We start from the raw sequence: 121,896 nt of genomic DNA, 5'->3' as shown, positions 1-121,896 counted from the left end.
GCTGCAGGGTGACCTGCAGAGCCTCCCGGCTAAAGCAAAGCTCGGGAGGGGGCGGGGGTCCGCGCCTGGGCCAAAGTCCGGGTCCGCAGGGGGCAGCGCGGTAAGCTACTTATACCTACGACCCGCAGCCGCCCGCCTCCAGCCCACCGCCGGCCGAAGACCGCGTCGCCAGGTCAGTTGGGGGCGGGGGCCGGGGTCCCAAGGGACGAGGCGGGGGTGGGTGGGCCTTGGAGCTGGCGGTCCCGCAGCGCGCGCCCCTGGCCTTCTGGTTCCCGGCTCCCCGACCAGCTGTAGCGAGCCCCGGGAGGCGGCCCCCCGGGGACCGGAACTACACTTCCCAGAAGGCCGAGAAGAGGCGGGGTCACGGGGCAGCGACCGCGGGCGCGAAGGGCCGGCCTGGGGTCCCCGGCGCGCGCCCCGCGTGCTCGGCCCGGCGGCGGCCCCGGCAGGGGTCCCCAGGGGCCGGGAGCAGGGCCTATGGGCGGCTTCGTGGCGGGGCCCGACTGCTGCGGAGGCCTCTGCAACATGGACTTCAGGCAGGTACTGACCGCGCTGGGCCGCCGCGGTGCAGGCAGCGACCCTCCAGCCCGCCGGGCCGCCTGCAGGCCCAGCCGTGGGAACGGGCCCATTACCAGGCAACGGGGCGGGCGGGCGGGGCGGCGGGTGCGTGCGCGTGGGAGGCGGAGGGAGCCTCACACTGTGCGCCTGCCGCAGGAGTCCCGGCAGTGTGTGTCCGCGTGTGAGCCTCGATGTGTGTGGGTCTCTGGGATTGGAGTCTGAGGGTGCGTCTGTGGGACTGTGAGTTGGTGTGGTCTGAGAGTGTGTGTCCAAGAGTCCCTGGGCGGGTGTGTTGGGATGCAGGCGGTGGGAGCACCTGGGATGTGGGACCGTGAGGGCTCTGCTGCCCCTCCACCCCCCGGGGTGGGAGGCCGCTCTGCGGCTGGGGCAGGGGCGTGGTTTGGAGGCGGCTCCTCCGCCCTGACCGGCTGCAGGACGAGCCTCTTCCCGGGGTTGGGTGGGAACCTTCAGGCCCAGGGAAGCTCGGCGCTGCGCCGGGCGGGACTCTGGAGGTTGGGCAGCCCCGCTGGCCAAGGCGGCCCCTTTGCAGCCATAGACCACAGTTCGCCTTTTCTTGGCGGTCGCCCCGGCTCCCAGTTCCCACAGCCTTTCTGTCCTCTCTCCTGTGCTCTCCCTTCTGTCAAAGCTTCCTCTTTGATTCTTCCTTCACCATTTTCATCAGTCAGTCGCTCTCCATGGATCCTGAAGCGGCCTTTAATCCAGTCATTCGAGCTGCATTGAGAATGCAGCTGGTGCTGGGAAACAGAGGCCTACTCTCCCTGATCTTCATCTAGGGTGGGAGACCAGAAGCCTGGAAACGGAAAGTCCTTTGAAGAAGATAGTTTTAGAGAATAGCTGGCGAGGAGATGGGATTGAAATCCCAAGACAGCCAAGTCCCTATTTGTGAGGTGCCTGGGATCTGGGATCTGGGTGACAGGCCCGTGGGTCAGCTGCTCTGGTGGAGGGGCAGCCCGGCAGAGGCCTTGAGGAGGGAGTGTCTGTTGGAGGAACAAAGGGAAGGGTAGCATCTGGCCCCAAAGTGTGCAGGGGAGCTGTAGTGGATGGGTGTGAAGCACGCAGGAGAGTGATGGGTCACACTGCGTCTTCACAACGCGAACACACCCCGCAGTCAGCACCAGGCTTCAGGCGCCACCCTCGGGAGGAGCAGGAATATTCCCCTGCCCCTCCAGGTTCTTCGAGCTGCTCTAAGAATCTAGCTTGCCCTACGCCAGTCAAACTGACATGAGGCAGATTAACAGAAGTTTCATGACGTGTACACAGAGGCCCAATAATGAAATTGAAACTCAAAATGACCAAGGCAGGCAGTTGAACTTTTTCAACAAAGAGATAACAAAGCTGTGAGGGATTGACAGGACAAGAAAATTTATATCCAGGAGCTTCAGTTAGTAAGGAATTCCAAACAAAATGTGGGCTGGGGTCATAGATGAGTAAATGTGACAAGGTCTTTTACGCAGCTTTCTGGGTTCTGGACTCCCTCTGTCTGGCGGTGAGGACGTCTCTCTACCTCCTGGTGCAGGGGGGGGTCACCTTTTTCACCTGGGAGATTTATTTCCTGCTTTTTGGAGACAAAAGGAGGATCAGAGTGTTCTTGCACTGGCTGTTTAAATAACTTTTAATTCAAAATAATCACCAAAGTGGCACATTTTGGGGCAGCCTGTGCTTGGCCCCCTGCAGTTTTTTCTGATGAAAATACTCCTTAGAATCCTAAAGTATAAATGGCTGTTAGAAAATCTCTAGAGACAGGTGTTCTGTGGTGGGACTGTGATTCATGTTTTTCGTGTTTTCTACCACAGCAAATCTCTGATGACATGGGCACTTGGGACACCAGAGAGGGACCCTCAACATTGCTTGGCTTTGGGGCGAATACCTCCTGGCTGAGACATGCTGGGTGGAAGGGTGACTTACCGCCAACTAGAGGTGGGGAGGCCTTTGAGCCAGAGGGCAGAGTGCGAGGGGGCAGTGGGCCCAGGGCAGGCCAGCTGGAGGATTAGGGTCCTGCCCCTGGGTTCTAGACCTAGAAGCAGGAGGTAGAAGCAGTCTCTTCTTCTTTGTCCCTTCCCTCCAGGGCCTGGTGGTGCCCCACAGTTGGAGAACATTGGGAGTGTTTCAGGGGCCAGGTCACAGTGACCCTGGTTGACTAACATTGATTTTTTTCCCATTGCTGCCCTTGTTGGTACAAGTTAAGCTCCCTGTTGCCAAGGGATTTTTTTCGTAAAAAATAAAAAGAAAAGAAAAAAAACAAGCAACAGAAAACCCAACAACATACCACACTGTGTGTTTGTTCTGTGTGGGAGTGCTCCCTCCTCACTCAGAATCTCTGGTTTTAAAAGATGCCATCCTCTGGCCCAGGTGAGCACCCAGGTTTCTGCTCACCCAGCGCTGGCCAATAGGAATATACTGTGTCACATTTATGATGTAACCTTCCTTTGTAGCCACATTTTACAAAAAAGAAATGGTGAGATTACTTTTAACTATATTTTATTTAACTCAGTATAACAGGTCCTCACATCAGCTTGAGGCAAGAGGCTGCCATTCTGTGCCGAGCTCCACAGCTGTGGGGCAAGGCCCTAACAGCTGTCTTCTGGGTCTCCTCTGGTGGGTATGGAATCCTAGTTTTGTTTTAACTTAAAAATCACCTGTTGGGGTGAGTAGTGTACCCACTGTACTTTCAATGCTTTCCTTCTGTGCTCCCCCTGCCATGGGATTGCAGAGCCTTGCCCTCAGCTTGGCAGTGGCCTGGAGCAAGCTGGCTGGTGGGTGGATGGGAGTAGGGACTGCCACCTTGCTATCCTCAGGTAGGGGTGCCTCCAGCACCCAGAAGACAGCTCCAGTGGGGCCTCAAGGTGCTTTCTTCTTGGGGAGCCAGGCTGGCAGGGCAGTTATGTGTGTCCCTGTCATGCTGCTTTCCACGAGGATGCACCTGCTCTTGGGAGCAGGGTGGTGGGTGGTGTCACTTAGTGTAGGTATCAGAAGTGCACTTTAATTTCTTTTATTTATTATTTTTTATTAAGGTATCATTAATATACAATCTTACAAAGGTTTCACATGAGCAACATTGTGGTTATTACATTCACACATATTATCAAGTCTCCTCCTACACCCCACACTTAGTCTCTTGAACTGTGAAATGGGGAAAATAACAGGGCTGTGGTGAAGACCAAAATGAGATAGGGGTGTAGAGGAACTTTATAAATTGTAAAGTGCAGTCCACCTAAGGGTGGTCTTCAGAAGGCAAAGCCCTGTATTTGGGAAGCTTTGAGGCTATTTTGTGGCACAGGCCTCTTGAGTCCCCATTTGTGATATGGGGCCTGAGTAAAACCACTGGAGGCAAAATCCTGGTGGCAGATACGGGACGTCTTGACTGCTTTTCAGTGAAAGATGTTTGCCTGCTATACAAAATTGTTTAAAAATTTTTTTGATGTTACCACTTTAGTTAGAATAAATATCAGGCCATTTTATTGGATGACATATTTTGTGATGTTCTCAAGGACGTAATTTTTGTCTGCAGTATTTTCTGAATCAGAGTGAAGATAGCAGTGTTGGGCTTTCCTCTGCTACTAGTTATAACCTTGGGCAGGTTCACTCATACTCTCAGAACCTGGCTTTCCTCTGCTTTTGTTGAGATGATACATGGCTTGTCCTCGCTTGTCTGTTAATAAGGCGAATCACGTTGATACTGTGATTGTTGAACCAGCCTTGCACCCCTGGGGTGAATGCCACTGGGTCCTGGTGTGGTACCCTTTGTCTGTATTGCCAGACTTGATTTGCTCTTACTTTGTTGAGGACTCAGGTGGTTACGTTCACCGGGGACATGGTATTGAGGGAATGCCAGCCTCCTACAATGTGAGTTGGAAGCGGCCCCTCCTATTCTGTATTCAGGGCAAGATTGTGTGGAATTGGTGTTATTTCTTCCTTCAATGTTAGGTAGAATTCATCCAATGAAACCTTCAGGGCTAGAGTTTTCTTTTGAAAGGATTTTAGCTGAGTTCAGTTTCTTTAATAGATACTGGCCTCTGTCTTCCAGAGTGAATGTTGGTAGTTTGTGTCTTTCTGGCGTCAGGCCATTTCATCTGAGTTGTTGAATTGTGGACTTGGTCTTAAGGCTCCTTTATTACCTGGAATGTTGGTGAGGTCAGTGGGGAAGCTCCTATCTTATTCCCAGTATTAGAAGTTTGTGTCTTCTTTCTTTTTTCCAAGGTCAGTGTGGCTAGAGGTTTATCGATGTTATTTTTTCCCAGAGAACAAGATTTGGGTTCGATTTTTTTTTTTCCTCTCTGTTTTTCTGTTTTCAATTTGATAGATTTATGCTCTTTTATTTTTTCTTTCTTCTTGCTTAAGGTTTAATTTACTCCTCTTTCCCTAATTTCTGAAGAGTGAAGTTTATTACCAATGTGAAACTTTTCTTCTTCATGAATATAAATTATACATTCCCCTCTTAGCAACTGTACCCGGCAATTTCTGATATGTTGTATTTTCTTTTTCATTCAGTTCATTAAAGTTTCCCTTCAAACTTCCTCTGTGACCCGTGGGTTATCTGAGAGTGTGTTCTTTAACAAGTACGTTTCTGTTACTGATTTCTAGTTTAGTTCTGGTATGGTTCAGGGATGGACTTACATGCTTTCTTTTTCTTTTAAATCCAAGATTTGTCTTATAACCCAGAACGTGGCCTGTCTTGGTGAATGTGCTGCCCGCACGTGAGAGGAATGTGCCTTATGCTGCCGCTGTGGGGTGTTAGGCCCGGTGCTTGATGGTGGTCTTGGGCCGACTGTGTACTGCCTGTTTTCTGCCTCCTTGCTCTTTCAGTTGCTGAGACCTGAGTTGAGCTCTCCACTGTAACTGTGCATTTGTGTGTTTCCCCTTGCAGTTCGGTCCGTTCTTGCTTTGTGTGTTGGTCTCAGTTTAAGTCTGAAAAGTGGACATGCTTCTCAAAGCTGTTGCGTGGACTGAATACAGCCGCAAGAAAGCTGACATCGCTCAAACTTCGCTTCTTGCCAGCCACTCCGCTAAGTGCTTTCCTTGCATTGTCTAGGTTAATCCTCTTCACAGTGCCATGATCATTCAGAGCTGAGGGAGGGCACATGACTCACCCAAGCTCTCATAGGGCATCAAGCCCGGCCAGTGTGGGGTGGACCCCGCCTCAGGACCCTTCTCCGTCCTGTCACACGGGAGCTCTTTGCCAGGTTTGGCACCCAGTAACTTCCCAGTGACAGCGGCAGGTTATTGCCTTTAACATAATGCCTGTTTAAATAATATATTCAGTAGCACCAGCCTAGTGGGGGCCATCCTGGGCCTTTGAAAGTGAACATAAAGAAAAGGGGTCTGCAGCTTACAAGCCCACATATGAGCTGAGAGAGGGAACCCAAGGTGAGGAGATGGGGGCCGTGAGGATCGCAGGGACCACCCGTGGACCCAGTCTGGGGAGTGGGGCACACTTTGGCCCCACTACTGGGAACACGGAAGCCGTCAGCCTTTCTGCTCGTGGCCCGGGCACACTTGTTGAGTGAAGAAGGTGAGCAATCATCTTTCCCTTCCTGAAAGGACCTGCGGAGTTGGGAAACTGGAGTTGCTGCTGACTTTTTCTTTACTGTGGGATTTCGGGACACTTCCAGCAGCATTTTCCCAGGAATTGTCTGCAGCCTCTCACTTTCATACCTGTTCTCCCCTCTGTCCAGAATAAACTTTGTGGGGCCAGTCCCCTCACCCCCATTTCACCAGAGGGAAACCCCAGGCTGGGATTGGTGAGGGGAGGCCTGCCTATGGTCCCTCCTGTGGGGTGGGAACACCCCAACCCCAGCCCAGATGGTGGGCTTCCACCTTACTCTGAGCCAGGCCCTGTGCCCCCAGTGCAGGGTAGGAAGAATGAAGTCAAGGGGCTGCCTTAGTATACAACTTTGAGAAAAAAGATTGGGGCCTTCATCCTGTGTCCGTGCCAGGCACAGGCCCCTAACCAAAAGTTGCCCAGTAAATGTTGCCTGAGTCAGCTGAGATTGCTGGGAGCACGTGGGTGCCCTGGGAGCGGCAGAAGGGCCACGGTTCCGAAGGCTGGGTTTGCAGAGGGAGGTCCTGCTGGAGGAGCCTGCCCCTTGGACCCCTGCCCCCATCCTGTCCCTCTTGCCCTTTGCTGTATGTGGTATATGGACGCTGCTTGTGATCAATGTGACTTTGACTCTCTGGGCCCCTGCTGTTTGTTCAGATGTCACAATGTGACCTTGGGTGCTGTGGGCCTACGGCTAACCATTTCCTGAAGTGTCCTTACATCCCCAAGCAAAGTGGAATTGCTGAGAGCCACTTTCTTACCAGCCCAAGGGGCTGTAATAGCTGAGTCCATTCATTGGTGACCTGAGGGGGATTATTCTGTGGCGGTAGGTAGACCTCTCTGTTTAGACACAGAGAACTCTGCAGTCTGTGACCTGGGAGCCGATTCTGTTCCTAGAATTGCTGGGAAGCAGGAGCCTGGACTTCTGCTGCTGTAGTAAGCTTGGGGCGCAGGGGTGAGGTGTGGGGCCCCCCTTAGCCTAGGTGGCCCACAGGTGCGTGGGGTGGCCATTCTGCTCTGCTCATGTCTGATTCAGGCTGTTTGTTCTTTCCTGCCGATCCAGTTTCAGGAGGGAGGGCTGCCCTTTCTATGAAGGGGCCTTGAGGTCTCAGGAGCCGGAAGCCAGGAGGGGCTCCTGACCACTGCCTGGGGTGCCGGCGAGGCATTAGTCATTCTTTCCTGCTGAGCAGGTCCTTCTCCTGGCAGCACAAATCCCCCACTGGCTAGGCGGCCGAGGTGACCAGGTCCTTCCCTCCCACCACACAGGCTGACCCGAGGGCACTGACACCCGGGTGGGGGCTGACTGGGAGATGTGGTTGGGTGTGAGTTGCTGTTTGTACCCCCACTGTTAGGTGGCAGCCTTTCCATGCCTCGTTCCCCTCATCCCCTGCAGCTCCCACGAAAGGCGGAGGATACCTTTTTCCCCTGGCCCGTCTGCTCCATCTCCTTGGAGTGTTCAGGACTTTCATCCTTGCTCCCTAATATTGGCGGCACCAAAAGCCCGTTTCTGTAGGAACCAGAAGGGCGGGCCTGGCCACAGTGGGCTCTGCCCCTGCTTGTGCTCTGGGGGCCTCTCTGGCTTCTGACCTGTGAAGCAGGCATGACGTTAGTGCTGTTCTTTCTGGGTGGTTGAATGGCCTGCCTGAGATGAGGTGTGTGAATTTAAGGGCTCACTGGGCCTGTTCAGTGGCATTGTTTCTTGCATGGAGTCTTAGGGCTCAGACCCCCTAGGGTAGGGCCTCCCTAGCGGGTGCTAAGTATCTACAGAATGACAATGAGTTAAATCCTTAAACCTACCTTAAGCATCTCGAGAGGACAATGTTAGGGGCCCCCTTGCCAGTTGCCTGAGGCCCTTACTAACTTTTCTTCCCAGGAGGGAGGTGTGATTTACACACAGTGAAATGCACAGACCTCGGTGCCCAGTGGAGAGGTCCAACATGCACACTCCTGGCTTCCAGGCTCCAGTTAAGATGGGAAATAATTTCCATCACCCCTGAGATACCCTGTGCTCCTCCCAGGCAGGCCCTGTATGGGTGGCTGTGCCTTCTGAATCACTTGCCTGGCTCTGTCCTCTCTTCTGTTCAGCGTCCCCAGGCCTGGGCTTCTGGCCACTCTCTGCACCCTGTTCCCAGTGGGTCAGCACTACTTTCTGTACCTCACACTTTACCCACTTCCTAGTTGGTCAGCCCCTGGGGCAGGAGGCGCAGCACTGGGGCTCGCCTGGGACTGCGGTTTCCTGTCCTCTGCAAGGCGTGCATCCCCCCAGCCAGCCACTGGCTCCCAGTGAAAAGTGGAGAAGACCTGAGACCCTGAGTGGGTACAGCTGTGTGAGCATGGGCAGAGCCCAGAGCATCGGACCCACGGGTACCTCAGTTGCTTACCTGTAAGATGAGGATGCTGATGACCATAATGCTTACCTCCGTTGGGTTAGTGGGAGAATTGCAGAAGGAAGTCCTACTTTTCTGCTTAGGAGAGGCCAGAGCCGGCTAGAGGCCCCAGCTCTTGGCAGTTTCATCGACATGAGCATCCACTGCCCTACTGTGCTGAAGAAACGGGCTTAGAAGAATAGTGGCCTCAGATAGAACTCTTTTTCAAAGGAAGTCTGGCTAACAGTAAAATCCTTCTCTGGAGAGTTGCCACATAAACTCCTGTGGGAATTGTCCACTATTGTAAAAGTTAGCAAGTAGAGAAAAGTACATTTCTAGTTCCAGAAATGCTGGCCCCAAGCTCTCTGACAATTCAGAGGGCCAGCCTGTGGTCCCAGTTGGTGGGAATGGGTTACGGAGTTCTGACAAGCCTGGAGGGGGTAATGGAATTCAGGGAGGGCCAGGGCCTCGGCACTCCTGGCACCTCCCTGTGCGCCTCCCTGCACACTCCTCCTCCCAGCCTTGCTCCCTAGGGATGGGCAGGCCACAGCCAGAGAACTGACCTACCTTGAAGAGGTGCCATCCCAGGGTTTCTAGGAACCCAAGGAAGCCCTACCCTCTCCCTGGTCTGGCCATCCCATCTTCTGCCAACCCTGTGCACATTGTTTCATTTCTCCGCCTAAAAGCTGTCATAAGAACAAATGCTGACGAAGCTCAGCTCAGAACCCCCTGGCAGCTGCTTGGACAGGTCCCTGCCTCCCGCCAGAGAGCCAGCAGGGCAGGGTCAGAGACCCAGGAGCACAGGCTCCTCTCAGACATGTGCCTTTAGCTTCTGTGGTTTACTGGTAACGAAACTAGGGCCACTGCTCGCACAGCAAACATTAACTATTTGGGCCAGGCAGAAGATAAAAAGATGGAGAAATAAATGGCCCCTAGCCTGGAGGAATGAATACAAGACGGGAACAGATAACCAATAATTGTAATGGGGTGTACACTGAGGACACGAGGTGCCATGGGTGAGGGCAGAGGAGATACTCCTGTTGGGTCTTGAGGGGTGAGTAGGAGTTTGCTGGGGAACTACAGAGGGATAGAGGGTATTTCAGACATATGCAGAAGCCACTCTGAAAGGGTCTAGATCTCCATGTGTGGTGTGAATGATGGGGCAGAGCAGGATGGACAGCAGATGAGGTGAGCAGAGGTTGGTGAGTCAGGATGGGTGAGTCCTGTGTAGGCAAGTGGCCTGGGATGCAGGGCATGGCAGGAAGTGAGGCTCAGGATCCAGCTGGGGCCAGAGCACCCCATCCTGAGGGCACTGGAGCGAGTTGGAGGAGTTTTAAGCAGGAACAATGGGATCACTAAGCAGATTGGTCCTGCAGAGGGCAGGTGGCAGGCCTTGTTGGTTCATTCATTGTTAGCTCTGCTCTTGGCCCCATAGAGGTGAAGCTTTGCCCTTGAGAAATATGGACTGACTGGGGGAGGAAGTCCACCCACATGAAGGATGTGCTGGCCATGTCCTCTGTGCTTGGTCTTTCCAGAATCATTCACTGACGCCCTCAGCAGCCCCTTCTGGGTGGCAGGCTGATCTGCCAAGAGAAGGCACTGGTGAGGCCAGAGCTGGGGTAGAGGCTGCTGCTGGCCCTCTAGGCTGGTGACTGGTGGGACAGATGGAGTCAGGAGCACCACAGCCTCCCAACCCCAGAAAGGGGAGATGGGCACTTGTTGAAAGAATGTGCCATATCCCCAAATAAAATGAAACACTGCATCCATGTGGACATTGTGGGAAAGATGAGAACTGCTGGACTTTGACTTCTTTTTACAGTTTAGACTGACTTTTATTTTGAATTGCCTGTGAAGAGTTGCCATAATATTTTCTGTGCTTTGGCCCTCCAAAGTCCTTTCTAAAAAGAAAAAGTATGCTGAAAAGAATAATGCAGGGACTCAGCAAATTCCCTCCATGCAAAATGTCAGAGATGGTCCATCTTCAAAGAAAGAAATTAGTGTTGAAAGTGTCCAGCTGTTTTTCCTTATTCCTAGAGGCAGAAGGTCTCATTTCTGCCTTCAGGGGACATTTGGGCCATGTCTGGAGACATTTTTGGCTGTCACAACTGGGGAGAGCTCCCAGCATCGAGTGGGTGGAGGCCAGCGGTGCCACTGAACACCTTGTGGTGCAGGGGATGGTCCTCCCTGCAGAGTGATCCAGTGCTGTGTCGCCAGCTTGGGGGATGAGACCCCTGCTCTAGAATTTAGTTATCAGTCACATGCTAGTATTTTAAACACACACAGAAAGAATATTTAGTACTGTGTGGCTGTGTGTTTTCTAAAAATGTACTTATATGCTCTAGGAATTCTGCAGCTTGCTTTGTTTCTCTGCCTTGCTTTTGAGAACATCACAAGTTCACACATGCATTCAGTTCATTTACATTCTGTAGTTAAGCTGCTCAAGGGACGGGCCACATTTTGTTTATACATTCTTCCACAGATGGACACCTAAGTTTCTGATCTTATGCATTGCAAGTTTGCTGATAGGAACATCTTTGCACACCCATGTGAGTTTCCCTGGGGCAGGTGCATGGCGGTCATTCAGGAGCACACCTGTCCAGTTCACACCCTCATCATGCCCAGGACTGTTTGAGTTCCATTTGGTGAGAGCAGGCATGTTGCTGTCGTTTAGTTTGAGTTCACCTGATTACCAGCAAGGCTGGGCATCTCTTTAGATGGTTGTCTGCCCCTTGGGTTTGCTGAACAGCGCTGCAGAGTCCCAGGCACAGCATCCTGGTGCTGCAGATGTTGGTCCCAGTGGGGTTCCCGGCCCTCGCATCCTTGTCTATTACGCAGCACACTGCTCTTCACTGCTAGCCCGGGTGCTCTCCCTGTAGGCAGGACACAGCTGATCAGGTTTCAGCGTTTTATCTTCAGTTTTATGAGATTCCACTGTGGGAACCTTTGCTGTACTTGGCTGTGCCTGAGCCCTGGGTTGCTCCCAGAGGGTAACTGTTTCTGAGTTCTGGGGCTCATCACTCCTGCCACTCCTTAGGCTGGGCAGGGGCTGGGCAGGTGCTGGGCGGGTCTCCTGCTGACCCAGGCTCTGTCCCTGCAGGCAGACCTCTGCGTTATGACCTGGCTGCTGGGCTACGTGGACCCCTCAGATCCCCACTTTGTGGCTGCTGTCCTAGCCATCACTTTCAATCCGCTCTTCTGGAATGTGGTAAGTGCCATGGCACCAGCTATCTGGATGGTTCTTCCCTCCCCTTGTCTGTCTCTAGACGGCAGGGAGCCATCCTTTCTCCCCACTGAGGTGGACACCCAGTTCGGGGGTGCTGACCAGGGAGATCACCTTGGGGATCTCATGACACCTGGCCTCTGGAGGTAGTCCCCCGGGAGGGGCAGGGCAGCAGGGCCCTCCTGCCATGGGGCTGCCACACACTCCTGACAGCCTCACAGTCTCCCGGTTGGTGGAGTAGACGGTCTGGTTTAGGGGTTTCTTCTGCCTCTGCCATACCATGCAATGATGCTGTGTAGCTTTCTGGTGATTCCCCACCCCCTCAGGTGTGCACCATAAACGTGGCTGTTTCCTGAAGCGAGACTTGCTGCAGAATGGTTTGCACACCCCTGGACAGGTGTGCTGGGTGGCGATGCAAGCAGACAGTGTAGGAATAGGCAGGCAGAGCAGCTTCCCGCTGTCCTGTGGGTGCAGGAGCTGTGCTGGGGACGGGCTCTGTGGGGCAGGTGGGGGCCGCCCCTCCTGCTGCAGCCTCGCTCCGAGTTACCCCCTCCCCTGCCAAGGTGTGCGGGAAGCTTTTGCATTTCTGGTCTGGTCATCTCCGGCAGGATGGGAAGGGGCAGCAGTGGTGGCCTCTGGCTGCTTCCCGGGGCTCTGCCCCTGGCCCTGCACCCTGGCTTGTGGGTGCTGATGCAGAGCCGAGAACATCCTGTGATCACCTGGAAGGTAGCCTGAAGAAGGAGGCCAAGCTCAGTGTTAGCAACACACTGTTCCAGACTGTTGTCATTTCAGGTGACCACTTGGTCCCTGGGGCAGAGCAGGTATATTTTCCATCTGGTTTATGAGTTAGTTCTTTTCTGCATCTGGGGAGATGGGTGGTGGTGGGCAGTGCGACTCAAACAAGCTGCCTTCTGAATGTGCTGTCCCTCCTGTCCGGAACACAATGGACCCATCGTGGAACATGTGTGGCCTCAGGTGGGAGAAACCCAAGGGGAAGGAGGAGCTCTGAGGGACTGAGGTCCAGAGCTCACTTTGTCCAAAAACATTCTGCAGGCCTCCTGGGACCCGTGCCACACCACTGAGAGCCTTGGTGCCCCCTCTGTGCCTGAGCTGGCCCTGACCCGACCTGGGCCTCCCAGCAAAAGCTGGAGTCGCCGCAGGGCTGTGCTGCCCCACTGCTTCTCGCTGCCTGTGTTCCCTCTGAGGTCTCTACATGCACCTTCCTTTCCTGCAGCACCAGACAATGACGGGTGAAATGGGTGTGTGGCAGGCTGAAAAATGGCCTCCACAGTATGTACACGACTTAAGCCTTGTAACTTGTGAAGGTTACCATGTATGGCAAAAAAGGGGGGCTTTGCAGGTATTAAGATGAGATTGCCCTGGGTTACGGGGTGGGCCCTAAATGCAGCACATGATCCTCTGAGAGGGAGGCAGAGGGAGGCTTGACGATGCTGGGCTTGGAGACTGGAGCGACGTGGCCATGAGCCCAGGGAGGCCACCACCGGCAGAGGCTGGAAGAGGTGAGGACTGGCGCCCCCCTAGAGCCGGGGCGAGGGGGGCAGCCTGCAGGCACCTGGATTTTGGTCCAGCGATACCAATTTTGGATTTCTGGCTTCCTAAGCTGCTAGAGGATAAATCCCTGCTGTTCTAAGCCACCTGGTTGGTGGTGATGTGTGGCAGCCACAGGAAACTGATGCAGGGTACCAGGAAGGCCGTCAAACACTGCTGGCAGGCCCCACAGCCTGTGGGGAGTGTACATGGCTCTTTGCTGCCCACAGGCCTCCCCCTGCAGGCCTGGCCTTGACCAGCAGTCACAGTGGTGACCCAGCACTCTGGGGCCCTTTATGTACAAGCCCCTTTGGTTATTTCCCGCAGGCACTTCCAGTTGTATTTCAGCAAGTTGGTTTTGAAGCCATGCCATGGCCCACAGCCACATGGTTAAGGTGGGTAAGATTTGGGAGACAGGAAGCTCGTGGCTATATATTTGTCATAAGGTTTTCTTTTTTTTTTTTTTGTCATAAGTGTTTGATTTGCCTCTAAAAAAAAAATTTACTGGAACAGTTCGCAGTCATGAGCAGGAGACAGAGAGCTCTTCAAAGCTGTTTCAGTATGAGAAAATTATGGAAACGTGGTTTAGTGGGCTGTGCCCGGGAGAGCAACACCCAGGGAGGCCAGGGGGAGAACCGACCTGCCTGGAGGGGTCGAGAATCCCACCCGCTGGTAGCAGGGGGGTTGCGCCTGTGAAAGCACTCTCTGGACCTCGCTCTAGCCCCTGTGACAGCCGCCATGCACTCTTTCAGCTGATTGTCATGGCCAAGGCTGTCTTCCCCTTTGAAAACCAGGCTCGAGAGGTTCACCCATTTCTCATTCAAATATTTGTTGAGGGTCCTCTATGTGCCAGGCATGGGACACCTGGCCCTGTTCCTAAAGGGGCTGACATTCTAGGAGGGGGCAGGCAGTGGTAAAGTAGGGGAGGGGAGGGAGAGGCCTGACAGGGCAGGGGTGCCCTTGGAGCAGGAACCGGATCCTCCCATGGGAGGGAGCCCTTGAGGGTCTGAAGGAGAAGAAACAACAGGAGCAGAAATCCTGGACAGGAGCCCTAGGCAGTTTCAGGGAGCAGCCATGGTCCAGGCTGTGGCGGAAGGAGATGCGAGGGCAGGTCAGAGGGGCGGCAGCCTGGTGACGTGCCGGCCCAGCGGGCCGTGTGGGTGACCCGTGGGTGCTGAGCTTGGAGCCACGGGATGAGTGGCTGGCTTGCTCAGGTGTCTGGTGCTGCCGTGGGCAGCTGCGATGAGCGCAGTGAGGGGCCAGCAGACAGGCCGCCTGGGTGTGGACCTGAGGCACCAGTGTAGGCGGGAGAAGCGGTCAGAATCTGGGCACAGCTGGAAGGCAGGGAGAGTTGGCAGGATGTGCCCTGGTTTGGGTGAAAGTACAAAGGAGAGGATGTGCGGGCCCTGAGTGACACAGTAAGAAGTGCAAATTTGGTTCTCACCCGTTTCTGGCACAGAGCTACTGAAACCCTCAGAATTTCTTAAGCTTCTAGGACTGGAAGTGGGGTGCTGTTTGTTATGTTAATGAGGTGGCTTTAGCCTCCTTAAGATGGAGCTGGTTGCCAGGGGAACCAGGCTCGTGATTGGAGGCAGAAACTTTCAGTCCCACTGGACTCTGGGGAGGAGGGGCTGGAGATGGAGTTCCATCCCTTGCCAGTGATCCAGTGGATCTTGCCTGTGTATTGCAACTTCATGAAAGCCCAGAAGGATGGGTTCAGAGCTTCCAGGCTGGTGCGCACGTGGGGCTGTGGAGAGCACTGTGCGCCCAGAGAATGGAAGCCCGAGCCTGCACCACCCCTCACTCTGGGTCTTCTCATTGGCTGTTGATTCAGATACTGATAAACTGGTAGTCTAGTGAATAAACTGGTTCCCTGAGCTCTGTGTGCTGGGTAGGTAGCGTCGGAATCCAGTTGAATTGTAGGAGACTGGCTTGTGTCAAACAGTTCCTGGGTGTGTGGGCCTTGGGTGCAGAATCGGAGTGGGTGTGGCCATCTGCTGAGAGGGACGGTGAGAGAGGAGGGCTGTGGAGAAAGGGAGTGCAGGTCTGCAGCCTGAGACTCCGGGTGGGCAGGGAGATGTGGAGTGGGATTCAGGGGAGCAGCTAGGGCAGGGCACGATGTCTGCAGCCTGGAGAGTGGCCAGGCAGGGCTGAGCCTGCCTTGGCCCCCTTCTGAGTGCTCCAGGGACCACCTTCCGCTTCCCTGGGGCTGTAGCTCTTGGAAGTGTTTGCAGCATTGGCTGGAGGGGCTGCCCACTTGTCAGGTGCCAGCATATCCCCCCAGCAGCGCCGGGTAACCCCTCCCTGCCAACCTTCTCAACTCCCCGACTGTCAGGATCTGTCAGGATCCCGTTCCCAGGGCCTCAGGGAGCTTGTAACCACTCAGCCCAGAGCAGGCCTTCTGCCCTCCCTCACTGGACCTTTGGGGAAGCTCTCCCCTGGACCTGCCCTCCTTGTACCCACACCCCTTCTCTGGCTGCTCCCTGTTGTGCCCCATGAGTTCCTTTTCCTCTGCCTGTCGTTTTGCTCCTTAAACAAGAGAACTTCCTGTGTGCCAGGCTCTGTGCAAGGCCCTGGGAGCCAGGAAACCTGCGCATCTCTGTTCTGAGATCACAAATAGGTTTGTGATTAAAATGGTCAAAAGACTGGGTGCCACAGAGGGCACCTTTGGGACCTTTCCCTTTGTTACCTGTGTCCAGCAGAAAGTGTAAGCCCACTTACCTGGCTCAGAATATTTTCAGAGTTGCAGGGCCTTAGGTCCAGGTACTATGGCCCCACCTGGGTGCGTCTAGGCCCAAAGGGAGCTCGCTGTTTGAACCTGGCCAAGACTTCCCTGATGTGCACCCCTTCTCCATCTCCAGGAAGGAGGGCCCCGTCCCAGGGGGCCCTGGGTGGAGACCCTAGGGCCGGCCTTCACTCCTCTGTCCGCACCCCCAGCTCTGCCCTCACAGGTCCACCTGTCAGCATGGGGCTGCCGCCCCCCATGGGGCCCCCTGCCGCTTCCTGTTCTCTGACCCCTACTCCACAGGCTCACTCCCTCGTTCACACATGGTAAAACAGACTGGCCCCCACCCAGCATTACAGCATACCCCAGTTACTCAGAGGCCCCGAATTTTCCTGCAGAAAGGATAGGCCCACTCACCTGGCCCAGGAGGCCTCTCTTCCAGGCGTCCCTACCTACACCCTTGGTCACCCTGTCCCTGCCCTTCCCTGGGTGATTCACCCTGTCAGCCAGGGCTCCCTGCACATCTGTGCCATCTCCTCCAGGGGGTCATCCCCCCTCCCCATGCACCCTCTGGGTCAGGGTTGCCAACTTCGGCAGTGTTGACATCGGGGCCCCCCTGGTCGCTGCGGCTGTTCTGTGGCCTCCTGCTGACCCCTTCCCACGAGGGTCAGCAGTACCTCTGAGTCCTGACAATCTCAGCTGTCTCCAGACACGGCCTGGTCCCCTTAGGCGGATAGACCCCCAGTTGGTCTGAGTTAGGCGACCCTTTGTGCCCTCTGCATGTCTCCACTGCTTGCCTGGTGGCCTTCCAGAAGCAGCATCTGCCCCCCGCCCACCCTCCCCACTGTGTGCCAGGCACTGTGCAATAATAGAGGCAGAATACTGCTTCACTGATTGTGTTGGTGGCGCTCAGCACAGGCAGACCCGCATCCCTGGTTACGTGACCCGAGCACTTGGGCCCTTTCCCAGTTGTGCCTGGGCAGTGGGCAGGCCTGGCCCCGCCTGTGACGTCTGCGTGTGCATACTCTGCAAGGCGGGGCTACAGGGAAGTGGACAGCAGCCCAGCAAAGGTACAACAGGCACAGGCCATCTCCATGTGAGCCCCTGTGAGCTAGCGCCACGGGATTGCGGTGTGGCCTGGAGCTCTCTCCCATTGTTTACGAGAGAGTAGTGTCCACAGGCTTTGGTGTCCTAACTGTTATTGAAGGCAGATTGCTTGTCACAGATGTCAGAGTTGACTGAGACTTATCAGCACATTTGGACACCCTGGCTAAACTAGCTGGGTTTACAGAGTGACCATATTGTCTATCTTCCACACGGCGCCCCTTGGGGGCGGTGAAAGGGGCACTGTTTGGCAATCCCACTGCCAGAACAGCAGTTGTAAGTGGGTTTCCCCAGCATTGAGAATTGGGTTCTGAGGATGTGCCCCTCCCAGCCCAGCCCTGCTTTCCGATCTCCCTGGCGTGTCTGCTCTCACGCCCCTGCCTCTGTTTGCTGTTTCTTCTGCCTGAGACCCACCCCCATTCTTCCAGGGTAGGTGTGCAGACCCTCCTCTCCGGACCCCCCCTTAATGGCCTTCCCCATGGTGCACCTCTGCCCCAGACCCTTCTCTGAGGGTGGGACTCAGCCTGCAGCAGGATGGCCAACCTGCCTGTTAGCTGGGCTTTGCAGGGTTTAGCCCTGACCGTCCTGCATCCTGAGCCCTCAGTCCTGGTCCGCAGCAGGGTGTAGCCCCCCGGGGTGTTGGGTGGGGGTCCGTCGGCAGAGGGGGGTTGTGCCAGCTGAGCACCTGTGGTCCCTGGGCTGGTGGCTGCAGGCTTTGGAGGGAGCCTGGCGGCAGGACGGTAGGTAGCACTGTGGGCAAGGGGAGGACAGAGGAGGTGACCTGAGGGAGGGCAGCCTGTATTGCCCCTGCCTGACGCTTAATGGCTTTGCTGTGCTGCCTCAGTTTCTGCTTCCTGATCCCCAGCCAGCAATCCATTGGCTCATTTTGTGTGCCCTGGAGACCCCCCTTCCAGGTGCTAGGAAGCTGATCCTGCTGACACAGTTGGGCTGAAGTGATGGAAACAGGTTGGTACTCTGTATTCACACCTGCTCTGGGCCCTGGCCTCTCCCTCAGCGAGGTCCCCGCAAGCTCTAAAACACTGACCCACTCAGTTTACCAAGTCCTGCCCTGCTGAGCCCAGGCGAGGAGGACATCCCCTGCCCTCCTGAACCGGTGCCCATCATCAAGGTATGACTGGATGTCAGGAGCTCCCTCGAAGTCAGATCTGCCTAATGATAAAGCTTACAGCTGGAGCATACACCCAGAAGACCAGTGATGAGAGAGGGCTGCATGGGGCCTGCTGAAGTATGACTGGGCTTTCTAGAGAGCAGCAGGGGTTGGGGGCTGGGGGCAAGAGTTGAAAAGAGCAAAGAAAGGAGATGTGTGTGGAGAGAAGGTGGACAGGTGGGCCCAGGTCCCCTGAAGGAGGACCCTGAATTCTGGCCTGCAACCCTGATTGCCAGAGGCTGGCAGGGAGTGTGAGTGTGTAAGTGTGTGTGTGTGAACATGCAGTGCATTGTGTGTGTGTGTGTATGCATGAGTGTGCATGTCTCATTCGGGCTGGGGAATTGGGACAGGGCATGAACCAGGCTGTCTAGACCCTTGCTCCCATCTGGCTTGGAATCTGGCTCCCAGGGATGGCCACACACCCACTGGGCCCTAAGCCCATGGTTCCAGATCAGAGAACACTCTCCTCTGCCAGCATGCGTCTTGCATTAGCAAGAATGCTGAGCCAGGCTTACTGGTATAGCCCAGGGCACAAGAAGGGATTTTCTCTGAGCAGAGCTGGCTGGCTAGCCAGGTCTGACTGAGACTTTGACTCTAAGAGTCCAGGGCTCTGTCAGCTAGCCACCTGCCCCTCCTGACTGATGTCGCCTAGGATACCAGAGCACCCTGGCTCTCTCCCTGCCCCTGCTTGAGCTACGCTCAGAGATGGAAGCCTGCAAAACTGGTGTGTCTGACCTTGGCTCCGTGGCTGGGGACGGTCAGCTCCTTGTCACCAGGGACTGACACTTGCTCCCCTGACTCTTGACATTCCCGTGGCATATGGGTATACTCTTTCCTGAGCCAGGGAATAGACGTGTGTTTTTAGCTGCAGACAGCCCAGCCTGCCCCCCACCCATCCCTGTCTGAATGGAAAGCTGCCCTGGCAGAAGCACAACTCTGTGGGGCTGCTGGCAGCGGCCTGGCAGGCAAGCATCGCGCCATCGGCCAGGGCTAACTTTAGAATCTTGGTGTCTGAGCAACGTGGCAATAAAGTGTACATGGTGCTTCAAACTGGGTCAGCTCACAGTCTTTGCCAGGATCACTTGGAGTGACAACAGTTAAGGACAAAAGGGAGGGAAGCAGATGAAACCTCTGTGCCCACCTTTCTGGCCTAGGCAAAACCCTGTGTGAGGTGGGGTTCTTGTCCACTCGGGCTCCAAATATTCTGGAGATGTGATGTGAGTTTCTTGGAAAGTCTGCGCTGTGTGGGTGGCGGTGATTTACATCCAGTTCTGGTCTCATGGCATTGTGAAGACACCAAACATTAGCAGGATTGAAGGGCCCCTGGCCGCTTGTTTTTAGGTATCCTTCCCACCATGATGGGCTGGGCAGTGATGTATCTCCTTCCTTCTCTTCGGTATCGCCGGCAGACAGGGCCCTCCCACTCTGACTTTTCCATAGATGCCCTGGCCTCCACATTAGATGCGTGACTTGGTAGGTCATTCAAGAACTGGACCCACCCACCCACTAACATAGGGTGCATCTCCTCTGATGTCCTCCCAGAGCGGTCTCCTTGTGCTCCAGTGCCAATGCACAGCCTGCCCCCTCTTCCTGGAGGGGCCTCCCCTCCCCTCCACTGGCTGTCTCCTTGTTCCCTCAAGGCCTTTATTGCTCCTCAGTGCCTACCCTGAGCACTGACCTGGCAGCCGCTGGTGCTCCCCAGCCCCCACATTGCTAACCCCCAGCTCAGTGGGCCCTGTGCACTGTGAGTTGTTTTCACCTGCCCTAGACTGAGGTCCCCCTGGGGGCTAAGGATAGTCTAGCCTGGTGCTGGAAGGGACGGGTGGGAAGTGGTCCTTCCTTGGCCTCAGGTGAGCCTGGTAGCCCAGGCGTGACGGCCAGGCCAGGTTGTGCCCCCCTCCCTCTGAGGGTGAGAGGCTGGCAGCCCTCTCGCCGACCCCATGGCACACCGAGGGAATAAAAGCAGCAGTGGGGAGTGTCGAAGTGGCCTGGGTGCTAGTCTGCCTGTGTTACTGGCTCTGCCCCTTTCCTGGGTCTCCTCAGGTCAGCAGGGAGTCTGCAGAGATTCCCCAGTGTCTGGGCTTGGCTTTGGGTCTCAGTTCGCCACTGACTTGCTCTGGGAGTCAGTCGCCTCATTCCTGGGACCTCAGTTGCCTCATCTTAGGTCTGGAAGGGTGGCCTCTGGCCCACTTCCTCACATGTGGCCGCTGAGGCGTGAATGGGTGTGAAAGGCTTTGGAAGCTCTGGCTTGCCGGAAAGGCGGCCGTGGGAGCCGCCTGGCTGCAGGCACGTCCAGAGGAGCTTCAGCCTGAGTACAGACTCCCAGCCTTTATCTTGCCAGCCACTGTCCCTGGTTCCTTCCCTGTCCCAGAATCTTCTGCCCAGAAAATGCCCATAGCCTAGAGGTACATCCTGGAGAGCATTTCTGTAGCTGGTGACTCCATCCTCATCTGCAAGAGTCAGGAATGAGCCAGGGAGACTCAGGAGGAGATGGAAGGGCACACTGCGTGCCATGCTACTGGGCCACGTGGTGCCAGGTGGCGTGGTCAGGCCCCCTGGTGTTCGGGAGCCACTGTGAGGCTGGGCAGTTCTGGTTGTGGGCTGCCCGTGAGGCAGCCCTGTTCTTGTCACCATTGTCTCAGATCCTTCCCTGGCACAGTGAGACTCGGGAGAGCTAAGATGGGAGACAGTGAGGTGCCAGCCCACCGACTCGGGGCTTAGCCAGGTTCTGCCCGCCCTGGGCAGTGCCCCATTGCATTGTAGGAGGGCTCCTGTGCCTGTGTTATACCTGGAACTGAGATGGCAGTTCCTGTGGTTTTGGACACTGAGAGGACACTGGTACAGGCCTGGGGTACTGGGCTCCTGAGCTTTTGGTAGCCAGGGAGCCTGGGGTGGCCGGGGGCTGCTGAGGGGTACACTGAACATGGGGCAGAGATCACAAAGAGAGGCTGAAGTCAAAGCTGAGCAGCCTGGCCTGGAGATCCTGGTGGAGAGGGATGGAGAATCCAGGTCACCTGGTGGAAAATGGGAACTTAAGAGAAGGCCTGGGGGTTGATGCCAACAGAAACTTCCCAGCAGTAGTTTCCAAAACCAGGTGCCTGTTGTCTAATGCTCTGGCCCAGCCTCAGAGTCCAGTCCTTGTGCCCATGTACAGGTGTCACCCCGCCTGCCCGCACACCTCTGCTGTTCTGCCTTTGTCCCACTGCCCCATGTTGAAAATGCTCAAGGTGGGCCTGTTTCTCCCAGCAGGGCATGCAGGGCGTGCAGGGCCCGGAGGCTGGGGTGCACACGGGGCCTCTGCTCCTGCGGAACCTGCCCTGCCCTCCCTGCACTGCTGCACGGACTTCGGGGCGGTGCTCACGGCAGAGGGGCCTGTGGTGAGGGCGGTGAGGACCTGACCCTCAGGCCCCTGACCGGATGGGCCTACCCTCTCTCAGACTCCCCCTGCGGCTTGGAGAGAAATACTGTTTGGAAAGTGAGTGATGCTCTGGGCTTGTACAGGCATCTGTTTCCGTGCCTCTCAGCCCGTCTGCCCGCGTGAGTGACGGCGATTTGTGAGCAGTAAAGCCCAGCAGGAGGGGCAGGGGTTATGTGATACTGAGATCTGTAATACATACACTGTGTATCTGGTTTTCATCCCTGTTCCTGCTACAGGCTTTCTAAAACCTTTGGAATTACAAAAAGTGTCAACAGCAATCAAAGTATCTTTTGTTAGTGAGGTAACTTTTGGAAAGCCTAGGGTCAGATGGGCTGGTTGCCAGGGGAGCCGACCCTGTGATTAGAGGTCAGAACTTTCAGTCCCACCCCGGGTCCCTGGGGAGATTGATTTCAGTCACCAATCGGTGGCCAGTGATTTAATCTGTCACACCTGTGTAACACAGCCTCCAAAAAGAGGCTCCAGGGTTTGGAGAGCTTCTGGGTTTATGAACACGTGGAGGTACGGGGAGAGCAGCCCTGCAGAGGGCGTGGGGTTCCACCCATTCTGCATCCCTTGCCCCATGTGTCCCTCCTACCAGGCTGGTCCTGAACTATATCCTTTGTAATAAATTGTTAATCTAGTAAGTAAATGTTTCTCTGAGTGCTGTGAGCCACTCTAACAATTAATGGAACCCAGGGAGGGTTGTGGGAACCTCCAGTTTGTACCTGTCAGTCAGAAGCCCAGGAGACGACTTGGACTTGTGATTGGCCTGTGAAGTGGGGTCAGGGGGAGCAATCCTGTGGGACTGGGCCCTACCCAAGGGATCGGACGCCATCTCCAGGTAGACCACGTCAGAACTCAGTTAATTCCTTGGTTGGAAAGAGTGTGTGTGTTGGAGGGCACTGTCACTGTTAGCTTATTTGCTTGTGAAGTTTTAATCGCCTCTGGCCATGCCTCTGCCTCTCCTTCCTGAGGTGTGCTCTGCGCCTCTCCCTCCCAAACCCTGGGACTGCTTGTCATGGTCTGGTGGGGAGCTCAGCAGGGAGTGGAGCCCAGGGGTTTGCATCCGAGACAGGTAACAGCCGGACGCCTCCTGCCATCCAGGAGGGTCTGCGTCCTCTGTCTGCCCAGTGGCCTGTTATCAACCAGTGGCTCTCAAAGGCCTCAGCAGAGTTTTCTGTGCTTACTGTGAGGCTGGGAAGTGGGTCTGTCTCTGGGGAGGTGTCCCCGCAGCACCAGGGTCAGATTCGTGCCAAGGGCTGCTCCAGAGAGCCCCAGGGAGCCCTCTGGGGGAAATGCTGCCTCGGGAAAAGTCAGCTTGAGCTGTGCAGCGGGTCCCCCTGCCGCCCAGAGCACCTGCAAAAGGAAGGGCACACATCCGAGTCATTTTCCCCAATGGGAGTGGAACCCTCTGTGCTGCCTCTGGGGCCCTGCCCGCCTGCTGGGGTAAACAGCGCTGTCCCTGTGTGGAGAGCAGACCCCCTCCTCACCCACTGTCTGTGCCTGGGGGATGGAGGTGACCTTGACAAGCACACGGGGACCACTAAGTCTGTGCACAACTCTGAGCACCACTAGGGGCTGAGTAGTCTGCCCTCAGCTTTTACTGTGACTACGAGAAGGACCCCTCAGCCTCAGCTGTCCTTTTACAAGGTGCCAGGGCACCAGCGATTCGAGGCTTCCTCCCCATAACGTTGAAGAGCGCTGGGGAAAGGGTGCTCCTGAGAGGGCATGACTGCTGACTTTGTCCTGTGTAGATTCATGTGGTTTCTGCTGTCTAGAATCTACCCCTGTCGTGTGGGTGGGAATCTTGGACATGGTCACAGGCACGGTGGGTCACAGCCACTGGTCGAGTGTGGCGGCATTGCTCTGCATCTCCCCGCCAGCCTTTGAGGGTAGGGACCAATGGACTGTGGCTGCCCTGCAGGGGTCAGAGCCTCGCCTTCCACGGAGGCTGTGCCCAGTAATGACTGTCAGGACCGTTAGCGCTATCATCACCACCACCACTGAATGCATGCCACTTGGCAGGCCCCTGGGGGGGTCAACCCCAGATTTTTCAGGAGCAGCAGCTGAGAACCAGAGAGGTTGCTTGACCAGCCCAGGTCACACAGCTGTGAGAGCAGAGCTGAGTCTGGCAGCTGGGGCTTTCCTGCCTGTGCATCACCCTGCTCCCCCATCCCAGCCCCTGGGGACCTACCTGCAAACAGCCCTAAGAGGCAGCATGGCCTAGATGGGGTGGAATGCTGGGCCCCTGCTGGCAGGAAGAGGCCCTCAGAGCACCCGTAGGGGATTTGGCCCCACTTCTCCCTCTCCCTGGACCCTGGGCTGCATGGGTGTGTCCTGCACTGACTTCTCAGCAGCCCAGCATCCTGGCTTATATGTATCTTGCCTGTGTCAATAGTAAGAAGAACAGGGACTTCCTGTGGGCAGGGCTGCAAGCCGGGAGGCCACCTGGAAGGGATGCCTCTGCTGGGGCAAGTGGATGCGGGTGTCCTCGGCCCTGTCCTTAGCCTGCTTAGCCGCAGGAGCGCAGTGCCATTGTGATCGTGCCCTGTACTCCCCAGCTCTGAGTCCTCCCTGCCCATCTCACTGGGCCAGGGAGGAGGAGCATGGGCTTCTGGGCACGGAAACCTGTCCTCTTAGCTGAGGGACCTGGCAAGATGTTTGGCTTTTTGAGCCTTGGTTTTTCCACCTGTAGAATAGGTGCAATGGTTGGGGACTCCAGGACCAGATGGAAATATGGAGAGAACAGTGCATGTGGCCGGCACACTCATTCTTTTTTTTAAATTCATTTTATTATCATTAATCTACAATTACATGAAGAACATTATGTTTACTAGGCTCCCCCCTTCACCAAGTTCCCCCCACAAACCCCATTACAGTCACTGTTCATCAGCATAGTAAGATGCTGTAGACTCACTACTTGTCTTCTCTGTGTTGCACATCCCTCCCTATGCCCCCCCACTATACATGCTAATCTTAAGGCCCCCCCTTTCTTTTTCCCTGCCCTTATCCCTCCCTTCCCACCCCTCCTGCCCAGTCCCTTTCCCTTTGGTAACTGTTAGTCCATTCTTGGGTTCTGTGATTTTGCTGCTGTTTTGTTCCTTCAGTTTTTCTTTGTTCTTATACTCCACAGATGAGTGAAATCATTTGGTACTTGTCTTTTTCCGCCTGGCTTATTTCACTGAGCATAATACCCTCTAGCTCCATCCATGTTGTTGCAAATGATAGGATCTGTTTTTTTCTTATGGCTGAGTAATATTCCATTGTGTATATGTACCACATCTTCTTTATCCATTCATCTACTGATGGACACTTAGGTTGCTTCCATATCTTGGCTATTGTAAATAGTGCTGCGATAAACATAGGGGTGCACTGATCTTTCTCATACTTGATTGCTGCATTCTTAGGGTAAATTCCTAGGAGTGCAATTCCTGGGTCAAATGGTAGGTCTGTTTTAAGCATTTTGATGTACCTCCATACTGCTTTCCACAATGGTTGAACTAACTTACATTCCCACCAGCAGTGTAGGAGGGTTCCCCTTTCTCCACAGCCTCGCCAACATTTGTTGTTCTCTGTCTTTTGGATGGCAGCCATCCTTACTGGTGTGAGGTGATATCTCATTATGTTTTTAATTTGCATTTCTCTGATGACAAGTGATGTGGAGCATCTTTTCATGTGTCTGTTGGCCATCTGAATTTCTTCTTTGGAGAACTGTCTGTTCAGCTCCTTTGCCCATTTTTTAATTGGATTATTTGCTTTTTGTTTGTTGAGGTGCGTGAGCTCTTTATATATTTTGGATATCAACCCTTTATGGGATCTGTCATTTATGAATATATTCTCCCATACTGTAGGGTACCTTTTTGTTCTATTGATGGTGTCCTTTGCTGTACAGAAGCTTTTCAGCTTGATATAGTCCCACTTGTTCATTTTTGCTTTTGTTTCCCTTGCCCGGGGAGATATGTTCATGAAGAAGTCGCTCATGTTTATGTCCAAGAGATTTTTGCCTATGTTTTTTTCTAAGAGTTTTATGGTTTCATGACTTACATTCAGGTCTTTGATCCATTTCAAATTTACTTTTGTGTATGGGGTTAGACAGTGATCCAGTTTCATTCTCTTACATGTAGCTGTCCAGTTTTGCCAGCACCATCTGTTGAAGAGACTGTCATTTCCCCATTGTGTGTCCGTGGCTCCTTTATCATATATTAATTGACCATAAATGTTTGGGTTAATATCTGGGGTCTCTATTCTGTTCCACTGGTCTGTGGCTTTGTTCTTGTGCCAGTACCAAACTGTCTTGATTACTGTGGCTTTGTAGTAGAGCTTGAAGTTGGGGAGCGAGATCCCCCCCACTTTATTCTTCCTTCTCAGGATTGCTTTGGCTATTCAGGGTCTTTGGTGTTTCCATATGAATTTTTGAACTAGTTGTTCTAGTTCATTGAAGAACGTTGTTGGTAATTTGATAGGGATTGCATCAAATCTGTATATTGCTTTGGGCAGGATGGCCATTTTGATGACATTAATTCTTCCCAGCCAAGAGCATGGAATGAGTTTCCGTTTGTTAGTGTCCTCTTTAATTTCTCTTAAGAGTGTCTTGTAGTTTTCAGGGTATAGGTGTTTCACTTCCTTGGTAAGGTTTATTCCTAAGTATTTTATTCTTTTGATACACTTGTGAATGGAATTGTTTTCCTGATTTCTCTTTCTATTAGTTCATTGTTAGTGTATAGGAAAGCCACAGATTTCTGTGTGTTAATTTTGTATCCTGCAACTTTGCTGTATTCCTATATCAGTTCTAGTAGTTTCAGAGTGGAGTCTTTAGGGTTTTTTATGTACAATATCATGTCATCTGCAAATAGTGACAGTTTGTCTTCTTCTTTACCAATCTGGATTCCTTGTATTTCTTTGTTTTGTCTGATTACTGTGGCTAGGACCTCCAGTACTATGTTGAATAACAGTGGGCAGAGTGGGCATCCCTGTCTTTTCCCGATCTCAGAGGAAAAGCTTTCAGCTTCTCGCTGTTCAGTATGATGTTGGCTGTGGGTTTATCATATATGGCCTTTATTATGTTGAGGTACCTGCCCTCTATACCCATTTTGTTGAGCGTTTTTGTCATGAATGGATGTTGAATTTTGTTGAATGCTTTTTCAGCATCTATAGACATGATCATGTGGTTTTTGTCCTTTTTGTTTACGTGGTGGATGATATTGATGGATTTTTGAATGTTGTACCATCCTTGCATCCCTGGGATGAATCCCACTTGGTCATGGTGTATGATCCTTTTGATGTATTTTTGAATTCGGTTTGCTAATATTTTGTTGAGTATTTTTGCATCTATGTTCATCAGGGATACTGGTCTATAATTTTCTTTTTTGGTGGGGTCTTTGCCTGGTTTTGGTATTAGGGTGATGTTGGCTTCATAGAATGAGTTTGGGAGTATTCCCTCCTCTTCTATTTTTTGGAAAACTTTAAGGAGAATGGGAATTATATCTTCTCTGTATGTCTGATAAAATTCCAGGGTAAATCCATCTGGCCCGGGGGTTTTGTTCTTTGGTAGTTTTTTGATTACCACTTCAATTTCATTGCTGGTAATTGGTTTGTTTAGATTTTGTGTTTCTTCCTTGGTCAGTCTTGGAAGGTTGTATTTTTCTAGGAAGTTGTCCATTTCTTCTAGGTTTTCCAGCTTCTTAGCATGTAGGTTTTCATAGTACTCTCTAATAATTCTTTGTATTTCTGTGGGGTCCGTCATGATGTTTCCTTTCTCGTTTCTGATTCTGTTGATGTGTGTTGATTCTCTTTTTCTCTTAATAAGTCTGGCTAGAGGCTTATCTATTTTGTTTATTTTCTCAAAGAACCAGCTCTTGGTTTCATTGATTTTTTTCTATTGTTTTATTCTTCTCAATTTTATATACTTCTTCTCTGATCTTTATTATGTCCCTCCTTCTGCTGACTTTAGGCCTCATTTGTTCTTCTTTTTCCAATTTTGATAATTGTGACGTTAGACTATTCATTTGGGTTTGTTCTTCCTTCTTTAAATATGCCTGGATTGCTATATACTTTCCTCTTAAGACTGCTTTCGCTGCATCCCACAGAAGTTGGGGCTTTGTGTTGTTGTTGTCATTTATTTCCATATATTGCTGGATCTCCATTTTAATTTGGTCATTGATCCATTGACTATTTAGAAGCATCAGTACACTCATTCTTACTGTCACCTCACCCCTGGCTGCTCCTTGTGGCCTGGCTTGCTGGAGCCTCTGCTGCGGGCCTGCCCTATGGCTGTGGTCCTTCAGAATGGGCTCAGGCAGGGCAACGGGGCTTACCACCCAGCTTGGGACCCGACTGCCTAGGTCCAAGTTGGGGCTGGCTATTGACCTCACGACCTCAGGGAAGGTCTCAACCTGAGTCTGTGCAGTTTCCTCATTTGTGAAACAGGTTAACTGCAGGGTCTGTCCCAGGGTGGTGGTATTTCCAGAATGACCCATGTGTGGCAGCAGAGTGGCCAGGCAGAGTCGTAGCTTGAGCTCTTGTTGTCTTGGTCCCACCTACTCTGTGCCCAGGAAACGTTTGGTGACAGGGCCACATGTGGGTCCTGCCGATTATGTGATTTGACCCTGGGGTCTGGAGGAAGAGGCAGGGAAGGCTGTAGGAAAAGAGTGGGAATGGGTCCTGGCCTTTGCTGGTCACACTGTGCATGGCCACTGGGTCCCTGGTGTGTGCTCGGCTGTGCCCGTGGGCACAGGCAGTTCCAGGGCAGTTCCAGCCGGGAGGGCAGTGTCAGTGGAGGAAGGGCAGGAGGAGGGTGAGCACCTCATCGGAAGTTCAGGGAAGCTGGGGTGTGGCAAGGTTGGGGCTGCACGGGAGACCTCCTGTTGGGAGTGGTGGGCAGCCAGTGAGGGGCAGGAGTGGCTCTGTCCTGACGTGTGAGTGCCAGAGAGCTCGGCCCATGCCAGTGCTGCTTCCTGGGCTGTGTGCAGCTTTGCGTCATGCGCTGCCTCCTCCCCAGTCCTCTCAGCTCTCAGACCCATGGGGCAGGCTCACTGTGATGGGGAGCAGGGCTGCGGGTTGCACACACCCACCCCATGTCTTGGTTACCTCCCCCGATGACCTCTGCCTTAGCTCTGTTTGGTGGTGAAAGCAGATCAGGTGGGCCGAGGGGAGGGCTGAGGGCCTGGCCCACAGCTGGGAGCAGCAAGGCTGGGGGTCTACTGCTCTGGGCCTGCCCCTTCCTCCCTGCCAGGGCTCGGGGGCACCTGCCTGTACACCTTCCCAAGGCAGGGGTGTGTGAGCCCCCTGCTGCATCCCAGGGCCTCCCTGCCCACCTTTGCCCGATACCTGCTGGCCATCATTTGGACCGGCCACAGTGGTGGGGGTGTTACACGGGACCCATGCCCCACCCTGGACACCTGGGAGCTTTCTGCCCTGTCCAGCCATGCCTTTGCTGTGACTGCCCAAGAAGCCAGGTCTTGGCAGGCCTGGTGAAACCTCAGGTGGGTCAGAGTGGCCATTAAGGCACTGGCTTCATCTACCTCCTGGGCCAGGGGAGAGTGTGGGTGACAGGGAGCCCCCCGGCGTGGGTCCGGACTCACACACTGACAGCTGGAGCAGGCCATTTCATCCACCCTGAGCCTCAGTTTCCCATGCAGAAGCTAGAGGAGGGACTGCACGGTGGCCTTTTCTCCTCCTATATACTTAAGGCTGTTCTATGGCTCTACCCTGTGCCCCAGGGTTTTTTGGGAATCCTAGCCATGGCTCACCGACAGCCCCAAATGTTCACCCCAATCCAGAGCCACCTGACACCCACACCGCTGCCTACCCACCTGTCAGGACAGCCTGCCCACCTTCCGTGCTGTCCCCACCAGCCTTTGGCACCTCTGAGGACCCGTCGTTGTATGGGGTCTCATGATCCCATTTCACGGAGGCCGGCTCTGAGCTGTTCCCTAGTTAAATGATCTCCGTCCTCTAGTCACACCAGGCTCCTGGCCAGCTGGCTTCTGTCCCCAGCAGGCTCTTGCCTGTGGGCTTCTCAGCCTCTCCTCCACATCCTGCCCTGACTGAGAGGCAGCAACCCACGGCCCTGTGGGGACCACAGTGCTCCATGCAGTGGTCTAGAGGCATTCGTTTTCCCCACTAACAGCAAAGCTCCTGCTGCAGGAGCCCTTCTTGCAAATGAAAGGCATTTCTGCTATCTTCCCCAATGTTGTCTGGCCTCTGGAAGGAGGGAGGAGGCTTTGGATAGCCCTCGGGACTCCATCGGAAGGCAGGCGCTGGCCAGGAATCGCCCCAGCCTTGGCTGGGCTTCCTGTTTGGTGCTGAGGCTCACAGGGCTTCTCTGAGGGCCGGAGGATCGATGCCAACCTGAGTCACTGTCTTGGCCCTGTTGCTGGGGATGTGGTCTGCGGGACCCTTTACCTGCCTCTCACTCCCTTTGGAGTTTCCTTGCCCCCCGGGCTGGTCGTGTGACCCCTGTGTACCTGGTCTTCTCTCTGAGAAAGAGCTGTTTCACTCATGGGCCGAGCCCTGGTGCTGACACAGTGCCTGGCACCTGGAGGCCTTGTGGTGAATGAGTAGCAGCTGTGCAGCCCAGGGGGCTGGGATTCTGCCCCAGGCAGGACACGCTGGCAGGAAAGCCTGAAGCGCCAGCCGTGCAGCTCTCCCAGCTGTTCAGGGAGGAACTGCATACACTCCACGCAGAGCCAGTCTCAGGGAGCCCAGGGCAGCAAAGACCCTGGCTTCAGCTGTGGAACACAAATGCCTGTGTGTCCATGTAAGCAGAGGGAAGCTCAGGTCTGCTGGGTCCCAGGGCCATCATGACGGGCATCAGGGGTCAGCCTGGAATGCTCTCCGAAGGAAACCCCGATACAGTTCCTGTGGGGCCAAAGGAGGTGAGCTTCAAACACTGGGCTGAGGATAAATGCCTCCCAGCCCGGCCTTGGAGAGAGCGTCCCCACCCTCTTGTGTGATACAGGCCTCAAGGATGGCTCTGGAGAGTTCCTCCCCACCTTTCAGAAGAAACTGTCCTGGGAAAAGGGCACTTGTCCAAGGGTGTCCCTCCAACCAGGGATGTGTGGGCGCCTGCCTCTGTCAATGCTCGGCCGTCCTGGAGCTGGAGGAGGTGGGCCTGCCACAGGCTGCCCGGTTCCGCTGGGGCAGAAGCATGCTGCAGCTATGCCCTGCTTCCTCCGGCGTCCCCATTCTGCTCTCTCTCTCCAGATTTCACCTTTCTTCTTGGGAGTCAGTTTTCTCTTGAACTGGAAGTGATGAGAGATCCCTGTGGGGACTCAGGGACTTGGTCCCCGTGCAGGTTTAGAATAGTTGGTGCTCCTGCAGATGGGTGCTGAGGCCACTCCAGAGCCCATCGCTGATGGTGAAGAGGCTGTGCACAGCCTGTATATGTTGCTGAATAAGTGAATGAATAGATTGGTGCTGCCTGGTCACTTCTGAGCATGTGTTCCCTTAGAAAGCCTGCTGAAACCACTCTGGTTGCTGCTGAGGTGGTCCTGCAGGGCAGGGCCTCTGTGTGCTTGGGCCCAGCTCAAGGCACGTCTCTCAGTGCTGTAGCTGCCAGAGCTCTGCGTGGTTAGCCTGTGAAGCCCACGACCACTGGCTCTGAAGCAGGGTGGCGTGGCATATCACTGTCTGGGGTGTTCACATCTTTCTGCCCCTTCATGGGCCATCAAGCGCCTCACCTGCTTACTGACGGATGGGGCCTGATCTCGCCCCATGGCTGGGGGCAGAGGTGGAGGGGTCCAGATCTCCCAGTGCCGTCTCCTTATCCTGATAGCCAAACACCTCTACACAAGCTACATCTTTGAGAGGAGCAGACAGGAGGAGAGGGGAGAGGCCAAGAGGGCTGGGGTTCGCTTGGCCTCCAGGATCCTGCACAAGGCCCCCTGGCTTGGTCTCTGCCTGCTTTTCAGGTCGAAGGTCAAACACCCCTTGCACAGAAGCCGCCGACCATCCAGTCTGGAGTACCCCCACCCCTGGAGGGTGCGCTGGTAGATGGTGGAGCGAGAAGAACCCTCTCTCCCAAGTGCAGCCCTTCACCTGCCGCAGCTGGGATAGGGCATCCTTCAGGACAGACAAAAGAAATGAAGGGGAACCAATGTTTATCCACAGAAGAAGTTTCTAGAGTTTGCTAGATTTTCCAAGTAGATGTACAGAGTGGGAAGACATGGGCTCTCACTTTGATGAGTTGCTGATGGTGAAGGATGCTGCAGAAGGCTCTGGAGACAGCTCCCTGGCGGGAGGCCACACCTGATAACACGAGCAGGGCCTTACAGGTGCATTACTGAGGCTCCAGAGGGCAAGGCAGCTGGGGTGTGCTTCCATCAGAGGAGTCCCTCAGAAATAAAACCTGGATGGCAGCTGGGAACGGCCATCTAAGTGCATGGAGCACATTAGCCTTCTCTCTCTCTCTCTCTCTCTCTCTCTCTCTCTCTCTCTCTCTCTCTCTCTCTCTCTGACCCTCACGGCCTCCAGGGATAATTACAGGAATAATTAGGGGCCAGAAAGTGCCCTGCTCCCTGCATTCTGGAAGCTAGCTAAGAACTCTGAGCCGAGGCAGTGTGACCTGGGAGCTCCCCCACCCCAACTGCCAGCTGGTTGACAGATGGGAATTGGCCGAGCCTCTCTCCCTGAGGCTGTTGGAGCCCTGACCCCTTGCTCCCTGGCTCCAGGTCTGAGCTGTGGCTGCACAGAGGGTCCTGACAGCTTGGCCCTGACGGCATACCATGGAGACCTCAGCTTTTCCAACCCCTGTCTGCCAGGCACCTTTACACCTAATGGAAAACTATGCCCCAGTTTATTTGGAAAACAGATTGAGACTGGGGTTTCTGGTAGGGTTGGGTGCAGGCTGGGACCCTGAAGACTCCCAAGTGAGAGACCTCAGCATTTCTGCAGGCCCGCAGCAGGGCCAGCTGCTCATCTGGCGGGGTCAAGGCTGGGGCAGCACGTTCAGAAGACACTGTTCCCAAGCGCGGATTTGACACCTTCCACGGTCAGCGGTGAGACACCCCATCCCTGGGAGCTTGGGAAGTCATGTGTGAGATCCAGTGGCCTAATTTTAGACCTTGGGTCCCTATGTCAAAAGCAGCAGCAGGATAATTAAAAAGAAAGTAACAACAGCAGCCTTGACCCCTTGTCAGTTGTGAAACAGGCGCATTTTCATGGCTACCCCTGCTGCCTTTCTGCCTGCCTGTGGGACCCTGGGGGCGCCCAGCCCCCTCAGCCGCCCGGTGCAGGTGGCTCTGGATGCAGAGTGACTCAGCTTCCCAGCTCGCCATACTCAGGTGGGGACCACACACTTAGAGCTCATCCAGGATGTGGGAAGGGGCTCTGGTGTTTGGGTCAAGGCCTTCCTTGCTGGGGGACAGCAACCGGGGAGATGAGAGGAGTCTCTATCCAGTACCTTCCAGGAGGAATCCATTCCGGATCAGTAAACGTTCTGGTTTCTAATGAAACTTCAAATGCCATAGGTTGTTTTTTGTTCTATCTTTAAACAATCACTTGTGTGTTCATTCTAAAGTCCCATAGGTTCCCTAAGGCCTCCTTGGTGGCACAGATGGCCTAATGGAGCCATGGTGTGATGGTGCGGGGCCTCCTTGCCCCTGTGCTTGGTGGCCCTGGACACTACACTTTCCCAGGACTGTCTGCTTGTTCCAGTATTCCTGACCCCTTATCAGCTGCCACGGCTCACTGCCTGTGGTAAGCCTGTCTTATCTCCCTCCTAATGTGCCACTTAACCTGCTGTGTTGGGCATCCACATGACAGGCTTGTTAGAATCATGTGCAAAGTAAAAGCTGAGTAAAGTTGGCAACCTGAGATAGGGGTGACCCTTTGCAGCAGCCCTGGGAGTGGACACCTGTGGGAAGCTGCAGACTCAACACGCTTGGAGTTGGTGGTCAATTCCAGCTTCCCAGCTGAGGTCTCTTCCTTACCTGGTGTAGTCCTCTGCCCTTATCTTTAAGGACAGGGTTAGTTTGTTGTTTCAGTGTCTCTTCTGTTATTATGTTTAAGTCTTTCAATGTAAATACATATGCACGGTAAAAATTCAAACAGTGCCAAAAGGCGGATAGTGAAAGTGTCTCGAGTCCCTTTCCTTTGCGTCCCTGGGCCAGTTTCTTAGGGACTCTCCCGACGCTCTCCGCCTGAAGCCCTTCTGCGCACACTGGTTCCCGCATCTCTGCAGATGGCAGCCCCTGCACATTCTCCACTTCCCCTCATAGGAGCCCAGGGTGCTGTTCTCAGAGCAGTAGTTCTCCTACATGCTAGATGCTGACTGCACTTTGGCTCTCAGTGGATTTTGGAGATTGTTCATTGTTCATTTTCATATCCATGGACCATTGCATAGTTTTCTGTTGGGCGGGTGACCTAGAGTTTATTCAACATTCTCCCCTCCATGAGCATTTTGTTTGTATCAGACTTTTACCAACATAAGCAGCATTACAGTAACTACCTTTATTTTGCTTATGTGCACACAAGGGCACCTACATCTAGCATCTGCTCTGGGCCTGGAATCCCTGTGTCAGAGAACCAGTGTTGCTGTGACTATGATGCAGAATGGCAGGGAGGGGAATGTCCTAAGGTGGACCACCCCAGTGTGGCTTGTGCATGTGACCCTTGACCCTGGAGGGCCACAGGGGTCCCTAAACTGTGTCTCCACTGTGCATCTGCAAAGCCAACAGGGGCTCCTGTTTAAATCCAACCTGACAGAGCATGGGAAAGCTGCACCAGGCCACCCCCAGAGACCGTGCTATGGCCGTCTGTGCCTGTGGGACGCAGAGATGGTGCTGTTCTGTCTTGCCCTTCCCTTTGGGTGACAGAGAACCGTAACGTCCCCATCCTCAGAGGTCATGGGACATGTTCTGCCTGCGGCGGGGGAGGGGGTGGATTAGCAGAGAACACGGTATTTTGGGCCCAGGCTGTACCCAGCGAGGAGAGATCCTCATGCCGGCAGCTGGACCCTGCTGTCAGAGCCTGTTTCAGGGACAGTCACACCACTCTGCCACCTGGGTTGGGTTTCCACCGGGTTCTGCTTTAATGTCCCTGCCTGCTGTTGGGTGGGGTGAGCTCGTCTCCCTGCCTTGTACCACTCTGCCACCGTCTTCAGGGCCTCTGGGAGGGACCACATGGCTGTGGCAGGGACATGCCTCCCTCGCGTCTGCTGGGTCAGAAAGCTGGTGGCCTCAGACCCAGCAGAATAGCACTGCTTTTGCCCAAAGAATAGCATCTGCTGCATTGCAGCAGATGGAGCGAGGGTCCCGGGGACGGCAGCCTTAGGGAGCCGGCAGAGGCACACAGGGCTCCCTGTGCTACCTGTGCCTTTTCTGGAAATCTAAAAGGATTCCAAAAAAAGGTTATTTTAAAAACATCATGGCTGTCCCTGTAGAAGGTCGGGCATGCTGTCTGATCAGCGAGCCTTCCAGACAAATGTCACTGTGCTTGGGCATATGTATGGCCTATGTCCACTACACCCCACTGCCTAGTGGGTCTCCCTCCATCTTCAAGGCCTGCATCCACCACAGAGCCCTCAGGGACTTTGGGAGAAATCTGGCTGCAGACCATGGTGCTCCTGGGTCCCTGGAGGGCATGGGTGCAGGCGATCCCCCATCCTGTTCCGTGCCTCTTAGAATACTCCTCCTCGCCTGCCAAACCCTGGGTCTCTGGTCTGTGGCCTGCAGGTCCTGATCCGCCTCCGAGGGTCTGGGGGAGGGTGGGGTGGCTGGCGCCAGTGGGCCCTGGGTGCCGGCTGACTTGGATTAGCCCCCATCCCGAGCCGGTCACCGAACCGGTGCCCAAAGGACAGCCTGCAGCATGTGAAGCCTGAGCCTGGCCTTTGCTTGCCTCGAGTCCAGGCTGGTTTGTAACTGTTTCGCTCCGCCTGGGCAGGTGTGAAATAACAGTGGTGCTTCTTGCCTGTGGAGTCATGTCTTACTGCATAATTGCCCTAAGTCTCTGTGGGTGCTGCCCCCATTGACTACCGGTAGGGAGCGCCAGGTGCCACCTGTTTGCTGTGAGCACAAGGGGGCAGGACAGTGGCCTTCAGCTTGGGCCCTTGAGAAAGGCGTATGCTCCCCAAGCCTCTTCAGGGGACCGCCTGGCTTCGTCCTGCAGGCTCAGGCAGAGGCCCTGCCCCCGGCCACCTCACTTCTGCCCTTTAAGAGGAGAGGAAAGAAAACCCAAGCCCAGTGGGCAGAAGAGGCCCAGGTTAGCATGCGGCAAATGGGATATGCCCAGCTTAGCCTTGCCAGCAGCTGTGAAGGTGAGGAGGGGGCTTTTGTTGGCATTAAGCTCAGCAATTAATTGGGAACTAAGTAGGATTTCATGGCCTGCCTCCAGATTGTGAGCCCTGTTGGGCCACAAGGACCACCCTGTCCCCTTGGCCACAGGCCAGGTCCAACCCCCTGGAATGGAAACCACTGCGTTCTTATGCCCAGACCCCCAGCAGTGACCTTGGGAGCTGTTGACCCCCCATGAACAGGGAGCAGTGAGGCTACCCTGAGGCTGGACCTAGTCTGACTGCCCAGCATCCTGTGCCACATCTGTGATGGAGAGCCTGGCAGGCTGTGTGTGTGTGATGAGGCCCTTCCCTCTGTTGTTCACAGCCCTGCCGATGCCATCTCCCTGTCCTGGCATTTCCTTTCCATGCCCTAAGTGGCTTCGCAGATGTCAGAGGTACTCTGGGTTGCTTGAGTCTTACGCCTCCCAGCCCCGGGCCTGGCCACATGAAGTTGGCACCAGCTTGAAGCCTGCTTCTGTGAGTCCCGGAGAAAGCCTTGCTGCTCCTGGGAGGGGGCCAGGTGATCTGAATGTGCACCTGGTGGGGTCAGGACTGCCAAGCTGGTGCTGGGGCCCGAGGGCCAGTGTGGCCAGGCTGGGGTGGCCGTGGAGTGCAGCTGGCTGTTGGTCACACTGTGGCTGCGTTGCATGGCTCCCTGATGCTGTCATTTCCTTTCCCCGTGTGTAATAGCTTTGCCTGGGTCCCCACAAATGCAGAAGTGGCTCTGGGCTTGGGTACTTAGCATGTGGAAGTTTCAGCCAGAAAACTTGGGAGGACTCCTGGGAGGTTTGAAGAGAAGCAGGCCTAGCCCCTCCCCCATGTCCATAAGCTGCTGGAGGAGGTAAGGTGGGTCCAGAAATGATTTCAGGTCTTAGAAGATTCCATGTGAGCAAGGCTCAGGCTGGTGGCCCAGGGGCTCAGAGAGGGGACAGGGCAGAGCAGGCAGAAGACATAGACGAGGGGAGGCTTTAGGAGGAAGGGACAGACAGGAGAGGATTTAGTTTTTCAGGCACAGGGGAACTTTTTTTTTTATCAACAAACTTTAAGTATACAGAACAGTAGAAAGAACAAACCTCCCACACTGTCACCTGGATTCGGGAACATATTGCCATGTTTGCTGAAGTCATGAACACCGTGATATGTGCCCTTGACCCTTCATTGTAGCATCTCTGAAACTAAGGACATTTCCTACCTCAGCACAACTTCATTATACAAGAGAGAACATTCTGAGCAAAAATTTTGAAGCAGGCAAGAGTAGGTTTGTTCTGGGATGAATGAACGAGCCACCGAATGTACCCAGCCCCTAGAGGGTGTGAGTGGAGATGGGCTAGGCCCTGTGTAGAGAGTCTGGTTGAGAGCAGGCCAAGACCCAGGATGCAGGATGAATGGGGCTGCTACCCAGGGTGTGGGAACAGCTCCCGGGGACTGGACCTGCTGGGCATGGGGCCGTAAGAGGAGGGTCTTCAGTGCGGCCCACAGTGCAGGCGTGATGTTGCCACACAGAGGCAGAGGTGGCTCCTTAGGTGGTAGGAGTGGAATGAGAAAGATTGTGGGGCCCAGGGGGAAGGAATGTGCTAGGGACTTGAGGCAGGCAGTCTCTCATGGTGAGCTAGGGCCCCGGGCCTCATGGTGGTGGCCTAGTTGCATTGATTTTTCAAGGGCCCCCTGTGTGGTGGATGAGGTGACTCAGAATGTTGTGGATCGCGCAGCAAGCCTGTGACCTGCGCTCCTGGCTGGCCCCAGTCTCAGATCTCGGCGGGCCCGCCCACCAGTTCCAGGAGTGGCCAGGCTTTACAGGGGTGTGGCAGGGGCGGGGGGATGTGCAGGCTAGACAGCTCCACCTTGGCTGCCCATGGGGAGCTGAGGATGGCAGAGTAGCCCTTTGGAATGGGAAATGCCCCATGGGTGGGTGAGGACCTTGGGCCAGGCAGCCTTCCCCAGGAAGGAGCAGCATAGGAATAGCCACCTGCTGTCACTTGGATGCAGCCTTTCTCCTTCCTTCTAAGCACAGACATTTCTGCACCCCTTGGTGGAAACACTGCAGGCTGCAGTGTGGTGGTTCATGCTGCCTGTGTTTCTGCCCCGGTTCCATGTGTGGATGGAGCTCCTGGTCTGGTGGAGAATGCTTGGGGACCCACGCCTGCTGGCCAGGAAGTGGAGGAAGTGGCCGCATTTTGCTGTTACTCACAGAACTGCATGATGTCAGAGGTGGTGGGGATATTGGAGTCCAGCCCCCTGTGCTTTACACATAAGAAAACTGAAGTGATCTTTGCCCGTGAATCTGGGGAAACCAGCTAGAAGGAGAGCAGGCCTGGGAGCTTAGTGGTTAGAAACACAGGCTCAGGTTCAAGGCTTGGCTTTCCTCTTCCCTGCTGTGTAGTGTTGGGTGAGTCACTTAGCCTCTCTGTGCCTCTGTTCCCTTGTGTGTGAAATGAAGTGCTTTCCTCTTTGGTGGTGGTGAGGGCTCTGAGACAGTATCTCAGTGTGCACTGCATGTGATAGGTGCTCTGCTTTCCTGACCTCTGTCCAGTGCTCCCAGGCCATGCCAGCTTCTGGTCCATTCCTGTAAGAGGAAAACATCTCCCGGCAGGGCCAAGTTGCTGAGATTCCTCAAAGCAGGGAGCTCCACCTTTGTGCTCTCTCTCCTTTTCTGTGGTGGCAGAGCTTCTTGTGGTTACAAGTAACTGACAGTCACTGGGGTCACCTGTGGGTAATCACATGCGTGGTCAAGCTCAGAGGCCAGAAACTGTGTGAATGGGTTTCAGCCCCAGGCAAGTTCACTATGAATTCAATGTGACCAAAGAAATGACAGTAGAATGCTCTTGGGGTGAAAGGGTTATACCCAACCTTATTTCCACAGTGGCAGGTCAGTCACTAGAATCCTGTCCACTCAGAGCAAGTCTGCATGCAGCAAGCCGGTCTCTGCCTCTGGGCCTCTCTGCCCCCGTAGCCGTCTCAGTGTGTGTCCTCTGCTCTGCTCTCTTGCAGCCGTGCCACCCTGTTGCCCAGAGCACTGGGCAGAGCTCTTTATAGAGTCAATAGCAACATATTGCCCACACGTGTGTGGTGAGCTAGCCAACCAGGGCCAGACGAGAATCCTGGCTGCAGGAACCTTCACTTTATCCACACCTTGACTTTGCTTCTTCCACAGAGGCCGGCCTCAAGGCACTGCTCATGAGGCTCAGCTGTGGTGCCCTGAGCACCTGCTGCTCTTGGTGACTGCCTCACGCAGGCCGTCCCTTCACTAGACCACTAAACCATCCAGGGGAAATACTGCCCACATGCAGCCACGTGCCCAAGGACATCTGGGGGAGGAGTTGGCCGGCCATACTGACGCAGAGCTTCCGCTTTGGGAGGGCTCTGGCAGTGAGATGGCTGGAGGGCCCAGTGAGTACTGGGCATGTGTGAGGTGCCTCTGCATGTTGTGGGCAGCACAGCCCTCCTAAGCAACTCCTGGGACCTGGTTAAAGACTCTGATTTGGTGGGTGTGAGGTAGGGCCGAGAGTCTGCATTTCTAACAGGCTCCCACCTGCTGGTGGTCTGGGACCCAGCTGGGTCTGCAGAACTTGTATAGAGGCAGTGAGGAGGCCAGCCTCCAAGGAAAGGCAGTGGGAGATGAGCAAGGGCGTTTCCCCAAGTCTCCTCTGGCGTCAGGAGGCTCCAGGAAGCTCCGTGTCTCTGAGGAATGGAGCAGCACCCTGGCATCCTCCAGCGTGGCCCTGGAGGCCCTGCACCCACACAGCCTGGCCACTGTGGGCGGACTCCCATCCCCAGCATCTCGCAGGCCAGCTGGGACTGGACACACTGTGGATGTGCACCAGCCTCAGAAAGCTGAGATGACCCGTCCAGGGTTGGGGCCCTTTGAAAAGTTCAGAGCATACTCTTGTCTTTCTCCCCAAAAGACAGTCTCAGCAAAGCACTAGCCCCGGGACTGTCTGTGTCTTTGCTATAGTGCTCTGAGAAGGCGGTGGATTGCCTGAGAGAGAGGCCCTTCCTGCTCCATGGGCACCTGAGAGGTGCAGACCTTAGCCAGGCAGGTCATGCAGGTGCACTGGGCAAGGCCCAGGTACTCTGGGGGCCGTTGTGAGGTAGCGCTCACCTGGGCTCACCTGAGCGGGCTGTCTCTGTCCCAGGCCGGGGTCCCGCTGGCTGTGTCATGCCAGGCCTTGAAGACCGGCCCCTTTTTCGGGATTAACTAGGAAGGAGCTTGATTAGGCAAACCACTTTCCTCAGCACGGTGCTCACCTTAAAGAATAACAAGATTAGCTGCACCTTCTGACTCAGGCACTAATGATCTTGTATTCACTAATGGGGCCCTGCTGGCCCTGAAATACCTCCTGAGAGGCAGCACTGGGCAGGTGGGTGCTTGGGTGCTGGGCCGTTGCCCATCAGGTTGGCCTTGGAGCCCGCTCCTCTCTGGACAGGGGGCTCAAAGGAACCCTCCTGCGGTTGCAGACCAAGCTCGTGACCCTGGGCTTGGTCCCCACCTGCCACTGTGTGCTTTCAGGCAGGCCACTTCCCCTTTAGGAACCTGAGAGTCCTCGCCTGAAAAAAATACATGAAATCATTGATCTCTGAAGGCCTTGAGAAACTGCTGGTTTCTGCTTTCTCCCCTGCCTCAGCCCAGTGAGTGGCCTGCTGGCAGATGCTACCTCTGTCCTCTGGCTGAAAGGATACCCTGCCCCCACTGCTGCTGCCTCTCGATCCCAGGGGCACCCTGCAGGAGGCAGACAGCTCCATTTCCACTTGCCTGGCTGAGCACTGGAAGCTGGCCTTGAGGAGGGCTGCTGTGGGTGCCCACAGCTGTGCTCCCTTGGAGAACTGCAGGGGCTCTGTGCTGCTTCCTGCCTCGCAGATGGTGGGCAGCCTGGGGGGTGCTGCGTGGAGCTGGGGGTGGAAGAAGCGCTGGGGTTAAGGGTCTCCCTGCCAGCCCCCTGCAGGTGCTCTCCAAACTCCACACCCTCCCTGTGCTGGACCCCTTCACAGCCCTTTCTTTTCAAGTCTCAGCTCAGATTCTCTTTCCATGAAAGGGTCACTGTCCCCTCAGCCCCCAGGCCTCTGCTCCGTATCCTGGCTGGTGACCCCCACGTTCTGGTGTGCATCCCCCACCTGCTTCTGGGCCTTGGACTGGGGAGTGTGAGCTGTGCTGTTCTCAGTGGTGGGGGTCTGTGGCCATGTGGCCTCCCATCACCTGCCTGGTCAATCCCGCCCACCCTCCTGGGGGGCTCACAGCAGTGGGGTGGGGGCGTAGGCTCTCAGGCAGACAGCGGGGTGTGGAGCCAGAGACGGGTGGCTGAGGGCCTTAGCTGCCCTGCAGAGACCTCCAGCCCAGCAGGCTTCAGGAGAAATGAGCACAGATGCATGTGCACACACACAAACTCCGTGAGCAGTGGTCTGCAGTCGCTTCCTTTGTGTTAGCAGAGTCCTGTGACCACCAAGTCCTTCAGCTGGGAGTGGATAAACCAGCTGAGGTCCACCCGCCACACCTCAGAATCCCCCTGGTACAGCCACAGACAGGAGCCTGCTGCTGATGGGCGCAGGTGGGCAGCGCAGCCTGCAGGAGGACACGTGTAAGACATGCCAGAGATGGCAACATGGGGCAGAGAGCAGTCAGGGGTTGTGGGGCAGTGGTGGGGCACAGGTGTGGCTGTGAAGGGAGGGCATCTTTCAAGGGTGACAGGAGTGTCCTATCTCGGTGTGGCAGCACTACATGACAATATGTGTTTGCCAGAACTCAGAACTCTGCATTAAAAAGGGTAATTTCTGGACTGGATCTATACTGTTGGAACTCAACCAAGAATTTGGAGAAGTGCAAATTGTAGCGCTCCAAAGTCTTACAACTACAAACTATTTACTGTTAAAAGAACATATGGCATGTGAACAGTCCCCAGGAATGGGTTGTTTTAATTTGTCTGATTTCTCTCAGACTGTTCAAGTTCAGTTGGACAATATCCACCATATCATAGATAAGTTTTCACAAATGCCTAAGGTGCCTAACTGGTTTTCTTGGTTTCACTGCAGATGGCTGGTAATTACAGATATGCTTTGGTTATGTAACTATACTCCTATTATGTTAATATGTGTGTGCAATTTAAGTAGTAGCTTAAAACCTATACATGCTGAAGTTACTCTACAAGAAGATGTATCAAAGAAATAATCAATCTTCCCATGTTTTCTTCCGCCTGCTACTTCTATAGCTTTTCTTCTTCCTTCCTAATTACAACCCTTAAATAGAATTCGTGCCTCGTATCAAATTTACCGAGTATCATAATTCTTCCAAGTGGTAAAGATACCTCAAGACAAATGCTGGGCATAGAAGCCACAGGGCATAAATATGCAAAGAAGTAAAAAGCTAACTTTTTCAAACAATAAGGCTTCTCTCTCACTTACCAACTTCACATTTCCCTGTATGGCCCCGGAAGATGACTGGTTAGCCAGAGACGGGTAAGATTCCTCAAGGGAGGAACAACCTAAGACAGGCACAGTCGCAGGGGGGCCATCAGGTGAGAAATTGGGGATCAACAGAGGTGAGGCTTAGAACCTCACCCCCCCGTTCTGAGAGAAATCTTCTGCATACGTGGATGTTTTATTGCCCTGGTCTAGCTTGGATTAACACATAGTCTACAGGCACACACCTGATCATCTACATGTGCTCTCTTACAACACTAAACTATGTTTTCTACCTTTATCTTGTATCTACCTACCACTTCAGCATTTTATTAAAAATAATAATAATAAAGAGAGAAATGTGGTATCCACATATAAATCAAGTATAAAAACCAAATGAGTATTCATATTTGAACTGACTGTTTAGAGTTCATAATGCATGAGCAAAACCGAAAGTTTCTGTGATGACTGCCCTTGTACTGTTCACTATGTAACTTATTCATTATGTAAGAATTTGTTCTACATGTAAAAACTTGTTTGTTATGCCTCAGAAGATTGGAGACTGACAAAAATTAGGCTTGGGGTGGATTAATGATTGTGCATTGAGCATTGACTCCCCTATACAGAATTTTATTGTCGTTAACAACCATTTGATCAATAAATATGAGAGGTGCCCTCACAAAAAAAAAAAAAAAAAAAGGACAGACTTCCAATGGTAAAATAAATTAGTAACCGGGATGTAATGTATAGCATAAGGAATATAGTCAAGATATTGTAACAGCTTGGTAGGGTGATAGCTGGAACCTCGAATTATGTATATAAATGTTCTACCACTGTGTTGTACACTTGAAACTCATGTAATGTAATACTGTGTGTCAACTACCCTTCAATAAAAAATAATTATTTATAAAAAAAAAAAAAAAAGGGTAATTTCTACTGTACGTCAACTTTATTTTTATCTCTATAAATCCAACCTAAAAAAGTCTCCCCTTCTAAAATAAACTAATCTAGATGCCTGGCCAGCTCAGTCAGTAGAGCATGAGACTCTTAAAATAAACCAATTTCACTGCATCAAAAGGAAAACAAAGCTGGCTGACCATAGGTGTTAATACCATGGCCATGCTGATGCTGATGATATATCTCCACCTGGCCACACCCAAGATGCCCAGGAAAGGCTGCAGATCCTTATCGAAACTGTGTATCCAGACAACCACTCTGGACAGGCACCAGATACTTTCAAATTTCCTTTCTGCAGAAGGCTGAAGTCCATGTAAATATTGACTGAAGAAGGCAGACAGGGTTTTGCACTATATTGGATTAACAGTTGAAGAACCACTCAGTCCTTGGCTATTTTTCCAGGGGCTTTGTATAGGTGGGCCATGTTTTATTTAAAATAAACTTTTTAAAAAGAGGTCCTAAAAAGCTGTATTTAAATCAAACATTGTAAATGCAATAGGATAGCTCACATATTTAGATAGATCTCAGAGTGAATTTTTTGATAAAGCAGTTACCTCTCCCCTTCCCCTTATCATATTTAGTAAGTAAACTGTAGAAATAGATATTTGGTTCACTTAAGCAAGGGCTGTCATTAAGGTACACAGCACTGCCTCGGCTCTGGCTTGGGCTCTGCAGGCGCACGGTGGCCCTCTTATGGCAAGCCACATGGTGTGTCACATGAGCAGCAGGAGTCCCAGGGGCTTCTTGGGGCGAACTGGGTGGTTACCCTGCTTCCTGGCAAGGGGGGTGGCATCTCTGTAGACCCAGGGAGAGCAGGTCAGATAGCGTGGGCTACCCTGTGGGTCCCTGTGGCCAAGCTATCCCCTCCTAAGGGCATTTGCCAGCTAAGAGCTCCCTTGTCCTCTGCCCGACTCCCTGCAGAGGTGGGTTGGACACCCGAACGAGGTCTCGTCCAAGTCGAAGCTGTGTGACCATCTTCCAAGTCCACACATACTCCCCAAGTTACCTGGAAGGCTGGGTGGCAGGAGGGACCCTGCACCAGGCCCCACCCACTTCCCAGATGTTTTCCCAGGGCTCAGCTTGGGGTGTTGTGGGGGTAGGGTGGGTGCCTCCTCTAAGGTCCCACCACAGAGGCAGGATTTGAACCCTGGCCGTCTGTCCTCCCCACCCATCTGTTCCAGGGCTGGGGCCTCCGACTTAGGAGGAACCAAGAGCTGTCCAGGGTTTCCTTTCCTTCCTCCTGCCCATCTTTTCTTTCCTCCTGCTTCCCCCAAAAGATAAATACAGTCAGGGCCAGAAGTGGCCATGAGGCAGGGTTCAGTTAATCAAGAGCTGAGCTATACCAACAGTGACCCTGCTGGGGGCCAGCTCAGGGAGAGGGCGCTGCAGGCCCCCATGTGGGGTCAGATGTGGGTGAGGCCAGGTGTGCTGCGGGTCTGGGTCCTCTGGGGAGGTGACTTCTGCTCTGGCCATGGTCAGTCTGCAGAGGTGGAGCATGAGGGCCTGCAGGGATTGGGATCTGCCTTCTTGTGGGGGTGGGGGTACGCAGCAGGACTAGGGGAGGCGAAGGGTCCAGGCCCAGGCCCAGGACAGGGCCTCTCAGAGCAGGGCAGGTGGCCAGAGAGGTCTGCTCAGGGCTGGCCCCCAAGGGCTCCATCTCTCCTTCCTGCTTTTTCTTTCAATGTTTAAAAAAGATACATTTTTTTCTTCTTTGTATTGTATTAAAATACACATAAAGTTTACCATGTTAGTCATTTTTTAATTAAAGTACCATAGATATACAATCTTATGAAGGGTTCACGTGAACAACATTGTAGTTTCAACATTCGCCCATATTATCAGGTCCCCCCCACCCCATTGCAGTCACTGTCAATCAGCATAGTAAGATGCTATAGAGTCACTACTCGTCTTCTCCGTGCTGTACTGCCTTCCCCATGACCTACCTACATTTTGTGTGCTAATCATAATGCCCCTCAATCCCCTTTTCCCTCCCCACCTCCTTCCCTTTGGTAACTGCTAGTCCCTTCTTGGGTTCTGTGACTCTGCTGCTATTTTGTTCCTTCAGTTTTGCTTTGTTCTTATACTCCACAAATGAGGGAAATCATTTGGTACTTGTCTTTCTCTACTTGGGTTATTTCACTGAGTGTAATACCCTCCAGCTCCATCCATCTTGTTGCAAATGGTAGGATTTGTTTCTTTCTTATGGCTGAATAATATTCCATTGTGTATATGTACCACATCTTCTTTATCCATTCATCTACTGATGGACACTTAGGTTGCTTCCATGTCTTGGCTGTTGTAAATAGTGCTGCCAAAACATAATGGTGCATATGTCTTTTTGAATCAGAGACCTTGTTTTCTTCGGGTAAATTCCTAGGAGTGGAATTCCTGGGACAAATGATATTTATATTTTTAGTTTTTTGAGGAACCACCATACACTCCTCTCCGCAGTGGTTGAACTAATTTACATTCCCACCAGCAGTGTAGGAGGGTTCCCCTTTCTCCACATCCTCGCCAGCATTTGTTGTTTCTTGACTTTTGGATGGTGGCCATCCTAACTGCTGTGAGGTGATATCTCATTGTGGTGTTAATTTGCATTTCCCTGATGATTAGTGATGTGGATACCATGTTAGTCATTTTTAACTGTACAGTTCAGTGGTATTAAATACATTGACCTTACTATACAGCCATCACCACCATCCATCCCCAGAACTCTTTCATCTTGAAAAACTGAAACCCCGTTCCCATTAAATACTACCTCTCCTCTATCCTCTCCCAGTCCAGCAGCCACCATTCTATTTTCTGTCTCTGTGAATTTGATGATTCTAGGTATCAATATGCATGGAATGGTATGATATCTGTCCTTTTATGTCTGCCTTATTTCACTGAGCATAATGTCCTCAAGGTCCATCCATGTTGTAGGCTGTGTTGGGACCTGCTTCCTTCTTAAGGATGAATAATATTCCACTGTGTCCATATACCCCACTTTGCTTCTCCGTTTGTTGGTTTGTGGACCCTTGAGTTGCTTCCACATTTTGGCTACTGCAGATAATACTGCTGTGAGCATGGGTATACAGATATCTCTTTAAGATCTACTTTGAATTCTTTTGCGATGTACCTAGAAGTGGAATTGCTGGATCACATGGTAGTTCTATTTTTCATTTTTTAAGGAACCACCATAGTGTTTCCCACTGGCTGCACCATTTTTTGTTCCCACCAACAGTGCATGAGGGTTCATTTCTCCGCGTCCTTCCTAAAGATGGTTACACTCTGTTCCTTGGTAGTGGCCATGCTGATGTGCGTGGTGACATCTCACTGTGGTCTGGATGTGCGTTTCTCTGATGGTTGGTGGCATGAGCGTCTTTGCGTGTGCTTGGCCGTTCGCACGTCCTCCTTATAGGAGGGCCTGCCCAGGCCCTTCACCCTCATTCAAATCCGGTCGTTTCGTTTTTGTCATTACTCTTTCCTTTGTTCAAGGGCCTCACTGGGCCAGCTTTTCGGGTGCGGCCATCTTTGTGAACAGGTGTTTAGACACCGTGAGGCAGATGCAGGAAAAGCAGCTGCACACGGTGTCATTGTCCAGCACAGAATCCATGCTGCTTCCGGCTGGGAAGGGCTTCTGAGGCAGGGCTCACCTGCAGAGTGGACAGCCTGCTCCTGGCCTGAAAGGGCCTGGTTTCAGCCTGGCAGAGGGTGGATTGATTGCCCACGGGTTTGGGGTGTGCACCTTGCACCTCCCTAAGGCGAGTGAGGGCAGCTCGGAGGAAGAGCTGCTCCTGCCAGTTGGGCTCAGTTCCCCTCCGTTCCAGTGCAGGACTGAGCTGCCAGGCTTCCAGAGGGCCCCCGCATCCAGGCCCCCATGAGGGGAAGGCTGCTGCATGCCACTGTGGCCCTGCCCAAGCTCTGTTCTTTTGCTTGCTTCCTGCCTAGAGCAGAGGTGCTGCTGCGGGTTAGTTCAGCACAGGGGACAAGCGCCCCCAGGCCCCCGCCCCAGAAGGAGAGCTCTGGAAGCTGCCTGGTGTGCTCTGGGACCAGAGGCACTGGCTTGCGCCCAAGTGACCCCAGGGGCCAGTGGAGGAGGCCTTTCCACTTGGCTTAAGTGGTTTGGTAAAGCCAAGGGCCAGCTCAGAGCCCGTGTGAGAAGAGGGAGTGCCGGGAAGGTGGGTCTTGGTCTCGTCTTGGCTCAGCCTCACGGCTCCTGAGGGGCCCAACCCCAGCCAGGATCTCAAGATTCTGATGATGAGGCTGCCGTGGCAGACCCCTGCCTGGGCCCCTCACGGCGGCATCGTTATGGGTCAACAGCAGAGGATTTTTAGGGCAGGAAGCTGTATGATATTGTAAAGGGGAAGCAAGTCACTTACACAGCTGTCAAAACCCATGTTCTGTTTTCTGTACAGCACAGAGTTGAACCCTAGTGTAAACTGTGCCCTTGAGTTACTAATAATGTGGGCTTTAGTTACTAATAGTACGTCAACTTTGGCTCATCAATTGTAACTTGTTCCATACTGATGCAAGATAGGGGACACTGTGTACATGTTGGGAGGGATCGGTGGGACTCTGTTACTGTTCACTTATTCTGTAAATCTAAAACTGCTTCAAACTCTATTAACTAAAAAACAAAAAGAGAAGGTGCTGAGGGCAGACAGACTCTCTTGGTGGGGTGGGGGGTGGACACCCTATGGCAGAGCGGGAGGCCACACCCATGCAGGTGTCCTGACTGTGGCCAGGCCCTGGGTGCAAAGTCATCTCTTGCCGTGCATCCTTGGCAAGTCACCTCTGTGCAGTGGGCACCCGCCTGCACAGCCCTGTAGGGCGGTGCAGACCAGATGCCCTGCTGCGGAGGAGCAGGCCCTTCCTCCATGGGGAGACTGTCCTAGAGGCCTTGGTCACGTGGGGATAGGATTCCAGGAACCACAGCTGCTCAGTTACTCAGCCAGACCCTTCCAATGTCCCACAGAACCTGAGGGAAGGGTGTGGCTGCTGGATGAGGAACCTGACCCTCACGGTTCCATTTGTCAATTTCTTTATGAACCATGCTTTTCACATTGTACCTAAGAAATCATTCCATAACACAAGGTCATAAACATTTTCTGGTATGTTTTCCTCTGAAGTTTTATAGCTTTCAGTTTTATATTTGGATTTGTAATCCATTTGAGTTCATTTTCATATGTGGTCGAGTTATGGGTCAAAATTCACTCTCTCGTATATGCCATCCAGTGCCGCTTGTTGAAAAACTACCCTTTCTCCACTGAATTGCCTTTGTACTTTGTCACGCATCAGCTGACCTTATACCTGTGGGCTGATCTCTGAGCTCTGTTCTGTTCCAATGATCTCTTTGTCGTTACGCCAGCATCACGCTCTCTTGATCACTGCTGTCTTATCATACAGCTTGGCATCTGGACGCGTCAGCCTAACTGTTCTTCATTTTCAGAGTTGCTTTGGTGGCTCCAAGTCCTTTGCATTTCCATGAATTTTAGAATCATGTTGTAAAGCCTGTTGGGACTCTGACTGGGATGGCTTTGAGTCTACCAGTCAGGAGAATTGAGTCTTGACAATACTGAGTCACTGGACATCTCTCCACTTATTTGGGTCTTGGTCTTAAATTCGTTCATCAGTGCTTCACAGTCCTCAGTGTGCCAGTTTTGCTTATATTTGTAGATTCTGTGATTTTCTAAATGGCTTATCATGTGTGTGTAAATAAAGGTGTTTTACTTTTTCCTTTCTGATCTTTTTCTTTCTTTTCCTCGCCTCATTGGTGCTAGACCCTTCAGTACAGTGCTGAGCAGGGTGGTGAGAGCAGACAGCTGTACTGCTCCTGAGCTGAGGGGAAGGCATTCAGGGAGGTGTGAGCTGTAGGTTTTTCTTCTATTCCTGGCGTGCTTAATCAAGAATGTTATGTTGGATTTTGTCAAATGCTCTTTTGTGTCTATTAAGGTGATCATAATGTTTTTCTTATTTAGTTTGTGTAAGCGGTGAATCACATTGACTGGCTTTCAAATGTTAAGCCAGGTTTTCATTCCTGGGATAAGCTTCACTTGGCCATGATAGATATTCTTTTAATATATTGTTGGATTCTGTTTGCTAATTTGCTAACATTTTGTCTGGAAGTCTTGCATCTGTGTTCAGGAGGGATCTGTCTCTAGTTCTCTCATAGTGTCAGGTGCTACTGGCATCATCAAGTGAGTCAGGAAGTGTTCTTATCAATTTTGGGGAAGAGTTTGCACTTAATTGGTAGTATTTCTTCTTTAATATTTGGTAGAATTCACTAGTGAAGCCATCTGGTCCTGGAGTTTTCTTTATTTGAAAGTTTTTAACTACACATTAAAATAATTTTGATGGATAAAGTACTGACCAGGTTATCCACTCTTTTTCTTGAGTAAGGTTTGGTAATTTGCATCTTTCAAGGAATATATGCATTTTTCCTAAGCTATGAAATTTACTGGTATAAAATTGTTCACATATTCCCTTATCTAACACGTATTCCTGTTAACATCAAATGTTGTATTAATACTATCACCTTCGTTTTGATGCTGAGAATTTGTATCTTTTTTTCCTTCTCAGTCTGGATAGAGGTTTTATTCATCATCTCAGGGAACCAGCTCTTGGTTTCACGATTTTTCTTTATCGTTTTTCTATTTTCTATTTTGCTGATTTCCATTCCAAACTTTTTCTACTTAACATGGGTCTCATTTTCTCTTCTTAACCTAGTTTCTTAATCTGGAAGCTGAGAGCAGCGGTTTGAGACCTTCTTTTTCTAATATAGGTGTTCAGGGGTATAAATTTCCCCTAGGTACTATTTTAGCAGTATCCCACAGATTTTGATATGTGGGTTTTTGTTTTCATTCAATTTAAAATCTTCCTAATCTCCCTTTTGATTTCTTTTTCCCAAGCATTGTTTTTTTGGAAATGTGTTACTTAGTTTCCAAATATGTGGGTATTTTTTTTTTTCCAGAGATCTTTCTCTTACTAATTTCTGATTAGTTCTATTGTGGTCAGAGAACATATACTTCATGTAATTTGGATTATTTTGAATTTATTGTGTCTTGTTTTATTTCCCAGAATATATTCTATCTTATTAAATGTTCTGTGTGCTCCTGAAACAAATGTGTCTCTGCCATCATTGGGTAAAGTATTTTATAAGTGTCAGTAGGTCGAGTTGTTTAATAGTATTCATGTCTGTCTTTTCTTGCCTCATCATTATGGAGAGAGGCACTGAAACACCTGAATGTGGCTGGAGGTCCATCTGTTTCTTCTTGTGGTTTCCTCAGTTTTTACCTCTGGTACCGTAGAGCTCTGGCAGGGTGTTTAGGATGTTGTGTCCTCTCACTTGATTATGAAGTGATCTTCTCCACCCCAGAAATAATGTTGCTCTGAAGTCTGCTTGGTCTGCTACTGACAGGATGTTCAGCTATCCTCTGACAGTGTCAGCACGTGTGGCCGTGCCTCCCCTTCCCTTGTAACCTACCTGTGTTGGCGTAAGGAAATGTACTTCCTGTAGCCAGTGTATGGTTGGATCATGCTTTTTAATCCAATCTGACAGTCTGTCTTTGAACCGGATGCTTAGGCCATTAGCGCTTCCTGTGACCATTGCTCTGGTGCAATGTTAGTCAGTGCCCTCACTCCTTCGTGCTTTGCTGGGGAAGCCCCGTGCATTGGTCTGGTTCTTGGTGGTTTCAGGTGAGAGGCCAGTGCACATGATGTTGGCTGGAACCAGGAGGGACAGCAATACTGCCTTAACACCATTCAGTGCTCAGCCCACATTCCCTTCCCCGATTGTCTCAAAAGCATCTTTTCACTTGGTGTGTTTGAATCAGGACCTAAATGAGGCCCACATGTTGTATTTGGTTGACATGATTCTTAAGTCCCATTTAATTGAGGGGAGTGTCCATCCCTTCTGTCCATGCCATTCATGTATTGAAGAAACTGAGTCATTTGTCCAGTAGAATTTTCTGGGCTTCGGTGAATATATCTTTGTGATACTTTTTGACATGTTCCTCTGCAGTTCCTGTACACTGAGAGTTAGATATAAAGAATACTTCATAGGTGCTGCATGTTTACTTAAAATATATGAAACTGCTGATATTTGGCTGTTTGCCCCACAAAGCAGCAGTTTCCTACTGTTCAGCCTCGTACTTGCTCTCGCATCATGTCAGGAAGCCCTGCTTTGAGTGACACTGAGATTGACCACTGGCTTCCAGAGGTCGGCCTGACCCTCCGTTGTTGCAACTTTCTCCCCTTCCCTGATGGCTTCAGTCACTGATATGAGTTGCCTACGTGCCCTTTACAGACCCATTTAGGAGTTGCCAAACATTCTGTCATTCCTCCTGTTTTGTTACATTTATTAAATGTAATTCTTCTGTAAAGAGATACTTCTTCATCAATGCTTTTGTTACCCTGAAATACAGTACATTTAGCAACAGCAGGATGAATGCTTAATTTTCCCCCCTTTTAAGACCAATTATCAGAATAAAATTGTGAGTTGGTGTCCTAGCAGCCTCCAAACAGATGTGTGATTTGTGCGTGTGCGTGTGTGTGTGTGTGAGCATACACTTGAAATGTTTTAATTCTCTGTAGTTGCTTTTATTGTTCAAAGTGGCTCTTTTTAGCCAGCTGAGGACTCAAGTAGAAGTTTCCCTCAGTGTTCTGACATTTCTCCATGCATCTTTGAAAGCTTCCATTCTCTAGCTCAACATCTTGTTTCCTATTCTAGACCTAAAATTGGCTTTTGAATTAGGGAATGCTGGTGACTTTTAGTGGGAAACTTTTAGAGACTACAGTCTGGATGCTAGGGGTGCTCACTGCAACTGAAATAACATCTCTTGTGGACTGAGCTAGCAAAAATGAATTTGTAGAAATAAATAAGTCATAGTTTCATGGTATTGCCATTCTGAAAATTTTTGCTTAAGTTAAAAAATTTTTATTTTTACATCTCTTTTCTCGTATATGGGAAGCTTGGCTCCTAAATACATTAACAGAATTAATTTATATATTGTCAAAATAACAATACCTATGTCATTACCTATGTTATTGCTAACAATATGTTTACTGGATACAGTTTAGGATTTCTTTCTACTTCTTTTTGTCCTTAGGTTATATTATTGCATAAGGGAGGGTTAGTCAAAGTACTGTGTTTACTATTACTTGAAAACAATTCCATAAACAAGGTCCTTTATTTTGCTTTTGGAATTTTAGTGATTGCTTTGTTTTCACAAAACATTTACATGGTCCCATGGTCAACATTATAAGACAAAAGACATTTGCAAGGGTCTGGCATCTGCCCCCTCCTGCTGGCCCCTCCCTCACCTGCAGGGAATAGTTTGTATTAGTTTGGCTTTCCCTCCGTCACTTCTGTTTGAAACACAGCAAGTGTCTGGACCATTTTTATAGAACAGGTTGGGTGCGTTTTCTCCTGCACCTGCTCTCCCGCCTCAGACACATTCTGGAGCTCACTCCACTGCCGAGGTGGAAACTGCCCTTCCTTTCTCCACTGGGCTGTTCTCCGGGGCGGGGCTGCACCGCAGCTCCTTCCACCTGCCCCTGCTTAGGGACGCTGGGCGGGTGCCGAGACTAAAAGGTGTATGGGCAGTGCTGGGCCAGGATGTGAACCCAGAACGCGAGTTCCTGGCCTCTTGCTGGGACTTGCTCCCCATGGTTCTTTCTCCTGCCCTGCACCTGGGACACTGAGGGCACAGCCTGCCCCCATCTCTTCCTCCTCTATGGCCATTGTAAACAGGTGTGTGGAGAGGCAGGAAGGCCAAGCATGGGCAGGAGATTGGGGCTGTCACTTAACCCCGTGGTGCCATGGCCCCCGCAGGTGTGACGTGAAGCCATGCTGCTGGTTAGGACCTTGTGGATCTTTTGGAGGTGGGCAGCTGTGCCAGGTTAACAAAAGGCTTGTATTCTGGCTTCCAAAGTATGATTAGGGCTCCTCTGCTAGGCAGCTAAAGGGGAGTCTTGGGTGCACCTCCAAATGGATGTGTGCACTCACAGCTGGTGGGAGTGTCAGGTGGGGAGGCGATGACCAGTGAGACCATCAGCCATGGCGAAAGGGCAGTACAGCTGTGAGAAGCCATTGGATGCTGTCCTGTGGGGCTGCTTCTGCATCTTGGAGGGGTGCCCAGCCAGGCATGGGTCTCCATGGACTGTGAGGGCCCTCTGGCCAGTTCGGGACAGGCCTCCCAGAGGAGCTGAGGAGGGCAGGGTGAGTTGGATGTTGGGAGGGGTGGGTGTCTTTGGAGCCCACCCTTGTCACTGAGCGCGCCAGCACTCAGTTCCCACTGGTGCCTCCAAGCCCTTGTTCACTTTCAGATGAAGCCCCTGGGCCAGCCCCACCGAGTCTCCCTGCAGGGCAGGTGGAAGCAGAGGAGAGGAGGTCAGGTCAGAAAGTCAGCACCAGTCACACTGGGTGGGAGGCCTGTGAGCTCTCATATGCTTGCTCATGCATGCATTCATTCATGCAGGCCAGTGTCCGTGAGCTGCTTTCTCAGCAGCCTTGTGCTGGAGTCACCATGAGGTGCAGAGGTGAGATGTCGTCTTACTGTTAAGCCGGGCCCAGAATTCCTTGGGAGTGTGTGACAGGAGTCAGAGGAGGGAGAAGTCAAGGTGGGCCAGTTCTTGGGGGTGGGTCATGGGTGGGGTCAAGGTAGGCCAGACCCAGTTCAGCAGGAGGAGCTGGAGGCACAAACAGTAAGGCAGGAAGTTCACAGGAGTGCCTGTGTGTCTGGGCAGGGGGTGGACTATGTCATCTAAATGGAAAGAGAAGAGGGGCTTCACTGACCATCTCACTCTCGGCCTGTGGGCCCCTTTGAAAAGCTCATGGAAACTGGCTCCTCAGCAAAAGTTACAAACACAAAAGCATTTGGTCTTTGGCTTCACTTTTGGAATGTTCACTGAGCCCCCGTGACATGCTCCAGGTGCCCAGGCTGGTAACTGTAGACCAGACCATGGTAGCATGACTGGTGAGGGACTTCAGGACCCCATGCCACAGTGGGCTTGGGGCAGCTCAGCCATGGGGCACGCAGCTTGGGAGCAGGAGCCTTCAGTGGGCCGGGGTGGGGAGGGCCTGGCAGCGGCGTGGGCCTGGTGCCCACTGTGACCCAGGGCCTGTCCGTCCTCTCCCGGTCCGCAAAGACTTTCTTATCTGTGCTGCAGTGGTTCCACCAGGCCAACATCCAGGTCTTCTGCCCGCCTCTCAGCTTCCACTCTCTTGTCCACACCAGAATGAAGACAAATAGCACAGCTACAGTCCAGACACACACTCCTAGCATTTTGCATGTGCTAACTTGTTTAATCCTCATGGCAGTGCTATGAGGTAGTATATTATTAGCTCCATTTTAACAGGTGAGGAAACTGAGGCAGAGAGTGGGGAAATGGTGTTCCCTAGGTCACATAGCTAGTAAGTAGGGGAGCTCATATTTGTACCCTGAACCCAGTGCCTTTAGCCAGCATGCTGTCCTGCCCCTGGGCACTAGAGTACATGCTCAACAGTCAGTCACTTAATCAATGTGAAGGAGCTTCTTCTCACTTCAGATGGAGTATATAAAAAATCTACCCTGCTGGCACTCACTTTAGGACATGTAGCAAATTTGAGAGGCAAAGGGGGTCTCTGGAGAAGGACCCCACCAAGATGGAGAAACAGCTCTCACGGCCTCTGCATGGGCTCTGATCATCTCCTGCCATGGCCCTTGCTTTTGTCCTGTGGACATCCGGGGAGGGGCTGGTGCTTGCAGAGAGGGAGCAGCCTTGGCTTTAGTTATCACTATTAAATTACATATGTTATGGAAAACAAGCACCGTTGATAGGCGTTTTTTTCTATCCGTTTTCTATCCAAAACACTCTACTGTCTAGAGCAATATCTGACCCGTAGGAGATTCTCCAGGGTAGTTGGGTGGTTGAATGAGTGAATGGGTGGGTTGGTGGGTAGATGGCAGATGGGTGGATGGGTGGGTGGAGGGTGGGTGGGTTGAGTGGAAGGACATTTCTTAATAGCCTTCCAGAGCTGGGACTTTGTCTGGTCTATGGATGGGAGGTACTGAAAAGACATCCCAGATGTCCACCTCTCTGTCACTATGGCCTCACTCACATGCTTCCCAGTTGCTGTCCATCACATTCACTGTGACCCTAGTGAGATGCTCAGTCACAGGATGCTTGGCAGGTCCTGGCTCTCCCTGGTTCTAATAGGTGCCACTGGATTGTGGAATGCTGAGTAAGGGTCTCCCAAGGGCGTGCTTACTGGTATCTGGCCCTGAGCTGAGCACATCACATAGCTCTTATATAATACTGCAGCAGCTCTCTGTGGTAGGTATTGCTGGTATTTCAAGCAGAGGAAATGGCCCAAGAGCTCATAGTCTGTAAAGATGGGCCCGGATCCCAGGCTGGGTCTGTGGAACCTGAAGCTATCAGGCCAATAAGCCTGGAAACGACCTTGGTGCTTCACACGAGGAGTCCTAGGTGGAGGCTCATTGACGTGACACATCACACACTCCCCTTGCACCTGTGGCCCCTGACCTTAACCCAGCAGGACTCTGGTCTGCATGGCAGGAACATGTCACCGTGCAGTGCTACTGGCTCCTGGCTCTAACACATCACATTGTTTGGAGGACTTGCTCAAGGCAGATGCCTCCTTCCCTTGGACCCCAAGGGCTGTCTCTGCAGTGAATGGAGGTGCCCATCTCAAGGGCATATAGTCCGCTGGGCTGGCATGCCAGAAGTATGAGGGCGACGCATGCCCAGCCTCGTGGCACAGGCACCTCGCCTGCTCCTCCCCTCCCCATGGGCCTCTGGGACCCGTCAACTCACATGCGTGGAGACTGCTACCACTGGGTCACCTGGTCCTGCCCTGCGCAGGGGTTTGCTGCACAGCTATGGCCAGGGCTGCCATGTAAGGGTGGCAGCTCCACTGGCGTCTCATTGGCCAGATTTTTCACCTTGACTGGATGCCAAGATTTTAATGTGAAAACTGATGTTGAATTGTTGAGTCACATATTTTTTAAATCTGTGAGTTTGACCAAAACACATCTTGGGCTACCATTTAGGACCCCTGTCTGAGCCCAAGGATGCAGTCCCCAGGGATGCCAAGAGCAGAGCCCTGAAGGTCTGGGAAGAAGAGTATGCCCTGCTGAGAACAGCAGGTACTCACTCAGGGCGCAGACCTTGGACTGCCCGCAAGGCCAGACCCAGCACCAGCAGCATGATCAGGTGGGACGCAGAAGCAAGATGCAGTGTCTGCTCTCGGAGCTGGTTCCCCCAGGATACAGGCACTGGTGGTGCCCCTCAGGCCGGGGAGGTGGGTAATGGAGCTATTGTCTTGCTCTCCCCGTGGTATGGCTGACTTGGTTGAGGTAACACACAATTAAGTAAAGTGCCTGCAGACAAACGGCTGTGGGGTGGCAGTCAGGGCTGCAGTGGCATCCCTGATTTCCACCCGTTCCAGCATCTTCCCACTTCACAACCCTGCATCCAGTCTCTTCTGGCCCTGGCATAGAGCCTGTGGGAGAGCTGCAAAAAAGGAAAATGAATCAACATTTTGGAAGAAGAAGACTGCCCGTTAGAGAGCTGAGCTCGGTGACCCCTGGCCGGGGATGTGGGAAGGGCAGGGTTGCCAAGCGTGGCAAACAGAAATAGAGCCCCAATTGATTCAGGTTTCATAAACAACAGATACAACATCAGGACAGCTTTGAGTAAAGAGTATTTGTTGTTTATCTGAAACTTGTGTGGGGGACCTGTGTTTATCTGGCAGCCCCAGGGAGAGGGAACTTGAGCATGGGGTAGGGGAGGGTTGGCAAGACCAGCAAAGCCAGGAGCAATGCCAGCAGGTCATCTGGTCATCCTGTCGCGGATGCCCCTGCCGCCCGCACGACTGTGGCCGCATGCTCACCAAGCCTGCCTCTTGTGGCCAGCCCCTGTGCTTATGGCCCTGCTTCCCGCCCTTCAGTGGGTGAAATGTGCAGCGTGGCACCTGGGGGAGGGCAAGTTGAGCGGCCAGGCAAGGAGGGAAATTAACCTCAGATCCAGCAAGGCCACACGGGCTGCACATTTATTGATTGCCTTGAAATAACAGTCCGATCTAGTACAGACCAACCCAAAGGCAGGTGTAGTTACTCATGGGGTTGGCCATTTCCTTTCCTGCTCAGCCTGCCTTTTGTTATTAGATTGTCTAGAAAGTGGTTTATCACCCCACCGTTTCCCAGGTGAAGGGGTAGGTGTGGGGAGGGCTGTCTGGGAGGCCACGGAGGGCAGTGTTTGGAGGAAAGATGATCTATTGTCCCTAGAACAGCAGAGGCCGGTTGGAGGGCCCAGCCTGGGGGTCCAGAGGCCTGCGTGCACACCTGGCTCTTCTGAACCCTCCTTGGTTTGCTTGGCTGAAGAATGGGCCCCTCAGACGTGCTGTGACTACAGCCGTGGGAGGACTGGGGGGCTCTGGACTGGGGTCTGGACAGCTAGGGTTAGGCATCCTTGGACTCATGTAGTGAGGCCATTAAAAGGATGGGCTCAGGACAGGTGGTGTCACGTGGGGAAGAGGCCACCAGGGTTTGTGACACTGGTGGCTGTTGGCATCTGTCCCTGTCAGATTCAACAAGGCCTGGATTCTTTAAATCAGCTTTATTGAGGCATAGTGTCCACACAGTAAAGTGTACACGTTTTATGTGTACAGTTCAATGAGTCTCGACAAATGCATTTCCTTCAGAGTGTCCTCTCACGTCCCTCCTTGTCCCAGCCCACTGCTCCGGCTTCTGTCACCGTGGGGGTTCTGCCCATCCTAGAATTTCATGTAAATGGAAGCAGGCAGAAGGCAGTCTTGGGTTTGGCCCTGTAAGCTCAGTATAGAGTCAGTGACAACCATCCCTTTGCACAACGGGGTGTTCGTCCATGCATTCTGTTTAATGGGGCAGGGCCACCATCGGGAGGGCAGACGCTGCCTGCTCCCACTGCCCCTCATTTTACAGCCAGGAAGACAGTTCTAGAAAGACTGGCCTCTCCAGGCCTGGGTCCATACCCAGAGGTCACAGGCCCCTCAGGTGTAAGGATGCAACACCTTATGTCACTTCTAACAGATTTCAGTGTCCTTTTGCAAGCATTATCCCCTCGACTGGCATGAAAAAAATCAATTGGCTTTAAAGCTCTACTTCAAAGTCACACACCAGGAGACACTGTTCAAAAACCACCTGGGCTAATTAGGAGGGTGGGAAGAGGGGCCTCCCGGGACAGAAGGACACTGGGTTAGGAACCTGCGGGGCTGTGCCACTCCTCTTCCCCGCTGTGTGACCCCACCAGTCACTTCTGTGCTTCCTCATATGCAAATAGACCTAATTATCACCCACCCCCAGGCTTGTTTTGAGGGTTAAGTGAGCTCCTGTAACAGCACTTGGAATTAGGAGATGCTCAGTGGATGGTCATTGTGATTTTTGTTGTTGGCGTCTGGGCACCCCCAGAGCTCTTGGCCCTCACTGGCTCTGCCCCTCCCCCTGGAGCTCCCTTTGCCTGGACAGCCTCCCGCCCTTGTGGCTTGGATCTTGGTCCATGTCTGATGCCAGGCCGTTTCTTCTGGCCAAGGGCACTTGCATCCACTTTTCTGATGGGCAGTCACTCTGAAAGGACCCATCTTAAGGCCTGGGTCTGTTCTCCTCCGTCCCGCTGTTTGGAGGGTGACTGTCTGCAAGGGGACTGCCAGAGCGGCCCTGCCCCGGCCACACAACCTGTCCTGGAATCCAGCCACCCCTGACACTCTCCCGATTTAGTGCAAGCCTGGCCAGTTCTTGTGCTGCAGGGACAGGTGCACACGGGCGGAAACTTAACTCCATGTATTATCCTGCTAGACCCTGAACTCCCTGATGGCAAGCCTGGCTGGCCCTTTGCTCTTTTGTGGAGCCTCAGCTGTACCTGGCACCATGTCAGGCACACAGCATAGGCCCTGAAGGACAGCTAAATGGTTACAGGGTTTCTGTGTGGGGTGATAGAAATGCTCTGGAATTAGCCCCTGGTTGAAGGTTGCACAAGTAAAAGTCACTTTGAATTTTATCTCAAAAACTTTTATCTCAAAAACTCTGGGGCTGCGTCCGCAGGGTGCTGGGTATTCACAGCCCCTTGGCTGCCCGCCCCTTCCTCTTTCAGTGTAAGGACTGAGCTTCCCGCAGGGCCAGCCATGTTGACCCCTGGAGCCACACAAAGGGCTTGTTTGCCCTCCAGGAGAAGTGAGCAGGTGCCCTCAGTGGACCTGGGGTCGGGAGAAGGTTCAGGAGCCACCTCACTCACTTTTCCTTCCATAGACTTCCACCTGCACCCACCTCTCCCTGATGACTAATCCCTGGCAGGTCCCTTTGGGAACCAGAGAAGGGTGGCAAACAGGATCATGGCTGAACCGTATGGAGATGGTGGCCCCACCAGGACCACAGGGTGAGGTGGGGGGACTTGGAGATCCTCCCTATATCGCATCTATATACACACTCATGTTTGGGGCCTAAACGGGAGACTGGCTCGCGTGATCAGAGTGGAGCCACCATGACCTCCAGCCATTCCCCCTGCAATACCCAAATGTGTATTTGCCATCTTGCGTGGCGCCTGTGCAGGGGAGCTGGGTGGTGGGGTCAGCAGAGGCTGGAAGGGCTTTTACTTTGCTCCCCTGCTAGCTGTGGAAGTTGAGACTCTAGGTATAATTTGTTTAAAAAAAATAAGGATTCTGTGGCTAAAAATGGAAAGTTTGAAAGTGTGTGCCTTGGGAGCGCTGGGGAAGGAGGGCTGAGGGTCGAACTGCCCCTTCTTGTCTCCAACCCCTGACACCAAGGGTGGGCGCTGGGCCGGTGTTCCCACTGGAGCTGCTGGCGGCCTTCGGCAGCCCCTGCTACTGTCCTGTCTACGTCTGGGATTGTGCATGATGCGGCGCTGGCGCGAGAATGGCCCAGAGGCTGATCAGAGCCCCGCCCTGCCTGGGGATAGGCTAGGATGCCAGAGGTGCCCCTTCTGCTTCTGGATGTGTTTGTTAGGTTTGGTCCAAGCAGTTGCTTCCAGAAGGACCTCATGGTCCACCCAGGCCAGACTAGGCAAGTTCAGAAACCCCAGTGGAGCTGGGCTGAGACCCACAGGGCAGCTGCCCCCAGGTAATTTGCCCTCCTCGGAGTCAGGGGCTTCAGAGCCTCAGAGCACGGAGACCTGCTCCACACCTCCACTTTGCCTGGTGTCCCTGCATCAAACCTCTTATGTTGCATTCTTCTCTCTTCCCTGCCGTTTAGGTCGCGAGATGGGAACAGAAAACCCACAAGCTGAGCAAGGCCTTTGGCTCCCCCTACCTGGCCTGCTACTCCTTGGGGGGTGCTATTCTGCTCCTGAACATCCTGCGCTCACACTGGTAAGCCCCACCCAGGCTGGCCCCAAGTAAGGTCCATTCTCCCTGTGATAAGCAGACTCCGGAGGTAAAGGGGTGGCCGCTGCGGTGGGATCAGGGGTCCATCAAGATGTGGGAACCCTGTGTCTGAATGCACAGGGAGCTCTGCTCTCCAAGGCCTCATGCCACAGCAGGCCACCCCTTCTCTCTCTCAGCCATTAGACTCCTATCTGCAGGGAAGCCCTCGTGACCTCAGGACAGGGACAGTGTGAGACGCCTGGGGTCCAGGCACAGAGGAGCAGATGGCCTCCAAGCTCACATCCCCGGCCTCTGGCAGGTAGACAAAGCTGCTGTAGGGTCCCCTCCAGCAAATACCTTTGAGGACTGGGCTGCACCAGGCTCCCGCTGGTGTCAGCAAGCTGCTCGGTCCATCTCTGGACTTGAATGTTACCTTTCTGCCCTCAAAGAGAAAGGCTGGAGGGGGTGAACTTGTTTTAAATGATGAAGCACTGCCTGCATGCCCCAGGAGCAAACCCTTCTGCCCAGCGTGAGCCTGGCCACTGTGCCTGGGGTGCAGGCTGTGGAGCAGGGAGCGTGAGACCCTGCCCAGCACAGCCACCCCAGAGCCTTGGTTCCCACTTACTTGGGTTCTGTGAAGCATGCTGGGTAGCATGTGCTCGTGGACTGAATGTGGCCTGTGCGGTGCTTTGAGAATGGAGAAATGGCATGAGCGAGTCCCAGTCTCTGATCTGTCATGGCAGACTAGACGCTGTGGTGGCCCTGGCCCCACATGGTGGTGGGTGGGTGGCTTTCCACATTTCCTGCAGGCATTAGATGAGGAGGGGAAGCGTGTGCTTGGTGCCCACCCCTGGCCCATGGGAAGGGGGCCTCTGTCAGGAAATGGATGTTGGCCGGACCCCTCACACTCACACACACACACACACAGGTGTGGCCTGGCCTCCCCTCTGCACCACGGCCCCTTGGCCACACACCCTTGCTGTCTTCCCTCTGTCCAGGCTCAGCCTTTCTGTGGATGAGGGGAGGGAATGTGCCGCAGGGGCCCTGCCCAGGCCAGCCTTCCCCTGGGCCTCGGACTCCAGGCCTTTGCTTCTTGGCTGTGCAGGCTGCCTGTCATCTCCCTACTTCCCACTTCAGGCCAGGATGGATATCTCGAGGGTCTTGGTCGTCAGAGAGGACAAGGCCCATGGCACTTGCCTTGGGTTGAGTGACATGAAGCCACTTCTCCAGAGAGGCCTTATTCACTGCACAAAGGGGAAGGGCTTGGCTTGAGGCCCTGCCTAGGCCTCCAGGCCTGCACGGCCTGCATGCTGCCCAGCTACCAGGGTCTTCAGCTCCAAGGCAGTATCTTTACACTTGTGGTCTCCAGGCAGAGAGGTGTCCCACTGTAGAGATGAAGAAAGTGAGGCTCGGCTGGAAGCAATGGTCTGTGTGAGATTTTGCAGCTCATAGAGCGTAGTGTGGGCTGGCAATTGGTTGGCTTCAGGCTGGACAGCGGCTCAGGGAGAAAAGATTGGATTCACTTGGGCCAAGGAATGCAGTGGTCACACTGCTATCGCACCCTGGGCAGGGCTCCTGGAGTAGGAAGTCCAGGAGAGGGGGATGGTCCTCTTTGCCCACCCTTGTCTTGTGGAGTGTCCCTCCTCACTTTGGAGGTCCTGGGCTACCATCGGCTGGGCGGAAGTCAGTAGGATGTCTGAGCCTAAACTGGGAGCCCGGCCCACCCTCAGCAGGCAGGGAGCCTGTCCTCTGCAAGCACCACCCTGGGCCACCCTCGGTACCCCAGGACACACTTCCAGGCTGGGAGGGAGGGGTCACTGGGGTGAGACTCGGGAAGCATAGAGGGCTGGAAAGAGCTCGTGCACCTGCACCAGTCCCAGAGTGTGCAGGGACCATGCCAAGGCCTGCACATGCCAGGAGAGGGCTCGAGCCCCACAGCCCTCAGCCCGGAGTCACAGGATGGACCGGGTGTCCAGAGCACCTGCCAGTGCCCCAGGTTGCTCCCATTGATTGCTGAGCATCAGGTGCGGGCACCCACCTGGCACCCACAGCCACAGCAGCCCTACAGCACAGGTTTCTGAGCCCACACATCAGATGGGGGCCAAGGTTCATGAGCGGTTGAGCCGGAGACAGACGTGGTGTCCCAGTTATGCAGGCCCTTCTCTGGGTCTCGGTGCTGAGTTCTGGTTTCCTGCCCGTCCCTCTCTCTGGAATGGAGCCTCTGGTTTACCACTTGGCTCAAGCCAGGAACTGTGGAGAGGCACCTTGATGATCTCCTGTTAGTTCGGCCCAGCGCACAGCGGGAGTCCACCCTTTCCCCCCCTCGCCTCCCTGGGCCATGCAGCAGTGTGCCTGCTCTGCACGGGACCTGTCAGAATGCGGATCACATCATGTCGTCCCCGCCCCCTTCTCACTGTAGAAGGGGCAGCACCCAGGCCCCAGCCATTCAGCTCCCGTCCCCTTGGCAGGGCCCCTGACTCTTCCTCCCATCTCCCTCAGGTCTGGCCTTTCCTCTGAGTTAGCTCTTGGCACCCACAGTGCCTCCAGAGAGCTGTGTAAGCTCAAGAAGGGTCACGATTGCATCTGTCCTTTGAGCAGTTTATCTGCCCTGGCCCAGAGGCCAGCGCTCAGGCTGAATGCGGAGTGGACCAAGCCTGCACCGGAGCCAGCTGACCCCAGGCCTTGGAGAGAGAGAGAGGAGGGGGTCCTGGAATGGCTCGGAGGCTCCCATGCAGTCCCTACACACTGGGGCCTGCTCTGGGTGTGTACATACCTCACCCTGCCCTCCTGTGTCATGGCCTCACTCCTGCTGTGGCCACAGTGCCACCACAGTGCCAGGCATGCAGCCACATCTGGCTCTCCCTCCCACCACTCTCTCCCACAGGGACGTGGATGCCTGGGATCTGGGGAAGAAGGGGGTGCCCAACAGGCCTGCGTCCGTCCTGCTCCCCATGGCCCACTGCAGCCTCCCGGCCTCATGTCCTTAGCCAACCAGCAGGAAAAGCCCCTCCTGGCAGGGCTGGCACAGGCGGGTGCTGGCCGTGGCCCTCACCGGTCTCTGGCAGCAGCAAGGCGTCCTCCTGTCCTTAAGGATCTGTGGCCTGCTGGCCCTGGTGAGCAGGAATGCAGGCTGGAGGGGCAGCGGAGTGTGACGGCCTGCAGTGCGCATGGGGCCTCTTCCTGCTGCCCAGAGAGGAGGTTGTCCTCTGAGCCTGCCAGCCTCCTCTGCTCAGCTGATTATAGGTCCCACGTTTAAATGTGACCTACTTGGCAGGAGTGGTGCTTGGGGGTGCATGCACTCTCCCTCTGTCGGCCTGGTCTGTCCCCCCACCCTAGAACCTCTGTTCCCATTTCTTGGTGCCCTTCGGGAGACCATTTCTCCTTAAACCCTGGGCATGAGTTACCTGTGCGTGTGATCAGTCCTCAGCGGGGCTTGCTTGGCAGAACTGGGTGGAGGCTGTTCTGGAGCCACAGATGGGGGTCTGTCCCTCCCACCCTCTGTCACCACCGTGTAGGTTGCAGGTGTGGTGCACCTCTCTCCTAACCAGCTGTTTCCAGCTCCTGCCACTCTTGGCCCTGTAGCAGGTGTGTAGTGGCCCAGGTTGCTTGGCCAAATCCTGACCCATGTGTGACCTGGGCCAAAGGGACTCCTGTAAAATGGGGGGCCCCTAGTAAGCCGTCTGTGTACCTGGCCTGGCTGGACACTGGGCTGGGTGTGGGGTGGCCAGTGGAGGTTAGATTGGATAAGATTCCTGGGTCACTTGCTTATTTGTTTGCTCATATGTTATATTTTTTGGGTTCCACAGTGAGGGAAATTATTTGGTACTTGTCTGTCTCTGCCTGGCTAATTTCACTTAGCATAATACCCTCTAGCTCCGTCCATGTTGTTCTCAATGGCAAATACTCCTTGTTTTGGCTGAGTAATATTCTCTTGTGCATATGCACTGCATCTTCTTTATCCACTCATCAGACTCACAGACGCAGAGAAGAGACCGGTGGTTGCCAGGGGGAGAGGGATGGGGTGAAATAGGTGAGGGGATAAAGAGGCACAAAATCTTCATTTTTATGGGGGGGTGTGTAAAATTTTTTAAAAATTATTTTTATTTTTATTTTATTCTTTTATTAAGGTATCATTGATATACACTCTTATGAAGGTTTCACATGCAAAACAATGTGGTTTACTACATTCACCCATATTATCGAATCCTCCCCATAACCCATTGAAGTCATTGTTCTTCAGTATAACAAGAAGTACAAAATCTTAATTATACTATAAAGTAGTCACGGGGAAGAAAGTACAGCAGAGGGAATATAGTCAATAATTCTATAACATCTGTGTGGTGACACATGGTGACCACATTTACCGTGGTGAGCATTGAACAGTGCAGATAACTGTCGAATCACTATGTTGTACATCTGAAACTGATACGATATCGTCTATAAACTATACGTCAATAAAAGAAAAAAGATATCTGTGAGGTCAGGCAGCACCTGGGATCCTATAGGAAAGGGAGCCGGGGGAGTGAGTTGACGCATCAGGTTGGTTCCCTGTTTGCGAGGGGCCACTCTGCCTTCCCGAGCTGCCCTCACTCGGCCTGCGCTGCTCTGAGCGGACCGCTTTGGGCTTGCACAGGGTAGCACCGGGACCTGTGAGGGTGGGGGTGGAGGAGGGTGTCCCCTCCAGGCCCCAGAGAGACTGGCTGGCGGCAGGCCTCTGTGAGGTCGGGCTGTGAGCCCTCGCTCAGGTGGGCTGTTGGTGCTGCCTTGCCGCCAGGGGGTCCCTGCTCAGTTACCCTCTGAAAATTTGGCTGGCAGGGAGGCCACCGCAGCCTCTGCCTGGTTCAACCAGCCCCACCCGGCCTGCAGGCCCTCAGACCTTCCCACCCCTCTGAGCGAATGGACGAGAGCATGGGCCTGGGCCATCTGAGGTGGCCCTTTCTCCCTGGCTGCCCCTGAAGAGGCATTTAAAGTTCCTGGAATGTTAACCTCTTCAGGATACAGGACCCGCTGCCCTTTCCCCTAAAATAACATATTGTTTCAACTTCGGGACTTCCTGAGTTTTTGGCTTCCTGAATCCAAGATGTAAGAGAAGAAGCTTTGAATCAGTTTGTCCTTGGCCAGGCATCTGCTGGGCTGGAACCCTGCAGCCCCCGCCCAGCCCACTGGCTCCTAGTGGGTTGGAGCCTGGTGTGGAATCCCTGCCCTGCACATGGGCTGTGCCTGAGGTGGGCGGCTGGGTGGGGCTGGGGGTGGTGGAGGGGTGAGGCGAGGGAGGCTGGGCTTTCCTTGGGCTGAAGTGAGGCCTCCCTGTGACCCTGACACAGCCCTGCATGGCCGGTCCCGGTAGAGGGCTTCGACAAGTCCCTTTCGCCCTCCACTCGGCTTCCCAGCTGGGGTTGGACTGGTTCAGAGGTTAGCCAGCTGGGCCTCAAATGCCAAACTCCGCCACCACCTGCCTTTTTACGTACCATGTGCTCCTCTCGGGACCTCTTATATGAGGAATCACACAGTATTTGCCGGTTTGTGTCTGGCGTACTTTACTGAGCAGAGTCCTCGAGGTGCATCCACTACAGGTGACAGGTTTGCTCCCTTTTTACATCCTCTCATGTGCAGCAGCACACAGGTACGTGGCCATCACATTGGACACCTTCAGCTTACACAAAGTGGTATGTCAGCGACAACTGGTAAAAAATAAAAGCAATTTGAATGTTTTTTAAAAAGGAATGCCCTTTTTAAGGCTGGATAATAGGCTACTACATGGGTACACCACGTTTTATTTATCCACTCACCTGTGGCTGGACAGGCAGGCTGCTTCTACCTTTGGGCTGTGACTAAAGCCACTGGGAACATGCTTGTGTTAATATCTCATGGAACCCCTGCGTTTGGCTCTTCTGGATATATACCTAGAAATGGGATTGCAGGATCTGGTGGTGATTTTATGTTTAATTTTTTAAGGAACTGCCAAACTGTTTCCCACAGTGGCTGCTTCATTTTACGTTCCCACCAGCAGTGAAGAAGGTTCCAGTTTATCCGCCTCATCACTGGCGCCGTTACTGTGTCCTCTTGATGGTTCTGTGATGGGGGTGAGGCGGAACCTAGCCGTGGTCTGGGTCTGTGGGTCCCTAGTGATTAGTGGCATCTCACTGCCCTTTGAGAAACCCCTGTTCAACTCTTGGTGCGGTTTTAAGATCAGGTTTGTTGTCACTGTTGAGTCACGTACACGGTGATATTTAAACGGTCCTTAAGTATCTACATCATGTCCTAGGCTTTGCCTCTTGGCTTGCAGAGCTGAAAATATTTACTGTCTGGCCTTTTGAGGAAAAGTTTGCTGATCACTGGACTAGTAAATGACTAAGGCCCCTTGTAGCGCGATCAGATCTGTATTTTATGATTATCTGTGTCAGGTGTCAGCAAACTTTTTCTATAAAGGACCAGATAGCGAATGTTTTTTACTCTGCAGGCCATACAGTCTCTGTCACAACTAACAGAGACAGCATGTGAGCAAAAGAGTATGACCAGGTCCCATTGAAATTTTATTTAAAAGAATAGCCAGTAGGCCAGATTCGGCCTCAGGTTACCATTTGCCAGCCCCTGCCATCCGTGAAAGGTCCATGTGCACCTGGTGGACAACATCCAGGAAGCGCAAAGGGAAACGGAGTTAGAGCAGCCTGGGGGAGGTGCAGGAGCTCTGCTCCTGATGGGGGCTGGCCTGGAGCAGGTCACAGCCTCTCTCAGCCTCCTGGCTGTGGAATGGAGCAGGAGTCCCTGTCCCCTCTCAGAAGGGGTCGCCTGACTAACTAGCCAGCTCCTCACTCAGTGTGTGGTACATGCGGGGATCCAGGCAGAGCAGCTGTGGCCCTTGGGAGCCATTGTACAGGTGGGTAGATATGGTCGGACCTTCATGGTGGGCAGGTCCCTGTGGCTGCATGAAGGGAGCTGGGAGGAGAGGGTGAAGGACAGACCACTGAGCTGGATTTGGCAGCTCCTCCTGCACAGTTTGCGAGCAGGAGGTGAAAAGCTGCGGTGCCCCTGGTCCCCAGGCAGGGTCCCTTCCTCCTCCTCCAGCCCCAGCACAGCCCAACCCAATGTGTACACACCAGCAAAGAACTCCCTGGTTTATTTCTGCGTGACCTGGAGAGGCGCCCCATGCCTGTGCACAGCCTTTTACAGGCGGGAGCCCCCAGCTCCTCCCCTCAGCTCTCTCTGTGTGGGTGAGGGTGTGGGTCTGGCCCGCTCATGCCTCCTGGGCTGTGGCCTTTCTCTTGGCTGAACTGGCCACCCAAGGATCTTCTGGGAGGAGAGAAGGATGCGTATGGGTACGGCTGGCTTTCTTTTCTGCCCTTCAGGGCCAGCAGGCAGTGAAGGCAGAGGCGCGTTTTCCCTTCTCTTGGCCCTTCCCAGGTTTGCCCTTCCTTGTACCAGCTGGGGGATGGCGGTGGGTGGGCATCGGGGAGGGGCCGTGAGAATCCTGCTCCTGCACATAGGCTCCTGCCCTCATGCTGCACGGCCCTCTGCTTGATTCCTAGGGTTGGTCTTGTGTGTGTGGTAAAATACACATAACAGAAAAGGTACCATTTTTGCCATTTAAAAATATACAGTTCAGTGATATTAACACACAATGTTGTGCAACCACTTTTGTCTAGTTACAGAACTTTCTACCCCCACACAACCCTGCTTTTGATAAGCAGTCACCCTACCTTCACCCCCCAGGCCCTGGAAAACAATGTGCTTTCTGTTCCTATGATTTGCCTGTAGTGGGCATTTCCAGTGTGTCTGTTCTTATCTCCCTGGAAGCCACGACCTCTACGAGGGGGGGCGGCGCGGCAGCTGTGGGTTGGCAGAGCTCATGCAGACTGAAGGAGCCCAGACCATGTGCTATCAGAGCCCTGGGCCCGGCTGTCGGCTCAGGGCTGCAGGCCACAAGCAGGGCTGAGCTGGGTGCCTGGTGTGTAGCTGGGGCACTCCAGCAGGGCTCTCCCCTGCCTGCCTCCACTCGGGGTTCCAGGATTTCAGGGGAGCAGAGCGCGGTCAGCGTCAAGTCACACTGGTGACCGAAAGCTCAATCCAAGTTTAAAATAGAACCCGAGACAAACAGATGAACCCCCAGTGCAGAGTATTTCCAAAGGAAATTGCCTCCTATTTATTCTGTTACGGAGTGTGTGGCCCACAGAGCCCATGTCTCTCTGCTAATCTTCCACGTGGAATGGACTGTGCTTTCCTGGCTTAGCAGAGGAGCTGGAACACCAGAGATGGCCTGTTTGGGGCTGGGCCGCGCCGTGCCCGTACCCCTGTGCTGGCGTTCCCAGCGTATGCGAGGCCAGGCAGAGCCCCAAAGGGCCTTTCCAGGTTTCTCTGCTGACCTGTTTCTGGCCCGGGTGCTTTTCTGGGAGCGAGTGATGAGGGAGCTTGGAAAAGGGCTCTGCACTTGTGCCATGGGAGGAATGGGAAAGGAGCCGCAGGTGGACGGGACGCAGGGCAGCCACAGGGCGCTTCAGGGCTCCAGCCCCAGCACTGGCCCTAGATCCCCTCCGTCAGGCATCTCCATCTGCTAACCAGAAGCCTTTTCCTGTGGAGCCATCCCCCAGGGAAGCTGCTGTGGGCAGCACTCGGGTAAGAGGGCTCCTGTTTCCTCTGCCAGTGTGTGTACTTGCCAGGTGGCTTCTGGCAGAGGAGCCCAGTGCCCACGGAGTGGGAAGCCGAGGCCCCACTGGACCCTGGTGGGTTCTCTGGAGCACCATGCCCAGGTCCTGTCGGGGCTCCACTGCTACTGGGGTGGCCTGCAGGGTCCCCCTGCTGTGCCCTTCCCCAGTAGGGACTCCCCACCTCCAGAGGTAACATTCCAGATCTTACCACAGGCCCCTTTCAAACATCTCCTGCCCAGCCCAGCTGTTCCTTTCTGGAATGCTGTCCCTGCCCCCTCCTCTTCCCTGGCAGATTTCTTCCATCTCAACTCAGACTGAGCCTCTCCAGTGCCTTCTGGGCTCAGTTTACTCCTCTGTCCTTCCCATTGTCCTGTTGGCAGAGCTCTGGGCTTACCGGTGTGCACACAGCTCTCCGGCAGCAGCTCTATGCAGGCAGATGGGACAGGTACCGTCACCATCGTTCATAGGGGGCCACAGGCCAGGGCACCCTCTCTGAAACCAGGAGCCCACAGTGCTTTCATTGGGCTATCTGGGGTGCTCCCCTCAAGAACCAGTGGGTATCCTGGGCTGTGGGCAGCCTAGGGCTGGTCAGAGGGTGCCTGGTGCACCTCTTAGCCCTAGGTTTGGGAACTGGGGGTCAGCCCTGGCAGGGAGGACCAGGTGCCAGAACTCTGTTTAGGTAGGTAGAGCCTAGGGGCTGGGCCCTGGGGGTGTCATCCCAGCCCACAAGAACACAGAGGCCTGAGTGTGTGTGTCACTATCCAACCCCCAGCCCCCACCACAGACACACTGTGCTGTGTGGTCCCTAAGGCAGTGGCTGCCATGGAGCCAGGGGCCTGCAGGTGAGCCCCACCGTGAGTATGCAGTCCGCCTTGCCAGGGCCCACACCTTCTCCATCCCACCCACCCCGTCTGCGGACCGGACAGGTAGGGAGGGTGCTTATGCTGCCTGCCAGAGCTGCCTCTCTGTGGCCTCATCTGCTGGGTCTACAGGTGTGCCTGGTCACAGGGCTGCCAAGATTCACGAGAAAATCAGGTGACGGCATGGAGGTGTGGGGCATGGCTCTGTCATTCCGGTACAACACTGGGTGTGCTTGACCCTGAGCCAGTCCCAGCAGCTCAGCCTGGAGTTGCAGGGTGACCCTGGCCTGGGCAGCAGGAAGGCACAGGGTCATGGTGGCAGTGCCCAGGGTGCCCAACACATGAGTGCCACTGTTTGACGGGTCACCATGCAGGATGGATGGATGGGTGGGTGGGTGGGTGGGTGGATGGGTGCATGGATGGACGGGTGGGTGGATGGATGGATGGGTGGATGGGTGGGTGGATGGATGGGTGGGTGGATGGCTGGCTATATGGGTGGGTGGGTGAATGGGTGGGTGGATGGATGGGTGGGTGGGTGGATGGGTGGATGGGTGGGTGCGTGGATGGGTGGATGGATGGATGGGTGGGTGAATGGATGGATGGGTGGGTGAATGGATGGATGGGTGGATGGGTGGGTGGATGGATGGGTGGGTGGATGGCTGGCTGTATAGGTGGGTGCGTGGATGGGTGGGTGGATGGATGGATGGGTGGATGGGTGGGTGGATGGATGGGTGGGTGGATGGCTGGCTATATGGGTGGGTGGGTGAATGGGTGGGTGGATGGGTGGTTGGGTGGTTGGATGGGTGGGTGGATGGGTGGATAGGTGGGTGCGTGGATGGGTGGATGGATGGATGGATGGGTGGGTGGATGGATGGGTGGATGGGTGGGTGGATGGCTGGCTATATGGGTGGCTGGGTGAATGGGTGGGTGGATGGATGGGTGGGTAGATGGGTGGATGGGTGGGTGGATGGATGGGTGGGTGGATGGATGAATGGGTGGATGGGTGGATGGATGGATGGGTGGGTGGGTGGATGTGTGGGTGGGTGGATGGATGGGTGGGTGGATGGCTGGCTGTATGGGTGGGTGGATGGGGGTTGGATGGGTGGGTGGTTGGTTGGATGGGTGGGTGGATAGGTGGATGGGTGGGTGGGTGGATGGGTGGGTGGATGGATGGATGGGTGGATGGATGGGTGGATGAATGGATGGGTGGATGGTGGTGGACAGACTGCTAGATGGAGGACAGAGGGGTAGGTAGCTGGATGGATGAGTGGGCAAATGAGTAGATGGATGGGTAGTTAGGTGGGTGGGTGACTAGTGACCTGCCCTGCTGGGAGGCACCTGGTACACAGTGAGTACCAGTCACTGCCCTGCACGAGGCAGGAGACCTCCCTGTCTCTTCTGGGCGTTGTGATTCCAGAGGAATGAGAAGTGTGTTTGTGATACATGCGTGCAGTTGCTCCCCACCCAAGTTTTCCTTGAGTGTGTCCCTCCCTCCAGTGTTAGTTCCTGCTAATGAGGCAGACCTGAGCCCAGTCACTTTGCCCCACCTGCCCCAGGTCCTCCTGTCTCAAGTGGCCAGTTGGAGAACCTCAATCTCAACCTCTACCCACTAGCACAGTCACCGCCTTTTGGCCAACTCCTTTGCCTTTTAACAAGACTTTCAATGGCCTGGCCTCAAAAGGAGCCTGCTGGGGGCATTTCAGTGGTGGAAGGATATACCGGGCCCCTGAGGTGCCGCCTGAGATGGGACAGCCCTGCACAGGGGCTGTAGAGGCAGATAAGGGGCAGAGCGTGCCTTAGGCTTCTGGGTGCCGAGTCCACAAGCGCATGTGGACACGCTGGCCCTGGGCCCAGCTACTAACTGGGCAGGAGTCAGGGTCTGCATGCTGCTGGCCTTTGGGCTGAATCCAGACTGCTGTCATGCCCAGAGTCTAAAATGGTTGTCATTAATTGCTCGTTTTTAAAAACATAGGATATTTCACATACAGGCCAGGATTTCTGGCTTCTCGAAAAATAAACACATCTAGCAGGCCTGGGTACCCCTCTGGCCACTTGCCTTGTTGAAGCAGGGGCTGGTGTTGCAGGACAGTCCGTCTGGGGCAGGAAGGTGCTCTCCAGGCTCCCTGCAGCCCGCTTCACTGTTGGTTTCACCTGCCTGGCCCCAGCAGCCACTGAGTTTGAGACCCATGGCTGCTCTGGGGGCCACCTGGGGGATGGAGAGGGAAGGGCAGGGTGGCGCTTTCTCCATGGCAGTGACCTCCTGTCTCCCCTTCCCGGCCCTCAGCTTCACACAGGCCATGCTGAGCCAGCCCAAGATGGAAAGCCTGGATAACCCCACAGCCCACCGCGTGGCCCTCATGCTCCTGGGAGTGGGCAGCACACTCGTGCTCTCCAGCTTCTTGGCACTGGGCTTCACCGGGACCTTCCTAGGTAAGAGTCGGAGGGCTGGGGCCCTTCAGCAGAGCCCCCTGGGTCCAGGGGAGGAGCAGGGCCAGGTGCTGGCCTGCCCCCAGCCTGTGGCACCTGCGGGGGGAGCCCCGGGAACCCAGCTGCCTCCTTGCTCTGCCACCCGTGTCAGTATGGGGTGCCTTTCCTCCTGCAGGCTGCGGCCTGCCCGGGTTAGCTTGAGGAGCTGGGCCCTCGTAGCTCACCTAGCTGGCTGGCTGCCAGCCAGGCAAGGTTCCATTTGCCGGCAAGGGTCTGGAGATGGCGAGGGCTTGGGGAAGCTGTCCCTTCTCTGCATTTCCCACCATGTGTGGCTCTGGTACTTTTGGGCTCAGTGCTGACCCAGCCAGTCAGCCTCATGAAGCTCAGGGAAGAAAGCAGCTGGGAGAGGCCACCAGGGCAAGGCAGCCTTGGGGACAGGGGAGGGAAGGAGGAGGCAGCCACTGCCTGCAGGGGGAGCCCCTCCCAGCAAGCAGGTGGCACCTGGGAGGTGCCTGGCTCTCTGTTGGGCTGGGGTGGGGGCCAAGACCAGGGAAAGGTGGGGATCGGGGGCAGGTGTCACAGAGGCGAGGGCGCTGCAGGGAGGCGGTTGGGGCCAGTGGGAGGGGTGCTGTGCCGTGGGCTCGGGTCCTCTGAAGTGCCTCAGGGGCCCTGCAGGTGGAGTGGGGAGCTGGGAGGGGCTGGTGGAGCCCCAGGCAGCATGGGGGCTGTGCCTGGTCAGGCCTGCATGGGCAGAATCGTCGGAGGAGCAACTGTGGGTGGAGGTCAGTGGGAAGGAGTCTAAGAATACCAGCTCCCACCCCATAGGAAATGGCCTAGAAACGCATGGACCCCTGGGCTCTGATGTAGGGCACTGCAGCTACTTCCCTCCCATGAGTCAGCCCCAAAGCAGGTTTCTGTGCCACCTGCCTCCAGGCCTGCTGCCCATTTCCTGCCTCCCGTGGCCCCGGGCAGCTCCCAGCCCCCAGCCTCTTTGTCCCCAGACAAGGGGTGACGCAGCCCCGTCCGGCACCTCCTGCTTGAGGCTGCCCCACTTCTGCCTGATGAAGCTCCAGGGGAGTTCTGGGGAGAGAAGGCTGGCTAGGCAGCAGCCTGGCAGGCCTGGGGCACCTGTGCTGGACTCTGTGTCTGTGTCCGCACCTCTCAGAGTGGCCATGTTTTGGGGGGTGGGTGACTGGTGGTCTGGTGCAGGCCGTGGTGGTCACTCTCCATGGTGACTGCTGCCCTGGGCTGGCTGCGGGTGGGAAAGTGGCAATCCCAGGGCTGGCCCCCTGCGGCTGGAGGAGGAGCAGAGCAGCCCCTCAGTCCCTAGTGGAGGAACTTGCTGAGGCCGTATACTGGGTGAGGAGAGAGGAGAGGGAGGCAGGAACAGCGAGTGGCAGGCAGGCCTGCTTAGGTGGCAGAGTCGGGAAGGGTCTTCCTCGGGAGGTGGTGGGAGCCGATGCAGAAATGCCAAAGGAGGAACGCCTCCCAGGCCAGAGGGAAAGCACAGAGCAGGGCAGCAGCCTCTGAGGTGCCATGCCCGAGGGTGGGGGGGCCTGCCCCCGGGGTGCCCCAGCTTGGAGTGCTGTAGGCCAGCTCCCACTTGCCCGCGCCGGCCCTGGGCCCCTCCGTCAGTAGTGGTGTGGCTGGGATTGTGATCCTGTGGCCCTGCCTGGCCCACAGGTGATTACTTTGGGATCCTCAAGGAGGCGAGAGTGACCACGTTCCCGTTCAGCGTCCTGGACAACCCCATGTACTGGGGCAGCACAGCCAACTACCTGGGTTGGGCCCTCATGTGAGTAACGCCCGCTGCTCTCCGTGGGGCCCAGGCCGCTGGGCAGGCTCCCCTCGCCTTGCGACATCCTGGAGCGGGAGTTGGCAAGCTCTCCAGCGCCAGCAGGCTCCGGGCTGCAGGAGGGAAGCAGGAAAACACGGGGCGGGCGGCACACAGTTCCTCATTTATGGATGCTGAGATTCGGATCTTATATCGTCTTCACAATGAGGTGTTCTTCTCATTGCTTTTTTAAAGACCATTTAAAAATGTAAAAGCCATTCTTGGCCCATAGGCTGCTGACCTGTGCCAGAACATCAGGGCCGGGCGGCCCCGAGCAGTCGGCCCCTACACACGGCAGGGGCAGCAGGCTCGGCCCCAGTGGCTGCAGCCTGTCAGGGCGCTGGTCTGTGCCTGTGCCCAGGCTGCCAAGGCCCTCATCCCACGGGGAGCCACCCCAGGTCCCATGGGAGGGTGTGGGCCCCAGCCTGGCTGCTGCCTGCCTCAGCCAGGGATGGCCGCTAACTAGTGACCCCCAGCACTCAGCCCTCACCTTCTCACTGTTCAGAGACCCCCAGTCAGGGAGGCGGCAGAGGGCCTGTGGGCTCTGGACTTCACACAGCCCTCTAGAGCGCTTCCCATTTGTCCCTTTTCTGTATTAGGACTCCTTGCATAGAGAGTTTTTTCTGTAGAAAGTGTTCTGCTTTTACTGAACACTCGAAAACCACTTGCCTAGAATGTTCCAGGTGCTCCCAGAGACCAGAAAGGGCCCAAAGGAATGACTCTCAGTGGGACGCCAGGTGTGGGATGCTTGCTCCTGTCCTCCCCTCAGAGGGAGGCAGCTTGGAAGGCACACCAGACTTCGGGGGTTGGAGCTAGAGGCAGCCCTGTGGATCTGGCTGGGACCCTGCCCCAGCCCCCTTCCAGATCAGACAGCCCCCTCCCACTTGCCTTCCAGCCTGGCCCCCTTTGCCTGGACTTGGGCAGTGGGATTCCTGGAGGCCCCCACCTTCCCATTAGCTCAGGTGAGGAGCCCGTCCCTGAGGAGACCAGCCCTGCCGCCACCCAGGGCCAGGCATGGGGGCCACTTTGGACTTGTTTCTTCCTCTGCACAGTGGGATGGTCATCTCCATACAGGGTTTTAAGGATGTTAAGATCAAGGGTGTGACAATATTTTGAAAGTGAGGAAGTCTCTGTGGCCAGAGCCCTGGCCCCTGGGCCCCGCAGGAGCTAGCTGGCAGCAGGTGCACCTGCCTCTTCCCGGCACCTGGGTCCATGGTTTGTGGTAGAGGGAGGCTCTGCTTGCTCTAGAAAACCACACTAGGGCCAGTGAGCAAAGCTCCAGGAGGGCAGACTTCATTTCAGCCCCAGACGGTCTCTGGCCTTGACATCTCCATGTAGCAGTGGTGAGGGACAAGAGGCCCACTCCACCCTGGAGGCTGATGCGAATGGAGCCCACAGAATGCATGTAGGGGCTTCATGAAGTCTTTGCTGTCCTACTTGGAGCTTCTGGACAGACAGTGTAAGGCCCTGGCAGGGAAGGGGCAGGGTAGAGGATATGCATGGGGAGCGCGTGTCCTGGGGACACAGATCCCACCTGGGCCCCTGTTCCCGCCAGCTCCATGAGCTGCTCCCTGCCCAGCTGTCTACAGGGCACAGCCCCTAGGGAGCCCCGGTCCAGGGGTAACTATAGAGAAGATGGGGACAGCTGGATGGCAGGCACACTGGGTCCCTCTGTGCAGCAGCAAGCGGCAGAGAGCCAGTGAAGGGGCTGCGAGGCCCTCCACCTGGCTTTCCACCTGAGACCATTTCTAGAAAACAGCCTGAGAACATCGCCACTGGGGCAGGGGTAGCATTTTTGTCCCCTGGAACATCATGTTGTGCAGAAAAGGACACACTTGGCACTCGGGTAATCCTGAAATTCCTTCCTGGATTCACTCCTGCTATGCTGAGTTCCCAGCTGCAGGCTGGAGACAGAAGATGGGTTACGGGCCCACCCTGGACACAAGCCAGCCTGAACGGGCCATCAGTGAGCTGGGCAATGGGTCAGGACCCAGAGGGCAGGGGCCCTGGTCCAAGAGAGAAAGCCGGTCTGGAAGGGAGCTGCCTGGCGCGGCTTGGTGGGCTGCGGGACCCCAGCACGCCGGGAGGAGCCCGTGGCCTCCTGACAGTGTGTCCTCTCTGCAGGCACGCCAGCCCCACCGGCCTGCTGCTGACTGCGGTTGTGGCCCTCATCTACATGACCGCCCTGCTGTTTGAGGAGTAAGTAGGTGCCACCTCAGGTGTGGGACCAGGGCTGCTGTCTGATGTCCGAGCTGGCCTGCCTCTCCCTTCAGGGCCTTTCTAGTGACCAGGCAGCTTGGGCCGGGCTGCCTGTCGGCTAGGCCACACCATGTCACTCTCAAAGTGGTGGAGAGGAAGCTTAGAGTGGGCAAAGTGGGGCCTGGGGGCCAGACAGGTGGTGACGAGACTGCCCTGGGCCCTCCTGGTCCTGATACCCTCAATCTGTCCACACTTGGGTGGGGGGTCTGGGGTGATGGCAGGGCCCCCAAGACCTGCTGACAGGAGCCTCTATCTACTCCTCAGGCCCTTCACTGCTGAGATCTACCGGCAGAAAGCCTCCCAGTCCTACAGGAGACGCTGACTGGGCCTGCAGCCACTCTGCTGAGGGCCTGCCACCTGCCAGCTCGCCAGGATGCCAAGCCCTGTGATGGGAGAAGGGCGCCGGCCACAGCTCGGAGCTCGCGAGGGCATGGGCTGCTCCAGCCACTGTCCTGGGGGCCTGAACATGCTGTCGTGTGGCCACTGAGCCCCCTGACCCGCTGCCCCCACCACATCCCAAATCACTAATAAAGGTGCCCTGACCCCAGTGTGGCCTCCAGGCCTCTGTCCACCCAGCTGGGGAAGGAGTGGGCCTGAGGCTCGGCTGGGGCACTCCTGAGGCCAGGCCAGTCCTCACTGGAGCCTCACAGCCAAGGCGGGCAGTGCAGCCACACTCGGCAGGGAGGGGTCCTGCCCAGACATGGCCTCCTGTGCCGCCCACCTCACTCCTGCCCTGGCAAGCCCACCACCCAGTGGCCTAACACCCCCACATGCCAAGTGGTTCCTGGCTCCCATGAGCTGCCGTCCAGGGAAAATGACCAGAGAGTGAAAAATAGTATGCCGAACATTTAAAAAATGACATGAAAGTACTGGTGGGCATGGGAGCCCATGTTAGCTGTGGTGGTTGGGAGGGGTCTCATAGTGGGGAGGGGTCATGTAGTGGGAAGGCACAGTGGCGGGACAGCAGGGCTCCCTCCTTCAAATTTGCAGTCCTTGAGCCTGCAGGGATAGGGAGGGACCACAGACACTTGGCATGCCCCTACTCTGGCCACCCTGCACTGGCTGTGTCTCCTGACTGTCACACAGGTTGGGGGCACCCATTTGGCAGCAGAGGATGTGGGGCTCAGAAGCTGGGTGACTTGTCCAGGGGCACACGAGTATGACAGCATGTGAACTGGAACCCAGCTCAGTCCCACTGAGCCACACCTCCTCTCCCTCTGGGTGGAGGAGTTGGAGGAGAGGTGGGGGCTCTGGCGCCAGCAGGGAGGGCCTCCTGGCTGGGACCAGAGGACCTGGGCCCAGCACTTGTCCCGCCCTGCTCCTCGGGCTGAACTCAGCTTCTCTGGTTATGGCTGACATTTCTCTCCTAACCCTTCATGGACCACGTGCCACCTCAAGGAACAGGCCGCATGACCATTTGGGGGCTGTAGGTCCAGCCTGACCACGGAGCTGTATGGGCAGGACTGGCCCCTCCTCCTGGCTCCAGCCTTAACTGCTCAAGCGCCCAGCCCTCCAAGGACACAGGATCAGCCTCTCCCTCATGTGAGCTGGGAGCCTGGGGTGAGCCCAGAGTCCCCTGTGCCACAGCTCCCAGAGCCTCGGTCTCCATGTGAATGGCCAGCAGTCAGGCCTGCCACGTGCACATGGCAGCCATTCAGGCAGCACCAGCTGGACCTCCTCCATCTCCTGTGGGGTTCCGTGAGGCTTTCTCTTTCACTTCTGGAATCCAGAGTCTGTCTCAGGGCTTGAGAGTCCACAAGAGGTATCTAGTCTGATCTTAATGCTTCAATCCCTGCCTCTGCTTGCATACCCCCAGGAACAGGGAACTCACTCCTCCACATGCACCTCTGTACACACAGCCTTTGGCCCCCAATGGCCTGAACTGTCCCTTTGTCAGGGCAGGACTGAGGTGCTTGAAGTGTCCTGACCCATTGGTCCCCACGGCTGTGGGCAGTGGGGTCTGGGGGTGGGTGGGCCAGAGCCACAGGCTGAGAACAGCTCATAGGTGAAGGGGAACCTGCCAGACAGCTATGGTCCCAGCTGGGTGGAAGGAGCCTGTCAGAGGGGAAACCAGTTCTGTTTGGTCCCTTCCTCCTCTTCAGGCTGTGGACCAGGGTGACACAGGACAGACGGGAGCTCAGGGTCCTCCATGAAAGGGGCTGCTGGAGATGGACTAGGACATGGGTGCTGGCCAGACGTGTCCACCTGCCTCCATCCCTCCTGCAGGCATTGTCCTCAAACACAGCTTTCAAGGGCTTTCTAAACTCTGTCAGCAGACCAGGCTATGGTAGACATTTCCTGCCTTGGGGACCAGCTGTCCCCCTGTCAATCCACCTCCAACATTTGGTCAAGTATTTTTAAAAGTTCCCATTCTACTCAGCAGGAAAATTGCTGCCCTGCAAGTAAGTGCTATTTACCAGCTGGCTCATGAATCGCTCTTCCTTGCTTATGTCCAGAAGCAGAGGGAACAAAGTCACCCATAACATCACAAACCTGGGTGACAGACAGACAACACTACGGCTGGCAGGATGTGGGGCAGGGGGTTGGGAAGCCCCCTTCCAGTGTGGGGTCCAGAATGATGTCCACGGGACAGGCCAGACAGACTGCCGGTGATGTGGGATTGCAGGTTGTCTCTGCTTAGCTGTGGGCCTCAAGAAGCCCCACAGGAGACGGAGGAGGCCCAGCCGGCGCTGCCTGAACGGCTGCCGTGTGCATGCAGCAGGCCTGACTGCTGGCCATTCGGATGGAGACCGAGGCTCTGGGAGCTGCGGCACAGGGGACTCTGGGCTCACCCCACTCAGGCACGCAGATTCAGTCAGCCTGGGGCTGGGCCTAGTGTAGTCACAAAGGCCACCCCAGAAGAATAGAAAGGGTGCTTCAACTAACAGATCTGGGCAGGTGGCTGCGTGGGGGTCGTCCCCGTGCCTGGGGTTGGTGCTTTCCCCAGAGTTGACTGGGAGGGGGCCTGCTTCCAGTTTCTTTCCCTCTGTTCTTTTCTGAAATGGTTTGGATGTTTTAAAACACAAGCATGGATGACTTTTGTAATGAGAGATATGTCTAAAGAAAAGGTGGAAATGAGGCAGCCCGAGCCAGCGAGTGCCACCTCTGGCCGCTTCCTGTGGAGTGAGGCCCACTGGCTGGATGCGCGGGTGGGCAGGCCAGGGGGCTTCATTTGGGGGAAGAAAGAGATGTGTTCAGGGCTTAATGAACTTGGCTGACTTGAAAGGACAAGTCTTATAACCTGGCATCCGTGGGGTGGGTGAAATGCCCAGAAAGTGCCAGGAATCATGGTTGGGAACCCAGGCTGGTTTCAGCACCAGCTACTGTCACTTGTCCAGCTTCTTAGCAGCTGGAAGGGCTGGGGGAGTGATATCAGCCCCAGCCATGACATTTGACCTGGGCTGCAGGGAGGGAGGCTCTCGATGTAGGCTGGATCCCACCCACTGGCTCCTTGTAGGGGAAGCTGGTTTCAAATCTTGCTGCCCTCAGGTCTCGCTCATCAGAGTGACCCTCCTAGGACTGGAGGCTGTGGAGGGGGTGGCTCTGTGGTTGCCACCTTTAGTGCAGGCCCCCTGGCATGGGACATCAGTAAGGAGTTCTGTTCCAGAGCCCAGCTGCCCCCATGGTGCCTTCGCAGGAGGCAGAGGGAAGGCCCCTCATGTGAGGGTGGTGTAGGTCCCAGCAGTGACCAGCCCCAGCGTGCACCCTCGACTGGCCCCTCTCTGCAGTGAAGGCCCTCCACCACTGTCCATGGCAGCTTGCACGGGGGGGGCACAGGCTCAGTGGGGGTGGGAGTGGTTGGGGTGGGGGACACAGCCCAGCTGGCCTGTTGACAACTGCATAAAGGACAGGGCCGGTGGTGAGACCTCCAGTGCCCATCATGTGACAGGGCCTTCGAAATACCTAGTTGACAATAGGCACAAGGCCTGGGCACAGGCATGGAGAGGAGCAGAGACATCCGAGGAGCAGCATCCCTGAGAAACAGGACACAGACATCCCACAGCAGGGGACAGAGCCACAGGTAGAGGGGCAGGAGACTAGGAGCTTAGGAGCCAGCACTGCCAGCCCCATGCATTCAAGCCCCAGCCCACAGTTACTAGCTGTGGACCCTGGGCTTCTCCCTTTGTAAAACGGAGAGCAATTGTTTCTACCCCTCGAGGTTGCCACGAGGAAAGACTTAGGATGGTTCCTGGCACAAATAACCCCCCTCCTGGCACAGGGTGTGAGATTCTGCTGGGCTCCTGGTCTCACAGGGGTTGGATGTGATGACCTTTGAAGGCACCCCTCCCCCAACAAGCGGTTGAGATTCCACAGATGCTGTGCAAACAGCAGAGGGCTGTGAGCTGGCACCTCAGCAGAGGCTCTTGTGGATGTGCAAGTGACACATCCTGACCCTTGTGGGTGGGCAGGTGGCACCACACAATAGCTTTCGGGCTTTCTCAAATCAGACACAGCCAAAGCAAACCAGCACAGCCTTGCCAGGCACCGTGCAGAGCAATGGTGTTTTCATGAGCTCCAGGCCACGGCCAGCAAGCTCGGCAGCCTGTTTCTAGGCTGTCCGTCCAGCAGTGTCAGCCCACTCCTGGTTACTAAGCAACCAGCTGCTGCGGCAAGCCCAGTCCCGCGGCCTCACGGGTCACTTACTATTGTTGTCATCACCAGGTCCTGCCCCCTCAATTGCACTTTCTCACCCACAGTCACTGAACCAGAACTGCCATCTTCCGGTGGAGGAACCTGAGGCCAGAGAACCAGAGGCTGTGCTGTGCGCCCAGCCCCTCCGCCTGGCTCTGGCTTTCAGATCCAGCTCCCCCAGCTATAAAATGGGGATTTGGCCCAAGCGACTGTAAAGGCACGAAATGCTATGGGGGAGGCAGAAGGGAAAGCTGGCCTCAGCCTGGCCAAGCACGCACAAGTCTCTGGTCCTTTCGTTCGCGGACAGGAAGAGGACAGGACAGCCCCCGAAAACCCCTGCCAGGCCCCAGAGTACCTCTGTTTGAGAGAAGGGAGAAGCTGAGGCCTGCCCTAGAGAGCGGGGTGGGGGCGGCGCCCGCTGGGAGGAGGCGTCCACCACAGACACCAACCAGGACGTTCCGCCGCCGGCCGGCCGCAGGCCCGAGCGCGGTGCCCGCCGACTCCCGGCGCTGCCGCCGGGGCCCCCTGCTGCCCTCTGGCGGCCGGAGCGCGGCGCCGTCCTAGGCGCTAAAGGCGCCTTGCGGAGCCAGCACCCGCCCGCGGAAAAGCGGAGGGGACTGGCGCTGGGAACTGTTCTCAAGACCGAATAGCTAAGGCGAGCAAAGCCTGGGCACTGTGCCTGGTATCTGTAAGCACCTGCTATTACGCTGCTATCCCTGGATTTCTGCTGCCTTTCAAGGGAAAGTGAGGGCCCAAAAAAGTGAGTGTGTGTGTGCTGTGAGTGAGGGTTCTTGGCCGCAGTCACAGGAGCTGCAACCAGACGCTCTTGCCGCCACTGAGCCCCGTGCAGTGGGAAAGCGCAGGTTTGCCCGCTCCAGACCCCGCCGGATCCTGGACTCGGTCTCTTTACCGCGCCCTGCGGGCAGCGGCGCGCGGAGGGCGCGGGCGGGAGCGGCGGGGGCCGCGGGCGTGACGCACAGAGGCAGGGAGGGCGCGGGGCGGGGCGGCCACGTGGGCTGCATATAAAGGCGACCTCCATGCGCGGAGAGCCAGAGCGAGCGACTCGGCCCCAGAGTCCGAGCTAAACCCCCGCCGGAGCTCCAGCAGAGCCGCACGGCAGCCCAACCCGCGCCACTCCCACGATCCCGGCCACCCGCTTGCGCTTCTCGTGGCCCGCTCCCGGTCCCGCGTCCCCTCCGCCCAATGAAACTGGCCGCGATGATCAAGAAGATGTGCCCGAGCGATTCGGAGCTGAGTATCCCGGCCAAGAACTGCTACCGCATGGTCATCCTCGGTTCGTCCAAGGTGGGCAAGACGGCCATTGTGTCGCGTTTCCTCACGGGACGCTTCGAGGACACCTACACGCCCACTATCGAGGACTTCCACCGCAAGTTCTACTCCATCCGCGGCGAGGTCTACCAGCTGGACATACTCGACACGTCCGGCAACCACCCGTTCCCCGCCATGCGGCGCCTGTCCATCCTCACCGGTGAGCCCGGGTCCCCCAGGCAGTGGGTAAGGGGAGGGAGCTGCGCCATCGTGGGGGGAGGAGGAACCGAGACGCCGAGTCCCAGGGCGCCGGGCGAGGGTCGGGGCTAGAGGCGTCCCATCGCCGCGCGCTGCGCTTTGCGCGTGGAGAGGTCAGCGCGCCCGGCGCTGGAGCCCCGGCGCCTGCAGTCGGGCGGCCCTAAAGTCAGTCCAGCTGAAGTTGTCCACTTGGCAGCCGCACTCACCCTCTTTTCCGCTGTGTCCCCGTAGGAGACGTTTTCATCCTGGTGTTCAGCCTGGACAACCGCGACTCCTTCGAGGAGGTGCAGAGGCTCAAGCAGCAGATCCTCGACACTAAGTCTTGCCTCAAGAACAAAACCAAGGAGAACGTCGAAGTGCCGCTGGTCATCTGCGGCAACAAGGGTGACCGGGACTTCTACCGCGAAGTGGAGCAGCGCGAGATCGAGCAGCTGGTGGGCGACGACCCGCAGCGCTGCGCCTACTTCGAGATCTCGGCCAAGAAAAACAGCAGCTTGGACCAGATGTTTCGCGCGCTCTTCGCCATGGCCAAGCTGCCCAACGAGATGAGCCCCGACCTGCACCGCAAAGTGTCGGTGCAGCACTACGACGTGCTGCACAAGAAGGCGCTGCGGAACAAGAAGCTGCTGCGAGCGGGCAGCGGCGGCGACCCCGGCGACGCCTTCGGCATAGTGGCGCCCTTCGCGCGCAGGCCCAGCGTGCACAGCGACCTCATGTACATCCGTGAGAAAGCCAACGGCGGCAGCCAGGTCAAGGACAAGGAGCGCTGCGTCATCAGCTAGGAGCGCCCCCAACCCCCGCGTTGGCGACAGAGCCTAAGGAGGACCTCTTTGTTTAAGTCTCATCTGAAGTCCGAGCTGGCCGCTGCGCCCCTGGCCGCGTGCACGCGCGGACTGGCATCTTCCCTCCTCGCGGCGCGGCCCCGCGCACATGGGGAGGTGTAACTAAGAAGGGACAGTCATCTGCTCTGGAAGGAAAGACAACTGGCCACGATGGACTCCCCCACCTCGGATCTCTCACTGGTGCAGCACCCCCCCCCCACCGCCTGGGGGCCAGGGGCCCAGTACAGAGTGAATTTGTCTGGTTTCTCGCAAAGACCTAAGAATGGGGCTGGGTGGGGAGTGGGAGTTAGTTAATCAGCCACTGTTTAGACTGAGAAACGCATCTGGCTGTTGGAGGGTCGGGACAGGACAAATGGGACATTATCTTTTCAGTGATTCTGGGTTGCTGTGACAGCTGGGGAAAGAAAGCCTTTGCATCCCCCAAAAGTTAAGGGGTATGGGCACATTATGGCCAAGTGATTTGTTTACATGTGTGTGTGAAATTGCACAAAGGAAAACAAAACAAAACTTGCACTTAATAACTTCTGATGCCATGGAGATGAACAAAATTTATCCAGGTGTTTGTACTGTGTGTGTGAGATGGTCTTTAAGGTTATTGTTAATTTGCTTTTTAATATAAAATAAAATAATTAAAAATGGGAAATCATGCTTTCTTTGCTTTTAGAAATGGCTTGAAGTGGGAAGGGTAAGAAAGGAGGGATGGGTTTCTATTGTGAAATTTGACTGACTGCTCTTTCCCACAACTGGAAAATAACCCCAATGCTCTGAAAGTAGCCTCAGCACTCCCAGGAGAAAAGCCTGAAAAAGGCTCCAGATGATGAGCCAAAGCCTCCTATTTGGGCCCAGTTCCTTAGAAAGCCAGGACCAAAATGAAGGGCTTCAGGGTCCCTTCTAGAGATGCAGCTTTCTAGCCATTTACCTGCTTTTCCCCCTTGGCCCAAGCCACCAAGAGCCTCTGGGGCGGTGGCCCTCTACTCAATACAGTCCTGGGCAACAAAAGGCCCTCAACCCTGAAGCATGCAGACAGTTTGAGGTGTCAGGTGGGCCCTGCATTCACAACTAAGGAAATGGAGCCTCAACTGGTGTCAGGCTGGCAAGGGCCCTGGTGCCTGGCTCCTCTCCAGGCCCCAGGGGCTGCTGGAGACAGTTCACGCACCCCAATTCCTGTGCCCCTCCAGCTTCAGTAAGTGCTTGTTGCCCCAGGAGGGGGCCCAGCACCCTTCTCTGCCTTGCAATCTTGTCAGCAGTTGAAGGCACCCTCTCTCAAACCCAGGACCCAGCATCTCTGCCACCCCTCCCTCTGTAAGCTCAGGTCACATGCCAGGGGCCAAGCCTCAGCTTCTTCACCCTGGGACAGAGCACCCTCTGCATGGGGTTGCTGGGAGGATGAAACGTGCATGGACAGGTAGCCACCCAGGAGTCCTTGTGAATGGTGGCTTCAAGAGGGTGCTCAGCCCTCTGAGGTGCATTTACTATTGCCCAGTGGGGGCAGCTCCCCACCAGGACTGAACACACCTCTGCCGTAAGGACAGCCCAGGGGCAATGAATCACAGGCAGACAGGATGACCCGCCAGGCCAACTGCGCCTTTGGGGACAGGTGCCTCTCCTGACAGGAGCTACTCTGTTTTCCTGGGCCTTCGCTGTGTCTGCCCTGCAGTTGGGGGTTGTGGGGGGAGGCTGCACAGTTGCTCAGTTTGTTCTGTCTCCTTGAGGCAAAGGGAGCACTTTTCCTCTTACCTATCCAAAAGACACATCCTACTATGAATGTCTCAGTAAAAGAACCAAGATGTCCTGTGAGCAGAGCCCAAGTTCTTTGATTGTACTCCTGAAAAACGTCCTGAGTCAAACACTGGAATATGTGAAGGTTTCTGTCTCCCTCTGCCCAGTGAGAAGCCCTTGTCCATTTCAGCCTTGCAGAAAGGCCACAGCTGTCTCGTATTTCTACGTGCCTCGTGTTTCACAGCATTTGGTCAGAGCCTTAAAACAGGCCCACACACTACTCTGAAATTTCAAGAAAATAACTGACTCAGTTACGTAACAGTCCCAAGGTAGAACTGATCTAACAGGTCACCACCACTGACATCCAGAGCCTGCTCTCCGTCCGAAGTCACTGAGACCTGATCCCCCTTCACACGCCCCGAGCTCCCAGCGTGCCGGCCATCTGACAGGTACTGCACACAGGCCCGAATGAAACCGTGCCAAAAACATCTTCAACCGGTACACCTGCCAACAAGGCCAATCAACGGGCATCTGTTAAGCCCCTGAATTGGTCGGTACAGGCTATGTGCCCATTTCTAGAGCTAAACAATATTTGGTTACTTCCCACCTCATTCTTAAGAGGCAAGGGAAAGAACTCAGCCTGTCAGTCATGGGAAGAGCACACAAATAAAATGTCCCATTAGGAAGAAATGAGGGGTGTTTATAATACACTATGAACCAGAACGTGGCTGCGTATCTTCCAGGCCTAGCTCACCCCATCCCTTCAGAAATGACTCAGAACTATACTGTCACATCTGGCCAGGGGGGCCACTGGAACCATCACTTAGAGCTGCCCTTTGAAGAAGTACACCATGATCACCTCTGTTTGCAGCGCAGTAAATGTTTGTGGTTGATTCTTTACTGAGGGGGGGGGGGGGGGGACAAATTTTAAATGAGGACAAGAGGAACCTGACATGCTGGAGGCAAGTTTTCACCTGGAAACCTGAGCCCATGCAGAAGTCAGTCCCCTCCAACCCTGGGGCAAGTGCTGTGGGGTCTGAAGTGATTTGGCCATTCTTCACATTAAATGGCCAAATGAGCTGACTGGAGGTGACAGGAGACACAGGGAGCTAAAAGAAGTAACAAGAACAGTTGGGAGGCAGAGAACCTGGAAACAGGGGCCGCCTGGCAGGGCTGAAACCCCTACAGACACAGTTACACTCAATGACTCAACATAAAAAAGGAAACAACCGGTTTCAGGGGAAAAAGCTACCCTGTAGTCTTTCAAAACAATGTACATTCTCTCACTGCCTTGCACCACTTTAAATCCATGCCATATGAGTGCAGGCCTAATTTGTCCAGTGAATTCTATTCAAATGTTCACACTGCTGTTAACGGAACAATATGTACCTGGTACACATTGATCGTGTCCAGGGGGCGGAAGGAGAGGGAGGGAGGAAGCGAGGAGGAGCCGCCTCCTTCCCTACTGCGCTCTAAGATCTGCCAGCGGAGCTGAGTCGTGGCAGAAGGCTGCCTCCCCAGAGGCAGAGGCAGAGGCAGAGGCAGAGGCAGAGGCAGAGGCAGAGGCAGAGTCCTCCAGCCCCTCTCCAGCCTCCAGGAATGTTCTTCCACCAGCAGGCACTCAGGTAACTATGCATCTAGACATACAGATTCATGCTGGACGAAGAAGCCCAGGGAAGCCAGCTTCTCGGGCAATGTCCCAATCTGGGTCCACAAAAGCCGCACTCCAAGGAGGTGGGTCAGAGCGCTTGCCCCCTTAGGCACCCCTGGAAGCTGGTTGCATCTAGTCCTTGGGGACCTCGAACATGCAGAGGCTCTTGTACTTCTGCAGCAGTTCACTCTTGGTCCTGACTTGCTCCCTGAGGCTGTGCAGCTGGCGCTGCTGTTGCTCAGGGCTCAGGTGGGTGCCGGGCATGGTGCTGATGACCTTTCGCATCTCCTGGAATTTGGTTCTGAGGGCGTTCAGGTCCTGGTGGATGTCCGGGCTATCCTTGTCCATGCTGCAGGGGGCAGAAGGCAGTCATTAGCATTACCAGCTCAGACGAGGCAATGCCAGGCTCCCAGAACTTGCTTTCTTCCTACATTACCTTTTAGGATGCCTTGTTTTCTATGCCCCTTACTAGACTGTGCACCCCCGGAAGACAACGATGCGTTCTTAGGAAGCCTCAGGGCAGGCACGTGACAGCTGCTCCGTAAGAGCGCCTAGGCCCAGTAGCGCCCTCTCAGCGTTTGGGCAGGATTCTCAATGTGCCCACACAATCAGATGCTTAAACTCTATTAGCTCAGAAGACTGGCTGTACCTGCCTCAGTCCCAGTCCCTGAGCGCTGTGGGCACTCAAGTAACAACTGTTGAAACAATGACTGCTTGGCACTGAAATTTATGTTTGCTGAATGAACAAACCATTAGGAATATCAGGTTACAAATGGCAAGCCAAACTTGCTGAAATACTACATTTCTCCTAACTTGAGACATTTCCAGGCCAATTAGGAGACTTTATCAGGTAGCAAGAGCTGATTTTAGTTGATGTTTCGATACTTGAATGTGTTAACAAAGACATTACCAGAGTTACTCATAAATTTTAAATTAGTTACAGCAGGTACGAGCTCTCCTCCCACAGTCATGTAAACTTGCCTTGAGGTCAAGCTCATTTTAAAGACAGGATCATTCACTTCATCTCACAGTCGGCTATTATTAGCTGCCCAGACAGCCATGCTTCCCTGTCACTACTAAATTAAAAACAAAACAACAGGAAAAAAAACAATCACCTAAGATCAAAGAAACAGCCTTCCAGTTGCTCCTATACATTTTTAAAAAGTTAGTAAGTGGATGAACTTTTGAAAAACAAGCAGTTGAGACTTAAATCTAAAAGCCAGCTCAATAGGCTATTCTAAAAATCACCACTGAAGCATATGAGGGGAAGGCTGTCAATTTTTTTTTTTAGTAAACATTCATCCCTGATGGGAAATTTCAACCCAGATGGTGCTAATTCATGTTTATTATTCATCATTTCTCTGCTTACACAGACAGAATATCCATTTTTCTTGGGTGATCCGTCAGTTATGGTTCGTAACTGGCAAATGAGACGGTCACCAGGGCCTGCTCACTATCACCAGCTCTAATGCAGAGGAAAGATGTGGAGAACAATTATTTATTCTAAAGAATGGATGACCAAACACTTTGTGTTGCCATTTGATGCTCTCAATTTGGGTGTACAATTAATAGTACACCTTATCCCAGTTTCTAGGGAGGAGTAATTGGTATTTCTGAGAACTGCAATCATTTAGAAGGAAACAAATGGGGAGCATCTTTTAATTCTTTTAGGTCTCAGCTCAGATCTACAGCTCTGGACAGAAACCATCTGGATTTCTGAAATCATTACATTCAGATGGCACGTGTGTTAACACGTTGTCAGGATTAAGTCTCAAGGGGATTTTAAAACTATAGTTTTAAGAAAATTGATTCACATCATGTGAGTATGAAAGGATACAGTAAAAAAATACATAAAATAAAAATCTGGGGAAAAAAAGTTAAGATAACACAGTTCTGGAAGCAAACATAACTTGGCCCCAAAGACTTAATTCTTAAAGTAAAAAGTGGGCCATGGTTAGGATGCTCATTTCTGAAACCCCCCAAATCTCAAGGGCTGCCATTTTTTACCTGGTGAATTTTGGGTAAAGTAGACAGTGTTCAGCTAATTAAGGAGCCATATGGAAGCCCGCCAGCAGGGAAACAGCCGAAAGAGGCCAGGCAGCCCACAGAGGCCCGCTGGGCAGCTCCTCAGCCTACCCTCACTGGTGGGGGTAAAAGACACGGAACTCCTGGGGCAAGGAAGACACTAGTCAGGGACTCGCTCCAAACGTGGGAACCTGCTAGGTCAGGGTGACTAATGAAAAAGAAAAGAGGCCCAAATACTGAGTGAATAAAAGCAGGACGCTCCAAATTGGCCTGCCTTTGTGTTCAATGTTAGTCGACAGCCAACCTCAGAAGGAAGAAAAGGGAGATTAGGCCAGGTCAAGAAACACAGAAATCAGACAAACAGGGGCAAGGTGAGGGCACTTAGGTCCCACCTACAGTGGGGTTTAACAAGTGGACAAAAATACTGCGAATGGCTTGACTGACAGATGGTCTTTTGTGTACATCCTGTGTGAGACTCAACATCATTCCAGCAGTGGACATAGACATCTGTGTCCCCAGACTTGGGGTAGACATCATGGGTTCAGGTGGGGTGAGCTAAGCATAAGGCTTAGTGATGTGTGCAGTGCAGCCCAGCTTTGGTTTACAGCAGAGGTGCTCTGAGACTTGAAGATGCAAACGGGCAAAATGGAGCAAGTATGTCCACTGGTAATTTAGAAGGCAATAGGAGCCACCAAGCCTCGGAAACCAACCTCTTCCCAAATCTGAGAGGCACTTTTTCTGACCTCCTGGTGGCATCTGACTTGGTTTCCCATTTCTTCCTCCTCAAAACTTCCAGCCCCAAGGCCTCATGCCCTGCTGTCCTAGCTGCCCTGCCCCACCCCGACAAGCCCTTCTCCTCCTCCCCTCCCCCAACCCTACTTCAGGGGCTAACATCTTTCTTAAAGGGAGAGGTTTGGGTTTTTTTTTTTTAAGGCTATGACAATAGGTGCTCAAAGGAAAAATTTTTTAAATGAGACACCCAAGGCTTAAAAAAGGAAAGTCCCTCTAATCCCATGTCCAGAGATGACCTCTGTTATTAGTACCTGCCGTACACTGTCGCAGACTGCTTTGAAATATTTGGTAACATACAAATACACACATTTTTGTTATTTGTTTTGACAAAAAGGTGACCATAGTACACAGGCGGTTCTGATTCTTGTGTTTTTCACTTAAAACACCCCTTGGATCTTTCCATGTTAACACATACATATACAATTACACAGCTAAATTATTTGGCTGCAGGTGGGGATTTGGGTGTCTGTGGTTTATCACTTGTAATCAGAATGGCAATGAACATTTTGTACCTATGTATGTACTTGTGCAAATACTTTAGTTAGATAATTTCTCAGAAGTGGGATTTCTGGGTTGAAGGTTATGTATATTAAAAGTTTTAACAGATTACCAAAATGTCCTCCAAAAAACTATTGATATACACTCCCTGTGACCATGGACATTAATACTGGTTCCCACACAGCCTTGGAAACATATGTAGTGGCCCTGTGTATTTCTCTGCTCCACTTCTGTCAGCACCTAAGAGGACTCTGGGAGAGTGGCTGTGAACCCCACACCCTTGTTTTTACCTTTTATGCTCACAGGGTTACACATGGAAAATACTTTTTTTAGGGAGGGCCTGCAAAAGATTCTGCTGCTAAAAGAAGCTGGAAAAAAACACTGCTCTATCAAATAGCCCAGAATGCATGCACCCATCCCTGCCCCCTAGGAGGCTGAGAACTCCCCAGCCCAGCCCTGTTTCCTGGATTTCTGCTCCCTCATCCCTACAGTTACCAAACTTTTCCGCTTGGGGTCTGCAAATGTCCAAAGTAGACTCGCTGCCTCCCCAGCTCGCCCCACCTCAGACGGAGGACACCCCACCCACACACACGACTATGGTGAGCTCAGAGTTGCTCCCACTGCTTCCTTGCCTACCGAGGGTCACCAGTAGCCAGTCCTGCAGACCCTGTCTCCTCTGTATGGCCCCTGCCTCCTCCTTCCACTGTCACTGATTTTCTGTAGACCCCGTCCTCTCCTGCTCCTCAAACCCTCTGCCCCACCTACCTTCACAAACCCCACTCTGAGCTCAAAAGCTTCAGATGGTTCCCCTGCTCCCAGAGGACACCTGCCAGGCAGGTTCACAGCGAAGGGGCCTTTCCAAGCCCAATGCCCCACCCTTCCCAAGACCCAGTGTAGATGCTCCACAGCAGCACTGTCTAAGTAGCACTAAGGCACCTCACACCCAGAGCCTGCCTCTCTGTAGGGCCTCTGTTCCAGCAGGTGCCCGATAAGGTATGCTGAATGCACAGCGATGACAGTGGCAAAGGAAAGATGTATGCAGGTCCAGAAAGAATTCTCCCAGGCTACAAATAGCCCCTATCAGGTGTTCATCCTTTTCAGTGGGATTTGGTTGAAGAAGAAAATGAACAGCAGCAAACGGGTACAGGCAAGCCCCATGGAGCCCGTGCCATCATTTCACAGACTTCCACTGATGGGGTCACCACTTCCTGCGCCGCCAGAGGATAGGCCTCAGCTGGCCTGGAGGGCTGGTTCAACTAAAATAGATCTTGTGTAGGAAGAAGCCTGTCAGTAATATCCAGTTCCCAGGAAAAAGGTCTGGCTCTGAGTTCTTGCTGGCTTGCCTCCAAGACAAAGGGGCTTGCTGAAGCAATGTGGCCCTGGTTTGGAAGGTAAGGGTAAGGGGGGTATGCTGGTCACTTGAACTGCATCTGCAGTGTCAATAAGCCCCCCATTACCTACCTTGCAACTTAAAACATTTTAAAGAACTAAAAAAATTGAACAAATGTTTTAAGTCCCCATGTTGGCAAAATACTTCACTAGGTAAAACAAAACTACTGGGCAGGACAGTGATGGCTGCAATTCACAGTTCCTCGGCTGGACACTCAGTGCCAGATGCAGAATTAGATCTGGCAAGTTTTAAGGAAAAAAAGAGAACTTCCCTGTTCCAACAGGCCTCATTTCATTTCACCCTTTATTATATATTATACATGTACTTCTACAACATGGCTGCTGTATATATCAGAAAAGGCCTTAAAGTGCTGGGATCATTTCTTATTGACATAAAAATGAGATTTTTCTTTTCCCTTTCCTGTTCTTTAAAAATATCACAAATGTGTGGCTTTACTAATTCATTCAACTATGGAAAAGGCACTAGGAGGGACAGAAATGCTACGGGGCTGGGAGCTTCCCTCCAATGCCAGGCAGGGTGCATCCCAGCCAGTGGGCCTGCAGGGGCCAGGAGCTCTCCCGCAGATGGGCAGCCTCTGAGCAGATCCATAACAATACACGGCATTTCCCTGAGCAGAGACAGGGCAGGAAGGCACCCTTGCAGAGGGGCCAGAGCACGCACAGCCTGCAAGGCCGCACCTACCCAAAGGGCACTGGCGTCAGAACAACTCTGGGGCTTGGGGCTTGGGGCTGTGCTGCACAGTCTGGGCAGGCCTCTGAAGGCAGTCTGCCGAGATCCCTGCAGGGCTAAAAGCTGGGAAGAACAGGGAGCCCCAGAAATTTCTGGGCAGAGAAACACTAACCTGATAACATGCATTCGATGAATTAGAGTGAGGGGAGGACAAAGGCAAAGGAACTAATTAGGAAGTGATTATAAGATCCAAAAATGAGGTTAGAAGACCTGGAGCATGATCAACAGGCTTGGAAGTAAAGGAGCTGATTAAAACCTAAATGTTCCACTAACCAGAAACACTAAAAGCACCTAGGCTACCAGGAGATAGGCTGGGAAAGGCAAAGGAGCTCTGGGCAAATACTGCCAAGAAAGAGGAAAAAGAGAAGACTAGCCTTGAAGATAATTAAATGTACCATGAAGACTTAAGATTAACACAGTTCGGTAACTGAAGAAAAGTAAAACGTCCAGAAGTAGATCAGAAAACATATGGGAATTCAGTGTATGGCAAAGGTGGCAGCTCGAGCTGGGGAAACGAATACTCAGTGACAGCTGCGGGAAGACGCGGCTATCTGGGGAACAGGCTGCCCCCTCTCCCTTACTCTTCCCATCAAAGTAAATTCCAGAAGCATCACAGAATTAAAAGTAAAACAAGGAAACCATGAAAGTCCTAGGAAAAAAGGATCAATACCTACCATTTTATTGAAGTGGAAAGGCCCTTCCAACAAGGACCAAAACTCAGAAACCAGGAAGAAAAAGCTTAACAGATCTGCCTACACGAAACCATACGCTTCTGACTGAGAAAAATAATACCAGGAACAAAGTCATAAGAAAAGTAACAACTTAGGGGAAATATTTATAAATACCCTTGACAAAGTCATGCTTTCCTTACTGTAAAAGAGTTCACAGGAAGAGGAATGACCTAACCAAAAAAATGGGCAGTTTATAGGGAAGACACAAATGACATATAATGTTGCACAAATAACATATAATGTTGTATATGAAAAGATGCTATGCTGGATATAAGACACAGATCAATACTTTTGTATAATTTCTGACCTATCAATTCACCCAAGTTAAAAAGTTTAATGGTGATGGCAGGGGTATGAGAGAAAGATACAAATACTCTGTTGGTGAAGCACAAACCGCTACACTCTTTCTTAATTTGCTAATAGTGATCAAAATTTCAAATTCAAATTTCATATCCTATTACTGGAAATTTAATCCACAGAGACTTCCAAGAGTTTACAAGAAGGCACTTACAAAGAAGTGCCCTGCAGAAGGGGATTGTGGGGTATCATGACTGGTGCACATGAGTGTGTGGGGGGTCACAGGGAAGACAGTGTGGCTCAGAGAAGACAAATAGGGACTCGGTGGCATCTTACTACACTGATGGACAGTGACTGCAATGGGATGTGAGGGGGGCTCAATAATAAGGGTGAATAACCACATTGTTTTTCTTGTGAAACCTTCATAAGTGTGTATCAATGACACCTTAAAAAACAACAACAACAAAGAAGTGCCCTGCAGTGCTGACTGCATAGCAAAACGCTGCAGACAGTAAAAGTGTCCTGGAGCAGGGAACTGTTTAAATAAACGATGGCATATTCACACAGTGGGATATTATGCGGTGTGGGGACAAGGGAGGGAGCTGGAGGAGCAGAGGTAAAGGCCTGCTTGCCATTTTTGTATCTGTGTCTACTCTTTAAATATACCTACAATTTTAACTTTTTAAAAATACTTTCTGGGTAGCAGATTTATGGGCCATTTTAGGTTAAGTGAAGCAGTCCAGCCTACAGGATTGCGTTTTAGAGAAAGAGCTAAAAAGATGTAGCAATACTTATGCACCTGCCACTCCAGCAATTACAGTGTTGAGGATTTACCTCATCATAAACTTACTCAAATACAAGATCAGTTACATTATGTATGGTGAGCCACCCGACTGACGAAGACCTTCCTGTGTGAATATGGAAAGGTGTCCCCAACAGACCAAGTGAAAAAAGCAAAGTACAGTGTGATCTCAATTTGTATACTTTTTTTTAAAGACAGCATATATAATTCCTAAAAGGAGGCTTAAATATTAATAGCAATTACCATCAGTGAGGGAACTTAAACTTGTTAGAATGAACTGACTGAGTTCTTTCTTGGGAGCCTCCAATGTCTTCTCTCGGTCAGATCAGACACTCTGGAGAAGGCATCTCTATTCTCCTTGACTGACAGGCTAAAAGCCAGGTGGGTCAATATTTAGTTTATGAACCTTCTTTTAATCCCTATTTCAGTATGGTTCCCTTCTTTCAACTCCTGCAATGTGTCTGCTGTCCCTCAGGCTAATTTTTTCCTAAAAATAAATCTTGGGAAAGAAAAACCCTTTAAATGCCACCCAGATGGAAGAGGGTAGTCACCTGTCTGCTTGGAGGGGGAGAGTGGACACAAGGATCTGCTACTTGGACTTCTGTGGGGAAGGCCATGGTCAGGCAGCTGCCTCTGGCTGCTTCTTGGGGCTGGAGATGGATTAGCCACTGCCATCTGCATTACGGCAATTACCTCCTCTCCTGTTCTTTTTGGTTTTATACTTTAAAAAAAGACACTCCTCAGTGTCCTTTCAGAGGGAACAGTAACAAACACATGTGATCAACCCGTCTTTTTGGGATTTTCAAACCCACCATCTTTCACAGCAGGCTGCTCCGGAGTGCACCTCACAAGAATCTTATCATTTAAGTATTGTTAGTCCCATTTCACAGGAGAAAAAGAGAATTAGAGAAGCTAAGTTGTTTGACCAAGGTTACCCAGCCAGTTCATTATAAAGCTATAATTTGAACCCATCATTTGAGGTCCATTATTATTATTCACATACTAGAGATAAGAATACTGAGGCAAAAGGTTATATATTTACTAAGATTACAAGGCAAGCAACCATCAGCACACAAACTTGAATCCAAGACCATCTGACTTGAAAACCGTGTTCTCTCTAGTGTACCTTGCTGCTCCATCTTTAAGGGAGCCTGACCCAACTGATCTATTGAGTTCAAGAACATACTCTCGGGAGCCTTAGAACTGTCTCTGAGAATGCATACATTTTGTTTTCATTTGTCTGTATTTTTCCTAAAACCAGTGTATCTGGGTTCATCTGGTTAACCCCTTTACAATCCAGCCCTGCCCTGGGATTGCAGGGAATGCGTCTCTAGTCATGTTTGCTGTCTTACTGATGCCTGGAAGTGCTCACCGATGATCACAGGCTAATGAGAACAGAACAGTCTGTCTTAGTCTGTAAACAGTAACCTCACATCAAGTGAAGCCAAATGAAGTCAGTTGTTTTAAAAGTGGTGGAAGCACCAGGTCATCCCACAGCAAGTGAATCTAGTCTGGCTAAACTCGAAGAAGCTGGCCAATACTTTCATGTTGAGAGTAGCAATTCCATTTCAGCAAAATGTCCAAGCGCACATAAACGTTACTGTAATAGTAATTTTGTTTTAACTTTTTTTGGTTTTTAATGGTTGAATACAAGTTATAAGCCTTGGGACTTACAGTTAGTATTGTACAAAATAAATAACAGCAAAAATAATTTAGACAAACATGGGGATCAGGAAGACTACTGGTTGTGTTTTTTCTTTTTTCTTTACAGGGTCAGTTTGAAAACAGGCTAATCTGGAGGCTGACCAGGAGAATGCAAACACTCCCTTTGGTACAGTACTACCTTACACAAAGCAGCTTCTCTGTATCTTTGTTTCTTTAAATGTTTCCCATCATCACCCCTCCTATGTCTTCGAATTAGGGGTTATTCTGGTTCTGTCTTTTTTTCTTTCTAACTAGTAAGCAACGTGGGGGTGAAAGACGGCCCTTTTTACTGCGTACATCCCACAGCGCTTAGCAGAGTGTCACACAGGGAAGATGATACATTATCCGCTGCATCTGTAGAGAAAAAGGAACTAAACTGAGTATTACCCCTGTATTACAAGTGAGAAAACTGAGGCTCAGAGAAGCTCGCCTCGCTCCTGATCACTAAGACGCAAACTTCAGTACTTTGCAGAGCCTGTGCATTTGGGCTCTAAGCTAGCTTCATTTTTAAGAATATCGCCTGTCCATCAGGAGGTCTGGCAGCTCTGAGTTCCAAGCGTTTGCTGAACTCACGAAACGATTCGGTGTGGTCTTGAGAAAGGCCTCTTTACCCGCTGGGTCTGCCTCCCCACCTGTAAAATGGGGGCGTACCGAGAGCACCTAGACCTTTGCAGCTCTGAAACACGTAATGAGAGCGGGAGGCGTGTCCTATCCTGGGCCCTTACCATTTGATGATGTTGTGAACCAAAGGTAAAAAGGAGTAATTCTCCTCCCCCTTCACGCGGCCCGGTGACTGAGGCCTCGGCGCCGGGGACTGCTGCGACTGAGGCGCAGCGACCGACGGCGGTTGCGGAGGCTGCAGAGGCTTCGTCTCGGGCAGCGGCGGCTCGCCCGGGGGCGGTAACGCATCCTCGGCCTGCCGCCCGGGGGCCACCGCAGCAGAAGCCATGGCAGTCGGGACTCCCACTAGTCTGCAAGACCAGAGCAGTCAGCCCTCCGGAAGCGTCGCGGTCCCTAAACGTCACCACCGTGCGCCCGCGGGGGGCGGGACCTGGAGGAGAGGTGAGTGTGCGTGCTAGGGCGTGGGGCGGGGCAAAGCTGCGTGGGCGGGGTGGCTGTTACTAGGCAACAGGCGGTTGGCGGGTTCTGGGTGGCCTGGTTGTGAGTCAAGTTAGCTAAATTATTAAATAGTCAGAAATGGGAGATTTTAGAAATAACGTCTTATTCCAATTCACGTGACGAAGATGGACCAAAAGCAATTACAGGAAGCCTAGAGATTAGTAAGGCTCTGCATAGCCCAGCCCTCGGAGAAGGCCTTCCAAAGAACCAACTTGAACTGCAGGCAGAGTAAACTGCACTTACCCAGCACCTGCTACGTGCAAGGCACCGGGCCCAACGGACGTTGAGCACCCAGATATGAAGGACCTACAGCTCCTGCACCACACCGAAGCCTGCAGGAGAACCTTGCCCCAGCAATAGTGTGAGACCCTGTGCTGCCCTAAGGATGCAGAAACAAAGAGATTACGTCTCTCAAACCACCTGGCTGGATAGGGACGAACTAATAATTCAACATTTAATATGCATCTTCTGGATGACAGATGTTTTGCTAAATGTGGAGGGAGGGGGTGGAGAGGCTGTCCCAACTTTAGTACAAGGCACAAAGGCGTTAGTGCCAGGAATAAATGTCATATCCTAGAGGTAAGTCAATGTCAGGCACTCTTCTTCAGTTCAGGGTCATGGCATAGCCTAAACTGCTTTCTAACTTCAGATACATGGCTGATGTCAAAAGGTCTCCTTTGCGTGAGGACCCCCTAGGATCCTAGGCCAAAGAAGGGGGGTGCTTCTGGTGGGTTTGTGGTTATGTCCCTTAAAGCAAGTATGGAATGGGAGCTGTATATATTAAGTTTCTGGGCAATGGGGACACTGATTCTAAGCTTAGCCAGGGAGTGGCAGAAGACACGAGCTAGGAAAGCCCCATCGTTCCTCAGTCTGCCATCATGGACCTTAAAGAGAGGCAAGGAAGCCCACATTCAGGTAGCAAGATGACAGTAGCACTTAGGAACGAGGTGACCGATCCCAAGGAAAGCATCACTGCTGATATTTTCAGCTGCCTCAGGAGGGGTTTGTGGAGGCAGACCCTAGGGGAGTGAGAGGAGTGAAGGGAGTAAAGGTGTTGGAGGGCGTGCTTCGTCAGTGGGCCTCAGCATGGCCTTCTTCGGCAAGAACGCCTGGAGTGACCCAAAGGGAGAGCAGAGGAGGGGGATGCTGCAGTTTCCTTCTTGCGGACCAGGGATGTCTTCACCTAAAAGAGTCCCAGAATTGAATGGAGAAGGGCCTGCGGGGATAGGACCAGAGGTCCCTTGAGAGACTTTTACACACTTGGAGTCATCTGGGGACATAACGGTGGGATAGTAATAGTAATTCCACAACTACTATGGAATAAAAGTAGGTATAATGAACAGAGTCACAATTATTAATTAATCCACAAAAGGGCACTAAAAATTAGATGTTGTATCTCCATTTTGTAGATGAGGAAACTGAGGCTTACAATGATTAAGATACTGATCCCAGGGTCATACACCTTGCCTGACGCCAAGTCCATGGTCTTAACCAACACATAGGAGACTTCGGGTCCCTGCCAGTTCTGTAACTTTATAAAGAGAGGCTTTTATTCAGAACACAAAAAACAATATGATATTCATCAATAACATCCCCATGGCAATGGACGTCATCTTTTCCTCTGGGTGTGTTTTATAACTTAATTACAAGCCCCAACTTTATCATTAACAGAATAATGAGGACATCTCTTTTTAAAAAAAGAAAAAAACACTTAAGGTATAAATAGATATGGCTAAAGAAAACAAATTGAAAGGAAGCATGAACAAGTAGGGTGCATTGACAATTTTCCCTAAAAATAGTTAATATAATTGCTGTCAAAGAGTAAAGCTGACTTCATAACATTGCAAGTGGATGTCAGAAAATATTGCCTGTGCTGGTTTCATTAAAACTGAAATTGCCACAACAAATATTGTCTGTTCATAACTGCTCTGTTGAAAGTGAAAAAGAAAATGTTCCACTGACTGGTAAGGACTGGACACTGTTAGAGGCATCACAAAGTTAGGCTAGCTGGGCACTTTCTTAGGCAGATTTATAGTTTCCCCTGGGGCCTTTCCAGTCAAGTTGGTGGGTGCAAGGGCAGGCTGTGGAGCCAGTCTGCCTGACTTCAGTCCCAGCTCAACTTGCTTGAAGTTGTGTGACTTTCAACAACTGCACAACCTCCTAGGAGGACTGAGCAGGTTACTACCTACAAATCACTTAGAAAAGTCCCTGTGAACAGTAAATATTAGCTCTTATTGTTTGGATTTAGGGCTTGCTGCTTCACCGATTTACAAAACCCAAACTTATGATAGCTAAGAGGAATGAGCTAAATCAGGGCTTTCCAACAGAAATATAATGCAAGTCACATACTTCATTTTCAATTTCTAGTAACCACATTAAAGAAATAAAACAGGTGAATAAGAGAGACAGTAGTAATACCTGAAGAGATGTTTTACTGTTTTTCAAACCGTCTTTGACATCTCAGTTTGAATAGCCACATTTCAAGTGCTCAGTGGCCAGATGTGGCCAGTGGCTACAGAACTGAATGGTGCAGTCCAAGAGTTCAATACATAGCAGCATAAATAGAGCTCACACACATAATGATGAGCAAGTTGCACAAAGTAAATAGAGCATATTATTATTTATGAAAAATAGCACTATATATCACCCATTGATACTTCACCCTCATGGGACAGAAGATGGGAACATAATGGGCTTTGCAACTTCCTGTGTAGTGTTATGTTCCTTTGATATATTATAAGAGGACTTGGAGAAAATAGGAAACATATGAACACTTGCCAAGTATGGGAGTGGGTACCCAGGAGTTCAGTGCATCGGGCTCCAGGCTCTGCTCCTTTCTGCCTGTGTGACCAGTCATTTAACCTTCCTGTGCCTCAGTTTCCTCATCTGCAAAGTGGAATCATAACCGTACCTGCCTAAGAGGATTACTGTAGGGTTCAGGCATTAGTGTATGTAAAGGCCTTTGAACAGTGCCTAGCACATTGTAAGTGCTATTTAAGCTTTAGTTACTATTGTGACTGTTTTCGTGAATTCTCTAAAAAAAGAAAACTGTGTAATTATTCCTTATGAAACAAACCGTCACTGCAGGAACAAATATAAAACCCAGGCTGCATCCAGAAATTGAACTTTCAGATGCTCTAAGTGGACATACGCCACAAATACCTACGAATATGCTTGTGATACATCTCTGCTACATGAAGTCCAAAAATAGTTATTTCTCTGCCAGCTAAACATCATGGGGATTGTTAAACTGATCATGGCACTGAATGATCAGGGGCTTTTCATCAAAGTTATATCCTTACATATGATTCATCCTTTTCTTTCATTACGTGGAGCCTCAGGCAGGTTGGAAAAGCTACATGATACTTTGATTTTTGTGAGTTAAAAAAAGTAGGCAGCAGTCATCACTCAGGCCAAGTGCATGTACCGCACACGCTGGGGACTGGCTTGCTGGGGCCACGGTGCGCTGCTCGGACCTCAGCGCCAGAGCCTGTGCCGCGGGCCCGCCTGCAGATTGCCTTTCTTCTCTCTCTGAGCTTGACTGTATTTTTTTTTATTACTTTCAAGAGCCCTCTCCTTACCATAAGGTCCTCCATTTTGCCCACTTTCTCTACTCACTCATTTTATTGCTTCCTTTCTCAGAAGCGCTCATTTTGGGGCAGTTCATCACACAAATTTGGCTATATTTCTTTCAGACTCAGAATTTTCTCCTTAAGACCTTTCCTTTAGTCCTTATTTCCCTTATCATTATTTTTCACCAGACTTTTCATGTAATAACCATGAGAGGCAGTCCATTCCAGGAAACAGTTTTTGTTTAAAATGGTACATTATTGTTCTGGCACCATAACCTTTCCAATTTCTTTACATAGCCATTTTCATTCAAATTATTTGTTAGCCAAGTTTTTTTTTCCTGTCTGCCAGCTGCTCTGCAAAAGCCTCAACCTTCACCCTTTATGTTAATCTGTTTTAAAAAATACTCTTTTTCTCACAATGGTCTTTTTGATTTTTCTCACTCTTCATTCCTCCCTTTTACTAGAAGTTGCTTTGTTTCCCTTATTGGATTAATTGTAAGTCTTTTGATTCTTGACTATTACTACAGTTGCAAAATGATAGTTAAAAATGATTATGTGACAGGAATGCTGACAAGCAGAGGGCATGTGCTGCCTGTGAGCCCTGGGGGCTGGTCCTCGTGTTTCGGACCACACACGTGCAGACTATCCCAAAACTGTACCAGCCAATCAGTTCCAAGAAAATGGAGGAAGCACAGAAGCGTTTGTCCCATTGTCCTTCGCCCTCTTCCTACAACATGTCTTGGAAAATGTGGCTTTGTGAGCTCTGAACCTTTCCTGCCGATTCTTTGGATCGAACTGTGTGGTCCTACGAGCTGTCAGGAAATAGCCCTGGCCTACCTACACACCATGTTTTGGGCACCAGCTTTGTGCCCAGAACCACGCAGGGGAAGATAGAGGTGCTCGGGGCCCAGCCACAGGAGAACAGAATTGTCATTTCAAAGCAGCAGGGGTGCTTGTCTCCCGTGACCCCTGCATTTGTCAGATGAGGAAGCAGGGGCTTCGGAGGCTGAGTGACTCATTGAAGGTCATGCAGCCAGTTGCTGGAAGAACTGCGACATGGAAACAGGAGTAAGTATGTGTTACTGGCATTAGAAGAAATCAGGAACCAACGAGGACAGATGGCTTTCAGTGATAACAGAGTTTGAGCCTATTTATGCTACGTCCCCAGCATCTTAACTGGATTTAAATCCACAGAAAATGCACATTGTTGTTGTTTTCCTGTTCTGGAAAAATTCAGTGCTGCGAGTAAGGACAGGGCTTGAGTGCAGCTCCAGAGCAGATGGTAATGAGCACACGAGGGCATCATGCCTCTGGCAAGCCATTCTGCTTTGCGTTGTCTTGATTTTTCAGGTGGCCTTGGTGACAGTTGGCAAGGGGGGCTGCTTATGTAATTACCCAACTCGGGATTGCTGCAACTGCGAGGAGAGGAGAAAGTGTGGGAAGAGCCAGCCCCAAACTGGAGGACCGAGATGCTTCCTACAGGTGAAGTTCACTGGTGTCTTTTGAAAACTCCTTGGCAACCCAGCTTATGAAAATGCCAGCAGTGGGCTGAGCACACTGGGGAGACAGCGATATCCTTCAGGTCAGCCCCAGACTCCCACAGTGAGCTTCCTGGGTGAAAGCTTGTAGCATGAATCAGTGGGGAAGGAATCAAGTACAGATGTAGAGAGGAGGTGCAAACCCCACATCTGCCAGGGACCAGATCTGGGACCTCTGCCGAGTAATTCAACCACCTTGTACTTGAGCATCTCAGTGGTAAATCTCCCTGGTGGGGCGCCCAGGAGGAGACTAGGCATGTCCAGCATCAGGCCTGGTGCCTGGGGAGTGGGCCCAGTGAACAGAGTTAAAGGAAAGATTCCTGACATTTCTTCCTGAGGTTTAAAACTGTTTTTCCTCTCATGTCTGTGTTTACACATCCTGGGAGCTGTCTATACACGGTTCCCAATTAGCCAGAAGCATGATAAAAAATAAAAAATCAGAGTGTTGTCAGGCAGCTGCATTTGGAGAGGTCTCTCCCTGTGCAGTAGGTGAAACCTCAACCGAGTAGGGGAGGTTTCTTGACTCTGATCAAGAAAGAATTTGTAAATAGGTCCAATGAGAGTAGGTAAGGAAGGAATTCATTGAAGTGAGAGTAGCAGAGAACGGCAGCAGCTGTACCAGCAGCAAAGAGGAGGAAGAGCAGGAGGAAAGGGAAGCTCATTGAATCCCCCGGCTCGGCAGCGGGCAGATCCCTTGCCAAGTCCTGAAGCCAGGGTGTGGGTAAAATTGTAATATTTCCAGAATATCTCGCCTGGCTTTGGTGCATTTACCTATCCTCAAAGGTGGAGAGAAGTTCATCTCCATGTCAATGGGTAATTACCTGGGCAACCGAGGGCGCGTCTGAACCTGAGAGGTGAAGGGGAGGGGCTGGCTTGGTTGCCTGCTTCTTCTGGAGCCCGGAGAGAGCCAGCCCTGGACTGTAGTTTGTAAGCAATAAACGGGTTTTAAAGTTTATTTCTCCCTTTGACTGATTTCGGTTTTTAGAGGTATTTTGCTTCGGGATTTCCTCTCCCTGGACTTACACAGGGTTACCTGGAGTCCAGTGTCTGCTTGAATCTGCATGGCACGGGAATCAAGCACCCACAACCCCACGATTTGGGGGAACCTCAGAGCACCGGATGGAGTGAGATTATGCTCTGAGAACTTCCCAAAGCAAAGAAAGGAGACTTTTGGGCAGGCTACTAAGGAGCATGATTGTACAGCTGCCGTCCTGCCCAGGTCACCTGGGCAACAGGAACTTGCAAGCCCAAATCAGAGATCTCAGCAGCCCCTCCCTACTTGTCTGAAGTAGGACAGAGAGAGAGAAGACTTGTGCTTAAGTCTAGAAAATTGAACGAAATAGCAAAGTAAGATGCTTACCACTGGGAAAAGGGTACTCTTTTTAATATCCCAAGAGATCTGGAAGAGCACAGAGACAAAACACAGTAAGTTGTGCAGTGAGAAGGCTTTATTAAAGGCAAAGTACACACTCGAAGAAAGGGGAGTATAGGCAGCCTCAGATAGTAGGTGTGCTTAAAGCTTAGGGTTCATGTCTTTTAAGGATTTCAAGAATGGGGTAAAGGAACAAGGGAGCGTAGGCTTGACATGTGGTGTCATGGTGTCTCTCTGGTGAGAGACATTATACCATCATCCATAGTCAGTCCTCCAGATATTCTGTAAGATTAATTTAACACAAAGAATTTATTGATCCTGTTTTTTTCCAAGATAGTGGTGACCCTTGAGCAGTGGAAACATGCCATTGAGGGCTGCTTGCCCCACCTTAGGATAGGGTCAGTTGCTTGCTAATCACCATAAAATATGTTCGGTAGCTTATCTCCTAACTCCTGTTTTTTAAAATGGAATCTTAGCCTTAAGATGGAGTCACTCCTTTCTTACTACACTGTTTATATCTCAGCATTTTTCACCATAGTCAGGAAAAGTTAACCATGATGCTTCTCCCAGGTCCCCGCCCTCCTCAAGAGCAAATAGAAATCATGTTTTTGAATTTTTCCTGCACTTCTTGCATCTCGGTTGTTGCTTTGGTGTCATGCGCAACGAGGCTTACAGTGCCCCCATCTTATAACACTGCTCAAAGATCAGGGTGCCGATCAAAGTTACTGAGGCCCTGCCCCAGGGCAAGGCCTTGGTTAGGTGCTGTGGGGAGGCATGGACTACAGGGAGTGATGCTCGATATGCAAGCTTCTGGTTTTGTGGGACAACGAAACATTGCATGAGTGACGAGGCTGTCTGGCATTAGCCAAGGATGAATTTGCCCAGTGGCAATATTTGCTCACCCTCCTTCTGTTGGTCTCACAGGCAGATGCCACTGAGTCTGGTCTGAATGCTTTAGGCCCTGCCTAGCAGCTCGCTAGCTCCGCCTCCTGCTCAAGGGGTGGGAAAGACAAATGTGCCCAGGGAGCCCTCTAAAATGGCCTTAGTGGGAAGACAGGAAAGAGGGTGGCTGCAGATTGTTGTCTAAGGAAAAAGGAGGCCAAACCGGATGGCAGGATGCGGCAGCAACAGATTTGGGGACTGGCACAGCTCAGTCTGAGAAGCTAAGAGCCCACAGATGATGAAACAAAGCACTACGAAAGCAACAGCTGAAGCCCACCAGCTCAGCCCCCACAGCTGGACTTCTGAAAAGCAGATCATTGCAAATGGGAAGGCACAGAAGTGAAGGACATTATTGCACAATGGTAAAGAAATCTATGAGAAAGGCTAGCAAAACCAGAGAAAGGGCACATTCTTCAACATGCCACTCCTTCCCTCTCTAAAATCTTTGCTGGATCCTAGGCCCACAAGGCCTCTCTCCCTTTCCAAAAGTCACTGCTTGCCTGACCTGTATTCAGCACTTCAGCCAGCCAGTAACATGGTCCTCTGTTGCCCAAGCACCCAGCTGTCCTTCCCCAAGAATCTGCCAGGTGTGGTGGTGATGGAAGAGACTCAGTTCTTACTCCTGGAGGTCTTGTAGTGCAGGGAGGTGTGCTGAGCCAGTGTGGCGGGTGAGATTGAAATAATCTCCAGTCAATGCGGACATTACTTGCAAAAAAATGTTTTTGTCAGGTATTATCCATTGCATACACATGCTCCATCTAGCCTCCACTCCAGCACTAGGAGATGAAATGTGACTGAGCTGAACTAATTGTGATCATCTCACTCCCGTTGGCCGGGGCTGGTCCAGAAGTGGCCATGTGACCCAGTTCTGGCCATTGATATATCAGTAGAAATCTGTTGAGTGGAGCAAACACTCATTCTTCTATGGAAAAGGGAGTAATAAATGTGGCCAGGGCTTAATTCCTCCCTTTCTTGATGGAATGTGGATGCAATGTCTGGAGATGCATAGCCATTTGAGCTCACGAGGCCAGCCTGTGCAAAAGTGGCAGAACACACCTAGAGAGTGAGCATGGGTCTCTGACAGCATAGTTACCCAGTTGAACAGGTCACTTCCTGGCTTTGTGTTAGGTGGGAAAAATGGCTATTTTCTTACTAGCCCTGAAGTGCATCTTAATGATAATTTCCTAAATGATTTTTTTAACTTACAAAAATAATTTTCTTTATTTTAGAATTATTAACATAAAAACCCATATTCAATGGTGGCCTTTTTGGAAAGTGCTAAAAAGCATAGAAAAGAAAATGAAAACTTTCTCAAACACCTAAAGATATCTATGCTTAACATTTTGTTGTCTGTCTTCTACATTTTAAATGTATATTTGTTTTTTTTTAATTTGAAATCATACTGTTTTGTACTGTTTCTTTTTCTCTTAATAAGTTGCCATGAATGGCTTCCCATGAAAGCTAATATTTATTTACAATGTGGTTTCAAAGAAAGGATACATGAATATAAATTAAACCAAAGAGGAAAAAACAACCAGTTCCTACAAAAGGGCACCAATAGTCAGGATTATCTGTGGAACCACGCACCCTGAGACGCCTTTCAGGATTTCAGGAATTGTAGTGATGGCAGGTGACCTTTGGAGACTCTTTTTATTAAAATAAAATAGCAAATAAAATGAGAAAGCAATTTTCATTAAAAATTTTTTTTTAATTTAAAATGAAATTTTAAAAATTCCAATTTTTTAAGGGTATCTATTTTTTAAGGGAATTTCATTTCAGTCTCTTAAAACTTTTTAAAAAGGAAAATTGTTTATTATTGGCTCCCTATCATCTCTTTCTGTCAAAGGGCAAAATATCAGGTCTTTAAAATTAAATCGATCTGTGTGAACACCCATGCGCACACACCACCAAGCCGTGCACAGTTCTCTATCAGATCTGGTGCGGCTCACACCCGGGAACCGCCCCTGGCAGTCTGGCCTCGCCGCTTCCACCGACCGTTGTTTCCGTGGGCTGCTGAGCAGGCGGCCCTTGCTTTTGCATCTCTCCTCTGCCATTGCTTCATCATAAACAACCAGTAGGCCGTGGAGCATTACCTTAAAAGGCCATTGCACAGGGAAGCAGCCCTCCCTCTGCCCGGCAACAAGTCTGTGCGTGCGCTTCAGGGTGAGGGCCACACAGGTGATCTGTGAGCAGCAAACCCAACGTTTGGGAAGGACTTCGAAGGGCGTCTTGTCACACCTTTCTCCGCTGTACAAAAGAGAAACGTAAACACAGCTTCTACCAGGTGAGTTTATAATCCAAATATGCACCCACACACGAGAAAGGGAAGATTAGAAAAGACATTCAAGGGCACAGTTTTCCTTTCTTTCTGGGATTAAAAACAAGCTATTGGAATTCCTGAATAGGCCACCAAGAGGGCAGTTACCAGGGTTACCAGATAAAACTCTGTTTTGAAATGTGAAAATGAGCTCCAGCAGGCAGAGAGACTGACTGAGCACGGGCAGAGTGCTCACTGGCATATCCATTCCCCGGAATTTGACAAATAGCTCCTGAGTGTCCCCAGATGCTAGCATGCAGCAGTAAGCACCACAAAGTCCCTGCTCTCATGGAGCTTTTACACCAGGCCAAAGACACGTTCTATGTGGCTCCCACAATTAGAAAAAAAAGAATCACCATTTAAAAACCAACACATTTTACAGAAGAACTTCCATATTTCCAGCTTCTCTTAAAAAAATCCCAAGCTGTCAACTCTGGCCCCATATTCCATGGGGTGGCAGTGGACTGGAATGGGAAGTGCTGCCTCATGGAGCCCTGTGAGGGCTGGCCACATGCCCTCGGGCCCCAGTCCATGCACAGGTGTGTTCACTCTGCCTGCTGCTCCATTCAGGTGCCCGGAGGACATGGGAGTTCGTGCCCTCTGAACCATAATGAGGTTTGGGCCTTTCCCAAGTGCGTTAGAGCAATGCGTGTGTACACATCTCATCCTGGCCGCTAGGCTGGAAGGAGCTTGGGAGCTGTGTCCACGTGCCCACGTCGCGCTCCCTTGGGCGTGCCCAGAGGCCTCTCGGTCCCAACCTGCCATTCTGACCAGGTCTGCACGAACTTCCCGTTCGCTCCGGCTGCTCCTCACCATCCAGGCCTGCACCACCCAGCGCCATGCACTAGACATCACCAATATCCCTGTGTAAGCACATAGGAGCCCTCTGCACACCCAAGTGTGCACAGCCCAGAGGGCAAGCAAGCTTGCAGCAGTTGGCAAGTGCCTGGCCAATGCCTAGCCTTAGACGGATAGTTTTGCGTGCATTTCCTAAGGCACCAGATGGTCTGGTGGGTGGAGTAACCAGTCTCCCAAGGCCTGGTCCACTTGATCATGTGGTCTTGTATCTCCCTGGGTCTCAGACCTTCCTTCCTTGACCTCCCCTACCCATCACCCACCACTTCTTCAGGGGATTACTTTCCTAGATAGACCCCCAAACTCTCCTACCTGGGGGCCCCAGGCTGAGAGAGCTGACATCAGCATGGACCTGGAAAGTAGGTCCCCAGCATGGGCTCCCCCACTGGCTGTAACTGGGGGCTGTAGCTGTGGCGTGTAGTGGCAGAACAACTACCAAGTCCCCGCCTGTGTTGGTGGTCTTAACACATGGAGCAGAGAACCTGTAGCTGGCCAGAATGGGGTTCACCCAAAACATCGAGTAGGTAGCAGCTGTGGCACTGGAATGACCTGGGGCATGATAAAGACAATAATTATGGAATTGGATAGGTTTGTTTTTGGCTTTGGAGGCCCACGTGGGCCAATCATCAAGGCAAGCTGTGCTGTGGAGGCCAGTGAACGCTTAGAGAGACGCTTACAGGACCAGGATCTGATGGCAGGTGACAGAGCTGCAGGGGAGACCGAATTCACGCCTCAGGGGCCTACTGTGTGAAAGGCCTGAGCCTGATGGGTACGGAGTGCTCACGGGAAACCCGGAATGGAGAACTGGCTTGGACAAGCCCGAGGATCTTGGACTCCTGTGTTTCTCTGAGTCCTCCTTTGGAAGCAGTCCCTTCTGCCTCATTAGGAGGGGGTGGCCTCCTGCAGACTGGAGGTCCTGCGGAGACTCTGCCCGATGCAGGTATCTGATGAGAGCATTTGACCTCAACATTCGCTGCTGCCACCCTTCACTGCATCCAGGCTGACACCAGGACTATGGTGCAGGGGCTAGCATGGGAGGAGCGAATGCAGACCCTGTGCTGAGAGAAAACAGCTTCCACACTGGCAGGATTGCCAGCAGGTACCTGAAGAATGGAGGTGGGGAGTCTGGAGGGTGTTGAGCGAGGGGTGGGTGGGTATAGAAAGCTGGGTAGGAGGGGTTTAGGATGCAAGACACTTACTCATGAGTCAGGATCCACGTTATAAGGAAGTCCCTTGGAGCTGGTTCTCATACCCTGCTGTGATGTCCCTGATGGTGGCCTACAGTAAGCTAAGCAGAGATGCCAGGATACTGGCACAGTATTGAAGAAAGGGCCTGGAAGTTTGGGGTAGTGGGTATGTGAAAATGGATCTATTAGGTGAGAACAGAGACCCAGTCCCCTAACTGTGGTCCTCAGGAGGGTCCAGGGGACACCTGTTCACTAATGCAAAGGGATTGGGGGGGTATGTGAAAATGGATCTATTAGGTGAGAACAGAGACCCAGTCCCCTAACTGTGGTCCTCAGGAGGGTCCAGGGGACACCCGTTCACTAATGCAAAGGGATTGGGGGACAGCAGCATCTCAGAGCAACTCAGTGGCAGCTTTCCTCTGTAAGGTTGGCTGACCTCTGTACGTGGGGTGCTGCTGTGAAACTGGGCCCCCTTGTATCAATGCGGGTGACGTGGCAGAAGCCAGGAGGCAAGAGGACATCATTCTAGAGTCAGCAGCAAGCCTGGAGTGGCAAGCGGTAGGGCACCTCGACCCACGACGATGACCGGGTATTTGGTGGTGGCCAATAGAGCTGGATTTCCAAGGACCAAGAGTGATGGAAGCCACACAGGTGTCACTCAACTTGTATAATTAAAAATATACATGTGAACAAAATGAATAAAAATAAAGAGCTGGTGGGCAGAAGGCCGCAGTCAGCTGCCAGTCCCTTGTACCTCCCTGGGTCGCAGACCCTCCTTGCAGGAAATGACGACCCCTCACCTGGTTTCCAGGTCTAACTCAGTCACAGCCTCAGAGCCTGTGGAAGGAAGGGAAAGCCAGGTGTGCTTGAGGAAGGATGCAGCAAGAAGCTACAAGAATACCTGAGAAACAGTCATCCATTACAGGACCTGCAGCTAGTTACCAGGGAGCTGCCCAGGGCAAAGGGGAGCACCCAGGCTTTTCACCCTTGGGTACAAGTTCTGACCCACACTGACTAGTCGGGACACGTGATCAGACCCTCTGGGTAGGTGGTAACTGTGGGAGACATTGTGTGCTGCCCAAGGCCATCTCACAGTGGGGCCCCCCACCCCCCTCAGCGCCCCCTGCCCCCCGCCCCCTCCCACCACATCGGGTTGTTTTCCTGTTCCTGGATCTGCAGTTGGGGTAGATGTCCTTAGAAACCTGGTGTAATCCACAAATCAGTTCTCTGCTCTGTGTAGTAAGAGCCACAGCCGAGACAGTAAACAGGAGCGACTCCACATCCCAGGAGGAGTTCTGAGACTGGTCCGACCCTCACCTCCGCCAAGTCTCCTCTTGGCTCCTGGAAAACCACAGATCATGGTGGATGATGGCGGACATCGGTAAAATTAACCAGTGGTCCCCAGTCACAGCTACCATACCAGTCGTGGTGTGTGGAACAGATCAGGAGAGCCTCTAGTGCTTGGTGCTCAGCAGTGACCCGGTAAGTGCATTGTTCCCATTCTCCGTTAGTACGGCGCCAGCTTCCACGTGGGCAGCAGCCAGCTGTTCATATTCATTCACTTGCTTAAAATCCTTCTCTCCATCATATCACCGTCTCCAGGGACCTCGATCACACTGAAATCCCACAGCACTTCATCTGATCCACATCATACTGACAACTTCACGTTACTGGGCCTGGGAGGCAGCCGGCACTCTGGATGCCCTCGTAAGACCAGCACATGCCAGAGCGTGGGAGAGAAACCCTACGAGGGATCGGGGTTTTCCTGCCACCTTGTTGCTGTCTTTAAGGGCCCGTAGGCTGGGGCATTCCAGGCTATTCTCTCTAAGGTAAGGGAGAGGTTGTTGCATCTGTACCCCCAACCACTAAGAAAGAGGCTTGGGGGAAACTCCAGCTTTTGGAAGTAGGTTATACTGCACTTGGGAAAACTGCTCCAATCCATTTTCTCGGCTAACTCAAAAATTACTAGTTTCAAGTGAAGCCCAGAGCAAAAGCAGGCTCTACAGAAGAACCAGGCTATGGTGGAACCTACTCCTACTGCTCAGGCCACATAACCCAGATCTGGTAGTTCTAGAGGCAGCATGGTAGGTAAGGACGCTGGGCGCCATTTCTGGAAGCACAAATAGGACAGTTGCAGAGGCAAGGGCGGGTGCTGTCCAGCAGATAAGTGCTTACTGGGCCCTAGCAGAGTTGGAGCACCTGAACACTGAGTGATGTGGCCAGATATAGCCTTCATGAGTTGGGTATTAAGTTCAGGAGGATGCAGGACCAATTGAATATCAGGGAAATGGTACATTCAGGTTTGGATTCTGCAGGTGCAGAAGCTCAAGTAAATTACATGAACAGGTGAGCCGGCATCCTAGGCATCCACCTTGGTGCACCACCCCCTCTCCCTCATGGCACACCTATGGCCTTGTGGTGTGTGTGGGAGTTCCTGATGACCTGATGACCAAGCCCCGGGCCTTGCGCACAGGTTGGTGTGTGTGCTGTGTTGGTGCTGGTTATGAATGGACTGCTGCTCCCTAGAGCTGCACTCAGTAGTGACCTTGCAGGACAGTGGGAGAGGGGAGCCTTCTGGTGGGTAGAGTGTCGAGCAGTAACCCTGGTCAATCATCTTAACGGGGAAGCAGCGCCCTGAGGTGTGGGTGTACAGAGGCTCCTGAGCAGTGGCAAAAGGCTTGCCTGCTGGATCAGCGGCCTTGAGGGTGGGATTACCAGATTCAGCAAATAAAATTATAGAGCACCCAGTTAAATTTTTCAGATAAACAAATAATTTTTCAGTACAAGTATGTCCAAAATGTTGCACGGAACACACTTACACCCACACAATTATTTGTCATTCATCTGAAATGCACATTTTACTAGTGTCCTGTATTTCCTCCGGCAAACCTTTTTAAGGGAGTAATATTGGAAGATGGGAGACAAGGAAATCGGGGGCAGAGGCCCAGAGACGAATCTGTTGAGGGGGCACACAGTGTGTGGATATTCGTGTTCCCCACGGCACCCGGCAGCAGGCACCGCTGAGAGGGGACGTAGAACCCGCCCACAGGCAGAACGGCTTGTCCTTGGCCACCAACCAGGCTCTGGCCTCCCCGGCCCAGGACGGCGCTCAGCCCGCAAGTGGGAAGAGGGCAGTAGGAGGTGTGGGTGCTCCTGTGGGCACAGCAGCATGGGCTCCTTCTCACCAGCATCGATGCAGCTGCAGCCATGGATGAGGGCCCGGCCTGTCAGCAGCAGGGGCAAGCAGTGAGTGCCTCACACGGCAAGAAGCCTTGGAGACTTTCCCCAGCCACCCCGTGTCTGAGGTTGGACCTTTTCCGTCCTGGATGGGGAAGTGATTCTCTGGATATGCTCCCCCATTTGGCCACAGTGCTTCTACCGGCACTATTATTTGAAGGGCTGCGGAATGCTTGATCTAACTACCAGCATGACATCCCTTTCAACTGTGCCTTAGGCCAAGGAACCCAGTCATGGCAAAGGAGGTGCAACAATAGGATGGGCACATGGCACAGACCCCGTTGGCCTTACCACATATCACATTATCCAGAAGCTTCCGGCGCAACAGTACCCTGGAATATGGTACTTTGTCTCCAAATGCTAGACCAACAAAGGTCCAAAAGTCCAAAAACTAATGGATGAAATCAAAGCAGCCTCTCTCAGCATTATGCCTATGGACCTACTTCTTTAATCTGTGCCTCCACCCTCCTAGTTTTAGGCTCTAGTTCCTGGTGAGGAGTGGGAAGGGGATGCTTCCACTAGGGGATAAGTAAAGGTCACACCGGACTTGAAGCTCGGACTACCACCTGTTCACTTTTGATTTTTAATGCCAAGGGACCAGCACCAGAGAAGGGAGTTACTGAGCTGATGGAGAAAGATCAACCCTGGTTGCCATGAGGCACTAGAAGCAGTTGATTAAAAAATGGGGACAGGGAGAATCATGTCTGGAACTGGGGCATGAGGACAAAGAGGATTACGTTTGAAACCCAGAGCATTTATTGAACTGATTCTTAGTGCATAAAGTGCCCAATAATAATGATGGACCAGCAACTGCAGCAGCCATGGGCTAACAGCACAAGGCATCTAAGGACTCAGACCCCTGGGGGCTGAAACTGGAGATCCAACTGGCTGACTAAGGGTGAGGGAAACCCAGATCGGCTGGTGAGTGGACAGGTAGTGAGTGTTAATGGTAGGCTTAGGAGCAGCTGCAGGAGTAGGTCTTATATGAAGTTTTTCTAGAGATTATGGGTGACCACCACCCTGAAGAGGCCTCTGAAATAGATTGGCCTGAGGACTGAATTGGATCTGAATAGTGCAATCACTACAAATCTTCTGGGTCTCACCTCTAATTCCATCTGTGACCATGGCCGCCAGTTCTGTGAAAGCTTTGGCCGGCTTCGACCAGGTGCAGCTTGACAGCTCAGATCTGTGCAAAGTACCTTTCATTTCCCAGCCCAGAACTTGAGTGACACTGCAGAACAGAAGGCCAGCAGGAACCTTTTCTGCATATGTGCGCCCTGCGCGCACATGCGCGTGTGTGTGTGTTACGCAGGGTGTGGAGGAGAAGCAGCCTTGAGCCACAGGTGACTGGAATCTACAGGTCATGCCTCCCTTGGTCTTCAGACACATTTCACAAAGCTTCAAAGATGGTCCCATGCAGAACTTCCAAACCAACTATTCCCCGAAAAGAGCTAAATAATCACCTGTGAAATGTCAACTGACATGTGGCTCCTGCCAGAAATTGCTGAGTGGAGTCAAGACAGGCATTGGAAACAAACTGGAAAGTGCTCTTCCATCTCTGCAAAATCACAGTGTGTTTGCCCCCAGAGTACTCTAAGTCCTCCGTTCACCTGAGCAAAGGCATAACGTGTCACGGAATTGTCCTAATGTGTCAAGGAAGAGGCCTAAAAAGCGTGTGAGAGAGGAATTTGTGAAAACAAGAAGCTTTCTGAATGGTAATAGCTGTGAGCTGGAGGGACAACTGCAGAGCAGGTGGTTTATATGTGGAAAAGAGATTTAGTCTGTAAACTGTCATGCTGGCTGAAATCTAGATAAAATAATTTAATGAAACACCAGAGGAAGTGTGATTTAACTGAGAGGACAGGAAATTCCTTGAACTAATACTAAGAGATGGCACAAGAGGAAAACATTTTTAATTCAAAAAGGATTTAGGTAAATTCCTCTTTGATTGTACCATGAGTTAAGAGAATATAGAATGTTTAGAGTGAATTTTCGAGCTTCGTGAGTATAAACTGGAATAAGAGATTTGGAAATTGCAATAATAATATATTTGTGTATCATTTTATAGTTCATGGCAACCTTCCACTAAACCTCCAGCCCATGTGTGCCTGTGATGACTCCTCACTCTCTCTGGCAGTGATTTATGTCCAACCCACCGTTTGCCCCATAGTACCTAGAGCAGACTTGCACACAGTGAGGGTTTGATTGACACTAAACAAGCCAATTATGTCCTTTGATCCTCACACCTGATACTGTCTCTACAGGGCAGCCAGACCCTCTCACAATATTCCTTTTTTATTTATTTTGAAGTTATACATATATACAGAAAAATACATAAGACATGAAGTGTATGGTCTGATAAATTTTCACATAACAAACACACCTATGCACCTGGCACCTTGATCAAGAACCAGAGCTTGACAAGCATCTTCGAAGCCACTCAGAACCCCTTCCAGCCACTGCTTTCCCCACGAGTGACTCCTGTCCTGATTTCTAACATCATCATAGATTAGTTTTGCCTGCTTTTGAACTTTTAAGTAAATGGAATCTATAGCAGGTATATTTTTTCTGTTTTCTTTTGCTCAACATTGTGTTCGTGAGATTAACACATGTCAGGGCAAGTAACTGTCATTTTCCCTGATGTAAAGTAACCTATTATGTGAATATTGTTCTATTTATCCATTCTGCTGTAGATGAACACTTAGGACGCTTCAAGGTTTGGGGCTATTGCAGAGAATGCTGCTATGAACTTTCTTGTATGTGATGTTTGGTGTCCATTTGTGCCTGGGAAGGTGTTCACTGGGCCGCAGGTTTATCTGTGTTCAGCTTTAGCAGGTATTGCCAGACAGCTTTCCAAGTTGCTTATTCCACTTACACTCATGTCAGCAGCATGAGAGTTCCAGTTGCTCCGCGTCCTTGCTAATACTTGATATTGCCTGTCTTTTTCACTTTGGCTATTTTTGGGACATGTATTTGTATTGCCTTCTATAACCTTTTACCAGGTAGGTTGGGGATAGGTATCAGGGAAAAAGTGTTAAGCCAGTTTGTGATTTCCAAAAAATGCTGCCACAATCTCTCCTGTCCCACACAGTTTTCTTTTGTGACTTTGACCCTCCTCACATCAAGAGATGGGATCTGTGTTTTCGTCCTTGACTCTGGGTGAGCCGGGGACTATGACCTACATGGCAATATGTAGCTTCTGAGGCTGTCATAAAAGTAATACAACCCTAGAAATAAATCCTCATGTACATGATCAAATGTTCTTTGACAAGGGTGACAAGACCACCCAGTGGGGAAAGGACAGTTACCTTAGCAAATGGTGCTGGGAAAACTAGATATCCACATGTGAAGGAATGAAGTTGGACCCTCATCTTACATCATATACAAAAAGTAACTCCAGATAGATTAAGAACCTGAATATAAGCCCTAGGAATGTAAAACTCTTAGAAGGAAACAGGAAAAGCTTCACGACATAGGGTTTGGCAATGATTTATTGGCTATGACACCAAAGCACAGGCAACAAAACCAAAAATAGACAAATAGAAACATATCAAATTCTAAAACTTTTGTATACCATGGGACCAAATCAAGAGAATGTATGATACCAACTATATGACATTCTGGAAAAGAAAACTAAGAAGAAAAAAAAACAGTGGTTGCCAGGGGACGAAGGAGAAGAGGGATGAAGAGGTGGAGGCTGGAGGATCTTTATGGCAGTGAAAATACTTTGAATGATCCATAATGATGGCTACACGTCCAAACCCATAGGATGTATGACACCAAAAGTGAACTGTAATGTAAAAAGTAGGGGAGATTATGATGTGTCAATATAGAGTCATCAGTTTGAACAAATGTGCCACTCTGGTGGGGGATACTGATCGTGGGGAAGGCTATGCATGTGTGGGGGCAGGGGAGGTATGAGCAATCTCTGTACCTTCTCGATTTTGCTGTAAACCTGAAACAGCTCTAAAAATATTAAATCTTAATTTTAAAAAAGGAATAAATCCTGTTACATGCTACAATATGGATGAAACTTGAAGAAATTATGCTAAGTGAAATAAGCAAGTCACAGAAAAACAAAACACCTTACTGTTCCACTTATGGGAGATACCTAGAATAATCAGATCAGCAGAAACAGAAAACAGAATGGTGGTTACAGGGTGATGAAGAGAGTGGGGACGGGAAGTTGTTGTTCAATGGGCATAGAGTTTCAGGCTTGCAAGATGTAAAACTTTTGGAGATCTGTTTCACAACTATGTGAATATACTTAACACGACTGAACTGTACACTTAGAAATGGTTAAGACAGTCAACTTTATGTTACGTGTTTTTTTACCACAATTTTAAAAAGTGATACAATTCTGCCTGGTTCCCTTGGGACCCTAAATCTAGGAACCCCATAGCCATGTAGTGAGGAAACCCAGACTAGTCCTGGCAGAGAGACCACATGGAGAGGACTCCAGCCCACAGCTCAGCTGAGGCCCCAGCTGCCACCAGCATGACCACCAGACTGCCTTCAAGGCTTCCCAGTGGAGGCCCAGACATGATGGGGCACAAATGAGCCAATCCTGTGCCCGTGCATGGCCCACAGAATCCATGAGCACAATAAAAAGATTATTTTATGCCACTAAGTTTTGCAGTGGTTTGTTTCCAGCAATAGCTGGAAATCACATCTCCCCGGGTGGTTCTTCTCTCATTCAGTGCAAGGCTTTCTGAAAGGGATTTGAAGGGCAGCAATGGCAGGTAATAGAAAACAGCCTCAGTCCCTTCTGCTTATTTACAAACAGTCAGTTTTCCAGACAAGTCCCGAGTCACACTCCTCAGATTTGTTCCCTCCCAGTCCAAATAGCCCTCTGGGGCTGAGCAGGTCCTGGCTGTGGCTTCCGCTGCTCAATCCCTTGGTCTCAGTGGGCTTGCTCTTCCCTGGGAAGCACTGATTTTGTCCCAGGGTATTTAGAGTTCCCCAGTTTAGGAGGCAGTCACCTTGCTCATGCTGTTGTGGCCTGAGTATGGTGTATTTGCTGTAAGTTTTTCATAAAAACTGTTAAGGAAATTCCTATCTATTTTTAGTGATTTTCCTAGTGAACTTCATTCATTGATAAGTTTAACTTTGGTTCAATAGGCAGTCTTTAAGACTAGAAATGACCAAAACTCTATCAGTTAGTGGCTGAAAAAGGAAGGACGGTTTGCCCATGTGTAAGTCCAGGGAGAGGAAATGCCGGGGCAAAATACCTCTAAAAACCGAAATCAGTCAAAGGGGGGAAATAAAGTTTAAAACCCGTTTATTGCTTACAAACTACAGTCTGGGCCCTTCTCTCTTTCCTGCTCCGGCAGAAGCAAAACTGGCACCACCCCTCATCTCTCAGGTACAGATAAGCCCTCCATTGCCCAGGTAATTACCCACTGATATGGAGATGAACTTCTCTCCACCCCTGAACACCTATTGATATGCACATTACTAAAGCCAGGCGACATATTCTGGAAATATTACAATTTTACCCACAGGCCACCCCTCCAGAAATCTCACCTTACAATCTACTTGTTCCCCCTCTTCTGACCAAACTAATGACATACAATAAAATCATGATAATCCTCAAGCCACAGAATTCATCCTATGCAGATTACATAAATGTACTTTACAGCACAATCTCTCACTAAGCACAAAATATGTTTCTACACTTGTTTACTCACTCCTAACAACCATGCTAGATTACTCACAAAACTTTTACCAAGCATTAGACAAAGTGAAGCCTCTCTTTAAGCATTTTTTTCTTGACAATAGCAACACAATCATGATAATTCTCAAGCCAGAGGATTCAGCTAGGTTCAAGGTCCCATGCAGATTAAGTCCAAAGCTCGTCCATTCCAGCCATCACACTGCAGCTGCAGCTGGTGGGGTGGGGGGTGCATCCAGGACACAAGGACTGCAGAAGCAAACAACTGTGATTCTGAGGGGCCACTTTGCTGTTATTCCAGGAATACACAGGAGGCCAGCTTCTAGGCATTTTCCCCAAGGTTCCAGAAGAGCCAGCATCGCCAATCCATGTGTTGAAATTATCAAGGCCACATCCATTTTATTACTAATTGCTGCACCCATCCTAGCAATGCATGTCCAATAAAGTGGGTGATTTGATTGCTTTTAATCACCTGTGGCCAGCCATAGGCTGAAAAGAGATGCTCTAGGCCCCTCTTGGTGGTTTGCTGATCTGCACAACATGCAGGGAACTCCTTCTGGGCTCTGCTGACTTCTTCAAAGGTCAATGGCAAGCCCCACCAATGGGCTACAGCCCACATCATCTTTTGCCCCGCATGCAACAAATGCTGATGTAGCCACTGGGCCACATCAGAGGCAGGCTTTCCTTCCAGCCAGTGCACCTGGGCCAATGCATCTGCTTCATTGTTCCCTGGGGATGCCAAAGGCAAATGGCCAGTCACATGATATATGGTAGGTGTCTGTGCCACACCACTCCGTGGCCTTTGGGTCCAGTCTCACACCCACCCTGTGATGGGATAGGTGGTTATTATCTTGGTTGGAGCTGTTCCAGTGATGGGCTCCATAGCCAGCAAGGTGTGGTACACGGCAGCCAGTTGCATCTCTATCAAGGTGACCTGAACCTCTGCTCCTTTCCATAGTTGTGACCAGGCTCCGGCCGGCAGCAGGAGCAGCAGCAGTGGCAGAAGCAGTAGCCTAAGGCTCAGGCCACAGGCCAGGGTTGGCGCGGCCAGCAGTGGTGGTGGCACCTCCATGACCACACGAGTGTAGACACATGTCCCTCAGCATGAGCACCACTTCTCCCCATCATTTCTAGGGGCGGACCTCCCAAAGGGAGGGTTCAGAGGAACACTGCCAACTATGCCAGATGTAAATCCAGAGAGAGGAAATCCCAGGGCAAAATACCTCTAAAAACCTAAATCAGTCAAAGAGAGAAATAGAGTTTAAAACCTGTTTACTGTTTACAAACTGCAGTCCAGGCCCTTCTTTCTCTCCTGCTCCAGCAGAAGCAAAACCGGCACCACCCCTCACCTCTCAGGTACAGATAAGCCCTCCATTGCCCAGGTAATTACCCACTGATATGGAGATGAACTTCTCTGCACCCCTGAGGATATGCAAATGCACTAAAGCCACACCTCTTTCCACCTCTGAATGCCTATTGATATGCACATTACTAAAGCCAGGTGAGATATTCTGGAAATATTGCAATTTTACCCACACCATGCCACAGAATTCTTCCTGAGGCTGGGGTGTGCCTGGTGAGTTTGGGGAGTGGCTGGAAGGCCCATCAGAGAAATCCAGCTGAAGCGTCACCTCTACACCCTCTGGTGAAATCCTATCATTTAACTCAGAATATTAGTCTCTTCATTAGTAAAAGGATGGAGAAATACTTTTAAGGATGGAGTATTTGCTATAGGTTTTGGCCAGCAGAGCTGATGGCTATGAGTCTGTGAGGCTTGGGACCGTAAACTGGAAGGCAACAAATTTCCAAATCCCAGAATAGTTATTTGGTGGTGGGATTATGAATGTTTACTTGAAAAAGTTCTTTGGTGTTACCTGGCCTTTTCCAGAAACAGGGCATGTGTAATGCGGGGTGTGTTCTAACTACTGAAGGTGTACTGCATCTCTGTGTGTTCTGGCTGGAGAAAAAAGAATTGGGAAAACTAAGTTTAACAGTCTGAGTGTGGAGGATTATTGAGGGGTGCATATCCTTGGCTGACCTTCTGTGGCCCAGCTGTGGGTTCTTGTTTTCCATCCTGTTTGTGGGGCTTAAGCCAGCTGCCCTTTGACAGGGAAGCAGAATCCCTGTGCTTGGGACTGCCACAGAACTGGACTGAACTGAACAGGAAAGTCTGCTCCTGTCTGACTTACTGGAGTCTTTCACCCTGGGGCAGCAGCCAGCGGTGAGGACAGCCCTCCCTCCCTGCCCAGATGTCCTACAAGCTATGCTATACCAGCCAGAGCATGCGGCAGCAGAAAGTCATCCCAAAAATTTGCTCAAGAAAGATTTCCTCCAATACTCCAGCTGTCTCTCATTTCAAGGTCCTAGCCAAATGCTCATAGATCCTGAAGCTGGAAAGAATGGGTTCAAATCACAGCTGTACCACTTATTAACTATGTGGCCTGGGTACGTATGTAACCTCCACTTACTCATGAGTAAGTCTGGGATAATTACAAACATATCTACCCCAGAGAGCTTGTGAAGAGTAACAGAATTAATCCATGAAAAGGGCTTATCAATGTGCCTGAGGTACAGAAGTGCTCAGTAAGGGTTATCAGTGCTGATAGTGATGAAGAGGATGATGACGGCAGTGATCATGGTGATCCTGGGGACAGCTAAAATGCTGTTGATGGGGATGATATTAGTGATGATGAGGATGATGGGAACACTGATGGGGATGATGGTTATAGTAATTGTTTTGTGCTGGTCTCAGCCCATCAATAGTGATGTTATCAAGTTAGGAAGCCCTGAGACACTCACCTGGGCGCATTCTCCATGTGGTGAGCCAACAGACATTTTCCCTTTCAGAGCCAATGGGGCGGCTGGACCAGCCATTGTTCTTATTATGACTGCTCAGCAATGACCATCAGGAAACTTTGCAAAAACAAGGTTTATTATGCCTAAGTCCTGGTAGGCACACAGCAAGGCTGCAGGGAGAGAGAGAGAGACAGAGACAGCAGGCAGACCTGGGGCTCTGCTTTTACTGGGGCTGCAGGTTGGGGGTTGGCTGTTTCACTCTTTATTGATGAATTTAAAACACAGGAGTGACAGTTTGGGCTCCGGGAGGGAGAAGCAGGGTCACTCTAACCTTCAGTTATCTAGGTCGCCCAGAGCTTTCTAAAAGGGGAACTTTGTGCGTGGGACGCCTGGCTCTCCATCTAGCTGTGCAGCCGATAACTGTGTCACACAGCTGGTGATATGTTTATTCGAGATGGATGTCTTTGAAATAGCTGCTGCAGCAATCAAAAGCTTAGTGTCAGGCACTACGTTACAATCAAAAACGCTTATTGTCGGACACTTCCATTATAGTGATGGTGGTGATGATTAGCACTTTTGGGCCTATTTCTAATCAGGAAAAGGAGGGGGAGCTGACTAACGAGCCTTTGAGGCCCATTCCAGGTAGTCGTCTATGAAATCTTTTATTATCCATAGATATTAGCAGCAGGAGAGTTTGTCCGCAGGGCACTGGGGTGCCCTCTGCCAGCCCAAATACGGCTTTTATAGCTCAGGTAGTAGGCCTCAGAGCAAGCAGCTAGGCCTGATTTCTACAATGATGTGTGGCCTATAGACACTGAGCAGCACTGCCATGCCTCAGCCTGGTGTACCCATCTATCCTGCTGGCTAGACTCCCAGAACTGTGACCTGTTCTCTGGAGAAAGTGGATGATCTCAGTGCATTCGTGGACAAGAGCCCACCTCTCCATGCACCTGGTGAGGTAGCAGGCCCAAAGCTGTTGGAGAAGGCATGAATTGTACGGGTTTACCACCACACGGCAGGCCTTCTTGACTCTCCTCGTCCCCAGCGAGGCCCGTCTCCTGGGACCACCCACGTAATGACACTGCACTGGTCTATGGCTTTATCCCTGCTATCCTCATGGGGACACTGCAAAGCTGTTCTGTGGCCAGGAGGCTGAGGTTCAGAGGGCTGAACCGCAGGGACCCACTACAGTCCCATGATGGCTGACGATGTTTGCTGAGCACCGCCCTCGCTGGCCCAGGTCCGGGGTGTGATCTGAGTGCGCAGCCTGGTCCTCCTTTTCCATTTCCA

At 52.4% G+C, this 121,896-nt stretch overlaps 3 protein-coding genes across 9 annotated transcripts; 2 read left to right on the top strand and 1 right to left on the bottom strand.

The window, feature by feature from the left end:
- The first annotated feature begins 348 nt into the window (after positions 1 to 348).
- PEMT (phosphatidylethanolamine N-methyltransferase) lies at positions 349 to 77,182 on the top strand. Of its 5 annotated transcripts, none has more exons than XM_036894079.2 (7): positions 349 to 540; positions 11,583 to 11,686; positions 60,506 to 60,621; positions 72,402 to 72,547; positions 74,228 to 74,339; positions 76,503 to 76,577; positions 76,902 to 77,182. In XM_036894079.2, the coding sequence occupies exons 2-7, from the start codon at positions 11,594 to 11,596 to the stop codon at positions 76,957 to 76,959; spliced, it is 600 nt and encodes a 199-aa protein (XP_036749974.2). In that variant the 5' UTR covers positions 349 to 540; positions 11,583 to 11,593; the 3' UTR covers positions 76,960 to 77,182. The 5 variants fall into 5 exon arrangements, with proteins under 5 accessions (XP_036749974.2, XP_036749971.2, XP_036749968.2 ...); XM_036894073.2 differs by having other exon boundaries at positions 354 to 540; positions 11,579 to 11,686; XM_036894075.2 differs by lacking the exon at positions 349 to 540 and adding an exon at positions 765 to 782 and having other exon boundaries at positions 11,579 to 11,686.
- Positions 77,183 to 80,469: 3,287 nt separating this feature from the next.
- RASD1 (ras related dexamethasone induced 1) lies at positions 80,470 to 84,291 on the top strand. Its single transcript, XM_036894072.2, has 2 exons — positions 80,470 to 82,758; positions 83,028 to 84,291. The coding sequence occupies exons 1-2, from the start codon at positions 82,473 to 82,475 to the stop codon at positions 83,576 to 83,578; spliced, it is 837 nt and encodes a 278-aa protein (XP_036749967.1). The 5' UTR covers positions 80,470 to 82,472; the 3' UTR covers positions 83,579 to 84,291.
- A 1,301-nt stretch (positions 84,292 to 85,592) lies between these two features.
- On the bottom strand, positions 85,593 to 97,031 carry MED9 (mediator complex subunit 9). 3 transcript variants are annotated; one of them, XM_036894081.2, is made up of 3 exons: positions 96,723 to 97,031; positions 87,110 to 87,357; positions 85,593 to 86,466 (listed from the first exon to the last, which is right to left on the bottom strand). In XM_036894081.2, the coding sequence occupies exons 1-2, from the start codon at positions 96,944 to 96,946 to the stop codon at positions 87,141 to 87,143; spliced, it is 441 nt and encodes a 146-aa protein (XP_036749976.1). In that variant the 5' UTR covers positions 96,947 to 97,031; the 3' UTR covers positions 85,593 to 86,466; positions 87,110 to 87,140. The 3 variants fall into 3 exon arrangements, 2 of the variants coding, with proteins under 2 accessions (XP_036749976.1, XP_036749975.1); XM_036894080.2 differs by having other exon boundaries at positions 85,593 to 87,357; XR_005026545.2 differs by lacking the exons at positions 85,593 to 86,466; positions 87,110 to 87,357 and adding an exon at positions 95,906 to 96,351 and having other exon boundaries at positions 96,723 to 96,956.
- Positions 97,032 to 121,896: the final 24,865 nt, after the last annotated feature.

The sequence above is a fragment of the Manis pentadactyla genome, chromosome 4 (assembly GCF_030020395.1).
Source record: "Manis pentadactyla isolate mManPen7 chromosome 4, mManPen7.hap1, whole genome shotgun sequence".
Taxonomy (NCBI): Eukaryota; Metazoa; Chordata; class Mammalia; order Pholidota; family Manidae; genus Manis; species Manis pentadactyla.
The sequence above is the reverse complement of the archived record's forward strand: the minus strand, read 5'-3'. Positions and strand labels throughout refer to the sequence as shown.

What these genes read in the sequence shown, in the direction of transcription:
- PEMT (XM_036894073.2), top strand. Translation starts at nt 478, where the DNA reads ATGGGCGGCTTCGTGGCGGGGCCCGACTGCTGCGGAGGCCTCTGCAAC. An exon ending in ATCCGCTCTTCTGGAATGTG is followed by an intron (nt 11,687 to 60,505) that starts GTAAGTGCCATG and finishes CCTGCCGTTTAG; the next exon opens with GTCGCGAGATGGGAACAGAA. An exon ending in CTTCACCGGGACCTTCCTAG is followed by an intron (nt 72,548 to 74,227) that starts GTAAGAGTCGGA and finishes CCTGGCCCACAG; the next exon opens with GTGATTACTTTGGGATCCTC.
- RASD1 (XM_036894072.2), top strand. Translation starts at nt 82,473, where the DNA reads ATGAAACTGGCCGCGATGATCAAGAAGATGTGCCCGAGCGATTCGGAG. An exon ending in GCGCCTGTCCATCCTCACCG is followed by an intron (nt 82,759 to 83,027) that starts GTGAGCCCGGGT and finishes GTGTCCCCGTAG; the next exon opens with GAGACGTTTTCATCCTGGTG.
- MED9 (XM_036894080.2), bottom strand. Translation starts at nt 96,946, where the DNA reads ATGGCTTCTGCTGCGGTGGCCCCCGGGCGGCAGGCCGAGGATGCGTTA. An exon ending in GTTCACAACATCATCAAATG is followed by an intron (nt 87,358 to 96,722) that starts GTAAGGGCCCAG and finishes TGCCCCCTGCAG; the next exon opens with CATGGACAAGGATAGCCCGG.